A 144,179-nucleotide genomic window follows, 5' to 3' on the forward strand; every position below is an offset into this window, starting at 1 on the left:
GTATTCATAGTGCTTCACTTTTTCCACTTTGTTATGTTACAGCCTTATTTCAAAATGGATTACATTCATTATTTTTCTCAAAATTCTACAAATGGTACCTCATAATGACAATGTGGAGAAGTTTGTTTGAAATCTTTGATTTATTAAAAATAAAAAACGAAAAAAATCCCATGTACATAAGTATTCAAAGCCTTTGCTCAATACTTTGTTGAAGCACCTTTGCAACCAATTACAGCCTCAAGTCTTTTTGAGTATGATGCTGCAAGCTTGGCACACCTATTTTTGGGCAGTTTCTCCCATTCTTCTTTGCAGGACCTCTCAAGCTTCATCAGGTTGGATGGGGAGCGTCCGTGCACAGCCATTTTCAGATCTCTCCAGAGATATTCAATAGGGTTCAAGTCTGGGCTGTGGCTGGGCCACTCAAGGACACTCACAGAGTTGTCCTGTAGCCACTCCTTTGTTATCTTGGCTGTGTGCTTAGGGTCATTGTCCTGTTGGAAGATGAACCTGAGGTCCAGAGAGCTCTGGAGCAAGTTTTCCTCAATGATGTCTCTGTACATTGATCTTTCCCTCAATCCTAACTAATATCCCAGTTCCTGCCACTGAAAAACATCCACACAGCATGATGCTGCCACCACCATGCTTCACTGTAGGAATGGTATTGGTCAGGTGATGAGCGGTGCCTGGTTTCCTCCAGACATTACGCTTGCCATTCAGGCCAAAGAGTTCAATCTTTGTTTCATCAGACCAGAGAATTTTGTTTCTCATGGTCTGTGTGTCCTTCAGGTGCCTTTTGGCAAACTCCAGGTGGGCTGTCATGTGGCTTCTGTCTGGTTACTCTACCATACAGGCCTGATTGGTGGAGTGCTGCAGAGAAGATTGTTCTTCTGGAAGTTTCTCCTCTCTCCACAGAGAAACACTGGAGCTCTGTCAGAGTGACCATCGGGTTCTTGGTCACCTCCCTGACTAAGGCCCTTCTCCCCGATCACTCAGTTTGGCCAGGCGGCCCGCTCTAGGAAGAGTCCTGGTGGTTCCAAACTTCTTCCATTTACAGATGATGGAGGCCACTGTGCTCATTGGGACCTTCAATGCTGCAGAAATGTTTATGTATCCTTCCTCAGATCTGTGCCTCCATACAATCCTGTCTCTGAGGTCTGCAGACAATTCCTTACACTTCATGGCTTGGTTTGTGCTCTGACATGCACTGTTAACTCTGGGACCGTATATAGACAGGTCTTTGCCTTTCCAAATCATGCTCAATCAACTGAATTCACAATATGTGGACTCCAATCAAGTTGTAAAAGCATCTCAAGCATGATCAAGTGGAAACAGGATGCACCTGAGCTCAATTTTGAGTGTCATGGCAAAGGCTGTGAATTGTTACAGTACCTGCCCACAAGATTGGGGGCAGGTGGGGGTCCCCCCCAAAATCCATACCAGACCCTTATCCGAGCACGCAGCCCGGCCGGTCAGGAAAGGGGGTGGGGACGAGCGAGCGCCTTCAGCCCTCAGCGTGGAGGGCTTTGTTCTAAGGTAAGCTTCACATAATGTGCATTGCCTTGCAGGTTTAAATAAGAAAAAAAATGCCAGTTTACTAACGCTTTGAGGATTGAGTTAAGTTATTGAGGACTGCTTAACAAGATCAGATATTTTATCTATGAGGGCCTTGGTGTTGAACACAAACACATCATCAAGTGGTACGCAGGCTTCTGTGATGAAAGATGCTTATTCTCTGATGCACAGTAGACATGTGCACTGCCAAAAAATGTTTTAGTTTCATTAGTTTTTAGTTTTTTTTTAGTTTTTCGGGTCGATCATTATGATCGCAATTCGTAAATTCAAAAATTTGAAAATTCGTAAATACAAAAAATGTGAAAATCCGAAAGAAAATCTGAAAATTCTGAATAGTAATTAACTAACTAACTATTAAAAAATTATAGGTATTTGAATTTCCTTTAAAATTTGGCTGTTAGCAAACGTGACAAATTTTGAATTTATCCAAATTTCCGAATTATCCGAAAATAAGAATGCCGCATCTAAACAAATGGAAAGGAACTAATTAATAATAAATAAAAATAATAAAAAGTTTTTATTGTTATTATTGTTATTTATTATTAGTATTAATTTGTTACTTTCCATTCGTTTAGATACGGCATTCGTTATTTCAGATAATTCAGAACTTCGGGTAAATTTGGTACAGTCACAGCCAAATTTAAAAGGAAATTACAATACCTATAATTTAATAGCTAGATATTTCAGATTTTCGAATTTTTGGGTTTAAGGATTTTCGAATTCTGATTTTTCAAATTTACGAATATTCTAAAAAATTTGTTAAACGGGTTTTTCGTTAATTTGGAAGTCTCTGAATTAACGAATTTGTCGAAATTCGGTACAAAAATGAATTCGGAACGGAACGAATTGCACATATCTAATGCACAGTCCATGGCTGTAACCCCACATAACCTCCTCTTGTCAAGGTGATAAATGTTTATGCCCCAGAGGAGGTCACCAAATAAGCACATCTCAATAGTAAATGCAAGCAATGCTCAGCTATCAATGATGTAAACAATAAGCATAGCAGGGGCACACTGTTAAGCACCGTGATCAGGTATAAATTAATCACTTCAATACCAGGCACTTTTGTCCCTTCCTGCCCAGGCCAATTTTTAGCTTTCAGCGCTGTCGCACTTTGAATGACAATTGCATGGTCATGCTACACTGTACCCAAACTAATTTTTTATCATTTTGTTCCCACAAATAGAGCTTTCTTTTGGTGGTATTTGATGACTGCTGGCATTTTTATTTTTTGCGCAACAAATAAAAAAAGACCGAAAATTTTGAAAAAAAAAAAGTTTTTCTTCTGCTATAGGCCGGGTGGGAAGTGGTTAATGTATGTTAAAAAAAAAAAAAAAAAACACCTGTAAGCAATTGCATAATGTGCTAGTATGCATCTCGTACTAGTACATTATGAAATACTTACCTTGAAACAAAGCCTTCCAGTAGCACTCTGTCCCCGCTGACAGTGCTGACATCTTCCCCCAGTCTTTCTTGTGTGCTCAGGCTGTGTGATTGGCTGGAGCCACAATGATGTCACTCCCGCGCGCATGCGCTCTCGGTTCTGGCACGAGGCACTGAAGGTCCAGCAAGGTATGCCAGACCTTCAGAGCGTATGCGCCGGTGAGGTCACTGGCGGAATGCAGGGCGAATATCTCCTACACGGTGCATGTTTATGAGATATTAATTTTACCTACAGGTAAACCTTATACAGTGGAACTTTGGATTACGAGCATAATCCGTTCCAGGAGAATGCTTGTAATCCAAGGCACTTGCATATCAAAGCGAGTTTTCCCATAGAAGTCAATGGAAACAAAGATAATTTGTTCCGCATTGACTTCTATTGCATGCAATACCGCATGTAGCCAGAGGTGGGGGGGGGGGGGGGCGCTGGAGAGCCTCGGAAATACTCGGGGACAGCTTGGCTGAACTCGGAACGGAGTATTTCCGAGTGTTTCTGAGTATTTCCAAGTGGTACTTCTGAACGGATTCGAACCGTTCCGAGTGTCATTGGCGCCCCCGCAACTCTGGCCAAATGCGGTACTGCACACCACATTAGCTTGAATTCTACTCATTTTGTGAGACAACACTCGCAAACATCAGCATTTTCGAAAAAAAATTCCTCATCTTTCAAAACGCTCATTAAACGCGTTACTTGTTAACCAATGTTCCACAGTAATATGGAAAAAATCTATAGTGATTGCACAGGTGAAAGTGATAAATAATCAAAAAACAGCAGCTGACAATCACACAACAGTACTTTTCTGTAAAGACAATAAAAAATAAAGATTGCCACGCTAATATAAATGTGATATATAATAATAATATGGCAGTGATCAGTCCAATCAAAAAGTCAAAAAAAAATAATGTGTGAGATATCCTTTGCAGTCGTGTCCCAAGGGTGCTAAACAACTAAACACCCAAAGTGCACCTTTCACCATAATAAGAAAAGGCTGTGCCCTTACCGTATAGCTAGACTCCACATTATAGCAGCCTAGTAAGACATGGGTTCATACAACATGAATGATCTGTCCTCTGGATGTAGACAGGGTGATGTTGATATCAGCTCCACTGGTAACTCCCTTTATCTCTCGCTCATCACAGGTAAGGTGCAAAAAAGAGAAAAAGATCACCACATCGCCCACCACCCCCGATGATGTCAGTTATGACGAAACTAGTAGGGTGGAGTTTATGCTCAATCACACCACGCTAGTTTGTATGCGATCTGCAGATTTTTTTCCCAGGATCTTTTTATTCATGTCTTGTTGGACTTGTGGAATTTTATTTTCAATAAACCATCACGGTTTTATGCTATGTGGTGATCTTTTCCTCCTTTCTGCACCTTGCCTGTGAGCGAGAGATAAAGAGAGTGACCAGTGGAGCTGATATCAACATCACCCTGTCTACATCCAGAGGACGGATCATTTGTGTTGTATGAACCCATGCCTTACGAGGCTCCTATAATGTTGAGTCTAGCTGTCCGGTAAGAGCAAAGCCTTATAATAGGCTTACCTGTAGGTATAAATCACAAAGCGGCCTTTACTACTGCTTTAATATTTGGCCAAGTTCAGCAGATAGTTAGTATTTCGGATTTCTATGATTAAATTATTATTTTCAAGCATCAAAACCATTAATGTGATGTTCCTGTTTGCCTCCAGGATTTTAGCCTTGGGTCCTTTTGAGTTTGAGAGTTAATGCGCGAAGCCCTTGTACCTTGTGCTACAAAGCAAGGCTTCACTCAATCCAACACCGTCTTCAGAGGTATTGAAGACATAATGACAGCTTGGCAGCCTGACAGTGAGCATTTTTAGAAGAAGAGGTCAGCAATGGCAGCCAACGTATTTTCTCACTACCAGTGTCCTTTAAATGCTTCTGGATCTGTGTGGTATAGTTTATAAAGGGAAATTGAAAAGCTTCCTCTTTAAAAAGACATCTTGCCATTTTGCAAAGAAATCAGCATATACTGTAAAACACATGGCACAAAAGCAATACAATAAATAATCCATACTAAGTTATAAAAAAAAAAAACACATACGTGTGACATACTGACCTGGCCATTTTATAGATAGGCAACTCCTATCCTCATATTGATTAGTGGTTCCAAATTAATAACTACTGCAGTAGGGAACAGACACAAAAGATACACTCCGCATCTTTCCAAATAACTGTTCTGCTTTATTATGACACAATTGAAGGTTTTTATGCACATGATTACGTAGGTATCACAGTAATATTACAATTGTACGTTTATGGTAACAAGGGACGTAACATAGGCAGACTAATTCTAATCAGGACTCAAAAGAATGCAAACATGTACTGAAAACATTATTAGTGCCGTGTGCACAGTGAGGGCAGTGTGCAATACATACAAAATATTTATAGATAGGCACACGGCACTAATAATGTTTTCATTACATGTTTGCATTTTACATGTTTTCCTTGCATGCCCCCCTCAGATATACAGCGACTTGTAGTGCAAAGTGGATTTGCCTTTCGTAAATAACCCCCAGTGTATTTACCATACATGTGGGATCTTTCTATACCAGGGTTCCTCCAGAGGTTGGTAGGGGTTCCTTGAGCAATGAGTAATTGCACTTACCCTGTCTCGGTGGGGCAGCAGGTGATGGGGGCGGGTGGCGAGCGGTGTCCTCCATACCCCTCCATGTCTTCTCCCGTCCTCTCCTATGATTGGAGGCCTGATAGGTGCCCGCTGTTTCAGCCAATCAGGTGACGGGAAACAGACCCGAGCACCTGATTGGCGGAGAGGCGGTTCAGTGTTAGGAAAGTGAATATTCATTTGCTTTTCTAACACACCTGGGTGAACTGCGAGCGCCAAGTATGACGCTCGCTGTTTATTTTTTGACGCTTATTATAGCCTATGGCCGCCGCTGTAATTCAGGCGCCCGGCCCCCAAAAGGGCGCCAGGCGCCTGAATAGGGGGTGACAGCGGCGGCCATGGATAGATCTTTTGGTGATAGAGGGGGTGGCTGGAGATTGGGGGCGGTGCCCGTGTGCCCTTATGGACTCACCGCTACTGGTGTCTGTGTGTCATTTATTGTGCTGTTCGACTAACCCTATTACTAGGTGTGCCATTAGGGGCTGAGACGACTCTTGGGGTTGAAGGGCAGAGCAACGGGCTGAACAAACTTAAAGTGGATGTAAACTCTCTCCTATACCCAGTAAAGTGAAAGCCTCAGATGATACACAGGAATGAAACAAATCTCTCTACATTAGCTTTACATGTATATCTGCTGTCTTCATCTTTATATACTGTTTAGAAAATGCCTTTTGTGTTAGATTTTTCTCGTCCTGGTTCCCCTGTAGGAGGGGATTATTGTCATACACTGTGAGACAGCTGATTGGAGGAAAGGCACACACCCCCTCCCCACACATACAGAGGTTGGCTGTGAATACATTAGCAATGTGCTAATCTATTTATAGCAACCTCCCCCCCGACACAGACTTCTATCTCCCGTCTCGGAGAGCTTGTCAAAAGTTATCATGCTGATAACAGCAGAACGGAGCAGGACAAAGCTATGGGACACAGGGCTTTGAATAGAGATAACAAAACACTATAGATATATGTGCACAGCTCATTTTTATGAATCGGGTTTACATCCACTTTAAGCGACTCCTACTGGGGTAGCGCTACAGTAGTACTCCATTTCACTGCCTCTGCCAAATGACCTTCTCCACTCACATCTGGCATAGATTTTTTTAATGGCGGGTACATTACCTACATTTTGTGAGTAGAACCTGTGCTGCTACCCTACACCCCTTACACAGCTGGTTATTGGTTAAGTACATTTTGTCTGTACCTTACCTAAATGTAATTGACCACAGAACATGTGAAATTCAAAATTGTCATCAGGTTGGATGGTGTAACCATCACCTCACCAGTGCCCTTAGGACAGGTACTATAAACCAGGGTGATGACTGCCAGTAGTGATTGCACAGGCTCTTCCCTTTTTCTGGAGGACCTCTGCACCTTCTACCTTCACCTTCTACCTTCACCATCACGATACAGATCCCAGTGATCACTGGAGTTCACACTTGACTGATCTCAGGACATCTTCTCACAGTCCATCTCTGCCAGGGCTCCCATAGGCAACCACATCAAAAATCTGCACTCTTCTTCTCTTTGTTTAAATGGTTTTAAAAGTGAGGACAAAGAGACTCAGAACTTTTTTTTCAAGGGCTATAAATGAGGAAACAAAATTATACTGCAGTATATAGTCAATAGAAAACCTGGGTTATTGTTTTGTTATACAGGTTTTATTTTACAGATGGAAATGTTTTAGTATTTTTGTCACAATTTTTATTATGTGTAGCAAGGTTTTCAACCTCCTTCAGTCTAATGGGAACTTCTAGGGCCAGAGACAGCTGACATCCTTCTGTATATGGTGGGTTGTGAGGCATAGTGGGTACAAGATGGATAAAGTTATTGGGCGCCAGACACTTCTTGAATGCAAAAGAGGTTTTTATTTCTCTTACAGTCTTTTTATTGGGGAAAGAGGGTTAGGGCCAGGGCACCCTTTAGTAGTTGCAAGATCAATTTAGCAGACTCCGAGACTTCAATAGGAGGACAAGGTGCCACATCTGCACGGGCAGGAATGCTGTCTTCTATGGCAACAGTCTTTAATAGTTCCAAACACAAAGCGTAACAATTCTTCAACCTTCACTACAACTTCTCCTTGTAGTTCTTCAGCCCATTGAGCTCCCAGTCTCTCACTAGACCCTTTGATTCACTAACATTGAATCCCTTGAGCTCCTCTAGACTTTGCGGTGGTATCTTCCTCAAGCTTCACCTCGCTGCCTCTCTTCTGGGGTCCCTAGCTTGGCACTCCAGATACTTCTCAAGCTTCACCCCTGTTGGCCTGCTCGGTCCCTGACTTGACACACAAAGCTGCTCTGCAAGCTTCAACTTTGCTGGTTGGGTCCCTGGCTTGATCACCGCCTGAAGTTTCCCAATTCTCCACCGTGCTCGTTCAGTGAGAATTTTACTCTGGTGCTTGCTTCAGTTACTCACTGTGGTCCGTGGTAATAAGGCAGATGGTCCCTTTGTAGCGACAGCTTCCCCTCTACCTCTGACAGGTTCTCCGGCTGTCAGAACCGTCACTTCTGGTTGGATTGTCAGCAGCAATCCAAACCCTACGCTCTTCTCCTGCTTCTGGATAGGCCTCAGAGAGCCTAGCAGCCAGATGCCCCCAGGATAGGCCCAAACTCCAGCCTAGCAACCCGGGGCGACACAGCACACGTCCACCCAGACGGCTGACCAGATGGCACAGAACATCAATCACCTGACTCCAACCAAATATATAGGTGCTCCCAGCAGGCCATGGGATCCAAAAAAAACCCTGCCCATTGGCTGAGATACCCTACATATCCATAACCTGACCTTGGGTTGTCCTTTTTTATGTCTAGTACCACCAAGTGCCCGGCCACCCAGTGGTAGAAGAGAGAAGTACAACCAGGTCAAACTGAGGATGGAATCAATTGATCCCCTGACAATCAGCCAAGTTAACTACAACCGGCAGGTAAATTTAAGAGCAACCCTTCCTAAACATCAGGGTGCTACATCTGTATTGTGCATGTGATGTGTTGTTTTTGTTTGGTACAATGTGAGGAGTAGCACTGAAATTCTATTGTGAATTTATTTTACAATGACAACAAATCTCTCTTATCTTATCTTAAACCATTGGCACTGTATAGTCTCTATCAAACCATCAAACAAGTCCCTCCTGGTATCCGTTGTAGCTTTTCTATCCCCTCTTCACCAATGGTCATTGGAAGACTCCATCCACAAGCCTTCACCACCCTTCACAGTGAGATACAGTAGGGCTATCAGTTTTGCAAAAAATCCCTGTTATCTCTTTACATACATATGTAAGATAGGAGAGCACTCGCATATGGCATCGGCACAGCCTATGGCATTAGGGTGTGCATCCCTTAGCTCAAACACTTACAGTATGTGGGCTTGTGTATATATTGATGGTGTCAGTAGAGCAGTGGATGGTCTCAGTAGGGCAGAAATTGATGTCAGTAGGACAGTGGATGGCGTCAGTTGTTTTTATTTTTATTATTTCATTTTTTATTATTTTTTTATAATTTTTTTTTATTTAACTATTTTTCAACAATTTTTTTAGGAGCCCTGTTAGGGGGTTTTGGTGAAATATTAGAGGTCTAAGCAGGCCGAATCTGCGTCATATCAGGTGATAACGGTGTGCCCAGGAACACCTGGCACACCCTGCGTACACGCTATGCATAATACACACTGCTGGATTCAATATCCTGGGGTAATCCATGCAGAATAATATTCTTCAAAAATATTGTAAATGTATAAGAGTGTATGATCTGCATGTATGGAACTGTACGCTATCTTAACAATGAAACCAGTAAGAGCTAACATAAAACACAATATTCACACGTCTGATATATGCTTATTAAGAAAAAGAAAGATTTATGATACCTGCACATAGTGCTTAATATAATGTGAAAGGCAATGTTTGACCGCTTTCCGACCGCCTCACGACGATATACGTTGGCAGAAGGGCTCATACAGGCAAAATCACGTACCTGTACTTTCCCCTTTAAGAGGCGGCCAGCGGCAAGCTCCGTGAGTTGGGTCGCGGGTCGCGCAGACTTGATTGCCGCGGGGATACCCGCGATCGCCTCACGGGGAGGAAGAACGGGGAGATGCTGATATAAACAGCATCTCCCCATTCTGCCTAGTGACGGTGTCACTGATCTCTGCTCCCTGTCATTGGAGCAGAGATCAGTGACGTCACACACACAGCCCATCCCCCTGACAGTTAGAAATCACTCCCTAGTACTGATTTAATCCCTCCCCGCCCCCTAGTGGTTAACCCCTTCACTGCCAGTGTCATTTACACAGGAATCAGTGCATTTTTATAGCACTGATTGCTGTATAAATGACAATGGTCCCAAATATGTGTCAAAAATGTCTGATGTGTCCGCCATAATGTCGCAGTCACAATAAAAATCGCTGATCGCCGCCATTACTAGTAAAAAAAAAATTATTAATAAAAATGCCATAAAACTATCCCCTATTTTGTAAACGCTATAACGTTTGTGCAAACCAATCAATATGCGCTTACTGCGATTTTTTTTTACCAAAAATATGTAGAAGAATACGTATAGGCCTAAACTGAGGAAAAAAAATGTTTTTTAATTATTTTTTGGGCATATTTATTATAGCAAAAAGTAAAAAATAATGCGTTTTTTTCAAAATTGTCGCTATTTTTATTTATAGCGCAAAAAATAAAAACCGCAGAGGTGATCAAATACCACCAAAAGAAAGCTCTATTTGTGGGAAAAAAAGGACGTTAATTTTGTTTGGGAGGCAGGTCGCACGACCGCGCAATTGTCAGTTAAAGTGACGCAGTGCCGAATCGCAAAAAGTGCTCTGGTCAGGAAGGGGGTAAATTCTTCCGGGGCTGAAGTGGTTAAAAAAGGCTATTTTTTTTACATACTGTCACCAGTGCAGTACGGCGTCATTATATAATTGGTGTTCATTTTTTATTAAATTTCATTTTTTTTTCTTTTTTAAGGTTTTTTTTTTTAAACACACTGTGACCACAGCAATATACAGTAATTTTACCATAGTAACATTGTACTTGAAAGTGATCAGGATTTTTCTTTTTTTTCACTAGTTGTGATTGGCTACAGCTAATCATATTGTACAGATGGGCTGTGATTGACCCTGTCTGTACCATGTGATCACTGTGACCAAATTAAACACAATGAATGGCATGAATCACAGCCATTTAGTGTTTCCAATTGTCATGTGATCTGCTTTGATTGACAAACAAAGACTTGGAGGCAGGGGCGTAACTAGAAATAGCAGGGCCCCATAGCAAAATGTTGTATGGGGCCCCCCTGCAAACAGCCCCCCCCCCACAGCTGCCCTAGTGTCAATGCAGCGTGACCTGTGCCACATATAGCGTGACCTGTGCCCAATGCAGCATGACCTGTGCACAATGTAGCGTGACCTGTGCCCCATACAGCATGACCTGTGCCCAATGCAGCGTGACCTGTGCCCCATACAGTGTGACCTGTGCCCAATGCAGCGTGACCTGTGAACCATACAATGTGACCCGTGCCCCATACAGCGTGACCTGTGCCCCATACAGCGTGACCTGTGCCCCATACAGCGTGACCTGTGCCCCATGCAGCATGACCTGTACCTAATGCAGCATGACCTGTGCCCCATACAGCGTGACCTGTGCTCAATGCAGCATGTCCTGTGCCCAATGCAGCGTGACCTGTGCCCCATGCAGCATGACCTGTGCCCCAGACAGCATGACCTGTGCCCCATACAACGTGACCTGTGCCCAATGCAGCGTGACCTGTGCCCCATACAGCGTGACCTGTGCCCCATACAGCGTGACCTGTGCCCCATACAGCGTGACCTGTGCCCCATGCAGCGTGACCTGTGCCCAATGCAGCATGACCTGTGCCCAATACAGCATTGCCTGTGCCCAATACAGCCTGGTCTGCCTGTGCCCCATACAGCCTCACCTGTGCAGAGGAAGAGGCAAGCCACCCGGATCAGCAGAGAGCGGGATTGCCCGCTGTAATAGCTTTCATTTGAATTTCCCGTCTTCCCTGGGCTCATCATCACATAGCCCCACCTCTTGGCCTGACGCCTTTGATGACATCACACATCCCGCATTTGATTGGCGTTCTGTCTATCAAAGGCGCCGGGCCAAGAGGTGGAGCTATGTGACGTGAGCCCCGGGAACACTGGAAGTTCTAATGAAAGCTATTACATCGGGCAATTCAGCTCTCTGCTGATCCGGGTGGCTTGCCTCTTCCTCTGCACAGGTGAGGCTGTATGGGGCACAGGCAGACCAGGCTGTATTGGGCACAGGCAACGCTGTATTGGGCACAGGTCACGCTGCATTGGGCACAGGTCACAGCTTGCCTCTTCCTCTCCTCTCTCTTCCCCTGGCTGGGAGACTGTAACGGCGGTGCTCTCATCCTCACTGGGCCCCACTTGGCTGCGGGCCCCATAGCGCCCGCATGGGTCGCTATGGTGGTAGTTACGCCCCTGCTTGGAGGGCACACCGTAAAAAATGCATTAAAGATGGTGCAGCTATAGGACTATACAAACAGAACAAAAGATTACAGCGTACACATATAAAAATTACATTTAAATGTTCACCTGTGTTATAGGAGGAGTCCTTTAGTTCTCCCACATAGAGGGGTGGTTCTGTGGTTGATAAGCAGGATCTTTCATTCTATTAATAGTCTACGACCCACTGATAATGGGGTACTTTGACGCAGTAAGTGGGCTTAACCGGGTTTATTTTTCAAACTTGTTGTTTACAAGTTAAAATCATTTTTTTTTTTTTTGCTTGAAAATTACTCAGAACCCCCAAACATTATATATATTTTTTTCTAACACCCTAGAGAATAAAATGACGGTCATTGCAATACCACACGCTCCTGCCAAGATAGCTGCCGGTCCACCATGCTGCAATCATCCCTAGCTTCCACGCCGGATCTTTTTGGTGAAGAGCCAGATTCCTCATTGCCACCATCTCCCGGGACCTCTGCTCCCCTGGCGCTGCCGGCCCATCCATCTCCCAGTGATGACGGCCTGGAGGATGGCCCGGAACCGGAGCCTACCCTGCTGGATGTCCTCAAAATAATCAAAGTAAATCATTCAGACATTATGGGTAAAGTTGAGGAACTAAAGCTGGACATTACCATAATGCGCCAGGACATGCACAAAATGAGGGACCGGGTCTCTGATACTGAACTACACCTGGCAGGTAAATTTAGGAGCAACCCTGCCTAAACATCAGGGTGGTACAAGTGGATTCCCTTGGTGGGTGAAATAGATTCACTCAAGGCGCGATATCTAAGAACTAACTGCTGCATACTAGTGCCAAGTTGCGGCCATCAGGATCATCCCACCATGAGGTGAGCAAGCTGGGGCGCAGTAGTAGATGTAGCAGGTAGGGATCAAGCAGAAGCATAGTCGGTAAACAAGTCCAAGGTTGGTAACAAGTAGTTGCAGGTTGGGATCAAGCTGAAGCGTAGTCAAGGAACAAGCCAGAGGTTGTAACGAATGGTAATGAACAGCATTGATGGCAGCAGGAAGGTAAGGAGCAAGATATTGGCTGGAGAAAAGCAAAATAATCTGGCAAACAGAAAGTGCAAAGGCATGGCTTAAACAAGAAGTTCATGGGAGGAGCAAGGAGTTCAAAGTTCACCAGAAACAAGATAGAAAGTAAGTTTGTCCAAGGGTCTGGGCAAGGATATGCCCAGCATTTCAGGTGGTACTTCAAGAAGAGCTAGTGACAGACACAGCAGAGGTTCCGAGTTCATATCCTGGTCCTGACACTATTTTTGCCACCACACATATGCACTACATGAACAGCAGAGGATCACACCCCTTAAGTCAACTTTTTATTTTTAGTTGACTTGAGATGAGTTAAGTTTTAATAGTTTTTTTATTTCCTTACCAAACTGTTCTTCCAGATTAATATTTCTGTACATAAACAGAAGACACAACAGTGTAAGCCAACGGGCAACTAGAAATGCATGAAGGGCAGGGTGGAAGCTCTGTTTTATATTATCTAACGCAATGAACAAAAGTTGTTGGACTCTCAGCATATTGGTCTGGTGCTCTTTTTGAACTTTGTATACTTAACTTTCAAACTTGAGGTCTCCTGTTTAAAGGCGTACCCTGTTGTGTGGATCACTGGAGCCATTGTGCCCCATATAAATTAGTTTGATATTCTTTAGTCATGGTCCATTGATGAGTCAACTCCAGTGCCTTAGTTACATATATGGTGGAAGTCCAGGAACCTTTCCCAGAAATAAGAGCTAAAATATTTATTTATTTTTAAATAGTAATTTGCCTCTTAAAGGAAGTAAGTGTTGGAATGGCATACCTGCAGGCAACAGTCATCATCACATTCATATTCTAATAGAAAATACTATAACAACTATATGAGAAAATGAGAAGTTCCCCATGTACCTACAAGGGACATTGGGAAATGGGGATTTTATTGTGCCAAAATATAAGTCAAAGAAAGCCATCCATAAAAATACATACTTTATTTTCACATTAAAATCGATATACTATAAAAAAAACAAATGTCATTTGCTATGATCTGGTATAAGGGTATACATATGACTCAATTGTAAGAGAAGACAGGTGGATTTCACTTAAAAAGAGCTTCTTCAGGGACCACTCTTTAGCATATCATAGCTGACAAATAACACAATAGAAAAATCATTACAAAATATTTATACTCTACATGGCATCATTCGAATGGCAAATATTTACAAATCAAGAATATTAAAAACAAAACAGTCATCCCATGCAGCTGTCAAAAAGATTTAGTCAACTAAAATCCCCAGTACATGTTTTAGTCCACTAAATTGTAATGCATTATTTAAGTATTTCTGTAGAAATTCTAAACTCATTATATACTCCTCGGGTATACAGAGGAGGCCTGTAAATGCTGCACAGTGCTCTGGACAGTCTGAGGAGCAGAGGCCTTTAGATGCTGCACAGTGCTCTGGACGGTGGTCTAGGGAGGTCTGTAATGCACACAGTGCTCTGGAAGGAGGAGGCCTGTAAATGCAGCACAGTGCTCTGGAAAGTGGTCTGAGGAGCCCTGTAAAGCGCACAGTGCTCTGGACGGTGGTCTGAGGAGGCCTGTAATGCGCACAGTGCTCTAGGCGGTCTGGACTCTCAGGACTCGGAAGGCCTGTTATGCACAGTGCTCTGGACGGTCGTCTGAGGAGGCCTGTAATGATTCACAGTGCTCTGGATGGTCTGAGGAGGCCTATAATGCGGCACAGTGCTAAGCATACCACACCACTAAGCACGCTATGGTCGCTACCTTGCTTGCTGGGAGGAGAAACATTTGCATTTTATAGGTGGAGCTCTGAGGAAACTGGAGGTTTATATAAGTAAATCTCCCTCCCTAACATTTTCATTTGTTGGCAAAAATTGGAATTGACTTGCGTCATAGTTTTTGTCACTTGCCGGAAATTTGAGGTTATTTTCATTTAGCTTTCATCATTGGAAATATGCTGCTGGTGAAAATTATGGCGAAAATATTTTTGTCTACGAAATTAACACTGGTGATAATAAACACTAATCTTCCAAACAAGTGAAAAAACCTTGTTCATTAAATTTTTCCTGCACATGTCTGGCTATGCAAAGTGTCTACAGCTTCATCTTATCAATACACTAAGTAAACTTCCACTGTTGCTATGTGAATATTTTTTACCAAATCAACCTCAGTCAATCTGGAATCTTTCACTCTACATTGGAAATCGTTGCTGACAATCAGAAATATGTTGGTGGTTTGGTGCTGCCCCAGCACCCGACCACAATAGGACACTGCTAATACAGACTGTGTGTTGTCCATCAGTCCTCGAGAGGCCCCATCTTCTCCATGGAGGATCCTTGGCTTCTGCTCATTGTTGACTGATGTAAAACCTAGATCATGTATGATGGAGCAGGGGACTGGCCTCCATTGATGTTTCTGTCTGCTCACATTCCTTATTTCTAGACTCCCATGTCTCCTGATTTCCAGCATCTGTTTTATTGGTGTTGGCACTCAAGTCTGGTTTGTGGGACTCCACTGAATTTTCATTTTCACTCACTTTCAGTGAGTTAGCCTGATCCAGCAGTTTTTTTCCTGAATGAGGTGACATATGAAAAAACTCTGTATGAAGAAGGAATGAACCAAGTTGATGACCAGTAAACCCAAAATACGGTACAACTTATCTTCATAAGAGCTTTACTAATACCATACACATATCTGTGTGGACCTGGGCTTTAGAGTGAGGTAACAGACTTACACAGAGGTTACTTACTTCAGAGGGTAGTTCTAGAATTCAGGGAGAGGTCTTTAGAGGAAGGTCATAGAGTGTAGCTGAGGTTCACACACTTTACAAGGAGGCCTTATGGTTTAGAAAAAGATCAACAAGCTTAGAGGGAGGTCAAAGACTTATAGGAAGGTCATACACTTATAGTTTTATTTTGTTCATTCCTCCATGCAAGTTATACAGCACGGATGACTGAATCTACTGCTGCAGACATTGTATTGAATGAAGCTACTTTTTGCAACTAAGTTGCCGTTCCGACCATGGAATTTCACAGGCCAGAACTGCAACCAGTAGCTAGCTATACACTGTGCACATTGTAGCTTTGTATAAGGAAATCGGATTTTAGTTCCAGTGTGTGCTGTGTAGGGAGCAGAAGCTCTTAGTGCCTGTGTTCAGGCTGTGTACAATGCAGGGATGGGAGTAAGAGGTCTGCCTAGTGCACTGCCAGCAGTGACCCCTGTATTGTTCCCTCCTAACCCCCTTTACTGTGCCCTCCTGCTCCCTTTACTGTGTCCTCCTAACCCCCTGTACTGTGCCCCCCTAACCCCTTGTACTGTGCCCACCTACCCCCCTTTGTGTGCCCTCCTAACCCCCTGTACTATTCCCTCCTGCCCCCCCTGCCCTGTGCTGTTCTTTCCTGTTCACCCTGTGCTGTGTCCGCTTGCCCACCCTGTGCTGTGTCATTCCTGCCCCCCTGTACTGTGCTCTCCTGCCCACCCTGAACTTTGCCCTCCTGCCCACCTTATACTGTGCCCTACTGCCCACCTAGTTCTGTGCCCTCCTGCCCACCCCATACTATGCCCTCCTGCCCACCCCATACCGTGCCCACCTACCCACCTTGTACTGTGCCCTCCTGCCCGCCTGTACTGTGCCCTCTTGCTTCCCTGAGCAAGAGGCATTTATGACTGGGGGAGTTTATACAGGGAGGGATAGTGTAAAAAAAGGAGTGGGAGCAGTGTGTACAGGGAAAAAGCGGGTCAGTGTATAAATGGTGTCAGTGTATAAGGGGGGGGGGGGGGCAGTGTGTACAGGGGGTGAATTTAATTTGAGATCATTCCCTTAGATGTTTTTATTTGTTGTTTCTAATCAGACTAAAAGCCATGCCCAATAATCCCCCTATAGTACTTCTAAGGTACTCAGTTACCCCCAGGTCTTGCTGCTTGGCAAATCCCCATTGCTGCAAACATGTGTTCCAAAGTCTACAGTGTACCAGACAAGTAACACACAAAGGTCAGCCAAGACTGGACACAGAGTACAAACTGAAGACTTACTAACTAGAGCAATAGACAGACGGAAATGAAGAACAATTCAACAATCACCGAGATATGTGAGTGGTTAACTGTTAATTGCAGTGCAAGACAAATAATACACCAACAGGACAGTACAAGCAAAAAGACTGGAATGTAATGTGACAGTAGGAATGGCAGTGGGGCAGGACATCTCAACCAAGGCTTCATTAATAAATACAGGCAGCATTTGAAACTGTCTTTACTCATAGGAACTCTGCTTTGTTCTACTGAGAATTGGGTATAACACTGTATTGGGTATTCCTAAACAATGGTAGAAACTGGGTGATAGCAAAATGCTGGCTATAATATTGAGCACTTACAACAAATAAAGGGGCTTATGTCAAATTGGTAAGCAGTCCAAATGACCTCTTTGCCTCTTCCAGGAAACAGTAAAATAATTTTTAAAAAGAGGTTATCCTAGTTTAAATTTTTAATGTATTGAACAATAGGCGCCAAACAGGAATTAAGCAATCATGGCTTAGTGAAATTAGCATTTTCCAATTTAAAGTTACCATTTTACATAAATGGATAAACCATGTGATGACACTGGCCAGAAATGGTAAAACTGACCATTTCACATGTTGATAAATATGTCTCTGTGTGTTGGGGTTATACTACTGAAAATTTGGGTTTTTCTACTGAAATATAAACACTAGGGATCAGGACAATAGTAAGCAGATTTGGAGCTCATGTAGTTTTTGATTTTTTTGTGATTTTTTTTTTTGGTGTGCGGCTCGCCTTTAAAATCCATACCAGACCTTCATCTATGATAAGGATCTAATATGGACATTGAAGGGAATCCCCTAGCCACGTTGCTCACAAACAGTCTTAGGGCCAGTTCCTAACACAAGAGGTCCAGTGCATTTTTTTTCTGCATCAAAAACACATGGGCAGTAAATTATATGGGTTCCAATGGCATAGTTCAAACCAGTGCAGGAAAAAAAGTGAAACATGATGAATTTTTTTCATTTTTTCTGCACAGAACTATACTAGATTGGAGCAAAAAGAATAAAAAATGCACCAAAACACATCCAAACCCATAAAAAAAACATATTACAGCAAAAAAAACCACTAATGCACCAGAACACAGCAAAAACATGCATGCAGGAACACATCTGGACTAAATGTTTCCCTATAAACCATGTTAAAAAAATCTGCAGCTTGCTAAATAGTATTTTTTTAAATTCTTTTTTGTATTAGTACATGTTCCCTATGGCAGTGCTCAGATACGAACATCCTATCCTTTCTTTCCCAAAAACTTGCAAGTAACAAGATTAGTCTCCAATAGACCCTAATAGGATCCAGTTGCTATGTTCAGGATTCGCAGATGTTTTTCAATTGTTTGGCGAATGTCCAACAAAGCGAACTTTGCTTGGATTTGTTCATCACTAGCAGACACCACATCTAAGGACAATTTTTATTGTTGGGTTTAGCCATCTTTTAAAACTCACCAAAACCAAATAGAATACATCCTCTGTGCCAAACAATTGAACAGCTCAATTATAATTGTGGGACAGATCGTGATCTGTTAATGTGCAACTCCAGGATATAACCAAGATACATTGTATTTAATATACACTACAATGAAAGAGAATTATCAGAAGTACAAGCTGGATTTAGAAAAAGCAGAGGTTCTAGAAACCTTGTGAGGCATTTAATTAATTCTCAATTGATATTAAACCCTCAGTTTTTAGGCATCTTCAGCAGATGATTTAATCACTTACTGAAAATTCAGCTAATCCTTGATAAAATGTTCTAGTTTAAACTAGTCCTATGATCACTGGCACTGCAGCAGGCTTCCAGTTTTAGGGTGGCTCCTTTCTCTTGCAGCATCCTATGGAGCTGCCCTTGTATGCTAGAGTTGTGTCTCTACACTATCTGCATCAATAGAAACACACAGTCCCTCCTCTTTTCTCCAAGCTAACAGATTGACTGCAGACTGCGCTGTCCACTCAGTGGAGATTCAGGGAAGCAGCACTGAGAGCAACATTGAAAGTTGTAAACAAGTTCTGGGGTAAGAATTTTAACACCTAGTTTACTGGGGAAGGTTTAATTTATTTTGCCAAATGTGTTAAGCTAAAAAAATACTGATGGTTTAATACTACTTTAACCTGTTCCCGCCCAGCCTATAGTAAAATGAGGGCCGAACGGGACTTTCGCTGCTCTGGGTGGACATAGCTGTAGTTACTAGACAGGTCTGCAGGGCCGCTATCAGGGGGAGGGGACAGCCCATACCTTAGTAGGGAGCACCGGCTGTCCCGAGGGGCCCGGCCATCCTAAGGGGTCTGCGACCCAGGTGTGGAACAGCGATACCATGATCATTAAACCAAGTATTTGTACTTTTAGCAGTGTAGGCAGGTGCCAAGTCCTGCTGGAAAAATGAAATCAACATCTCCATAAAGCTGGTCAGCAGAGGGAAGCAAGAAGTGCTCTAGAATTTCCTGGCAGAGGGCTGCGCTGACGTTGGACTTAAAACACAGTGGACCAACACGAGCAGATGACATGGCTCCCCAAATCATCACAGAATGTGGAAACTTCACACTGGACCTCATGTAACTTGGATTCTGTGCCTCTCCACTCTTCCTCCAGATTCTGGGACCTTGATTTCCAAATGAAATGCAACATTTTCCACAGTCAGTGATGATTTGGGGAGCTGGTGTTGGTCCACTGTGTTTTATCAAGTCTAAAGTCAGCGCAGCCCTCTACCAGGAAATTCTAGAGCACTTCATGGTTCTCTCTGCTGACCAGCTTTATGGAGATGCTGATTTGCTTTTGCAGCAGGACTTGGCACCTGCCCACACTGCCAAAAGTACCAATACCTGGTTTAATGATCATGGTATCACTGTGCTTGATTGTCCAGCAAACTCGCCTGACCTAAACCCCATAGATAATATGTGTGGTATTGTCAAGAGGAAGATGAGAGATACCAGAGAGGCCTGCAACAATGCAGGCCACTATCAAACCAACCTGGGCTTCCATAACACCTCAGCAGTGCCACAGGATGATCGCACCCATGCCACGCTGCATTGATGCAGTAATTCATGCAAAAGGAGCCCCAACCAAGTATTGAGTGCATACTATACTATTTTCTGAGATAGAAACGGGCCCTGCTAAACTATTATTTCAAAAATTGTAATTACATGCCCCTGGTAAACAGGGCCAATAAAATTGGGCCTTGGGTGGTGGTGGTGCCACAACACTGTAACCCCTCACAGATACTCTTGTTGGGCGCAGGAACGGGCCCTGCTGTGAAATATTATATCAAAATTGTAATAACATGCCCCTGTTAAACGGGTGAAAAATTGGGCCTTGGGTGGTGGTGGTGGTGCCCTAAACCAAAAATATTGTTGGAAGCTAGCATCATCAAGATTGAGGAGGAATAGGATAGGCAGCATAGGCAGTCTTCAGGGGATCCCAGATCCATAGCAAATTCAATCAGTTACATCAGCATCAGGTGCTTGATAGCTGCTGATCCAGGACTGATTCATTTTTATAAATGTGAGCCTATCAATGGAGTCTGTGGACAGGCACACTCTTTGATCTGTTACAAACCCTCCAGCAGCACTGAATGTGCATTCAGAAAGCACGCTGGATGCAGGACAGGCCAGTAGCTCGATTTCATATTGAGCAAGTTCTGGCCAGTGGTCCATCCTCAAGACCCAGTAACTCAGTGGATGATCTGTTGGAAAGGTCTCCAAGTCTGCTCTTGCCCCTATATATTCCTGCACCATATAATGCAGATGCTGGCGATGGTTGCTTGAACCAATCAAACCTTGGCACTGAGGACTGAAAAATTGTTTACAGGCATCGGTCAGCTGGCCACCTTCTCCACCGCTCATCCTTTGACTGAACAAAGCCTCAGCAACACGTTGTCCAGCACCAGGAAATGGTAACCTCCCAGGGTCTGGAAATGCGTTACACGAACCTTTCTTCAAGGTCTCCGGAAGATGTTTCATCCTCTGCTCCCTCTGTGAAGGCAGGATGAGTTTTTCAACTTTACCCTTGTAACGTGGATCAAGAAGGGTTGCCAGCCAGTAATGATCCCTCTCCTTGATATCACTAATCCTAGGGTCCTTTCGTAGGCTTTGCAGAATCAGGTAGGCCATGCAGCGTAAGTTTGCAGAGGCATTCGATTCTGAGCCCTCACTAGGGTCACTAAAGATCACATTATCCCTAACTACCTCCTCCCAGCCACGTACAACTAACCATCCTTTGAATACTGCTGCTGAGTGTTATCCTCTACATTCATGCTGACACAATCCTTCTTCTCCTTCTCTTCTTCCTGTGTGTTTGGCGGGCCCACAGGAATGCTATCTGGATAAAGGTGGCCTTGAGAGAAAAGGAAGTCCTCCTCTTCCTCCCGCTGTTCTGACTCAAGTGCCCTGTCCATGATTCCACAAAGCGTGTGCTCCAGCAGGAAGACTAGAGGGACAGTTTCACTGTTGCATGTATTGTCGCTGATCATCATCCTTGTTGCCTCCTCAAATGGTGACAGGACAGCACATGCATCCTTGATCAGTAGCCACTGGCATGGCAAAAAGAAGCCAAGCTCCCCTGACCTTGTCCTGGTGCCATACTTGCACAGGTACTCATTGATGGCCCTCTGCTGTGTGTGCGGCCGCTGCAGCATTGGCAACGTTGAGTTCCATCTGGTGGGCATGTCACAAATGAGGCGGTTGGTGGGCAGGTTGCATTGCCTTTGAATGTCAGCAAGCCAAGCACTGGCATTGTATGACCGGCAGGAAATGACCACAGACTTTTCTGGCCTGCCTCAGGAGATCTTGTAAGCCTGAGTACCTGGTCAAGAACAACTGCACTACAAAATTCAGATTGTGTGCCAAACATGGAACATGGGTCAAGTGCCATACAACCATTCCTGGCTGAAGCTGGCGTAGCGTCAACCACCTCTGAGCCTGCCCCTGCAGAGCTGACAGAATCTCTGCCCCCAGTGTGGCTCCTGTCCCCTAGGTAGATCAACTCAAGCAGCGCATGGCATCCTTTAGCCTGACTGCTTGCGTAGCCCCTTGAACCAGCACTGCTGGTTCAGAGGACAAATCTGCAGAAGAGGCTATAGAGGAAGAAGACGAGGAGGGGGTGGAGGAGAAAGCTGTGGCAGAATCACCACTAGCATTTTGGAGGCGTGGTGGCGGAACAAGCTCCAACAACACTGAACCCTGTCCTGTATCCTTCTCAGCTGCCAGCAGAGTTACCCAGTGCGCCGTGAAGGAAAGGTAACGTCCCTGCCCATGCCTGCTGGACCACGAGTTAGTGGTAATATGAACCTTACTGCTGACCACCCTGTCCACTGAGGCCAAAACATTGCCTTCTATGTGCCGGTAGAGAGCCAGAATGGCTTTCCGTGAAAAGAAATGGTGTTTTGGAACCTGCCACTGTGGTACAGCACATTCCACAAATTCACGAAGGTGGGGAGAGTCTACCAGATGAAAAGGCAGCAGCTGCAGTGCTAGCAATTTGGCCAAGCTAGCATTTAGACGATGAGCATGTGGATGGCTGGGACCAAATTTTTTTTTACGGATCAGCAACTGGAGTAATGAAATTTGCCTGCTAAAATCAATTGGTGGTGTACTGCTAGCAGATTGGCTGCAAGTACTTGGGACACCTATTGCTATACCTTCATTCCTCTCAGTGCAGGTTTTTGAGAGGACTGGAGGTATAGTAGTATAGTAGGGTTGGAGATCCCAGATGAGGAGCAAGGAGAAGTGCTGTTGCTAACGGACTGCATGGCAGGTCGTCATATGTCTGGTCAAGCATGAGGTGCCCAAGTAGCTGCTGTTTTGGCCACTTCAGACATAGGTTGCAAACATCAACGGTACAATCTGCTGCACGCGTATCGAAAAAGGCCCACACCAAAGAACTTCTAAAAGTCAGCGGGAAGTCAGCGGGAAGTCAGCAGCGCCCTGCCTCTGCGGAGCTCTGCGGTGTGATGCAATAGGGTGGCTGCCCTTTAGCTGCCCCCTAGAGGACATCCTGGCATGTTGGAGTTGTGCCTCCTCCTCCTCACTTTCCTCCTCTCTTCTCTCAGGCACCCAAGTACAGTCAGTGACTTCATCATCCCCTCCCTCCTCGTCACTGGAGCAATACATTGTGGTCGAATAATTCTGAGGACTCCTCCGTGCATGATGGTGGGCCTACGGAAGGAGTGACTGTGGACAAGGAGCTGGTGGAATAGGCCACTTTGGCAGCTGCGTTGGAAGGCAAACTACTCTGAGCCTCGATGACAGAGGATGAGGAGGATGAGGACAGCTTCGTTATCCACTCCACCAACTCTTCTGCATGTTGTAGCTCAATAACACGGCCAGCAGCAGAAAAAAAGGACAAGTGTGCCCCACAGTAACCTGAAGAGGATGCACCATGTCCACGACCACCACTGTTGACTGTAGACACAAAGGCTGCTTGCCCTCTTTTAGTTGTCTGTGAGCGTCTGCCTCTCCTTGGTGGCCTTCCAGACTATTATATACTTTGTACACCGCCTGAAGTGTATTAAAAACTATACACCACCGAATGCACTGTATATATATGCTACACTGAATGCAGAGTATATATATATATATATATATATATATATATATATATATATATATATATATATATATATATATATATACTAGAGCTTACCAGTGAGCTGAGTCTACGCCAGATATGCAGTTTAAGGACTTTTTTTGGCCCATGTTTATTGAAGTAAAAGAAAAACAGTCCATCCAGGATTCTCTCGCAGGGGTTTCTTCCACAAAGCAATAATGAAATAAATGGAAAACACCGAGCCACCTGGCTCTCTGGTCAGCACTGCTGTTCAGGCATTGACCTCCGTCCTCTTGACCCTGTAACTGTGTCCCTGTCTGGTACACACACTGTACCTGTGGTGACACTCTCTGTTACAGCTTCCTGGCTTTTGTTATTGCCACATGGCTGCTTCAGGCCTGTAGCCTAGGCCTTAGGTCTGCTCCTTAGAACAAAATGGTTTCCTTGAGTTAAGCTCTCTCCTAGCTTACTCCTGATCAGTGCCTTGCTGCTCTATCACAAAGTACATCTACCTCCTGCAGACATGCATGCTCTGGCTGCACCCATGCAGTCTCTGACTCCTGCAGAGGAATGGGAGTCCACCTGACTTCCATGCACAGACTTCCTGTCTGTCGGGTGGGGCCCTGAGTCATAGCCAGGTCACAACTAAATAGCTCAGCACACAGCTGTGCAATCAGCGTGCCTTTATCTCCAAAATCTGGTGTAAACCAGCAATATTCCAGGTAGCACAGGGTCCCAATGCCACAATATATATATATATACACACATATATATATATATATATATATATATATATATATATATATATATATATATATATATATACACATATATATACACCACCTTAAGTGTATTAGAAACTGTACAACACTGAATGCACTGTATAAATAGGCTACACTGAATGCAGAGTATATATATATATATATATATATATATATATATATATATATATATATATATATATATATATATATATATATATATCAAATACACTGCCACTAACTGTGAATAACCTGCCTGCTTAATCTAACTCAATCAATCTCTCTGTCCATGCCAACAACAATACACACGGCTGCTCTGTAAGCAGCCTTATATAGTGTGGGGCGTGGACTTAGTCCCCCTAAACCATGATTGGCCAAAAGCACCCTGCCTTAGCCAAAGCATGCAGGTCAGGTGCATGCTTTGGCCAATCATCATACAGCAATGCACTAGGATCTCGCAGTGTATTATGGGGCGTTCCGCGGCGCTAAAATTTCCTGAGAACGCCCCATAATGTTCATTGTCCTGTGAATGGGCGAACACCCGATGTTTAAATCAAACTTGTGTCATTCCTAATTGTGATTTAAAAAGCCACAAATGTGGCAAATTAACCTTTAATTGCCATTTTAACCTGTGTGTGCCACCTTTTGTGTCTGTACCAAGGCCAAACATTCCAGGGTATGTACATTTTTTATCAGGGCCATTTGGGTGATTTTTGTTATCATTATGCTTTAAAAAGGATCCAAATAATAATAAATAACTTCATGTGATTGCTATCCTTAAATAAAAGAAAGTTTTATGGCATGATCAGTCATATTTTCAATATTAATGCTAAAATTTCACAATTTCTGCCAGGGTATGCAAACTTTTGAGCATGACTGTGTATATATATATATATATATATTAGGGTTGTCCCGATACCACTTTTTCAGGACCGAGTACAAGTACCGATACTTTTTTTCAAGTACTCGCCGATACCGATTACCGATACTTTTTTTTTAATGTCACTTGACAGTGTTTTTTTTTTGTTTTTTTTTAACAATGCTTTCTTTTTTTTTTTTTTTTTTTTTGGGGGGGGGGGTTGTTTGGGTGTGAACGGTGTCTGTGTGTTTTTTTTATTTACATTTTTATTATTTTTTACAATAATATTTATTTTTATTATTTATTGCAATATGTGTGTTTTTTTTTTTTAATCAGCCCTGTTGGGGGGCTTTGGTGAGATATCAGGGGTCTTAACAGACCCCTGATATCTCCCCCTTGAGACAGAGAAAGAGACCGAGGATAGAGATTCCCCAGTCCCTTTCTCTGCAGCCTCAGCTGCACTGAGAATGAATGGAGAGAAGACAGCGGCTCCTCTCCATTCATAAACTGAGACATCGTAATCACAGGAGGTTACAATGTTTCAGTTATGTGAATGGACAGAGTCAGCTGACTCTGTCCATTCACAAAGGAAGGACACGGAGAGAGAGACAGCGGAACGGAGAGGGACAGAGGAAGAGAGAGGGACAGCAGAACGGAGGGGGACAGAGCAAGAGAGAGGGACAGCGGAACGGTGGAATGGAGGGGGACAGCGGAACGGAGGGAGACAGCGGAGGGGGACAGCGGAACGGAGGGGGCATGGAGGATGCGGTGACAGTCAGCGGTGATCGCGCGTGGGGGAGTTACAAGCACCGATCACCGCTGTATGTCACTAAAGCAGCTGAAAGCCGCGGGGGGAGAAGCTTGTAACTCCCCCAAACACCGATCACTGCTGACTGTCAAGGTATCGGGTGAAGCATCGTGAGCATTTGCCCGAGTACAAGTATTTGGGCAAAACAACCCTAATATATATATATTACACTACCTGCACTGTATATATAGTCTAAACAACACTGACATATATATATATATATATATATATATATATATATACACTAAACTGCCTGCACGCCACTAACTAACCTGCCTCTAGCTAACGATCTCTCAATCATTATACTATATACACTTACTTACTTACACTTACTTACTTACACTTACACCCACCGTGTACAGTAAGCAGCCTTATATAGTGTGGGGCGTGGACTTGGCCCCCCTGAGCCATGATTGGCTAAAGGCACCCTGCCTTTGGCCAATCATGGCTCTCACAGCAGAGCGTGCTGTGATTGGCCAAAGCATGCAGGTCAGGTGCATGCTTTGGCCAATCATCCAACATAAATGCACTGCGATCTCACAGTGCATTATGGGGCTTTCCGTGGCACTCAAATTTGCCGGGAACGCTCCATAATGTTCGTTATTCGCCGAACGACTCAAACATTGGGCCCATCCCTACTTGTCACCAAGATGCAGCTTGTTACTTGTCACCAGAGATGCAGCGCTCACTTGTCACCAAGATGCTGCTTGCCACCAGATTCTGAGATCTCCATGCTTCTGTATCGCCAGAACCATAGCTAAAGGTTGGCATTGGTGATATTGTCTTTTTTTGCATTTTTGCAAAGAGCAGCTCTCGTGGAGGCAGAGGGGAACAAACAAGAGGCGGAGCCCCAGTGGCATGAAAGCGGCTGCCAATAGAAATGGGGCCTCCGCCAACCCCCCGCCTGTGGCCTGGCCCATAACCCGGGCTCCGCCTCTTATTTCTTCCCAGCCTCGGCCTCAAGAAGAGCTGCTCTTCACAAAAATGGGGGCGACCCCGGATCTCTAGCGGCGGCTCTGCGATTCATCATGGAACACCGGGAGAAAACCAATTTCCCGTGAATTTTCCCAGGACATGTTAAGACCAGGATTTAGGTCTTAACGTGAATACCGTGAATGTTCTGGGAAAATCAGGACTGTTGGCCAGAATGCACTACTTGGTACATAGTCACCCATTGGTACATGGTCACTCATTGCCAAAATCCCAAGTACTATCACGTGGGTGGTGAAGGATTGTACCTATTCCCACAAAAATACTGACTATCATAAAGTCTCTTAAAGTCTGTTTCCAGACTGTTAAGTAGTATGCATTGTTCTTTACTGGTGTTGGAACAATAATGCAACACAGAATACCAATAATGTGACAGTAAAAAACTTTTCTTCTCAAGGTACAACTTAGTACTACAGCAGACTCCTACCTACACAAAGACATGGATGCAGTGCGGTATAATGCAGGAAATTAGCTTCTCTACACCAGTAATAAACTGCCCACTCAGAATCTCATATTGTAGTCTACATGATACTCACCGGTGACTTGCAGAGCTCCTGTACTCGTCTCTATTGGTTGCTCCAGGCTGGGATGTTCCACCCTGCAGATATACTCCACACCCTGATCTCTCTCCAGAGAGGGGGAGAAGGTCAAACATGATTTGTACCCATACAGCTTATCACTCTGTCTCTCTAGTGGATTATTAGTAATTCTGTACATCCCATCTGAAGGTACAGGATACATTTCTCCGGATTGCTCGTCTTTTCTCAACCACATCACATTTACAGCATCCGGGAAGTATTTTGTTACTGTGCACTGTATGGTGGCTTCTTCACCGATCCTCAGGGGCGGGACTGACATCTCCACCTGTGGCCTCCAGGGAAAGTCTACACAAATCAAAAAGTAAAACCCAGTTATATAACATGTGCTGCACTGACTGGATTTACATAAAGAACATAGAGATGACGTTTAAGTACAAGTATGATTCAGAATCTCCATTTCAACTTAAAGCAGAACCTCACTTAATGAGTAATTTTACTTTCGTGGGGAAAAAAAAAGTGAAAAAATAAATAAAATAAATTAGAAACCCACACCCCCATAGCGACGCCACTGCAGAAACATAACTTACTGCTTGTGTGATTGGCTCACTGATTTTCCCAGAAGTCTGCACCAAGATACAAGTCAGATTTTTTTCATCTCCTGCAGCAAAAATTTAATTTTTGGTGAGATACTCCCAATAGGAAATCAGATCTAAAGGGATACAGACCCAGCAGCTTTCCTCATTAGAGCCTTGCAGGTGCAGCAGCTGACTGATAATTATGAAACCACTCTCATTAGGCTCACTTTCCCACATGGATACAGACACACACACATGGATTTCTTCAGAACAACAAAAGGTAGGAATCTACAACAACGTTTGTTAAAACCCTTGCAATGTACATCGATCACCCAGAGGGGAATGTTTTTTTCTAATGAGGCTCGATTTCAGCGGCGACATTCAGATGGTGGGGTCAGAATTTGGCATAAACAACATGAAAATATGGATCCATCCTGCCTTGTATCAACGGTTCAGGCTGGTGGTGGAGGTGTAATGGTGGGGGGGATATTTTATTGGCACACTTTGGGCCCCTTAGTACCAATTGAGCATCGTTTAAACCCCAAAGTCTACCTGATTATTGTTGCTGACCATGTCCATCCCTTTAAGACTACAGTGTATCTCATGGCTCCTTCCAGCAGGATAATGCACCATGTCACAAAACTCAAATCATCTCACCACTGGGTTCTTGAACATGACAATGAGGTCACTGTACTCCACAGTCACCAGATCTCAATCCAATAGAGCACATTTGGGAAGTGATGGAATGGGAGATTTACATCATGGATGTGCAGCCAATAATTCTGCAGCAACTGCGTGATGCTATCATGTCACTATAGACCAAAATCTCTGAGGAATGTTTCCAACACCTTGTTGAATCTATGCCACGAAGAATGAAGGCAGTTCTGAAGGCAAAATGGGGTCCAAACTGGTACTAGCAAGGTGTTCCTAATAAAGTGGCCAATAAGTGTTTGTTGTAGGTGGTGGTCGAATGGCTGGTGGAGGGGGGGGGTGGTAGCTGGCTGGCTGGGGGCTGCCCGCCAAGAGATTTGAGCACCATCCGCCACTGGTCTAAGGTCTTCTGACATTACCAAGATGAAGAGACCATTGCCCATTACCAGATGAAGAGACAATTGCCCTGCAATGTCCATGAAAACACCAAAGGACAGTCTACCGCCATAGCATATGGGAGCACTATCTCCTAGGAGAGTGGAGGATAGGCTACATAAAAAAGGCACTCCTACTGTTCCTCAACACAAGCATTTTACTCTTGCTTTGTGGGTCAGCCCTACTGCAAAGGAAGACTTTTAGTTTCTCTAAGTTCTGCTTTAAAGTGGTGTATGAACTTTATTGTTGGGAATGGTTAAGAATCTGGTGGCCTTGTGAGACTTTTCATAAATTAATCTCTTTTATCTGCCACCAAAAAGTCCACCTAGCCATTATTTCCCAGTTATGCCCTGTACACACGGTCGGATTTTCAGACGGAGAAAGTGCGACCCGATTGTGTTGTCGGAAATTCCGAATGTGTGTGGGCTCCATCTGACTTTTTTCTATCGGAATTTCCGACACACAAAGTTTGAGAGCAGGCTATAAAATTTTCCAACAACAAAATCCGATCCTTTAAATTTCCGATCGTGTGTACACAAATCTGACGCACAAAGTGCCACGCATGCTCAGAATAAATTAAGAGACGAAAGCTATTGGCTACTGCCCCGTTTATTGACCCGACGTACGTGTTTTACGTCACCGCGTTCAGAACAATCGGATTTTCCGTCAACTTTGTGTGACCGTGTGTATGCAAGACAAGTTTGAGCCAACATCCGTCTGAAAAAATCCGATGGATTTTGTTGTCGGAATGTCCGTTCAATGTCCGATCGTGTGTACGGGGCATTAGACTGCATTTACATCTGAGTGAGTGTTTCCAGGTGATTTTGGAAGGTTTTTTTTTGCGTTTTTGCACATTTTTTCAGCCGTATTCAGGCTTGAGTGTTTTGTAGACACCCTGCTCCATATAAATATTTGGACAAATTTTTCGTTATTCGGATATACCTGAATACCCGAATTACAGTTTAAATGAAATTTACGGAATGCTCAGAATAACGAAACAAAATGGCATCCGAATTTCCGAATTTCGAATTTTACATTGAATTCCAGTCGAATTCGAACTGTAAATATATTTTTGAAATCAAAGACTGTGTGTGTTATTAGGGTACTATTTTGAAATAATGCTGTTTTTGTTAAGCCAAAGGTGATTTAAAGACTGTAATGATTTAAAGAAATGTTTTCTTTTGTTTGTTCACTTTGCCACAATAATTAGAAAAAAAAAAAAAAATTAAAGTTTTAGATTAGACCAATTCAAAATTTATCGATTTGAACGTTTTGAATAAAAATAAAAAGTAAAAAAATCAGTAAATTCGTAGAAAATTCGAAAAAAACGTAAAACGAATCCTGAATACGAATCCCGAATACAGTCTGAACAAATCAAGCAAATTTAATGAAACTAAATAACTAGAATAACGAATCTACATGAAACAAAACACATTTTTTCGTCATGCACATGTCTGATGATTTGTTTTAGCCAATGGAAAGATGGAAAGATGGAAAGATGGTTACTTGGAGGAGAAAATGTTTGAAAAATTCTCATTTTCAGGTGCTCCTGTTGAAGTATATTGCCTGGTACACAATACTATTTTTTTATCATTTAACCCAGCGGGTTGAACAAAAAAACCCAAAAAAACTGACAGGTCAGGTCGTAGCCGCTGTACTAATAATCCCATTTTAGTATAGCGATCCCCCCTGCTGAGCTGATGGCCCCCCTTGCCAGAACACTCCAATCACCGCTCTCCACCATTGGCTGAGGGTGCTGATCGGGAGTTAGTCGACTGCTGGTTTTCCATCATGTTCGTCCGACAGAAAGTGGTTGGACCGGGTGCCATACACATGGGCCGAATGCCAGGCAATTTTTATTGAAATAGGCGATGTCTCCCAACATTCGGCCCGTGTGTACGGGGGCTTATGGGCCCAAAACTGCCACATCCAATGACAAAAGAATGTCATTTACTTTCTTGTTCTTCAAGCACCTGAGCACTCATATGTGGACAGATACAACTAGGGATTGAGACTTAGCATTCCATTCACAGTGACAGATGTATATTAAAAACATACACATGGGGGATAATTTACTAAAACTGGAGCACTCAGAATCTGGTGCAGCTGTGCATGGTAGCCAATCAGCTTCCAACTTCAGCTTGTTCAATTAAGGTGTGACAATATAACCTGGAAGCCGATTGGTTTCTATGCAGAGCTGCACTCTCTATTTCTAGTAAATCAACCCCATAATCTCTATAATGGTATATGTAGGTATACAGGTAGTGTACAGCGTTGGTATTTTGGCATTGGGAGGCTACTTATAGAGTAGCAAAAATTTACACAGCACTTTACATATTGTACATTTATCCGTCCCTGCCCTCAAGGAGTTTACAATCCAAGTGGTTATAAACCCCAGACATGAAATATGAACAAAGCATATCCTTCTATAGTGTTTTTTTGTCTCAGTCCAGAGCACTAAGTGTCATTTCTGTCTGCTGCCTTCTTCCTCTGCTATCAGCACGAATCACTTCTGACAAGTGTTCCTGAAAAAAAAAAAATGTGACAGGGGAGGGACCTCCAGCTAATTCACAGCCTCAGCTCTGTTCCTGTGTGTTGTGTGAAAGGGGAGGGTCTCCTCCCTCCAATCACCTCTCAGAGCTCTCCTTGCTGAGTTCTGCAGTGTGTCATTTCAGAGCTCTGCCCTGTTTTCTGAACTCTCAGATAAGCCTTATAAATTGAGCACTTGAATGAATGTAGAGAAGAGAAGAACACAGATAAACAGGTACAACTTATGTAGCAGAATTTGTTTCATCTCTATGTATCTATGTATGCCCGTCACCTCACTGGGTATATGGAAGGGTTTAAGACCCTATCTCACATACATACTAGGGTCAATGAAGACAGATGCCAATTAACCTCCCAGCTTGTCTTTGTAGTGTGGGGAAACGCATGCAAGCACAGGCGGAAGCATGCAAACTCCATGCAAATGGTGTCCTGACTGGGAATTGAATTGGGGTTCTAAGTGCTACAAGGCAAAAGTGCTAACCACTATGCCACTGTTTGTAATTTTCTATCCTCTATTACAGGCAGTATACTCAGTTACCCCTCTTTTTTTTTCTTGTTTTACTGTTTTTTTTTGATAGAGGGTTGTCCACAGATTAGTGGTGAGCCTTTATCTGAGGAATATATTAATTTTTTTATTATAAGCTTATTTCTCTTACCTTTATCTCTTATAGAGAATTCCTTGTATTCCTTCTCATCCATGGACTCGTGTCTCCAGGTCACTCTTACTCTGAAGTCCGGATGGTGTAAGAGATTCTCAGGGATGGTACATGCACTATTAACAGTGAATGTTCTATGTAAATTAGGTGTATAATTCTCCAGTGATGGGCAGCGTTGTTCCAGCTTCTCTCCTGACCAGTAACACCACTCAACCTGGATGTGTTTGGGGTAGAAGTTCTCCAACATACAAGAGAATATTACCACCCCACTGCCCACTGAGGCTTTTATTGGCTTCCTTGTCATTGGCTTACCTGGAAGAACATTAAAGACTTATAATAGTGAAACAAACATACTAAATTCATAATTCGCATTTGGCTGTCTATGTATAAAAAATATTTTGAAAGAATGAACTTTAAATGGGTCATTAGGACCAAGTTGGTCCAAACAAACTATTTTCTTCACTAATACAGCTCTATATGAACTGTATGAGGCATTAGTATACAGCACTGTGTTCTTGCAGTGGTTTGGGGATCGGTCACGCTTCCAAGACAAAGTCGGGCTCAGCCATTCACAGAAAGCTTTGTAGTTCTGCCACATTCCAGGTGAAAAAAAGCCAGGCTGGCTGCGAGGGCCACATGAAATGGCCTGGAGGGCCGGATTCAGCCCCTGGGCCTTGTATTTGACACATATACTCTAGATGTAGCTGGTCATAGGAGATGATCATTTTACAAACTATGTGGAGATCATTCATTTCATCATTCAAAGGTTTTTTTTTTTTTCATTTAAAAAAAACAAAAACAAACATGTAATACATACCTGCTGTGTGTAATGGTTTTGCACAGAGCAGCTCTGATCCTCTTCTTCTTGAGTCCCCCGCTGGCACACCTGGCTCCTCCCCTTGACCAGTGCCCGCAATAGCAAGCTGCATGCTCGCTCCATAAGACACTTATGCTGTGTACACACGAGCGTACTTTCAGGCATACGTGGTCCGGCGGACCGGAGTCCGCCGCACAATCCGACCGTGTGTAGGCTCCGGTGGACTTTTTTTTCCCAAAAGTCTGCTGTACCTAGATTTGAAGCATGCTTCAAATCTTAGTCCGCCGGACACAGTTCCTGACGGAAAGTCCATTCATCTGTATGCATCTGTATGCTGGTCCGACGGACCCGATACGACGTAAGGGCAGGGTACTGCATCTCTCGCTCGCTGCGATAGGAAAAACAAATTTTCCTATTGCGGTGAGCGTGGGGCATCCCAGACCCTTAGGTCTGGCATAGATTTTAAGGGGAACCCCCTACGCCAAAAAAACGGCGTGGGGTCCCCCCCAAAATCCATACCAGACCCCGATTTGAGCACGCAGCCCGGCCTGTCAGGAAAGGGGGTGGGGACGAGCGAGCGCCCCCCCTCCTGAACCGTACCAGGCCGCATGCCCTCAACATGGGGGGGTTGGTGCTTTGGGGCCCCCTCCCCCAAAGCACCTTGTCCCCATGTTGATGAGGACAAGGGCCTCTTCCTGACAACCCTGGCCATTGGTTGTTGGGGTCTGCGGGCGGGGGGCTTATCGGAATCCGGGAGCCCCCTATAATAAGAGAGCCCCCAGATCCTGGCCCCCCACCCTATGTGAATGAGTATGGGGTACATAGTACCCCTACCCATTAACCTAGGGAAAAAGTGTCAATAGTAAAACACACTACACAGGTTTTTGAAGTAATTTATTAGACAGCTCCGGGGGGGGGTCTTCTTCCAGCTTCGGGGGTCTTCTTCCGGCTTCGGGTGTCCCTCCGGTTCCTCTTCTCCCGGCGTCTGGTTGGTTCTTCTCCGCTCCCTCTGGCCTCTTCTCCCGGTGTTCCAGTTCTTCTGCCGGCTCCTCCGCTGTCTTCTAGCCGCTCTTTTGCCAGCTGAGGTCCGGACGTCTGGCCTGTGGCTTCTGGGCTTCTTCTCTTCTTCCCATGTTGACACGACGATCTCTCCGGCTGGAATGGTCTCTGAGAGCTCTGATGTGACTTATATAGGCGGAGACCCAGCCCCCTTATGCCGTCACCGTCCCTGGGCATGCTGGGACTGTGACGGCATAAGGGGGCATGGTCAGCATCACCCGGTGACCACGCCCCCTTATGCAGTCACAGTCCCAGCATGCCCAGGGACTGTGACCGCATAAGGGGGCGGGGTCTGCGCTTATATAAGTCACATCGGAGCTCTCAGAGACTATTCCAGCCAGAGAGATCGTCGTGTCAACATGGGAAGAAGAGAAGAAGCCCAGAAGCCACAGGCCAGAAGTCCGGACCTCCGCTGGCAAAAGAGCGGCTAGAAGACAGCAGAGGAGCCGGCAGAAGAACTGGAACACCGGGAGAAGAGGCCAGAGGGAGCGGAGAAGAACCAACCGGACGCCGGGAGAAGAGGAACCAGAGGGACCCCCGAAGCCGGAAGAAGACCCCCGAAGCCAGAAGAAGACCCCCCCGGAGCGTCTAATAAATTACTTCAAAAACCTGTGTAGTGTGTTTTATTATTGACACTTTTTCCCTAGGTAAATGGGTAGGGGTACCATGTACCCCATACTCATTCACATAGGGTGGGGGGCCGGGATCTGGGGGCCCTCAGACCCCAACAACCCTGGCCGACAAGGTGCTTTGTGGTGGGGGGGCCCTGCGGGGTGCCCCCTCCCCCAAAGCACCAACCCCCCATGTTGAGGGCATGCGACCTGGTAAGGTTCAGGAGGGGGGCGCTCGCTCGTCCCCACCCCCTTTCCTGACTGGCCGGGCTGCGTGCACGGATCGGGGTCTGGTATGGATTTTGGGGGGGGCCCCACGCCGATTTTTTGGCGTAGGGGGTTCCCCCTTAAAATCCATGCCAGACCTAAGGGCCTGGTATGCCCCATGATGGGGCTCGCAAGGTGCCAATCTCGCCGATAAAAGCGGCGAGATTGACTTCCTTTTCTAGTCCCGTCGTACCCAAGTCACGTTCAAAATGAACGGACTTGGCCGTGTGCGGGCAAGTCCGTTCATTCTGAAAGTCCGCCGTAACTCCGGCGAAAGTCCGTCAGAAAGACGGGCGGACCTAGTCTTCCGGAAAGTCCGGTCGTGTGTAGGCAAGTCCGTCCGTTCAAAAAGTCCGGCGGTAGTCCGCCGGAAAGTCCGGCGGGAAGAATGTCGGACCAAGTCTGCCGGAAAGTCCGCTCGTGTGTACGTGGCATTAGCCTCACTCTCTCCTCATTGGCTCACTGGCTGTGATTGACAACAGTACAGGCCAATGACTCCCGCTGCTTTGTCTCAGCCAATGAAGAGAGAGAGACCCAGAACAGTCGAGACTCCCATGCACATCGCTGGATCGAGAGGGGCTAAGGTGAGTATTAGGGGGGCTGTGGGGGGGAACAGCACACAGAAGGTTTTTTTTACCTTGACGCCTTTACAAACACTTTAGGACCTCAGTGTTGGGAATTTTTTTATACATAGACCCCATAAATATTCTTTTAGTGTGTATATATTTGATTGCCATAAATCATAGATCACTCACCTTGCACCTGTAGAGGTCCTGATCCTCTCTCTATGGATCTCTCCAGGCTGGGATGGGACACTCTACACATGATCTCCGATTCTCTATCTGCTACAATTGGTGTGAAGAGCAGTCTGGCTGTACAGGAATAGGTGAGATCGGACTGTCTCTGGGACTGGATGTCTGGGATCTGGTACTTCGTATCTTCTGATAGAGGAATATATTCCTGGGCTTCTTTCTCCTTTCTGTACCAGATCACAGACACATTATCAGGGAAGTATCCAGTGATGTTGTATTGTAGAGTGTTCCATCGCTCTATTAGTACATGGGGTATGAGGACCTCCTCAATCACCGGGCACCAGGACAGACCTTTTATAGAACAATATAAGGATTATTAACATCATAGGCCTAAAATATTCTCCAGCAGTCTACTGTATGTACCCTACACATCCAGCTTTTATACACCTATCATCCAGTTTTGAAAACCATACACTCAACAATTCAGCAAAACATAAACGTTGTATTCTTTTGATTAACATTAGCTGTACGGCTGTGTTCCTCCATGTCACTGTCATTATTCAGCATTATTTCAGCTTGTTAGTATAATTAGAAATTGTTTAATTAGTGAACACAATGCTACCAGTACAAGAGGTATTACATGCTCAGTTGTCAAGAATATGGAGGGAGACTGACAGACAGACAATAACTGCTATACAGGGTTTAATTAAAGCAGTACTAAACCTGCAAAGTTTTATAGCTTTACACATTGAGCACAATAAAATAAATATTCCCCAGTAAACTTTTTGAGAGTCTTATCCCGACATTTTCAATTTACAACTTTTAGTGCTGCTGACTCCTGCCCCCTCAGTGCTGCTTCCCTGAACTTCCAGTGTTCACAGGAAAGAGTCAGCAGTGTAAAGGGCAATCTCCTCTCAGTCTGTTAGCTTGGAGAAGATAGGAGGAGGGAGTGTCTTGCCATCCTAGGCTATTGGGTTATTATTATTATTATACAGGATTTATATAGCGCCAACAGTTTATGCAGCGCTTTACAATATAATAGGGAGACAATACAGTTATAATACAATAAAATATAAGAGGATTAAGAGGGCCCTGCTCAGAAGAGCTTACAATCTAACAGGGTGGGGCAGGTGGTACAAAAGGTTGTAACTGTGGGGAATGAGCTGATGGAAGCGGTAGAAGATTAGCTGGAGATGTGATAGGCTTTCCTGAAGAGATGAGTTTTCAGGGAATGCCTGAAGGTAGCAAGAGTGGGGGATAGTCGGACAGGTGGAGGTAGCGAGTTCCAGAGGATGGGAGAGGCTCTGGAGAAATCCTGGAGACGAGCATGGGAGGAGGAGTTGAGAGAGCTTCAGAGTAGGAGGTTTTGAGAAGAGCGGAGAGGACGATTTGGGTGATATTTGGAGACAAGATTGGTGATGCAGCTCGGGGCAGAGTTGTGAATGGCTTTGTATGTTGAAGGAAAAAACACAGTTGTTGTGGTTGGTATTTTGAATTTAATTTGCTGGGCAATCTGGAGCCAGTGTAGGGATTGGAGGAGAGGGTTGGCAGACACTGAGCGGTTAGGTGGATAAGTCTGGCAGCAGCATTCATGATAGACTGAAGAGGGGATAGCCTATGGAGAGGTAAGCCAATGAGAAGGGAGTTGCAATAGTCAAGGCGAGAGATAACAAGGGAGTGAATGAGGAGCTTGGTGGTTTCATTTGTTAAAAAGGGGCGAATTTTAGAGATGTTATGGAGGTAAATTCTACAAACTTTTGACAACGACTGGACTTGGGGCTGAAATGACAAGTTAGAGTCTAGGATTACACCTAGTATCCTGGCGTGAGGGGAGGGACTGATAGTTGCATTGTTGATTTTGATGAAAAAGTCATGGAAGGGGGCACGGGCAGGGTGGAATAATATCAGCTCAGTTTTAGAGAGATTTAGTTTAAGGAAGTGGTGCGACATCCATGCTGATATGTTAGTTAGTAAGTTAGTAATGTGAGAGGAGACTGAAGGAGTGAGGTGAGGAGTAGACAGATAGATTTGGGTGTCATCGGCATATAAGTGGTATTGGAATCCGTGGGTGGTTATCAAGTGACCAACGGAGGAGGTGTAGATAGAGAAAAAGAGGGGTCCAAAAACAGAGCCTTGGGGGACCCCCACAGAAAGGGGCAATGAAGAGAAGGAGTCAGAGTTGTAGGTGATACTGAAGGAGCACTGTGATAGATAGGCAGAGAACCAGGGTTGTTTCTAGGGATGGGCTGTCTGTTCGAGTCGAGCATGAGTTCCACTTGAACATTGGCTGTTCGCCTGTTCGCCGAATAGCGAACAATTTGGGGTGTTCGCGGCAAATTTGAAAGCCGTGGAACACCCTTTAAAAGTCTATGGGAGAAATCAAAAGTGCTGATTTTAAAGGCTAATATGCAAGTTATTGTCATATTATATATTATAAACGGCCGTTTTTTCGGGAGCAGTGATTTTAATAATGCTTAAAGTGAAACAATAAAAGTGAAATATTCCTTTAAATTTCGTACCTGGGGGGTGTCTATAGTATTCCTGTAAAGTATTGCATGTTTTCCCGTGTTTATAACAGTCCGAGAGCAAAATTACATTTCTAAAGGAAAAAAAAGTCAAAAGTGCTAGCGTTAGTGCCGGCTATTAATGAATTGTTGGTCCCGAAAATACACATAAAAGTCATTGAAAGTCATTGAAAAATAATTTAAAAAAATGCGTGGAGGTCCCCAAAAATTCCATTACCAGGCTCTTCAGGTCTGGTATGGATATTAAGGGGAACTCCACACCAATTTTTTTTTTTTAATTGCGTGGGGTTCCCCCCAAAAATCCACACCAGAGCCTTATCCGAGCACGCAACCTGGCAGGCTGCAGGAAAAGAGAGGGGTGAAAGAGTGGCCATCCCCTCCTGAACCGTACCAGGCCACATGCCCTCAACATTGGGAGGGTGCTTTGGGGTAGCCAATGCACCTTGTCCCCATGTTGATGGGGAGAAGGGCCTCATCCCCACAACCCTTGCCCGGGGATTGTGGGGGTCTGCGGGCGGGGGGCTTATCGGAATCTGGGAGCCCCCTTTAACAAAGAGGACTCCCAAATCCCAGCCCCCCATGTGAAATGATAATGGGGTACATTGTCCTCCTACCATTTCACCCAAAAAAGTGACAAAAAAGGTAAAAAAACACACACACAGCTTGGCACAAGTCCTTTATTAAAAAAAAAAATTTCCAGCGATGTAAATCCTTCTATGATCCATGAATGATACAACCTCCTCCATAGGAGGCGCCCCGCAGAATGATGCACGACTTGGATGACAGTTCCTAAATAACCGAGGGCTGTGACATGGATGGGTGACCCCGCCCCCCTCTGACACAAGGGAAAATGCCGGGGTTACCCAGTGACATGTACAGGTGAGCCCGCCCCCTCTGACACGTCACGAGAAACCCCCATTGCGTCAGAGGGGGCAGGGTCACCCGTACATGTCACTGGGTAACCCCGGCATTTCCCCTTGCGTCAGAGGGGGGCGATGTCACCCGTACATGTCACTGGGTAACCCCGGCATTTCCCCTTGCATCACGTCACGGGTGGCCCCGCCCTCGGTTATTTAAGAACTGTCATCCGAGTCGCACGTTATTCTGCCAGGCGCCTCCTATAGAGGAGGCTGTATCGTTCGTGAATCGTAGAAGGATTACATCACTTGAACTTTTTTTTTTTCATTAAAGAACTTGTGCCAAGCTGTGTGTGTTTTTGTTACCTTTTTTGCTACTTTTTTGGGTGAAATGGTAGGAGTACAATGTACCCCATTACCATTTCACACGGTGGGGGCTGGGATCTGGGAGTCCCCTTTGTTAAAGGGGGCTTCCGGATTCCGATAAGCCCCCCATCTGCAGACCCACCCAACCACCTGGCAAGGGTTGTGGGGATGAGGCCCTTCTCCCCATCAACATGGGGACAAGGTGCTTTGGGGGGCTACCCCAAAGCACCCTCCCAATGTTGAGGGCATGTGGCCTGGTATGGTTCAGGAGGGGGGGCGCTCTCTCATCCCCCCTCTTTTCCTGCGGCCTGCCAGGTTGCATGCTTGGATAAGGGTCTGGTGTGGATTTTTGGGGGAACCCCACGCCATTTTCTTTTAAATTTTGGCGCAGAATTCCCCTTAAAATCCATACCAGACCTGAAGAGCCCAGTAATGGAATTTTGTGGGACCCCCACGCATTTTTTTTCTTTTTTTAATGACTTTCAATGTCTTTTATGTGTATTGTCGGGACCGACAATTCATTAATAGCTGACACTAGCGCTAATACTTTTAAACGACTTTTTTCCTTTAGAAATATCATTTTGCTCTCGGACTGTTATAAACACGGGAAACATGCGCTACTTTACAGGCATACTATAGACACCCCCAGATACGAAATTTAAAGGAATATTACACTTTTATTGTTTCACTTTAAGCATTATTAAAATCACTGCTCCTGAAAAAACTGCCGTTTTTAAAACTTTTTTTTTGCATTGATCCATGTCCCCTGGGGCAGGACCCAGGTCCCCAAACACTTTTTATGACAATAACTTGCACATTAGCCTTTAAAATTAGCACTTTTGATTTTTCACGTTCGAGTCCCATAGACTTTAACTGTGTTTGCGCGTTCAAACTAATTTTTTGCCTGTTCGCATGTTCTGGATGCGAACCAAACCGGGGGGGGGGGGGATGTTCGGGCCCAACCCTAGTTGTTTCTATTGATGCACACAGCATAGGAAAACATAACTCTAGCCCCTACGTACAAGGGTGGCTCCATAGGATGCTGCAAGAGAAGGGAGCCCACTGAAACAGGGAACCTGGAGAAGTGATCATGGAACCAACTTAAAATGCAACATAGGCAAGGATTAAAAGGTAAAAAAGCTGCATACTCAGTAAGAGATTAAATCATCTGCTGAAAATGCTTAAAAAATTAGGTTTTAATATCACTTTAACACCTTTACACCCCAGTAACTCATATGTGCAGTGGCAAAAAGCTGGGCCTCAATGCCCACATGCTGCACTTACACATCGCTGGGCGGGCAATATTTATGTGCTGGAAGTGTGCTCCCTGTGTGCTCCCAGCACAATAGACCAAGCTGCCGAAAACGACTCTAAGGCCCCATTCACACCTCAGCATTTTGAAGTTGGAAGCTCCAAAATGCCAGAGGAGAAAAAATCTATTATTTTCTATGGAGATGGTTCACATCATGTCTCCTGAAGTCAAACGCCTGAAGCTCAAAAAAGTTCTGGAGCTTGTATTTGGTAGCTCAAAATGGGCAGATTTGTTCATTTTTGGCCCATTTTTATTCCCGTAGAATTGAATGGAAATGCCAATTCCAAAGTTTCTGCTCAAATGTAAAAAAAAAAGAAAAAACAGATGGTAATAATATATGAATAAATGAAAGTAAAATAAATACACAAATAACTAAAATCATCATAAATAAATAATAAGTAAATAAAATTAATTTATAATATGTAATAATAAATAAATTATAATTAACACCTAACCTTAAAAATAAAACATTAAATAAATTATAAAATTATAAAATAATAATTAAAGACTCAATCCCGAATAAAGAAAAAAGATTAATAATGATAATAATAATAATAATATTTATATAATAATATAATAATACGAATACTGCTAATATTTATTATTATTATTAATAATAATAATAATAATAATAATAATAATAATAATAATAATAATAATGTATTAATTTGTTTTGTGTTAGGATTAGGGTGTTTATTTATTACTTTTTTATTATTATTATTATTATTATTATTGTTATTTTAAGAGTTTATTATTTATTACTACATAGTATTAATTTATTTATGATTTTTTTTTATTTATTTGTGTATTTATTTTACATGAATTTAATCATTTATTATTATCATTATTATTATTAGTAGTAGTAGTATAAACACCCTAATCCTAACAAAATATATAAATAATAGGACGATAAATAAAATATTAGCCACTAACCCAAACCCTAACCTTAACTCTAACCCCTGACCGTACTCTAACCCTAACAAAAAAAAAAGTGAATAATAAAAATAAAAAAATAAATAAAAGCTGATAAAAAAGCTAAACAAGCTGAAAAACCTAGCAACAAATGATGCAACAGATGATAGTTTTCTCTAGTGGCTAATAAAAAAACACTAAAGCCCAAAAACGCTGTATAAAAATCCGCAAAAATGCACCAAAATCGTGCATAAAAACATGTGAAAAAATGTCCGAAAAAACCCGCAAAGATGCAAAACTCAGGTGTGAATGCAGCCTCAGTCCTTAGAAAACATCAGTAGACACCGGGATGGCTTCTGACCATGTGACCACTGTGACAGCCAATTATAGTGGTCACATGATTGCTGATAGTTACCACCCCCCCCCCCAGACATTAAGAACTTTTAAAGTCTTCATACGATGTATATTAGATGAAAATAAAAACCAAACTAGGATCCAGAAGTAGTTTTTTTGTGCTCTTACCTGGATCCCTCCAGGACAGGACTTGTGATTGCTCTTTCTCCAGAGATTTGTGTCTCCAGGTCACATGGAGGGTGAAGTTGGGATCTAATAATAGTTTTCCTGGGACAGTACAATCACTGCACACATTATATGTATGATTGTTATTCTCCTCAAACGTCTCTTTGGACTTCAGCTGATCTTCTCCTGATCTCCAGCTGAGCTTCAAATGTTTGGGGTAAAAATTCTGGAGATTCAGAGAGCAGAGGACATCTCCACCATCACAAAGACTTATCTTTACAGGATCCAGGAGTTGTGGCTTTGCTAATAGTAGACATTAAAATCATTCAGTAGGCTTGATTTATTAACAATTAAAAAAAACTTTCTGTAAAATTCCAAAGGAAGACCTCTACCCATGCCACATCCAAATGATCATAGAGTAGAGAAAAGGGGTTGCAGGGACATACCCTGTAAATGCTGGACTTTAATGGCATGACATAAGACTGAAACCATGATAGTATAAAAAATATAGTTTTATTTGTAACAATTTAAAATTCCAAGCAGTTTATAAAAGAATGTACAACATAGTATATATCAAAATAGAGATTGTGCTGTGATATGATACAGTAACCTTCTAACACCTTCTATCATTCGTATATGAAATAAACTTGAGGTGTATAGGTAGCGCAATTCTTCAAGGGTCGACACGCTGGATTGCATAGCTCCTTCAAGACCCATAGGTTGAGTATCATATTAACGACACATGGCGAAAACTTTAGAAGCATCAAAACGTTTGTGGTGCGGACACAGGAGCTATAGCTCCTTTAGTGTACCCTAAGGCATGTGAATCAATCTGAGCCAGAGTATCCTTATTACTTGGTAGCAGGCATGTACTGGCCGTCGGGACTACCGGGAATTTCCCGGTGGGCCGATGGCTCAGTGGGCCGGCTTCAGTGACAGCGGACCGCCACCCCTCCGCTCCTCTGTCTCCCTCTCCCCGCAGCGCTCACCTCCTCTCCCTGCCTAGTTATGAAGAGGACTGAATAATGACATGCTCCTCGGGAGTCGGCATTGAGAAGCTCATCATACGATCCGGAAGGAGGGCATGTCCAGCCGGCATGGGAGAAACCTGTCAAAGTGGGCCGGTCTGGATGAAGTCCAGGGCCAAATTTTTGTCCCAGTCCAGCCCTGCTTGGTAGCTAGTTGAATATAGTGAAGTGACTGGCCATTGGTCCTTTATCAAAGGACACCCCATGGAGCACACTTTTTGAGGATTCCTCTTGAGTTCCACATTCCATATTGAGATCTATTTGAATTTATAGGATATATAGCTTCGAGGTGGGTGCAAAAACACTACTACTCACTATATTATCTAAGAAAAACCAGAACTATATACAACTAACTACCAAGTAATAAGGATACTCTGGCACAGATTGGCCCACATGCTTTAAGGTACACTAAAGGAGCTATAGCCCCTGTGTCCGCTCCACAGATGTTTTGATGCTTCTAATGTTTTCGCCATGTGCCATTAATATGATACTCAACCTATGGGTCTTGAAGAAGCTACGCAATCCAGCGAAACGCGTCAACCCTAGAAAGATTGCGCTGCCTGCACAATCTCTTATTTGATATTTACTATGTTGTACATTCTGTTATAAACTCCTTGGAATTTTAAATTGTTACAAATAAAACTATATTTTTTATACTATCATGGTTTCTGTCTCACGTCATGCCATTAAAGTCCAGCATTAGCAGGGTAAATCCCTGCAACCCCTTTTCTTTGTGTAAAATTCCTTTTGCTTGCATTTACTTAAAGTGGTCGTAAACCCACTTTTTGGACTTCTACCTATAGGTAAGCCTAGAATAAGGCTTACCTATAGGTAATGAAAATATCTCCTAAACGTGATCCGTTTAGGAGATATTTCACTTGTAGTCTGCCGAAAATTCCAACGGCGCATGCGCAGGGAAGAAACGAAACTAAGTGCTGTTTCTTCCCTAGCCTGTGCCGTTAATCGCGGCTCCCGTGCGCATGCGTGGGAGTGACATCACGTGGCTCCGGCGAATCACAGAGCCGGAGTCCGCAGCCCAGAAGGAAGAGGGGCCAGAAGATGGACGCTGCCTACACAGGGGACATCGGTGGATTCTTTTGCAGGTAAGTGGCATATAATGGGCTAGTATGCGATGCATACTAGCCCATTATGCTTTTCATTTGCAGGCTTTGCAGCGAGCAAAAGAGGAAGTAAAACCCATCAGGAATGATTGCTACCCAAAAATGTATGTATCAAGTGTTTTTGTTCATTGTTGGCATATCTACACCATGAAAACATCAATTTTTAACTTTCATGCATACTTCGCACACTGCATGAACTCAAACATGGCAAAATAGTGTACTTCCACAAGCAGCCTGTTTTTTATTTGACATTTCTTGTGTTAGTATATTACTCTCTATTCTGTTTATTTTTTTTTTTTTTTTGGTTCAATACACCAGATCTCATTACTTGCCTCACCATGCAATGAGGTTAGAAGTTATACAACGAGGTCAGTTCTTACCCATGCAGAGTCAGGAAGCTTTGAAGAAGATTTTTTTTTCCATTCATGTAATCCAGAATAACATAATTTGTATGTGCCAAGCTGCACTAAAACTACACTAAATTTTACTTCTAACCCTGTTTGGTGAGATAAACAGTCTGTGGATCTGAATTCAGCAAGTTGCCATATTCTCCATATAGATGGGACATTGTCTTTTGCATAAAGCAACATTTGAGACAGATCAATCAACAACTTTAATCCCTTCATAAGAAAACACACAGAAATTATCTCAAAAGTAAAATCTCACCATAAAGATGTTTGTGTTGAAAAGTCTTTTCCTTTACTTTTCCATCACAGAGAATCTTACAGGAGATGGATATGTTTTGGTGTGTAATGATGGAGGGTGTGAAGGTCAGAGAGGAGGTGACATCCTGAAGACCCTCTTTATCGGATACTTCAGTTCTTTCTCTGTGAGCCACATATCCAGAGAACTGATGAGAGTCTCTATTCACATCTGCTCCATCCTCCCCTATTTCAGAAATAGTTACACCTGCTGCTTTCACCATCCAAATTACCTGAGTGCCTTCCATACAGTATGAGGCTGAACAGTATAAAGTGACCTTCTCCCCACTGAACCATGTCTGGGGGCCCTGGATGTTGTTTAAAATGAATGTTGGAGCCTCTGGAAGAGTAAAAGATAACATATATAGGAATATGAAAAATAAACTTTTGGTATAATTTACAACTAAATACCAATATAAATGTTCAGTTATCCACCGTGGTTATCAAAGACAATATTGTATGCTATTGCACAGAGAATTTAATGCAGTGGCGGAACTACCAGGGTCGCAAGAGTCGCTCGTGCAACTGGGCCCTGGAGTTCCACCACTGTGGGGGGGGGGCCAAAAGCCTGGAATGTGCCTTCAGGGTTGCTGGCTGCAGTTATGAGCAGAGTGTGTCTATTACACTCTCCTTCACACCACCTGAGCCAGCACTGACAGATCCCCCCCCCCCCCCCTCACCGCATGGAGGGGAAAGGAGAGAGAGCTGGATTTGCTCCTCCTCCTCCCACCCCTCACCTTCTGTGTGTGTCCATGGCCCTGTCCATATTCCAATCTCCAGCAGAGCTGTGCTTCACAAAGGGGATAAATGGGTGAGAAATCCCAACAGCCTGCAACTATCTAGTGGAGGAAATGTGCAGTCAGCCCGAGCTTCCATCTATGACGAGTGAAGTGTCCCCCCTTCATTCGCCAGCCTCTGAGCACACTAATGTAAGGGAGAGCTCTGTGGACTGTAATGTAAAGGGGGACTCTGATGTAAGTGGGGGCTTTGGTGAGCAGAGACCCCCTAACATTAGGATTCCCAGAGCACCCCTTACATCAGAGTTCCCCTTTGAATTATGGTCCAAAGAGCTCCACTTTAGGGCCCTTTCACTCTGTCAAGTGGATCCGCCTGCTCAGTGGGGGATTTGTCTGCTGAACCCCGCTGAGCAGGAGGATGACAGGTTCATATGTGATCCGCTTATGCAGAGCGGAAATGGACACGGCGCGCTGCTTTACTATGGGGAGGTCAGATGTAAACGGACCACCTGTCCGTTTACATCTGACTGTCATCTGATTCGATCCGCCAGGCGGATGGGGAACAGATCCCCATTCATATGGTTTCAACAGATTGGATCGGATGCAGGCGGGTATAAACAGACACATGTCTGTTTACAACCGCCCCCCCATACAGAACAATGGGTGGTCAGATCGTGTGAAAGAGCCCTAACAGCGCAAGTGGAAATTCTGCAGACTCTGATGTAACAGGGGCTCTGGGAACCCTGATTAAAGAAGAATACTGGTAACGATGATGTAAGGGGGGGCTCTGGTTACCAGGGACCTCCTTATATCAGTTACCCTTTACACCTGAGTCTGCAGTGTTCCCCCTTACATCAGAGTTCTCACTGTTCCTTAAATCAAAGCCCCCAGAGTTCTCCCTTATATCAGAGTCTGCACAGTCCCCCTTACATTGTAAGGGAACTCTGTAAGTTTAGATATAAAGGGGAACTCTGTGGACTCAGATGTAAAGAGGGAACTCTGTGGACTCTGATGTAATGGGGGACTCTTGTGATTAAATATATACAGCTAGAATTTTTATTTAATCACAAAATATAAGTATAGTTTATACTACAAAAAAAAAATTCTGTGCGCCGCTAAAGTCTTCGGGTTTGGCTTAAAGAAAAGGTGGCAACCCTACCCAAGAAGGTAGGAAGGGGTCCCTGCAGGACCATAATAAAAGGGCACCGTGACAGGAGAAAAGGACCCCGGGATCTGTGGGAAGGGCCCCAGAACTAGAGGTCAGGGGGGCCCTTCATGGTTTTTTTGTACCAGGGCCCTGAAGGCTCTAGTTAAGCTGTCAGGAAGGGCACGCCAATAATCAAGATGGCGGCCACAGAAGTTCCCCTGTACTGCATGTCCCACTGAGAAGGTCTGCATGGGCACGCTTTCGCGTGCCTATGCACACGTGCACACGCATGCGCGCTAATGCGCAACAGAATGCCAGCGGGTGCACGTGCCCGCACCTTGTGATGGTTCTTGGCGCTAAACAGGCTATTTAAACTGACTCATTCCCCTGGATCAGTGCTGTCTGGTCTACTGCATTCCCTGTGATTCCTGATAACTGTTTGCCTGTACCTGTTCCAGTTGACCTACCCGGCTTGTCTCTGACTATTCCTGTTATCTGCCTGCACCCGACCTTGGCTTGTCTTGACTACGTTCCTGCCTGCTCCTTCTACTACTTTGCTGCCAGCCTGTTGTCGAACCTGCCTGCACCTAACTCTGCTCCTGTATCACGTCTGTTCTGGACTTGTTTACCTGTGCCTCCAGCCTGCATGCCTGCATCTGCCTGAGCTCCAGTCTCCAGCCTGACAGCTGTTCCTGGTTCTATCCCAGATCCACCATCAGTTCCAGTCCAGCTCGTCTGCTAGCAACTCTGCCAGGCACTTGTGCGAATCTGCACTCCCGTGCCTCCTGTTTACTCTACCAGGGGCCTCGAGTCAGAGGTGTAAGAGAGGCCTCCCTCTGCATATCAGACTCTACCACCAGGTACATGACATACACCTCTGATTTAATAGTTTACTTACATTTAAATGCATAAAAGTATAAAATTGTGGGTTCAGGAAGATAACCACTGCTGTTAGGATTCAGCACGTGACTGGCATATCTTCAAAACTGTGTGAGGTCTGTAAAACTCAGCAAAAAAGTAACCATGTTGTTTCACCCTGATGTTTAGGCAGGGTTGCTAGTAAATTTACCTGCCAAGTGTAGCTGCCTCGGCCAATTGATAGGAGATCAATTGATTCCACCCTAATTCTGGAATTGCTGCACTTCTCTCTTCTGTCACTAGATGACCGGGTATCTGGTGGCATTAAATAAGACAAGGGCATTGCAAGGACAGATTAGGAATACTGTATATGGGGTGTCTCAGCCAATGGGTAGGGATTTTCTTGGGTCCCTTAGCCTGCTGGGAGAGCCTATTTATTTGGGTGAGGTAGGTGAGCGGGGTTCTGTGCCACCTGGACGGCTGTCTGGGTGGAAATATGTTGTATTGCCCCAGGCTGCTAGGCCAGAGCCTGAGGCCTATCCCGGGGACATCTGGCTGCTAGGCTATCTGAGGGCCTTTATATAAACTTTATATCCCTTTAGCCAAGCATCACCAGCTATGCCCATAAGGGTTGCTTACTAAGTATGGTTCAAGGAACAAACAATATTGTCACACTGCAGCTCAAGCTACCATACTCATATGGCGATAATAACCAAAGAAGCAGTCTATTAAGTTTGTGGTAAATAGTAAGTCCATAAATAGATATTAACTTGCATTCTTAGTAACTTCCGGCTCCAAATGGAGCTAGAAGAGACTCTGGGGAAAAAAAATTGCAGTAATGTAGTAGTTTAACATTTAAGATACGCTCACAAGATTTAAATAAACACCAACGTTTTGTGTATAGAAGTCTGGCATGATGTAATTTTTACCTTTTGACGTGAACTCTTTTTGTCCATGACTAACATGGTTACAGGTGAGAGATAATGGTTTTTCGCATTAGTTACTGGGCACTGGCAGTTAGACAAAGGGATTTGATTTTACTAGGTGCTATCTGAGCTTTAGTGCTTTTGGCTCATCTGTAGGTGACTTTGGGTTGGTCTGTAAGGGTGGATTTAAGATGTGGATCCTCATTTGATATGGACCAATGTGGATACTGCTGCTATGTATTTGAATATTCCCATGGTTTCTGCCCCACAAGTCCGCCCATGCCAGCATATATATACTTACCTATTCAAAGTTCGCCCCCAGCAGGGCCCGAGGAAGTAGCACGCATGCTCCGAACACGCGCTACACCCGATCTAACCGGTAGTGACGTCACCCGTGCTTCTGAGTGTCTCCAAGTTCTACTGGACCACTGAAACACAAGCGGCACCTTACCCAGGGGCAGAGCGGAAGAACCCTATACCCAAAACACTGGTGTTTATTTGAATCTTGTGAGTGTATCCCTTGTTTTTAAATATTAAACTGCCACATTACTGCACTTAGATGGCACTGCTCTTCTTCCTCTTTTTTTACCAAGTCTGGCTCCATTTCTCTCACACCAATAAACCAACAGATGTCTTCTTCTTTGATTGGAATACATTGTTCTCCTATCAAGAAAAGAGGCAGTTGATTAAGTAATATCTTTCTGCTGGAGGGATCTACAACTAGGCCTGCCATGTGATTTCTCACATTGCATCCACCTTCTTTTGGTTGGAGATTTTGTTACTTTAGGGATTTATTTTCAGTGTCCTGGCCAACTAGAACTTTAAAAACTGCCAAATAGATAGAGATGCATCAACCAAAGTTGATTAATCAAAAAACAAAATAAAGTAGGCGCTATCCTCCTCAAAACCTCAAAAATACATGTTATTGAAATCTATTCCAAACCCCAAATGTGACTGTAAATAGTGACAATAAAATACACATGCAAACAAAAAACCTTATAAAAAACATAAAGCAAATCCTCTGCAACAGCCTAGCCTCATGAAAAGCATTTTTATTGATGTTTATTATAAAAAAAACTACATGTTTTAATGTTTTCAATTGTTTATGTTGTTCACAATTCTCACATATCACCTTATGTGTATAAGGTGATATGTTTGTTTACAAAACAAAAAGCTATCTACATCTACCCTGTTTCCCCGAAAATAAGACCTAGTGTGATTGTCGGTGATGGCTGCAATATAAGCCCTACCCCCCAAATAAGCCCTAGTTAAAGTCCTTGTAGGTCTTATTTTCAGGGTAGGGCTTATTTTCAGGGAAACAGGGTAGGGCTTATTTTGGGGGTAGGGCTTATATTGCAGCCATCACCGACAATCACGCTAGGTCTTATTTTCGGGGAAACAGGGTAGCACACTAGAGGGTGCTACACTTGTGTGGGGTCTGGACCCTTTGGGCTCAAAGCTGAAGGTTGCTCACTCTCCAAAGCAACTAAAGTATGAAAAGATATGTATGGAAACATGCAATCATGGAAAGGAGAACCTCCATTGTTTTGATACTTCTGCACATGATTGTATGTTTCTGATTAATTCTCTGTTTGGTAAATTTGGCCCAAAGTATTTTCAATGTTTATTGCTGGTTTGAGAATGGGAAAAAAGTTCCCATCATACACAATAAATGATAAAATAATATCAATTACCTGTATCTCTGTTCTGTACAATACTGGTTTGGATGGGTGTATCTAGGCTGGGATGTTCCACTCTGCAAATAAACTCTACTTGATGCTCCGACAGATCAGACTTCTTGTAAGATAAAACCGCTGTAGAAGAGAAAGTTTGGTTCTTCATCCTGCATGATGAAATTTCTGGAATTTTGTATTTATGAGAACTGGAAACTTCCACCAAGTCCTGATTGTCCATTTTCCTCTCAAACCATTTTACAGTCAGAGCATCGGGGAAGTAGTCTGACACTCGGCACTGTAAAAGAACCTCTTCACCTTGGAAGACGCTCTCTATTGGGAACTTCTGTAGTTTTGGATGCCATGGGAGGTCTGAAAAAGGGAAAGACACATGTGGAAACACATTAGAACTTACACAGGAAAACTAGAAAAAGAAAAGTGTCCATACACTTTTGCTTGCATATTCCATTTCATATAATAACCTTATTATTTATAGACATGTGCAGTTATTTTCATTCCGCATTAAAATTCTGACAAATTTTCGTTTTTTGAAAATTCGGATGTATCCGAATTTCCAAGTGACAATAGTACCGAATTTAAAGGAATCCGAAATAACGAAAATAAATTCGGACGAAATTCGAATTCAAATAGTTTTCGAATACTTTTCTAATTCGAATAGTTTTTGAATTTGAAACGTTTTCGAATTCTTCGAATAGTTTTCAAATTCAAAAAGTTTTCTAATTCGAATAGTTTTCCAATTTCCAAAGAGAATAAAATAGAATAGAAAATAAAGGAATAGAATAGAAAAATAATTTATAGACTATAACAGAAAATACAAGAATAGAATATAATAGAGTAAAATAGAACAGAATAGAAAATAAAATAACAGAATAGACTAGAATATAATAGAAACGAAAAGAATAGAATAACATAGAAAGAATATAACCATCTTCTGAAATTCGAATTTCAAATAAAATAAATTTTAATACATAAGAAAAGAATAGAATAGAAAAGAACTGAATAGAAAAAAATAATAGAATAAAATAGACTATAATAGAATGGAAAATAATATAATTTAAAAAAAAAACAATAGAATAGAATAGAATAAAATAAAATAGAATAGAATAGAATAGAAAGAATATAACCATTTCCCAAAATTCAAATAGAAGCAATTCAAATGTGAATAGAATATAAAAGAATAGAATAGAAATTAACAGAATAGTATAGAAAAAACAACAGAATAGAATAGAAAAATTATAACTATCTTCCGAAATTCTATACTATTGTGTTATTTTCTATTCTATTCTACTTTATTCTTTTCTATTCTATTCAAATTCAGATTGCATCTATTTTAATTTTGGAAAATGGTTATATTTTTTCTATTCTATTCTATTTTTTTAATTCTATTCTTTTCTATTATATTTAAATTTTCGAAGATAATTATAATCTGTCTATTTTATTCTATTGTTTTTATTCTATTCCTTTCTATTCTATTCTATTCCATTCTATGCTGTTCTTTTATCTTATATCCTTTTGTGTTCTGTTTTACTGTATTATATTCTATTCTTTTCTATCCTATTAATTTTTTTTCTATTCTATTCCTTTATTTTCGATTTTATTTTATTCTCTTTAGAAAATTGGAAAACTATTCGAATTCGAAAACTTTTCAAATTTGATTAGAAAACTTTTTGAATCGATGCAAATTTGAAAAATTAGCATCGATGCGAATTTGAAAAATTAGAATCAATTCGAAAACGAATAAAACTAAATGAATTCCAAAAACAAATTAAATGAATGAAACAATGAAACTAAATAAATGTATGTAAATAACAAATCAAAACGAAACAAATTTTTTTCGTTCTGCACATGTCTAATTATTTAATCCATTTATGTGCCGACTCAGTAGAATTTATCCATGTAAAACAATATATGGTTTGCTACCACAAGCAACAAGTCTATGTGCGGAATTTTGTTTTTAATTTGCTATGTTCCTGTAGTTCTGATTTACAAATTAGTTTGGTCCCAGTCTGTGCTACTCCTTAGCCGTCCCGTCTCCAGGTTAATACAGTTTCAGTTTTCAAAGCTAACATGAAGATTAGGATCCAGGCAGTCTTTTGACCTGTAAGAAACTTATGCCTCGTACACACGATCGGAAATTCCATCAGCAAAACTCAGATAAGAGCTTTCTGTCAGAAAATGTGACCATGTTTATGCTCCATCGGTCTTTTGCTGGCGGAATTCCAGCCAGCAAAAGATTGAGAGCATGCTTTCTATTTTTCGGTCGGGAAAAGTTCCTATCCGAAAATGCGATCCCTCTGTACAAATTCCAACGCACAAAATTCCTACGCATGCTCGGAAACAATTCAACGCATGCTCGGAACCATTGAGCTTAATTTTCTCATCTCGTCGTAGTGTTGTACGTCGCTGCGTTGTTGACGGTCATAAGTTCTAAGAACTTTTGGGTGACCTTGTGTTTGCAAGGCAAGCTTGAGTGGAATTCCGTCGGAAAAAACATCCAAGTTTTTTGCCGGTGGAAAATCCCCTCGTGTGTACGGGGCATTAGAAGAAAATTGTCTTTCCTGACAGACTCCATGGCAGCCTACGTATGGGTTAATCCCACCTCTCATACCTCATAGGACCCCACTCCCATAAATCTTTGCTTCTAGACAGAGACTGTGTTCCTTTTTTGTCCTCCTCCTAGGACCAAGGTGTATCTCTTACCTTATGAAGTTTTGTTGATCCAGTCCTGGTGGTTCGCACGTGTTTGATGATGGCGGTGTCTTTGGAGTCCAGCTTCCCCAGCTATTAGCAGGGCGGACATACGGGGTTCACTCTGATGCCTGAAGAGCTGATTATACCGGCCATTGGCTGGGGAGCGGCATCTCGGCCAATCATCCCAGCTATTAGCAGGAGGCCTCCCTTATTATTACCCCGGTCGTGCGGTGAGCGCTCCTCTTGCTCCCATTCCAGGATGGATCCCCTCAGGTGCCGTGGTAATGTATGCTTCTGATTATGAATTCTTTTGGCAGCCTGTTGTGTGTGTTTGTTTGTCCGAAATGCCTTTTTTCCTATGGCCATGGCGGCTGGGACGCATCTGCATTCCAGTCCGCCGCTTCCCCGCTCCGACTGCGCAGCTGCGAAGTCTCGATTGAGATCGAGGCTTGGTTCGCACCTGCGCAGTCTGCGCGCGATGACGGCAACTGCGCATGCGTGCGAGCGCCGTGGAGTGGCGTCGGTCACAGCGTAGGGACGCTGTGGCCGCGATGACGTCATCACAGGCGGCAGATTCAAATAGCTGTCACATACAGCTATGCTTTGGGATGCTCTTTCGCTCAGGCAGCGGCTTCCCTGTGTCCATCTCTTTGGCTTCTGAGGTAAGGAGCTTTGTTGTACCTTCCTGTGTCTAGGTCTCTTTCTCCAAATAGGGGAAAGAGAAAGTGAAAGTATACATAGGTAGTTATTGGTTTCTTATTGATTGTGTTTGCAGTCCTTTGTTTCTGTCGCCATGGATGTCTCACCGCCCCCTAGTGGCTAACCCTTACACCGCAGGTAGGATGAAGTATTTTTAAATTTTTCATTCTGCCTGTATTGTTTGGAGTACTATTTAGGAACAAGGTATTATTTTCTTCCCCTTCAGCCCTTCTAGGTCTGAACCACAGCTATCGGCACATAAAGAAAAAGACCAGTCTAGGTCTCATCATCACCAGTCTACGTCAGGTTCTAGACGTACTAGGTCATCTTCCAGACACCGCAAAGAAGGGTCAAGGTCTAAATCTAGCCATCATTCCCCCCCCCCCGCCATTCCAGCCGCCCTGAGAGGAAAGCTTGCTGGGGATGTAAAACTCAGGTCCCAGAGGGTAAATCTTTCTGTGAGTTGTGCTTTTCGAGAGCCACAAAGGAAAGAGGAGCTGATGACCAGCAAGTGGAGGCTCTGGTCAGGAAGGTGGTCCAAGAATCTCTTAACAAAGCAGATCTTGACCGAGCAGTAATTCCTCCTTCTGTTATAACTCCAGTTGCTGAAGATATGGAGTCCGAAGTTCCAGGCCCATCTCATCATAGTCTCTCTTTTAGCGGCTCCTCGGACAGCGAAGCAGAGATAATTGAACCTGGTGCAGGTTTTGACTTTTCCCTGGTTCCCCAACTAGTCAGAGCGGTTAAAGACGCATTGAGATGGGAGGAACCAGTAGAAGCACCCTCTAAACAGAGGAAATACTTTAAACACCTTAAGAAGGATCGCCCGAACTTCCCCTTCCTGGGTGAACTGGGTGAAATTATCTTGGATGATTGGGGTAAAGTTGATAGGAAAAACTCTTTAATTTCCAAGATTGCGAAGATGTATCCTTTCAAGAATGATGAAGTAAAACATCTTGAATCAGCCCCCCTTGTCGATGCAGCTCTCATGAGGCCGGTGAGACATGTTACGCTCCCTCTAGAGGATACCGTCTCTTTCAAGGATGGTCTGGAGAGGAAGATTGATACGGACTTAAAACGTATCTATATCACGGCAGGGATGGCTTGTAAACCGGCTCTGGCCCTCGCAGCTTTGTCAAAAGCCATGGAGTCTTGGACGGATGATGTGGGTGCAGCTCTAGGAAGTGTGTCTGAGGACTTATTTAAGAGCTCTCCAATACATGAGCTGAAACTGGCTTCGGTCTTCCTGGGAGAAGCATCCATCGACATTATTCGCCTCGTGGCACGTGTCATGCTTTCATCAGTTACAGCAAAACGTGCCCTCTGGTTACTCCCATGGGTTGCAGACCCTGCCTCTAAACAGGCCTGGTGCAGGATTCCTTTTGAAGGCTTCTCTCTCTTCGGAAATAAACTGGATTCTGCTATCTCCCGTGCTACTGGGGGCAAGTCAGGATTCTTACCCCAGGACCGTCGTATCCTTAACCAAAGAAGGACTCAACCTAGACAAGAACCAGAACGCGCTAGAGATGCTCGTCGCTACAGACCTGGTCGGGAGTTTAGGAAAAACTGGAGGAGAGGCCAGCCTTCAGGCCAAAAATCCTCAAAGTCAGCCCCGTCAAGTGGTCGGGACACTTCCAAGTCCTTTTGATACGATTCCTGTCCAGGTAGTGCAAGTAGGGGCTCGTTTACTCCGGTATCAGCACATCTGGGCAGCCTCGATTCAAGATTACTGGACCGTCAAAACGGTCTCCTCAGGTCACACTTGGGTTTTCACCAATCCACCCAGTCACCGGTTTGTGCCTACGGTCCTTCCGCTCTCAGAAGGAAAAAGACAAATTCTTCTATCTTATACAGAATCCCTGATTGCCCAAGGGGCCGCTATTCAAGTTCCATCAGAAGAAAAATTTCTTGGAATTTATTCCCCCCTTTTCATGGTCCTCAAAAAGAATGGCTCTTGGAGGCCAGTAATCGACCTGACACATCTAAATTCCTTCATCAAGAAGGAAAAATTCAAGATGGAAACCCTGCTGACAATCCGACAAACAGTTCAACCAGGAGATTGGCTGGTCTCCATAGACCTGAAAGACGCCTACTTTCATGTGCCGATCGCAAAAGATTTCCAGAGGTATCTCCGATTTGCAGTAGGCCAGAGGCATCTCCAATTCACTTGTCTCCCATTCGGGCTCACAACATCGCCTCGAGTGTTTTCGAAGCTCTTATTGGCGGTAGTTGCTCTAATCCGAGTAAAAGGCATTCGGTTACACCATTACTTGGACGACCTACTCCTACTGTCTCAGGACAGGGAACAGATTTTGTCACATCGGGATCAAGTCATATCTACTCTGACAGAGTTCGGTTGGCTATTGAACAAGGAGAAAAGTCACCTAGTTCCGACACAAGCTCTAGTATTCCTCGGGGCCCTATTCAACACAGTGGAGAGCACCATCTCTCTTCCTTTGGAGAAGATTCCGGTAATTCGAGAGAGAATTCGCCTAGCATTGTCAGCAACTCTCCTCAGAGCCTCTCAGTGTCTCAAAATAATCGGCACTATGGTAGCCACAGCCCCCATGGTGAAGTGGGCGCAATGGAAAATGCGGCCCTTTCAGAAGGGTTTTCTCCAGCAATGGGATCCAGGGTCTCGAGACCATCTGGTGCGGGTAACCACCTCCATGCGGGAGAGCCTCCCCTGGTGGCTGCTACGGAAAAACCTCCTCAATTGTCACTCCATAGCACCTGTCTCCTGGATTACAGTGACAACGGATGCGAGCAACAGAGGTTGGGGCGCTCTCTGTCTGACGGAGATAGCCCAAGGCAGGCGGGACTTCCCATCCCAAGGGATAGTCTCAAATGTCCTGGAGCTCCGAGCTGCCTTCCGTGCCCTTCAAGCTTTTCTCCATCTGATATCAGGAGCCTCAGTCCTCCTGAGACTGGACAACACGACCGCAGTGTCATACATCAAGAGACAGGGGGGCACCCGCAGTCTCTCCTTACTGAGGGAAGTAAGCCCGATCATGTCCTGGGCTCAGATGTACTTAACAAATCTATCCGCTGTTTATCTTCCAGGAATTCAAAATGTCCAAGCGGACTTCCTTTCAAGAGTCACCCTGGACAACAACGAGTGGTCCCTCCACACCGAAGTTTTCGATTGGCTCCTGTCTCTAGGGATGATGCCGGAAGTGGATCTGTTCGCATCCCCATGCAATTTCAAGCTGGGGAAATATTACACGAGGTGTCGTTGTCCCCAGGCCTTCGGAGTGGATGCCCTGACGGACCAGTGGAAATTCCACAGGGCCTATGCCTTTCCCCCAGTTCCAGTCATTCTTCGTTTCCTCTCGAGGCTCAGGTGGGAGAATGTCAAGGTACTGGCAGTGGTCCCGTTTTGGCCCAGCAGGCCATGGTTTCCTCTCCTGATGCAGCTCAGTTACCGAGAACCGGTCCCTCTCCCATCCAGACCAGATCTCCTGCTGCAGGGAGCGTCTCTTCACCCTTGCCCATCCCAGCTCCATCTGATTGCTTGGTGGTTGAGAGGAGAAGGTTGGAAGCTCTAGGTTGTCCTAGTACAGCTATTGCTACATTGTTGAATGCCAGAAGAGCGGGCACCAACAGAGTATATCAGAGGATTTGGGCGAAGTTTGCGGACTATGTGATTTCCACCAATGGATCCTGTAGTAATCCAAGGATTCAGGACATTTTAGGTTTTCTACAAACTGGCCTGGATCTGTCCCTATCGGTGAGTTCCTTGCGGGTCCAGGTTTCGGCAATCTCAGCCTTCACAGGCGTATCATGGGCCAGACACCCCCTTAATAGGCAGTTCTTCAAGGGAGCAATAAGGCTTAGGCCTCAGAAAAGACCAAGATTCTCTAAATGGGATCTCCCTCTCGTCTTGGATTTCTTCTCAGAAAAGGAGATACGGCATATGGATCAGTCATCAATTAGAGAGCTTTCTCTCAAAGTGGTCTTTCTAGTGGCCATAACATCGGCCAAGAGAGTTTCTGAAGTTGGATCCCTAGGATACAAAGAACCTTTTCTTACCTTCTTCCCAGACCGGGTAGTCTTGATCCCCATGTTAGGATCGAATCCTAAAGTAACAACCATCTTCCATGAAAATCAGGAGATTGTCCTCCCTACTTTCAGATCCACTGAGGACTCTAATGTTCACCCTCTAGATGTTGGGCAGGTTCTGAAACAATACCTAGAAGCCACAGCTTCTTTCCGCCAGTCTGATTATCTGTTTGTGCTTTTTCACGGCAAGAACAAGGGTTTACGGGCTTCCTCTAGAACCATCGCATCATGGATCGTTCAAGCTATCCAATGGGCATACAAGTCTAAGGGTTTAGCTCCTCCGGAGGCGGTAACCGCTCATTCTACCAGGAGCGTCTCTACATCATGGGCAGCATCCCGACATGTGTCTCCAGTTGTAATCTGTAAAGCGGCCTCATGGTCATCAATTAACACTTTTATGACACACTATTGTGTAGAACCGGCTTCTTTGTCTACGGTTAACTTTGGTTTGCACGTATTATCTGTTGATGGTGCCAATTAAACCTTTTTTTCTTTAACCAGCAATTGCCCACCCGGGTGTGTATGGCTAGTTATTTCCCATACGTAGGCTGCCATGGAGTCTGTCAGGAAAACGGAAAATTTATATCAAATACTTACCGTAATTTTCCTTTCCTGATGGACTCCATGGCAGCAGGAGTTCCCTCCCAGTTGCTGGAGTAGGCTAAGTTACGGAACACAGTCTCTGTCTAGAAGCAAAGATTTATGGGAGTGGGGTCCTATGAGGTATGAGAGGCGGGATTAACCCATACGTAGGTTGCCATGGAGTCCATCAGGAAAGGAAAATTACGGTAAGTATTTGATATAAATTTTCCGTTGTATTTATAAAGCTTTCATTAAACTAATAATTGACAGGTTATACTATCTGGATCCCATCAAGTCAGCAGGATACCACCATATTCTCCTTATGTCCCGTACACACGGTCGGATTTTCCGACGGAAAATGTGTGATAGGACCTTGTTGTCGGAAATTCCGACCGTGTGTAGGCTCCATCACACATTTTCCATCGGATTTTCCGACACACAAAGTTTGAGAGCAGGCTATAAAATTTTCCGACAACAAAATCCGTTGTCGGAAATTACGATCGAGATGAAAGCTATTGGCCACTGCCCCGTTTATAGTCCCGACGTACGTGTTTTACGTCACCGCGTTCAGAATGATCGGATTTTCCAACAACTTTGTGTGACCGTGTGTATGCAAGACAAGTTTGAGCCAACATCCGTCGGAAAAAATCCTAGGATTTTGTTGTCGGAATGTCCGAACAAAGTCTGACCGTGTGTATGGGGCATTACAGATTTGGTGTCAGAGGGTGTGTCGCCTTTGCAAAGCTATATTGAAAACACAGTTCCATGGCACAAGGGCTCATAAGCAAATGTGTCAAAATCTTTCAGAATTCTTGGTTCTAAAGAACTGACCTGCATTCTAGTCTGGCACCTCTAAACTCAGAAGTGGGTAAATTGCTGAATAGGAAAGGAATTCTTCAGTAGGCCTTACAACATGTTTAGTAATATTCCAAAATTGAAAAAAAAAATCTGTAGTTGTAAGTCCGTACCTCTTACAGACATCTCATGGGACTGTGATTCCTCCATGGATTGATGTTTCCATCTCACAATGACTTTGAATGAGGGATCTTTGAATAATTCTCTAGAAACTAAACATTTACTCTCCAGATCAAATGTATCTCCAGAATTGCTCTTCATGACCTCTGATGGGATTTTCTCTTCAGATTGTTCTCTTTTGAAGAACCATCCCACCTCCATCTCCTGAGGATAAAACCTCTGTAATCTCACTGATATTTGTACCTCTCCTTGGTCTGATAGTGTAAGCTGTACAGGCTCAACGAACGTGGGTTTAGCTGCAGAAATAAACAGTATGTTTGAGGTAAATAAAAAAATAAACGAGTTGAATGTAAAAAACCTGCCAGATTGCTGTACCAAAGCAAGTGATGTTGGTGCGGCTTTCTACCCCACTGTGTCTCCTTCGCTCGTCGCCGCTGGGGCCTAAATAGCAGCCCCAGAGGCGAGGAGCGTCACTCCCTTTGGTGGATGGAGGGAAAATCTCACCGCATCTCAAAGAGCGTGTTGCCACCTCTCTTTTATCTTCTCCTCTTCACATGATTTCTTGAGATTTTCCCTCCATCCACCAGAGGAAGTGACGCTCCTCGCCTCTGGGGCTGCTATTTAGGACTCAGCGGCGACGAGCGAAGGAGCGGATGTGACGCGGCCCGCGCATGCGCGGTACGGTCCTCACGTCCACTTCCGGTCTAGCCCGGATGGGGGGTATTTAAGGCCACTGGTTCCAGCTATTAGACGCTGCTGGAACCCAGGGACACATGTATGCTGTTATTGAATGCCAGGTAACCATCTGCTATCTTCAGACTTGGAAAAATCCTTCTCTTTTTACTTTTAAAACTATGCCTCTGTTTTGACTTATGCCGCGTACACAGGGTCGGAATTTTCGACAGAAAAAGTCAGATGGGAGCTTTTCATCGTATATTCCGACCGTGTGTGTGCCCCATCGGACTTTTTCCGTCAAAAATTCAGACGGACTTAGATAGAGAACATGTTCTATATTTTTCCAAAGGAACAAATTCCTATCGGAAAAACCGCTGGTCTGTATGCGAGATAAATACGAGATTAGCAGAAGGAGCCCAAAGGGTGGCGCAGTGGCTATTGAACTTCCTTTTTATAGTGCCTTCGTACGTGTTGTATGTCACCGCGTTCTTGATGGTCGGAATTTGGTGTGACCGTGTGTAGGCAAGACCGCTTGAATGGAATTCCGTCGGAAAAACCTTCAGAGTTTATTCCGACGGCAAAACCGGTCGTGTGTACCGGGCATAAGGCTGTTGCTGCCTTAGAGAACGTATTTAGTAGCCCGTGTTCTGTTGATGAAATACACAATTATTTTTGGCTCTGTTTTTACTTCATAAACCGCAAGTGCCTCACAAGTTACTTGCTTGTTTTCGAATTAGTCTCAGTTTTCTGTGTCCGCTTTTTGGACAGCTTTAGAATTTTATTTCTGTAAATTTGATATTTTTTCGCTTTTTTATACATTTGGCTCCTTGGTGTGGAGATCGGTTTAATGCTTATAATTAAACTAAACTTGATTCAATTTATTATTCAATTTATTATTCAGTTGGTCCTTGAATGCCCTCTATGGTCACCCCTAGTAAATGGTTCCTTGGACACATATGGATACCTTGACCCATAAGTGGTTTAGTTGATTCTTTCAAGAGACCAAGGTAAGGAGTGTTATCTAGACTGCAGACACGCACATGTATAGCTTATACTTGTCAAAACGTGTAAAATTATCTAAATTAAAATATTATATGTATATTTTGGCTGTAAACGTATTGCTAACTATAATCATTGTATGTATGTGTTTCTCTAATAGAAGGCTTGTACCGTTTACTTGGACAGCATCTCCTGAAGAAGCCTGATATATGGGTGAAACATGTTGGGAACTTTATCTGTTTATGCTGTATCCGTAAATACCTATTGATTGTACTTGCCAAACTGCTGTACTTTTTATCAATTTTTATTATTTTTTTTCTAAAATAATAAAAAAACTCTTATATAATATAGTTGTTACTACTATTTTTCAATCTAAACTGCACCCTGAAAATCCCATTCCTCTTTTCCTATATACACTTTTATACTACAGGCAAGCCTATAATTAGCCTTAGCTGTAGCTACACTGGATATCTCCCAAGCCTGCACGCTTTAGGAGATATCCCTGTATTTGCATGTGCTGACGTCATCGACACATGCACACTTAAGCAAACTGAAGCAACGGCACGTACGCATACCCGGAAGTAACCCCCAGGAGCGATGTCGGCCACCGGAGCGGTAAATGAGGACTGCTGCGGGGGCTTCGATCTCAGGTAAGTAATTCATAATGAGCTAGTATGCTATGCTATGCATATTAGCTCATTATGCCTTTGTCTTTCAGTTTTTTTTTCATTTTTTTTTTTTAGGGTTTACAACCACTTTAAACTAAAGGCAAAACATTTTTCATTTTGGATAAAGTAAAGGAGGGTTAAAACCCCTATCATTTTTTTTTGTTTTGCCTTCTGTGTCCCATGGGGGAGATTGCCCTTTTGCTTCCTGTCCCATAACCAAAAGAGAAAGTGACAGGAAATCCCTCCAAAGTGATGGAATCCTGAGGTGTCACCAGAACCAGTGTCCCCATTGGAAGATTTTCCCTCTGTTTTAGTGTTAATCCTGAATATGGGATTTTCTTTTACTTTCGCTTTCAATGATAATGGTATACTAGCTGTTGGGAGTGCAATAATTAATACCTTGTTGGGATGACGTGCCCATCTGAGGATACCTGTCAGGAAGGGCATGCCAGCAGACAAGATGGCTTCCTTGGGCAGATTCCTTTTCAAGGCTCTTCACGTGCATGTAAGAGATGTGCATATGCTCATGCCCACATACGTGAATTTTTGCGTGCAAGTGTGCACATTGGGGTGCAAAGATATGTGCGAGTGCGCATTGGCATCCGCACTTATTGGCGTGTGCAGGCACACACACATGCACTCCATGACAGATGTTGGCACCAGATGGGCTATTTAAAATGGGCCAGTACTCAGGAACAGTGCTGTCTTGTCTACAGCGTTCCCGTGCTAATCTGCAACCAGTTACTCTGCATCTGTCTCCAGTTATGGACCTGGCTTGCCTTGACTCCTGAACTCCACTTGCCTGACCCTGGCTTCTACATCTGTACCTGATCTGTCGGCCTGTGTATGACCCGGCTCATCTGACCCTGTCTATGTTCCAGTCATTACTGGATTGCCAAGCTGCAAGCATCTGCCTGTTATCCCTGAGTTAGAACTGTAACAATTTAATTTGACATAGGTGCAATATCATCTTAGATAGAAGTTAGGAAAGTAAGGCACATATCCATCCAGAGTGATGCTAACGACAGTCCCAGCTTTGTAGCGTTCCCCTGGCTCTCTCTGCCCATGAGGTAGCTTACCTTACCAGTGACATCATCGCGCCCAACACTGCGTTTCAGCCCTCATCACCGCACTCCAGCTCCGCTCCAAGCCTCGCTTTCGTTTCTTTTGCTGAGATCCTGTGGATCAGGACAACCATCCTCATAAGCAGAGAGAGCCAGGGGAACGCTACAAAGCTGGGACTGTTGTTAGCGTCACTCTGGATGGATATGTGCCTTACTTTCCTAACTTCTATGTAAGTTGATTTTGCACCTATGTCAAATTAAATTGCTACTGCAGAGATTTCCCATAGACTGGAAATACATCAAAAGACACTCTGAATGAGTTAGGAGCAATGAAGCAGCTCAGAATTTGAGTGTTACATAACTCCAAGCTATTTGTTTAAAATACACTGTGCCCCAACTCATACAGCATAACATAAGGTTACATTATTTACCATAAATGGACTTGATCCCTAAATTTTTCTCTACAGATTTCGTCTGATGAACAATCCTGCAAGACACAGAGGATCCCACATGTCTGGATATAGAAGGAATGAAGGTCAGCTTTGTGATCATATGTCCTTTCATCTTCTGACTGTCACACTCCTTTGTCACCTGGTACTCTCTGGACATTAGTGGTTGCTCCTGCTCCTTATCACTTGATCCCACGTCGGAGACCTCATGTTTTGTGCCATCTCTAAGCTTAATGACCCAAGTCACCTTGACAGCCCCAGTACAGTGAAAAGCTTCACATTTCAATACGGTCTTCTCACCAACAATCCATACAGGACTCTCAATATCTTTCACCATAATCTTCTGATACTCTGTATGAAACAAGATAACAGTGTAAAAGAAAAATATGTAATCCATCCCAGAGTGGGCAAAATTATTACAATGTTATATCATTTTCTATTTACATGGTAAAGCTGACTTGCAAAATATACATAAACCATGTACTGAGGCGCTAGTTTAAATCAATTACGTCTTTTTTTAAGTGTATACTTATACAATTACTAGTTACCAATGCAACCATATAAACATCAGGTAAATAGTACAGAGAATACCACATAGAGAAATCCCAGAATAGAAAACAGTAGCACAATATTTGTACAATACTTTTATTTTAAAGTCTTTATCCTCTTGCCGACCAACGCATGACGATGTACGGCGGCACAATGGCAGGGCTGCGCAAATGGGTGTACCTGTAGGTCCACTTAAATTGCAGGCTAGTGGGCGTGCGAGCGTACCATGTGCCGCGTGAGCGTGCCTGCGGGTCCCGCGGACTCGGTGTCCGCCGGTGGCCCGCGAACGTGGCACGGAGAGGCAGAACAGGGAGATGCCTATATAAACAAGGCATTTCCCTGTTCTGCCTGGCAACATGACAGGGATCTACTGCTCCCAGTGATCTCTGTCATGTTCTAGTGAACCCATCCCCCCTACAGTTAGAACACAGTGAGGTAACACAGTTAACCCCTTGATCACCCCCTAGTGTTTAACCCCTTCCCTGCCAGTGTCATTTACACAGTAATCAGTGCATTTTTATAACACTGATTGCTGTATAAATGTCAATGGTCCCAAAATAGTGTCAAAGGTGTTGCAGTCACAATAAAAATTGCAGATCACCACCATTACTAATAAAAAAAAATAATAATAAAAATGCCATAAATCTATTCCCTATTTTGCCCAAACCAATCAATATACGCTTATTGCGATTTTTTTTACCAAAAATATATAGAAGAATACATATCGGCTTAAACTGAGAAAGAAATTTGTTCTTTCTTATATATTTTTTGGGATATTTATTATAGCAAAAAGTAAAAAATATTGTTTTTTTTTTCAAAATTGTCGCTCTTTCTTTGTTTATAGCGCAAAAAATAAAAACCACAGAGATGATCAAATACCACCAAAAAAAAGCTCTATTTGTGGGGAAAAAAAGGACGTCAATTATGTTTGGGTGCAACTTCGCACAACCGTGCAATTGCCTGTTAAAGCGACGCAGTGCCGAATTGCAAAAAATGCTCTGTTTATTGTGACATGAGGATGAAGGACAAATGAGATGAGCCTTGTGTCCTGCTCAAACCTTTATTTCTAGTATGAATTCAACCTAAGGGGGTGATCAGAGCCCCCGGTAACTATACAGAGTCAAGTCCAATGTGGGGAGGGACAGAAGGAGCAATGAGAGCAAAGGGCTCTATGCATCATTGCAGGCACCTGCAGAGATGGGGGTGTGCAGCCAGGCTGGATCAGGGGAGAGGAAGCTAATTGTACCCCCTCATCGGGGGTGCTGGAAGCCAGTTCTGCCCCTGAACTCCCAAGGAGGAGGAGAGGAACCCCAGTGGATCAGCAAGCAGAGATCGCTGAGAGTGGTGTATGTCCTGAATGACAGCCTGAAGACAGCCATGGGGGGGGGGGGGGATCTGGAGCCCTGCACTGTCTGCATGGAGCCTGTGAGAACGAGGGGGCACAGCTGACCAGTGTGAACTTTGGACACCTTCTACGATGCAGGTAAGACAGCTGATCAGCATGGACATGAGAGGCAGACATGTGTCACCTTTTTAAAAACAAAAAAATGTAAATAGCACATTGTGGTAGATGCTGAGTTTTATTGTGTGAAAGTATGCATTTTAAAGCAGACCTAAACCCTCTGGAGCTGCCGGCCATACACACAGCAACACAGCATGCAAACTGAACAAAAGAAATCTAACAGATACTTCCATTAATGCAAAGCAGTCCTGTGCCCATATACCTCCATACCATCCTGTGCCCATACACCTCCATACCGTCCTGCACCCATACACCTCCATACCATCCTGTACCCATACACCTCCATATCGTCCTGTACCCATACACCTCCATACCGTCCTGTGCCCATACACCTTCATACCGTCCTGTGACCATACAACTCCATACCGTCCTGTGCCCATACACCTCCATACCTTCCTGTTCCTATACACCTCCATATCGTCCTGTACCCATACACCTCCATACTGTCCTGTACCCATACACCTCCATACCGTCCTGTGTCCATGCACCTAAATACCGTCCTGTACCCATACACCTCCATACTGTCCTGTGCCCATACACCTCCATACCGTCCTGTGCCCATACACCTCCATAACGTCCTGTGCCCATACAACTCCATACCGTCCTGTGCCCATACACCTCCATACCATCCTGTTCCTATACACCTCCATACCGTCCTGTACCCATAAACCTCCATACCGTCCTGTACCCATACACCTCCATACCGTCCTGTGCCCATACACCTAAATACCGTCCTGTACCCATACACCTCCATACTGTCCTGTGCCCATACACCTCCATACCGTCCTGTGCCCATACACCTCCATACCGTCCTGTGCCCATACACCTCCATACCGTCCTGTGCCCATACACCTCCATACCGTCCTGTTCCTATAAACCTCCATACCGTCCTGTGCCCATACACCTCCATACCGTCCTGTGCCCATACACCTCCATACCGTCCTGTTCCTATACACCTCCATACCGTCATGTGCCCATACACCTCCATACCGCCCTGTACCCATAAACCTCCATATTGTCCTGTTATATTAACCTGACCTTCATTTAAATGGAGAATTTTTTTTCCATTTTGTTATACATTAAACATGTTAGTAATCGCACTAGCTACATGTTTGTAACTTAAAAATTGATATTTGCACCAAAAATTACCATTTTATATACTTTTTGAAGTGTCAGTAAAAAATGTGGCTCCGATTTTTTGTAAATTTGGACGTCCTGTCAGTAAATTTCTCTTAGATGGGTTCTCCCAGGCAGCAGCTGCAGCTGGCAGGAGGTGCCAGAGAGAAACCCAGCTAGCAGGTGAAGGGAAGTGCTCAGGATGTTAAAAAATTGAAGTGCAATTGCCGGTGGGAGAGGCAGCCAGGGGAGCCGCAATTACATTAGATCCACAGAGATCCGCGTTGATGGAGGCGGGGGGCGCACTGATGGTCGGTTGGTACAGGGGGGGATCAGTGCCCTAATGAAAGCAGGGGACATTAAGCTGTACATTTCTGCTATAAGTTCATGGTCAGTGAAGTGACCATGAGCTTATAGCAGAGGAGGAATATAGGTCCGTACGGCACACGGGCCTGGCCAGCTAGGGGCAGTGCTGTAGGTCTGTACGCCGTACCTGGCAACGGAAGGGTTAAAGTGTCTTGCCTATATTGATATTATTTTAAAATGCAATGCAAACACATTGTCACTCACCTGATTTCCTTTTGTAATACAATAAAAAAACAACGACCAGTATCAAAATGATGACTCCAACAATGCAGCCCACCACCACACCAGTAATATCATGTATGTCTCCTAGAAATAATAAAAGAGTTATAGAAATGTATATTTAAATAATATAAAGTGGTTGACCTTTATACTGTCCTGGTTGGGGTAAATGGCTAATTACCGGTACATGAAAAAAGTTGTATTGCTTAATAAGTGTAACAATATGAGTAACAATTCAGTACGTAAACTTTTTTGTTATGCTTTTATTGAAATGTTTCTTAACATTAACATGCTGATTGACCTATCAAAGGAAAGTGACAAAGAAATTTGTAAAAATGAAAAAAAGAATGAATACTATCATTAACTTCATACAGTTATCTGAATACGATATTTTTCATGATAGTGATCCCTTACTCATTCAGTGACCTGAGATCTTTAAAGCCTAGATGCCCAGATCAAATTATCATCATCAGTATCAAAAGGCTTCAGTTGCAGTGCCTTGCAAAAGTATTCACCCCCCCCCCCCCCCCTTGGCATTTTTCATGTTTTGTTGCCTCACAACCTGGAATTAACATGGATTGTTTGAGAATTTGCATCATTTAATTTACAGAACATGCCCCAACTTTGAAGATGTTTTTTTTTTATTGTGAAGCAAACAAATAGGACAAAATAACAGAAAAAGTCCATCTTTCCCTCAACTCTGACCAGTTTCCCAGTCCCGACTGCTGAAAAACATCCCCACAGCATGATGCTGCCACCACCATGTTTCACGGTGGGGATGGTGTTCTTTGGGTGATGTGATCTGTTGGGTTTGCGCCAGACATAGCGTTTTCTTTGATGGCCAAAAAGTTCAATTTTAGTCTCATCAGACCAGAGCACCTTCCTCCATACATTTTGGGAGTCTCCCACGTGCTTTTTCGCAAACTTAAAACGTGCCATTTAGTTTTTTGTTGAAAGTAATGGCTTTCTTCTGGCCACTCTGCCATAAAGCCCAACTCTATGGAGCGTACGGCTTATTGTCGTCCTATGTACAGATACTCCAGTCTCTGCTGTGGAACTCTGAAGCTCCTCCAGGGTTACCTTAGGTCTCTGTCCTGCCTCTCTGATTAATGCCCTCCTTGCCCGGTCCGTGAGCTTTGGTGTGCGGCCGTCTCTTGGCAGGTTTGCTGTTGTGCCATATTCTTTCCATTTGGTTATGATAGATTTGATGGTGCTCCTAGGGATCATCAAAGATTTGGATTTTTTTCTTATAACCTAACCCTGACTTGTACTTCTCAACAACATTGTCACTTACTTGTTTGGAGAGTTCCTTGGTCTTCATGGCAGTGTTTGGTTAGTGGTGCCGCTTGCTTAGGTATTTCAGCCTCTGGGGCATTTCAAAAAGGTGTGTATATGTAATGACAGATCATGCGACACTTAGATTGCACACAGGTGGACATCATTTCACTAATTATGTGACTTCTGAAGGTAATTGGTTGCATCAGAGCTTTTTATGAGCTTCATAACAAAGGGGGTGAATACATACGCACATGCCAATTATCATTTTTTTATTCCTGAAAAATAGCTTTATGTATATATTTTTTCTAATTTTACTTCACCAACTCAGACTATCGTGTTCTGATCCATCACATATAATTCAGATTAAAAAAACATTGAACTAAAGGCTGTAATGTAACAAAATAGGTAAAAAGCCAAGGGGTGAATACTTTTGCAAGGCACTGTAAATAATTGTATAGTATATGGCTTTTGTTTGGTACAGTATTTTAATATATATTTTAATATATACCATGCTCAGGCTTATTATAATCATAAGCTGTGAAATGTATTTTTAATTGAATTGTATGTTTAATTAATAAACAGATTTTATTGCTGTAGTTGTATATGACAATTACAGTATTAAATATATCAATACATTTTCAGTATCTTAGATTTTAGAGGCCTAAGTGAAAAATTTGAAATGCTTCCACACCCTTCCACCTCCACAGCAAGCACTGTAGGTGGTCTACTAGTAAGGTAAAAATAAAAAAAATACAAGATGTATTATTATTATACAAAATTTATATAGCACCAACAGTTTGCGCAACGCTTAACAAAATGAAGAATGTAGAAGCAATATTAATGGTCAATACAGTATTTTATGTTATAACCTAATTTTTAGTACCCCTGCACACAATTACTCTGTAATACTAATAAGGATATCTTTTAACTGTGTTTTTTTCTGCAGAACTAACAAAGAGCTGTCTTCTCAATTGTTTTCCTTGAGCGGACATTCTGGGATTTTTTACAGCCTCAGGAAGACTCTGTTGGCATTCAAGGTTAATTTTAGTGCTGGCTGGGATAACTAGAGGCTCTTAGGGCGATACATCTACATTACAAAGACAGCTAAAGAAATTTGCCTTACTGTACAGCCTACAATTGTATCTGTGACTAGTGACAATGATTCTGAAGTTTCCCTCTGTATAACTGAGGCTTGCTGTTCTTGAATGGAAATCTCACAGGGATTAAGTGTCAATGTCAAGAGCAACCCCTGCAACCCATATTCATACAATGCTGGATTTTTGTTATTTTTACATTCACATAGATCTTTTAAGTGAAATTTGCCCCAGGGCCCCCCCAAGAGAGCCCCCTTCTATTTCAGGTCCCACAGCAGCCAGTGTCCCTGGCCCACCACTTTTATTCATCGGATTTCAGTTCCTTCAATCACAGAGGCTCAGCATCACATATGAGTGTTATCAGGGCAAAATTGGGAGAGGAGGGGCATGTGCCCTTGGGCACCGCATTGAGATCTTCCTGTCATACCTGGACAGGAGGGGGGCGGAGGCGGAATATATTAGAACTGATTGGCTGTATTGAATCCTCCTGCAGCAACTGAAAGCTGGCTTCTCCTCCTCTCCCTCTTGACAAAATTCAGCAGCTGCAGGAGGATTGGTTCTGGTAAATGCCACGCCTCCGTGTTCCCCTTCTTTCTGCTGCCCGGGCCAACCAAGCCCCTTCCCTCTTCTCCCTCTGCTGCAGAGGATCATTTTAGGATGAAGAGCGGCAGAAGGGGCCAATAAATATGTAATTTACTGGCCCCTTCCTCTTCTGAATGAACACAGTGAGTGATCGGTAATGATCGCTCCTGTGTCCATCCATAACCGAAGAATAGTAAACTATGTTTATTATGCTTCAGGTTTACGAATAATCAGTAGGCCACTCGGCACTTGAGCATGAGTGCTTCCGATTCATTCACTGTTCAGTCAAGCTGAGGTTGCAGAGAAAGGGACTGGAGAATCTCTGTTCTCAGTCCCATTTCTCTGTCTTTGTCTCTGTCTGTTCACCAAAGCCCCCCCCCCCCCAATGTAACTCCTAAAAAAAACTGTAAAAGAAATTGTAAAATATATTATTGTAAAAATAAATAAATAAAATTGTAAAAAAATCAATAAATACCCACCACTTCCCTACTGACACCCTCCACTGCTCTATTGACACCCTCCACTGCTCTATTGACACCATCCACTGCTCTACTGACACCCTCTACTGCTCTACTGACACCGTCCACTGCCCTACTGACACCGTCCACTGCCCTACTGACACCATCCACTGCCCTACTGACACCGTCCACTGCCCTACTGACACCGTCCACTGCCCTACTGACACCATCCACTGCCCCACTGACACCATCCACTGCCCCACTGACACCATCCACTGCTCTACTGTCACCCTCCACTGCTCTACTGTCACCATCCACTGCTCTACTGACACCATCCACTGCTCTACTGACACCATCCACTGCTCTGCTGAAACCATCCACTGCTCTACTGACACCGTCCACTGCTCTACTGACACCGTCCACTGCCCTACTGACACGTCCACTGCTCTACTGACACCCTCCACTGCTCTACTGACATACTGACACCATCCACTGCTCTACTGACACCCTCCACTGCTCGCAACCTCCACTGCCCTACTGACACAATCCACTGCTCTGCAGACACCCTCCACTGTTCTACTGACACCCTCCACTGCTCTACTGACACCATCCACTGCTCTACTGGCACCCTCCACTGCTCTACTGGCACCATCCACTGCTCTACTGACACCCTCCACTGCTCTACTGACATACTGACACCATCCACTGCTCTACTGACACCCTCCACTTCTCTACTGACACCATCCACTGCTCTACTGGCACCCTCCACTGCTCTACTGACATACTGACACCATCCACTGCTCTACTGACACCCTCCACTGCTCTACTGACAAAATCCACTGCTCGCACCCTCCACTGCCCTACTGACACCATCCACTGCTCTGCTGACACCCTCCACTGTTCTACTGACACCCTCCACTGCCCTACTGACACCCTCCACTGCCCTATTGACACCATCCACTGCTCTACTGGCACCCTCCAATGCTTTACTGACACCCTCCACTGTTCTACTGACACCCTCCACTGCTCTACTGACACCCTCCCCTGCCCTACTGACACTGTCCACTGCTCTACTGACACCCTCCACTGCTCTACTGACACCCTCCCCTGCCCTACTGACACCATCCACTGCCCTACTGACACCATCCACTGCTTTACTGACTGACACTGCCCACTTTTAAGGTAGGCTAAGTTCATATTTTTACAATGACATTTGTTTTATTAATCTAAGCATATCTTATGGGTACAAGAATGTTTCTGTTTTATTTAACCATACCCCCTTAAGCCCTTCTCTACTGTTAACACAATTTGGCAATACCCACTGTTCACTACTGCATGCTATGGTACAGGCACCACATTACATCTCTCCTTGGGGCACTCAAAGGTCTCCCAGGTCTTTTACAATCCTATAGCTTATACTATGGGGGAAAAAATTGTCTAGCACTGCTAAACTGTTCAGGTTTAGCTTAAAGAAAAGGTGGCAACACTAGCTGCTGCTCCAAAAGAAAGCAGCAGCGCTTTATGTGGCAATTTCTAGCCTCACCTCTGCAGCAGATTAGGAGGGGTGCTGCCACTTCAAAAGAAGAGATCCCAGGAGCGAGTCTTTAAGAATTCACTTCTTCTTTCCCCGCAGGGTCCCTCCTAATCCACACCGGAGGTGATGCTTCGTTCAGTCCTCACCTCCGCAGATCAGAAGGTGCAACACCACAAAAAAAATAAAAACAGACCAGCAAGGCGGGCCTTTAATAAGCCAAACATGACTGTAGAATGAGGCGATTTCAAGCCTCATCTCTGTGGTGGATTAGGAGGGGTGCCACTGGGAAGGAAGAAGAGAGCACAGGAGCAGGCCTTAATAAAACCCCAAATCTTGACTCACTTCTTCTTTCCCGAGGAAGCTCCTCCTAATCTGCTATGGAAGTGAGGCTTGAAATCACCTCATTCAAACTTCACCTACGCTGTGATTGTGTAGGCCTTCACACTACATGTGTAGTGAGGCACTAAAACTTTGAAATTACTAATATATATTATGAAAAAATTATTTATTTATTACACTGGAACTTTTCTCTCTGGGCAGAAAGCTGGGGGTGTGTGGATGGAGAACTTCTCTCTTGGTTGGGGGGGGGGGGGCTTTGCCAAACTCTTTTGTTCTGGGTGAAAAAATGTCTAGCATTGCCTCTGGGTGTTACCACCTGTTTTTAGGAAGCTATATACAGCACCCTGCTGGCCACTCCCACCAGCTATGCTCAGTCTGAATTACATTGAGAAGCACCAAGACCCGGTGATTATGTTACTGATTATAAAATAAGGTATGTAAAGAAAAAGTAAAGGCTTTAGCTATGTTTGCTAATCCCGGAGTTCAGCTTTAAGTTATGTTTAGTTCAAGGGGTGTCTGCATAAAACATTCACTCTCAGCTGATACAAGCACTTATGTTACCCTTATGCCGACCACATAACACATATATCCAGCAGCAAGAAGGAGGTTGTGTACCGAGAGCAGGCTCAGTGAACTATCCCAGCACACTGACTGAGCTGTTACTAGCAGCTCTTAGTCAAGGCTTCTGATCAGGAGCCAGCAGGATGGGTTCCTGGTAATGTAACCATTTTTAGAGCCAATCACATGATACAGAAGATTCCCCCCATCTTGGGCATTAACGCCCACTTAAAGGGCTGTCAGGGAGCAGAATTAAAGGGTTAATGTGACACGTATTTCCCAAAGTAATCTCCTATCTGTTGTCTAGCTTACAGTTTAAGTTTTGTTAATAAACATTCATTGGTTTCCAATAGACAGGTCAGGATCATTTGTGGGTCTTACCTCGATAAACCAGATGAAGGTCTTTTTGTACAGAAGGTGAGAGTGTTTCATGGAAGACTGAACAGGACAACATTTTTGGTGACACATCAGTTGGTATCTTCCATGTTCTGTTAACAGAGTAAGTACCATCCTCATTTGTGTGATACGCAGACAGTACTGAGTCCTCCATGATCGTGCGGTCCTTTAAAATTTCCACTGTGATATTTCTTGGGTAGAATCCCATCACTGAGCACAGTGCAAAGCTGGTCTTGTCCTCCTTCTCCACCTTCTCAATCATGACCAATGGAGTTGCTGAAGAAAACAGGAAACCTTGAGCAGTTATAGAAATAGAGTACCTTTAGGCTAGGCTCACATGTATGCGGGTGCGGTTGATGCAGTTTTCAGGCACGTTTTGCAGCGCATTTTTGAACATGTGTTTTTTATTTTTCTCTTCAACTGTGTATAGCTGGTTGTTAAGAAGTGAGCCAGGAAGCCGGCCGCTGCGTCCTTAACAATGGATGACTTCCCCGCTGAAAAACATTGTCGGAAATAAAAAAATCTTTAAAAAAAAATGTCGTGAAGGTCCCCCCAAATTCATATCAGGCCCTTTCAGGTCTGGTATGGGTTTTAAGGGGAACCCTACACCAATTTTTTTTTAAATGGTCCCTCTCCATCCCCCAATTTCATACCAGACCTTTATCTGAGCATGAAGCCTGGCAGACCAGAAAAGGGGGAGGGGCGAAAGAGAGCGTCCCTCTTTGACAAAGCACCTTGTTCCCATGTTGATGGGGACAAGGGCCTCTTCCCCACAACCCTGGGTGGTGGTTGAGGGGGTCTGCGGGCGGGGGGCTTATCGGAAACTGGAAGCTCCCTTTAACAAGGAGGCCCTGCAGATCCTGCCCACCCACTTTCATGTGAATGAGTATGTGAATAAGTACCCCTACTTATTCACCAAAAAAAGTGTCAAAAAGAAAAAAAATACACACATAGTTTTTGACAATTCCTTTAGTGTAAAAAAACAATGTCCCTGGTGTAGATCCATCAAAAATCGTGATGCCCACAGGACCCCCAAAAAAGCAAGAAAAAAAAAGCTCCAATCACGCCAAAGCTTTTTTTTTTCTTTTTCCGGGTGCGGCGGACATCTTGATTGATGATGGATCTACATCGGGGGACATTGTTTTTTTGTTTTAATAAAGGAATTGTCAAAAATTTTTTGTATGTTTTTATTTCTTTTTGACACTTTTTTGGTGAATGGGTAGGGGTACTATGTACCCCATACTCATTCACATAGGGGGGCTAGGATCTGGGGGCCCCCTTGTTAAAGACGGCTTCCATATTCTGATAAGCCCCCCCACCCGCAGAACCCCACAACCCTGGCCCTTGTCCCCATCAACATAAAATGATAATTCTCCCACTCTATAATACTCTGGTCCGGCCACACCTGGAGTATGCCGTCCAGTTCTGGGCACCAGTCCTCAGGAGGAATGTGCTAGAACTGGAAAGAGTCCAGAGAAGGGCACCAAAACTAATAAAGGGACTGGAGGATCTCAGCTGTGGGGAAAGATTACAAGCACTGAACTTATTCTCTCTGGAGAAGAGACACTTGAGAGGGGATATGATTTCAATGTACAAATACCGTAAAACTTTTCAGCGAAAGGGCATTTAAAAAGACTCACGGCCCTTTACTAAAATTTGAAGAAAAGCGGTTTAACCTTAAACTGCGTAGGGGGTTCTTTATGGTAAGAGCGGTAAGGATGTGGAATTCTCTTCCAGAAGCAGTGGTTTCAGCAGGGAGCATATATAATTTCCAAAAACTATTAGATAGGCACCTAAACGACGATAACATACAGGGATATACAATGTGATATTGACATAAAAGCACACACACACAGGTTGGACTTGATGGACTTGTGTCTTTTTTCAACATTTCCATGTAACATGGCCACAAAATGCTTTAGGGTGGGAGGGGGATAGAGCCTTAATGTTCCTTAACATCCAGATATACACTGTTTGTTAAAGACAAAAAACGCAAAATGCAAAACGCATCAAAACCGTAACACTTGCATTTTTGGTGCGGGTCCATTGAAGTCTATTACACTTTCACTGTGAGCTTACTTGTTACACAAAAAATATTTTTTTATGTTCATAGTTACATTTTTTTTAGCAATATTGATTTTCATTGTTTATGGCACTATCTTTGCATTTGTAAGGTTCAGTATCACAAAGCGCTGCATTTTTTTGTAAACCTCAAAAATGCCTCCCTGTCTTCTGGAGTAGGATCCTCTAGAGTCCATCCAGCCACTGACATAATTGCTGCTTGGCCGTGGAGCTGAGTGAGGCAGGGACACTGATTGCAATCCTCTGTTTCAGTAACCTAGAGCTATCTAACTGCTTTTAGAACATGACTGCCTAAAATATGGTCTATAGCCGCCATAGCAAGTTTAGCTCCAGCATAGGTGTGCACAGCCTATTGCACTATGGTGTACATGCCAAAGCTCAACAAACACAGAGCAACAGAGGCAGTAACTAGTGAGTGCAATGCACATGTAAACAAGTCCTTTTTTTTTTTTTTTTAAATGTGTTTTTTTTTTCATTTTTTAAATTTATTTATTTGTTACATTTTTTCACTACCCTTTTGGGGGCTTTGGTTAAATATCAGGACAGGATGGAGTCGCAGATGCTAGAACCGATCCCCCTACAGCACAGCCGGAGCGAGGGAGAGGAGGAGAAGCTGGCAGCACCGCAATGGGAGGAGCAAGAGGATCAAGGCAGTAAAGCCGGTCCTCCTGATTGGCAGGTACCTGGGCCTTCTGCTCTGTGTTTACATTAGTGATTAGGGAGAACCGCTGCTTATTTACTGCAGGGAAGGAGGAGCAAGGGCAGCTGAGCTGCTGAGTCACTGCTGGGAGGGGGGATCAAGGGAAACTGAGCTGCTGAGTCACTGCAAGTAGGGAGGAGCAAGGACAGCTGAGTTGCTAAGTACTGGGAACAGAGGAGCACCAGACTGAGTGCACTATAAATCATAAATTTAATAAAAACAAGTAGTAACTGACAGGTTATATAGATGAGATCAGCATGTAGTGAATATAGCCAGTCCTGGAGTCTCGTAAAACGTCCTATTATCCTTAGCAGCCTGGGGCACTGATGTGATCTTGCAGGGGACCAGAGTGGGCTGTAAACCAGGAAGCAAGAAACGGAAAGCAGCTGGTCACGGCTGTGATCAGCCTGAACCGCAAGGTGGCAAGATGGCACTGGGGCGGACGTGACGTCACAGGAACAGAAAGTGTGATTATTCATAATGTTAAGGAATGGTAATGCATTTCGAAGCTACAGCTTCTTCATCAGACCATGATTGGCTGTTGCTAAGTACCAGCTGGGAGGGTAAGCAGGGCTTAAAGGTGCACTGTTAAGTCACTTATGGGAGAAGGGGAGCAGGGAGCTAGGAGCTGCTGAGTCACTGCTTGGAGGGGAAGCAGGGGAGCCTGAGCTGCTAAGTCACTCATGATAGGGAGGATCAGAAAGTACTGGGCTGCTGAGTCACTGCTATGAGGGGGAGCAGATGGAGCTGCGTTGCTGAATCATTGCTTGAAGTTGAAGTCCATAACCTGGAGGACTTTATCATTTCTACTGTGACATTTGAAGATAAATTGCTCCACAGTATCTGCAGCTACAGAGGTCAAAGGGATCTTGTTTTAAACATTTGTTTGCTGCTTGTTTGGAATATGTAAACACTTGGAATGTTCATAGCAAGACCAGACATTCACATTAGGTTTTAGGTTACAATTATCTATTTTCATGGGAATTATACATTCATTTTTACATAAAATTTGCACTACAAGTTACACTATTAAAGTGGAGTTCCAGCCATTTAAATGTCAGCAGCTACAAAATCTATAGCTGCTGACTTTTAATAAACACACACTCACCTGTTCCACGATACAGTGGTGTACTCACCTCAGCCGTGTTCTCCCCGTGTCCTCCCTTGCATCTCTACTATGGGCAACCGGCTGTGACAGCTTGCGGCTTCACAGCCAGGTGCCCACTGTGCATGTGCGAGCAGCCCTGTGCTCTGTGAATGGTCCTGGAGTCTTCTAGGACCTGTCATGTGTCCCCGAAGACTTTGGGAAGGAGAACTTCCGCTTCCGAACGCCTAATGCCGCGTACACACGAGCGGACTTTCTATCCTACTTGGTCCGGCACACTTTCCGACGGACTTTGTCCGCCAGGTGCGCCGGACTTTAAAACGGACGGACTTGCCCACACACGCCGGGACTTTCCGGCGGGCTAAGTCCGCCCGTCTTTCCGACGGACTTTCGCCGGAGTTCCGGCGGACTTTCAGAATGAACGGACTTGCCCACACACGGACAAGTCCGTTCATTTTGAACGTGACTCAGGTGCGACGGGACTAGAAAAGGATGTCAATCTTGCCGCTTTTATCGGCGAGATTGACACCTTACTAGCCCCGTCGCGGGGCATACCAGGCCCTTAGGTCTGGTATGGATTATAAAGGGGAACCCCGCTACGCCGAAAAAACGGCGTGGGGTCCCCCTAAAATCCATACCAGACCCCGATCCGAGCACGCAGCCTGGCCGGTCAGGAAAGGGGGTGGGGACGAGCGAGCGCCCCCCCCCCTCCTGAACCGTACCAGGCCGCATGCCCTCAACATGGGGGTGGGTGCTTTGGGGGAGGGGGGCGCCCTGCGCCCCCCCCCCCAAAGCACCTTGTCCCCATGTTGATGAGGACAAGGGCCTCTTCCCGACAACCCTGGCCGTTGGTTGTCGGGGTCTGCGGGCGGGGGCTTATCGGAATCTGGGAGCCCCCTTTAATAAGGGGGCCCCCAGATCCCGGCCCCCCACCCTATGTAAATGAGTATGGGGTACATGGTACCCCTACCCATTTACCTAGGAAAAAAGTGTAAGTAATAAAACACACTACACAGGTTTTTAAAATATTTTATTAAACAGCTCCGGGGGGGGGATCTTCCTCCGGCTTCGGGGGTCTTCTTCCGGCTTCGGGGGTCCCTCCGCTTCATCTTCTCCCGGCGTCCGGTTGGTTCTTCTCCCGGTGTTCCAGTTCTTCGGCCGGCTCCTCTGCTGTCTTCAGGTAGCTCTCTTGCCAGCAGAGGTCCGGACTTCTGGGCTTCTGGGCTTCTGGGCTTCTTCTCTTCTCTTCTCCAGATGTTGACACGACGCTCTCTCCGGCTGGACTGCTCTCCGAGGGCTGCGTTGTGACTTATATAGGCGGAGACCCCGCCCCCTTTTGATGTCACAGTCCCTGGGCATGCTGGGACTGTGACGTTTTAGGGGGCGTGGTCAACATCACCCAGTGACCACGCCCCCTAAAACGTCACAGTCCCAGCATGCCCAGGGACTGTGACATCAAAAGGGGGCGGGGTCTCCACCTATATAAGTCACAACGCAGCCCTCGGAGAGCAGTCCAGCAGGAGAGAGCGTCGTGTCAACATCTGGGGAAGAGAAGCCCAGAAGCCCAGAAGCCCAGAAGCCCAGAAGTCCGGACCTCTGCTGGCAAGAGAGCTACTTGAAGACAGCAGAGGAGCCGGCCGAAGAACAGGAACACCGGGAGAAGAGAGCGGAGAAGAACCAACCGGACGCCGGGAGAAGATGAAGCGGAGGGACCCCCGAAGCCGGAAGAAGACCCCCGAAGCCGGAGGAAGACCCCCCCCCCGGAGCTGTTTAATAAAATATTTTAAAAACCTGTGTAGTGTGTTTTATTACACTTTTTTCCTAGGTAAATGGGTAGGGGTACCATGTACCCCATACTCATTTACATAGGGTGGGGGGCCGGGATCTGGGGGCCCCCTTATTAAAGGGGGCTCCCAGATTCCGATAAGCCCCCGCCCGCAGACCCCGACAACCAACGGCCAGGGTTGTCGGGAAGAGGCCCTTGTCCTCATCAACATGGGGACAAGGTGCTTTGGGGGGGGGGGGGCGCAGGGCGCCCCCCTCCCCCAAAGCACCCACCCCCATGTTGAGGGCATGCGGCCTGGTACGGTTCAGGAGGGGGGGGGGCGCTCGCTCGTCCCCACCCCCTTTCCTGACCAGCCAGGCTGCGTGCTCGGATCGGGGTCTGGTATGGATTTTAGGGGGGACCCCACGCCGTTTTTTTCGGCGTAGGGGCTTCCCTTTATAATCCATACCAGACCTAAGGGCCTGGTATGCCCCGCGCTCGCCGCAATAGGAAAATGTGTTTTACCTATTGCAGCGAGCGTGAGATGCAATACCCTGCCCTCGTGTTGTATCTGGTCCGTCGGACCAGCCTACACACGAGTGGGCTTTCCGTCGGACCAGCACACACACGAGCGGACTTTCCGCCCGAAACTGAGTCCGGCGGAAAGATTTAGAACTTTCTTCAAATCTAGGTCCGGCGGGCTTTTGGGAAAAAGTCCGCCGGAAAAGTCCGCCGGTGCCTACACACGGGCGGATTGTCCGGCACACTCTGGTCCGCCGGACCAAGTATGCCGGAAAGTCCGACCGTGTGTACGCGGCATAAGGCGACCGGAACGGAAGTGGGAGCAGGTACCTTCACAAACAGGAGACGGGGAGGAGACCTTAAAGTGGAACTTCCACTTTTGGGTGGAACTCTGCTTTAATGTCAAAAATTCTTCCGATAACATTTCCAACACTGAATTTCTTGCCCCAAACAACCAATGTTCCAAGGCTAAACACTCTCCTCATACCTGATCTCACTCCTAGGTTCCAAAACTCATAAAAAATAAACTTACAAAACACAACTTTATGCACAACTTTGCTAATAGTATTCTATTTAAAAAAATATGATATGAATTTAAGACTAGGCCAATGGACTTGTAGATCTTACAGTTAAAACACCAGGCAAGAGTCTGCTTTGCAATATCTGAAGGCAATGGACCATGATACCCTGTTAAGGTTTACTTGTGGATCCAATTTAATATTTAGAAATATAGTTTTGTAGATATTACTTGCCATAAACATTAAGGTCTACATCTACGAATTTCTTTTGTTTACTGTAGGTTACCATACACCGATATTTTCCAATGTCAGAGATGGTGACATTTGTAATTTCCATATCAACAATTCCTTTGGTGGTGTCCTGTATATTAATAACCATTCTTGGATTGGACAATGTCCCCTTCCTGTCAAACCTCAGAACCTCCTTGTCCTGGAAATGCCACGAAATGGTGAGGAACTGAATGTTTATTGAAGGGTCATCCACTTTGAAAGTGCACGGCAGTACATTGTTCTCTCCCAGCTGGGCTCTGTGTGGTGATGGAGCGAAGACCACCAAGGTGGCTTCATTGTGAAGAAAAGCTGAAAAAAAGAATTATATATACAAAAGATGACTTAGAATATAGTGGTTACCAGGTGAAGGTTTGCTATATTAGTAATATATCAATGTATTAATATATTAATTAATTGCATCTAATCAGTACACTAAAAAATCTACTTTTTTGTCTTGATTTCCAACTGAAAAACTGTAAAGAATACTTGTGCCCTGAGAATTATGGCTGTATGTTTGAAGAGAGATGTGTTGATGTCGCCACTGTGCTGCTTATTTTTCTCCTTGCTGGAGGGGAGGCTATACCTGAGGACCTGCAGTGTGACGATCTCCCTGCTTCTGCTTCATTATTCTGTTTCCCTCACTTGTCCTTCTGTTTCATCTGCTCACCAGTCATCGGATCACCAATTGTTGGGACAGCTCTGACATAAGGAGGCAAAGCCTTGCCTCTACCAAGATGGCTGCCTCCACACAGAGACAGTGCAGAACAAGACGTGGTAAGTTTTTGGAAAAAATATCAGCTATAGGGGGACTACAGGCAATACTGGTAACTAGTCCGTTGTCCTCTGCTTGCTTTTTGGGGCACAGTTTGCACAGTACAGGTCCTCTTTAAAGCACACTGGTCAACTGCTCCCCTTTGCTGTAGCCATGACAACCTTAAATACTTACCAGTTAGCTGGTGCAGATTGCCTTACATTCTGAACATCCGTTGGTTCTCTGACACTTCTGTTTGTTCTGACTCAACTACAAGGCAATAAATGTTATCTTCAGCTTCACATAGAGCTTACATGACCTGGTGATCTATTTATCCCTTGCATCAATTCAGACAGCTTAACTCAATGGATAACTCACTGTATGGAAAGACAGACGATGAATACTCTCGAATGTTCCGTTTAATGATGGGTATCCATAGGTAAAAAAACGTTGCAGTTGTAAGCCACATGTAAAGATGTTACAGCAATGAGGTATACTGTGCACAATGAATCAGAGAGAGGAAGGGGAGGAGAATATACAGAACTACGGTGAGAGAAAGAGTTCAGATAGACAGAAGGAACAAATCTTAAAGACACACAGCATAATAAATCACATAGTGTAACACAACACTCCCCGTCTGAAATCTTTAGATTTCATAACCATAAACAATTATATATATATTCAATAAGTCCAATACTATTAAATGTCCTGGAACCTGTAATGAAAAACATGCAACAAGCAAGTATAAACATAAGTCCAACAGGATAGAAGAACATGTAGTCTGACGTATGACGTCTTCAAAGAATTCCAAAGTAGAACCTGTTGATAGCAGCAATGTACTCCCCGCCGTGCCAACAGCATGGCTAGTCCTTGCATAAGTCACTCACCTGGCAAAAGGAGTACTAACTCAGTAATTGGTCGAGTGAAGGTTTGTGTGGATCCTCCCTAGGTTACCTTGACTTCTACCTTCCGGACCTTGTTATCGTCACTGGGCATAACCTTGGTAATAAGACCCATAGGCCACTCATTCCGACAAACTTCCTTGTCTTTTAGAAGGATGAGATCTCCAACCTTAAGATTAGGCTTAGATGTTTGCCATTTGTTACGACTTTGAAGGTGATGAAGATACTCCTTCCTCCAGCGATGCCAAAACACATTGGCGAGATGCTGCACCTGCTTCCATTGACGTCTGTAGATATCCTTGGGTTCAATCTCACTTGAAGATATTACAGCAGTCCCAATCTTTTGAGGAAGGAGCGAAGCTGGAGTAAGGATCACTGGAGCATCAAGATCTGAAGATACCGGCACTAAAGGTCTTGCGTTCACTATAGCACACACTTCAGCGAGAAAGGTAGACAAAGTATCATGGGTGAGTGGTAAAGACTTGTGAGTCTGCAACATGGAGTCAACAGGGGGTGAGTATGACTCCTCACACAAAAAGCTTGGAGGTGACAGCCATAAGTTGTCCAGAAGAACATCAGATGACACGGCTCTGGTCCCACAGTGAGCTGGATTGAGTTCAGTGGGAACGTAATGCCATTGACTTTGTAGGGAGAATCTCTTTATACGTTCAACCCTGTTGCTGACGTACACATGAAACTGTTTTGTTTGGTTGTATATGTAACCAAGTACTACCTTACTGTCTGTATAGAAGGTGAAAGAATCAATTCTAGTGTCCATTTCACTTCGTATGACTTTGGCAATTTCTACTGCTAGCACGGCTGCACAAAGTTAAAGTCTTGGTATGGTATGTGCAGGTTTGGGAGTGAGTTTTGCCTTGCCTAGGACAAAACTACAGTGTGATTCCCCATTCATTTCAGAGATCTTCAAATAGGCTACTGTAGCAATAGCTTCAACTGATGCATCTGAGAAAATATGAATTTCCCTCCGGTAAACAGTTGAAATAGAACCTGGAACATAGCAACGGGAAATCTGAAGTTTTCCTAGTGACTTCAAAGAATGTGTCCACCTTTCCCACTTGCGTTGATTCTCACTAGGTAAGGGAGTATCCCAGTCTATGTTCTCAGTAGATAACTGTCTTAGCAGAATCTTACCTTGAATGGTAACTGGAGCAAGGGAAACGAGTGGGTCATAGATGCTATTCACCACCGACAGGACTCCTCTCTTAGTGAAGGGTTTGTCACAAGTTGACACTTGGAAGGTGAATGTGTCTTGTTCGATGTTCCACAACAAACCCAGACTTCGCTGTACAGGAGGCACATCTGTACCCAAATCAAGGTTTTTTAGACTGGTGGCATAGTCCTCAGAGTGAAAGGCATTCATAAGTTCCTGGCTGTTGGATATAATCTTGTGCAGTCTAAGGTTTGCTGTAGCCAGCATCTCCTTTGTTCTGGTGAGGAGATAAATCGCTTCTTTAGTGGTTGGAAAAGACTTGAGTGCGTCATCAACGTAGAAGTTTCTTTCAACAAACTGACGAGCATCAGATCCATATTCTTCTTCTCCAGTCTGAGCTGTTCTCCTTAGCCCATAAGTTGCCACCGCAGGAGAAGGACTGTTACCAAAGACATGTACCTTCATTCGAAAGTCTATAACTTCCTTGTGGATGTCATTGTCTTTGTGCCATAGAAACCTGAGGTAGTTTCTGTTGTCTTCTCTGACAATAAAGCAGTGAAACATCTGTTGAATGTCTGCCATAACTGCTACAGGTTCTTGTCTGAAGCGAATCAAGACTCCTATTAGACTGTTGTTCAAGTTAGGCCCTGTAAGGAGCATGTTGTTGAGAGAAACACCTTTATGCTGAGCACTGGAATCAAAGACAACTCTGATTTGGTCTGGTTTACGTGGGTGATACACGCCAAAGGATGGAAGGTACCAGCATTCTTCTCCCTCCTTTAGTGGGGGTGCAGGCTCTGCATAATCTCTGTCAAATATATTTTGCATAAAGTCCACAAAGTGTCTTTGCATCTCTGGTTTCCTGCTTAAGTTGCGTTTTAAGGAGGAGAATCTACTGATGGCCTGTTGCAAGTTGTTGGGCAGTCTCTCTCTTGGGAGACGAAAAGATAGGGGTGCTGCCCAGTTATTGGCGTAGTCTTGAAAGAACTCATTGTCCATTACCTTGATGAATTCTTTGTCTTCCGTTGAAGGAGCCAGTATGTCATCTTCACTGGTTGTATTAAACACTGTAGAGCCGAAGTCGTCATCGTGGCAGGATAAAGGGCTTGTGTTACCTGAGATACCATGTTGCCATCCGTGGCTGGCTATCTTCTCTTTCACCCAGTAGTGATGTGCGCATGGCTCAAAGTAAGTGTTTCGGCCATTTGGCAGAACATTTGGTAGGTTTGTTGGTAGGTCTCTTCATTTTGCCTATACAGACGTTGCCTATGATGACCCACCCTAGATCCATGCGCTCAGCAAATGGGGCATCTGGGGGTCCACTGACTTGTCTGTGTACCTTGTGAATTCTTAGAATGTCTCTTCCTAACAGAAGAAGGATCTGAGCATCTTTGTCAAGCGGCGGTATCTCATTTGCTATTACCTTCAGGTGAGGGTGATGGAAAGCAGCAGCTGGAGTAGGAATTTCTTCCCTGTTAGCAGGTATCTGATTGCACTCGACAAGTGTAGGTAGGGGTAATTGCAAGTTACCTTTGAGAGAAGATACCATGAGTCCATGAGCCCTTCTTCCAGAAACCTCTGTAGTTCCACTACAGGTACTCAAGGTGTAAGGATGAGCTTCGCCTTTTATTTCAAATAGATTAAACAGTTCTGATTTTGCAAGCGATCTATTGCTCTGATCGTCTAGGATAGCATAGGCTTTTAGAGTCTTTTCTGGTTGGTCCTTGTGGTATATGTTCGCCAAGCATATTTTAGCACAGGACTTATCGCAGCGGTCTTCTCCAAAAAACTTCAGTGCAGGATGAAGAAATTATGGTAGAATTAGGCACTTGGTCTGTATTCTCCCCGCCATGCGTTAACCTGGGAGGAGCGTTAGCAGGTTGTGCAGAGCTGGGCTCAAGCGGATGGAGGGCTTGCACATGCTCTTCGGAGCCACACTCTATGCACTTGATGGATACATTACAGTCCCTTGCAAAATGTTCGGTAGAAGCACAGCACCTGAAACATACCCTAAATGTCTTTAAAAGCTCCTTACGCTCTTCAAGAGGCTTTTTCCTGAAGCCGATACATTTTTTGAGGGGGTGTGGCTTCTTGTGAATGGGACACTCTCTGTTAGGGTTTTCAATCTTCCTGCTCTGTCTGTCCGTGGCCACCACTGTGGTAGGAGTGGGAAGGATGTCAGTCTTTTTCACGGATACTGGGCCTCTACGGCTTCTATAGTTGCCCTGAAGACTGGTACTCTTAGGAAATGGTGAGAAGAGACTGTACTCACCGTAGGAAAAACTTGGATCATTCTTGGTCTCTGCAATTTTTCTGATGAAGTTGCAGAAGAAAGAGAATGGAGGGAAGGAAACCTTGTTCTCTTTTTTGTATGATGATCCTAGTGCAGACCATTTCTCTTGTACACCATACGGGAGCTTGGAGACGATTGGGTTTACCCCTCTTGCAGTGTCAAGGTAACTGAGTCCAGGTAGTTTTGGGTCTGCCTTGGCTAGATGAAGCTCAAGGAGAAGGTCACTCAATCTCTGGAACTCCTTGTTGTCCTTACCAGATATCTTTGGAAAGGTTTCCAGACGCATGAACAAGGCATTTTCTATAGCTTCTGGACTGCCATAACTTTGCTCTAGTCGCTCCCATGCAGCTATGAGGCCTGCTGTAGGATTGTCCATGAAAACTGATCCTAATGGCTTAACACGTGCAGCAGATAGTGGACCAAGCTATCTAATCAGCAGATCCAATTCTTGAGCCGCTGTAATGCCAAGATCGCTGATTGCAGTTCTGAAAGCACATTTCCAACTTCTGTAGTTCTCAGGTTGGTCATCAAAACTTGTAAGACTAGTCTTTGTGAGCTCTCTGCGAAGTATGTACCTCACAAACTCTGCTGTCTCAGTTGTCTCTGCCTTTATGTGAGATGTTGTTGGCTGAATAGTGCTGATTGCACTATCTTTGACATTATTGTTAAAGGACACAGGTAAATATGGTGCAGCAGATGCGTTCAGGTGAGTTGCTTGCTTGAAGTCAGTTGTTCCAATGGTACGTTGACTCAATGCTGTACCGATGACAGGAAATTGATGACTTGCTTGCAGCTTGCTCTGATGCTCTATGACATAAGAAGGAAGGTTTGGTAGGCAGGCTGGAAATGCATTGGAGTGATTTTGCATGCAGGAAGTTGCTGGAACCTCTTTAACTTGGAGCTGTGAAGGAGTTTCTAAGTTGCCAGGAGCATTGGAGACAATGGAGTGTATACTGCAGTGGCTTAGGACATAGTCTTTAGTGCGTTTGAGGGGATCTTCCATATCTGCTATGTTTAGGTTGATGCTGTCTTTCTCACTTGCACCTTCGTCTGCACTGATAGCTTGCTCTAAAACCCTTAGCCTTGCCATAGCTGCGTCATGTTTACACTGTTCATTTAAGATTTCTATAGTTGCTCTTTGACGTGCGGTCTGAAGCACTTAGCGCGGGCACTAATAAGTCGCTCACTTAGTGTAGAGTATCTTGAACTATGACTTCTAGAAGACCTTTTAGAATGTCTGGTGTAAACAGATCTGTGAGATGCAGTGTCCTGTAGCAGCTTTAACTTTGCTTCTGCCTTTAATTTGATTTGCTGGATAAAACCGTCTCTTTCCAGATTAAGAGCCTTGAAATTCTTTAATTCCTCGAGTGAAAGTTCTGTGTTCATATTTTGTAAGACATTAATGAACTTGTCACTGGTAAGCTGATAGAGCTCATAAGAGCTAGAGAGTTGTTTAATGGCGCCCTCTAGTGTCAGTAATTCACGTTCAACAGACACTGTATTTGATTCAAAGGCAATCTTGTCCCAAAATAGCTTCAAGCTATTAAACAATTCAGTTCTTAAGGCTTCATAATTCTCCATCACTTTCCAGGTGGGTTTGACTGAGCGTTTGGGTAAGTCAGTTGGCTCAGTGTCTTGTGTTGGAGTGGCTGTGTATTCATATTGAGAGCTGTGGTGACTCATGGCTGACACAGGCAGAGAATGTCTCAGTGATAAGCAGGCAGGATCTGTGTGCTGTAATATGACACCCTGCAGCCTGGTCTCAGGTTATGAAGATTCCATGTGCTGCTGTCTCAATCTTTCTTGTAATGAGGGCAGTAAATCTTGTCTGTAACAGTACTGTATGCAGAAATCTTGTAATTAGGCTGTGGAACTTCGTTTTTCTACTGTTCTGACTCAACTACAAGGCAATAAATGTTATCTTCAGCTTCACATAGAGCTTACATGACCTGGTGATCTATTTATCCCTTGCATCAATTCAGACAGCTTAACTCAATGGATAACTCACTATATGGAAAGACAGACGATGAATCCTCTTGAATGTTCCGTTTAATGATGGGTATCCATAGGTAGAAAAACGTTGCAGTTGTAAGCCACATGTAAAGATGTTACAGCAATGAGGTATACTGTGCACAATGAATCAGAGAGAGGAAGGGGAGGAGAATATACAGAACTACGGTGAGAGAAAGAGTTCAGATAGACAGAGGGAACAAATCTTAAAGACACACAGCATAATAAATCACATAGTGTAACACAACACTGTTTCTTCACCAAAGCTCTGAGTAAATTCCTAGTGAGGCAGGGATTCTGACTAGCTCCTCGAGAAGAACATTTTTTTCTTTGTGTAGCACCATCTAGAAGTGTGCTAGAGTAGTTAAGTTTGTTAGTGTAAGTTTGTGAGAGTAGGCAAAAAACTATAGTTAAGCTCAGGGCTAAGCCTGAGCTGTGTAATCTGGGTCAGGGTTACTTTAGGGAGGCTGGATGACTCAGCAAGCAGCTTCTCTGGAGCCTCCCTCTGTTTTCTGGAACCTTGGAGAAGGTTCCAGATATAGTGGGTGGAGGCTAGGATGGGCTGTTTTGCATATTTATGAGGTCCAGGGGGCAGTCTTACCTCATAAATAGGCATGACTCATGACAGCACGGGAGTCAGGTGGAAGATGGAGTGCTGAGGAGGCTGTTGATGGCCCTCTGGGGTACCCCCTAGTTTGGAGGGGGTGACCTTGGACCGGGGCTCGGGTGCTGGAAGGATCCTGCCACAACACACAGATGAAGCCCTTCCTGGAGGCATGGGAGCAAGTGAGGGGACAGCGAGAGCAGGTCTGCACTGGTGAGGGAATCACAAAGGGGGGGGATTGCCACATGTAGCCAGTTCTCTCTGAAGACCATGTTGTGCCAAGTCTTCATCCCTTTTCCCTGGGAGATCTCCTGAGAGTCAGCTGGGTGGGCTGGTGAGTGTCAGTCTGGAGGACTGTGTGGAGAAGTTAGCCTGGAGGGCTAGTGAAAGGTGAAGCTGCAGCCAGGTCACCTGGCAGGGCCGGAAGAGGTGATACTGGGATCAGTGACCACAGGGAGGAAGTGCTGGAAAAGTGCAAGCTGTGTCACTCCTCTGTTCTACAAATATAGGGGCTGTGAGCAACCTCCCCCCTTCCCAGATCAGCTCAGGGTGGCAGAGCAGACACAAATACCCCTTCAGCCTCTTCTATCACAACAGCTCAGGTGACTGGGCAGTGGATACCATGCCAGCCCACACCTCCCACCCCCTTATCACCAGCTCACCTCAGGCAGTGGAGGACACTGCCATTACAATCCACAACCCCCTCTGGCTGGCTGTCTCTCAGCCTCAGATACACCCTGGCAGCAGCTAGGAAGGTGGACTGGGTACATAGTTTGCAGCAGCAGCTACCGGTGGAAGGAGCAGGAAGTAAGACTGGACCAGACCACGGCGCCTTGGGGGTTCCGGCTGAAAAAAAAAACAGCCAGGGCTCTTGCCGCCGTGGGATGGTGTCACATATGGCGGGTGTCAACTGACCTGGCGCACCACCATAGCAATGCCACTGACACCCCCCCATGTTTTGGCTCCCGGGGCAGACCGCCTCCCTCTTGGTATGCCAAGGATCCGCCTCACATCCTGTCCTCTCTCCTTCACAGAGAAGCCCAATGCCGATATTCCAATGCGTCGGCGGCAACACCGGGGGGGGGGGGTCGGTGCCTGGTCAGTATTTGCTCCATAAGACACAGGGACATTTTCCCCCATTTTTTTGGGGGGGGGAAGTGCTTCTTTTGGTGCGAAAAATTTAACTTTAGGCCTATTTTAATGGGAAAGGCACCTTCAGACTTGTTTTGGTCCAAATAACAGCTTCTGGAACAGATTCACCACCTGAACTTTTGCTCAATCACTGTGACAGAGGGTCTCAATGACCATTTGTGAGGGCCAGGAGATGAGGAAGAATCAAGATTAACCTGCAGCTGGTACTTCTAAATAGACTGTCCTGAGTGCTGTGCAAGCCATTGATGGATATGTAAAGGGAAACCTGAGAGCATCTGCATTTCATTCATGGTGCCAAATTATTTGTAATAATAAATAAGTTATATAAATACAGTGCTCAGCCAAACTACAAATAAATCCCAGCAAAGTGAATGAAAAACGAAATAATATATATATAAATAAACAATTATACATACAGTGCTAATTATGTGCTCAATAATATGTACAAGAATACCCTTAATGTATGCATTAAACCACATGATTATATATGAAACCTCAAACCAATATAAAAAGTCCAAAAAATGTGTAAAAGTGCCTTATGCAAGAAAAAGTGCCTTAGTGTCTCATGTGCTTTACAACTGTTGTACTTTCCACTTTAAGCCTTCAACCTCCACCTTCACAGACCACTTACCAAATATATGGACCCACTGCTGTTTAGGGTCAAAACATGCTTAGGATCACGGGAGAGTTCCCCCACTCCTCCACCTCGCTTATTCAACAGTACCACCTCTATCCTCTTGCTCTCCAGGGTCTACACCGCTTATCTCTCCTAAGGGATTCCACCACTTTTGTTCTTCTTTATTCATCAGCCAGACCAGCCCGCCAATCACCATAACTCCCCTTCTTTTATTCTCGCATGGATGCCGGCATAAGGATAAAATACAACTTTCATAGTTCCTATCCTGGAACGCAGCTATAAGTGAAATCATCCCTCATACAGAGTCTTGCACCAGGCTGAACAATGGAGCCCAACAGTGGCGGCCCGTAAAGGGCGCACCGGCGCCACCCTCTAACCATGCGTCCGGCCCCCTTATCTACAATAGGGGGGAGTGTTTTTTTGAAGCACGTGATTAGAGCCAGAGGCCGTCCGGGGTTGGGGGTGGTAGTTGCCGCACCGCCGGCCGCCCGGGGGGGTGGTAGTGCCACACCTAGGCTGTCCAGGGGGGTGGTTGTGCCGCCCCGCCGGCTGCCCAGGGGGGTGGTAGTGTCACACCGCTGGCCGCTCGCGGCGTGGTAGTGCCACGCCGCCGGCTGCCCTGGGATGGCGGGGAGGTTGGTTGTTTGCCGCCCCCCCAAAAGAAAAACCCACCAGCCGCCACTGCTTCTGTAGACAGGTGTCTTTTATACAGATAACAAGCTGAGATTAGGAGCACTCCCTTTAGGGCCTGGTTCACACTGGTGCGACATACGCTGCGACTTTGGGAGCACATGTTGCATTACGTGTACAAATCAATGGTTCCCCATGAGAGCCAACTTAATTGGTCTGACACAAGTTGGTACAACTTTAGAAAAGGTTCCTGCACTACTTTGGTCCGACTTTGGTCCGTTTTCAGACCATTCAACATCATTGATGTTGGATCAATGACGGAACCTAGTCCTAACCATCCGACATGGTGATTACAGCAGCACTGGAATTGTTTTGCTTGGTCAAAGGACAAGTCGGACTATCTCAAAGTCGAAGCAAAATCGTATCCTGTTCATTCAAGTCGGATGGCAGTCGGACCGAAGTAGGACCGATGTCACAGGGCAAAGTAGCATAACAGTCATACAATAGTGGTGTCGTACCAGTGTGAACTCGACCTAAGAGAGTGCTCCTAATCTCAGCTCTTTACCTGGATAGAAGACACCTGGGAGCCAGAGATCTTGCTGATTGATAGGGGATCAAATACTTACAGTATTTTACTCATTAAAATGCAAATCAATTTATAACTTTTTTGAAATGCGTTTTTCTGGATATTTTTGTTATTCTGTCTCTCACTGTTAACCGCTTGCCGACCGCCGCATGTACATATATATCGGCAGAATGGCACGGCTGGGAAAATGGGCGTACCTGTACGTCCCTTTATATTTGCCGCCATGCCATCGCGTGCGCTCCCACCGCGAGCTCCGTGAGTAGGATCGCAAGTCCTGCGGACTCGATGTCCGCGGGGATACCTGCGATCATCTCATGGAGAGGAAGAATGGGGAAATGCTAATGTAAACAAGCATTTCCCTGTTCTGCCTAGTGACACTGTCACTGATCATAGCTCCCTGTGATCGGGAGCTATGATCAGTGATGTGTCACACACAGCCCCTCCCCTCCACAGTTAGAATCACTCCCTAGGACACACTTAACCCCTCCCTAGCCCCCTAGTGGTTAACCCCTTCACTGCCAGTGTCATTTTTACAGTAATCAGTGCAATTTTATAGCACTGATCGCTGAAAAAATGACAATGGTCCCAAAAATGTGTCAAAATTGTGCGATGTGTCCGCCATAATGTCGCAGTCATGATAAAAATCGCAGATTGCCGCCATTACTAATAAAAGAAATTATTAATAAAAATGCCATAAAACTAACCCCTATTTTGTAGACGCTATAACTTTTGCGCAAACCAATCAATAAACGCTTATTGTAATTTTTTTTACCAAAAATATGTAGAAGAATACGTATCAGCCTAAACTGAGGAAAAAAAATGTTTTTTATATATTTTTTGGGGATATTTATTATAGCAAAAAGTAAAAAATAATGCGTTTATTTTTCAAAATTTTCGCTCTATTTTTGTTTATAGCGCAAATCAATCAAATACCACCAAAAGAAACCTCTATTTGTGGGGTAAAAAAGGACGTCAATTCTGTTTGGGAGCCACGTCGCACGACCGCGCAATTGTCAGTTAAAGCGACGCAGTGCCGAATCGCAAAAAATGCTCTGATCTTTGGCCAGCTAAATGGTCCGGGGCTTAAGTGGTTAAAGTAAACCTAACATTAAAAGTATAGACTGATCATTTCTTTGTCAGTGGGCAAAAGTAAAAAATCAGCAGGGGATCAAATACTTTTTATACCTCACTGGTACTTTACATAGCAGGGAGGGGGTTATCGGGTAGAGCTATTTTGTTATGGTATGTGCTCTTTGCCCTGTTATTTTTTTTCATACAGTGTGCATACCAATGTGTGACCTTTGAATAGTTTTCTGCAAGATTGTTTTTTCTATCTCCTACTAGAGCTGCACGATTCTGGCTAAAATGAGAATCACTATTTTTTTGCTCAGAATAAAAATCATGATTCTCGCGGTGTAACATCACCTTTCACATTATCCAAAAAAATTGGGCTAACTTTACTGTTTAGTTTTTTTTTTAAATTAATTTAAGTGTATTACTTCATAAAAAATTGTGTTTAAAAGTCCACTGCGCAAATACAGTGTGACATCAAATATTGCAACAAGTGCCATTTTATTCTCCAGGGTCTCTGCTAAAAAAAAATATATATAATGTTTGGAGGTTCTAAGTAATTTTCTAGCAAAAAATACAGATTTTATCTTGTAAGCAACAAGTGTCAGAAAAAGTCTTTAGCTGGATGCACACTATACAATTTTCTGTAGATTTTTTCCTTCAGATTTACCAAACCATATAATATAAGATCAAACCTTAAGAGTTTCAATTTGTATGAAATCAGGCAGGCCCTTGCACTACATGGTTTTGGTAAATCTAAAGGAAATCTGACAACAAAAGTTGTATAATGTGTATGGGGTCTAGGAAGCAGACAAGCGGAAGTTCCACTTTTGGGTGGAACTTCGCTTTAAAGCTGAGTTCCACCCGTATAAAAGTCAGCAGCTACAAAAAGTGTAGCTGCTGACTTTTAATAATCGGACACTTACCTGTCCCACGGTCCAGCAATGCAGGTGAATGAAGCCTCGCTTCTCTCCCCCTCCTCTCTGCAGCTCCGGCATCACTACTGTGGGCACCCAGCTGTGGCTTGGGCACGTACTGTGCATGTGCAAGCCACGCTGCGTGCTGTGGTTGGCCGGCAATCTTCTGGAACCTGTGACGTGTCCCAGAAGATTGCAGGGAGGGAGGGGGGAGAGGTGAACTTCCTTCTGGCGTCGCGGAGCCCTGGGAGAAAGTGGGAGCTGGATGCCTCTAAAAAGAAGGTATCTGCCCCCCCCCCCCCCCCCAAAAAAAATGACATGCCAAATGTGGCATGTCAGGGGATCACGGTCACTTAAAACAGAAGTTCCATTTTTGGGTGGAACTCAGCTTTAAGTGGTTAACTGACCACATTTACAGAACGAAATTCATCCCTTTGATGTTTATAGGTATCTCTCAGCGCTGAGCAATGTTGATAAACATTTGTCAGCTTTTTTTTGTGCAGCTCTGAGCAGAGAACGGCTCTGCACTTGTTACATAGAATCGTAGAAATGCCGGATGAAGATTGTGAGGGGGGGGGTTGAATTGAGATTGCGATTTTCTAATGATTAATCGTGCAGCTCTATCTCCTGTGTACATCGGCTGGTCGGGTGCAGCCGCCGCCATTGCTGGTAAGGGAACCCGGCAGTGTAGCCTTTCAGCTTCAGGACCGGGTCCCTACTGCGTACTTCGCTGTGGCCTGGTCTCCCGGAAGTCAGGACAGGGTACCTGTAAAAAGCAGGTACCTGCTCACCCCCCCCCCCCCCGAAAAGGTACCAAATGTGGCACCAGAGTGGGGGAGAAATCAGATAATCAGAAGTTCCACTTTTGGGTGGAACTCCGCTTTAATTCCCTTCTTATTTCACTTGACTTTTTGAGTTTGATATGACATGTTGGTGTACCATTGGGGCAATCCGGGACACGTGGTCACTCTACTGGGCATGCTGGGGTATGTTGTCTGCCTCTAGGGATTGCTATAGGGCCATCTGTCTTTGGGACTACATGTCCCAAGATGCTCTGCTCCTGTAGTCTGTCTTCAGGATTGGCTGTCCCCCCCTGCCAATGAGAAAGCAGGGGAGGGAGCAGAGCGGGCTGGTGTCCCTGCGAGTGCCGCTCTCCTACTGCAAGCAGCACAAGGAAGATAAGGAGGGGGGGAGAAATCCCCCGCAGCTGTGACAGGCTCTGTGCTCCAAATGCCTGTTAGGCACACCTCAGCGTTTTGTAGCTTGTAGCTCGATGCTCCAAAACGCTGGAGGAGAAAAAATCTATTATTTTCCGTGGATATGCTTCACAACTTCACTTCAAGTCGCCTGAAGCCAAATGTCTGAAGCTGAAAAAAGTTCTGGAGCTTTTTTTTGTAGCTTAAATCGGACAGATTTGAGCATTTTTGGTGCGTTTTTATTCTCCTAGAAATGAATGTAAATGGGCCATTGGTGCGTTTTTGTGTGATTTTCTGCTCATAATATTTTTTTTTTTTAATTAAATAGTAATAATATATGAATAAATAAATGTAAAATAAATACACAAATAACTTAAAATCATCATAAATAAAATAAATTAATATGCAATAATACATGCATAAATAGTAATTAACTCCTAAGCTTAAAATATCTGAAATACATTATTTTTATTAATAATAATAAACACCCAAACCTGAACATAAATAAATGAATAATAATAATTTTTTTTTGTAAGGGTTAGGGGTTAATTATTTATTGGAAGTAGTAGTAGTAGTAGTAGTAGTAGCAGCAGCAGTAGTAGCAGTAGCAGCAGCAGCAGCAGTAGTATTTACACCATAACCTCAACATAAAATAAACAAATAAATAACTCTAACCACTAATCCTAACTCTAACCCCAACTCCTAATCCTAACCCTAACTTAACATTAACTCTAACCCCTTACCCCCCTTAAAAAAAAAAAAAAGAATAATAATAATAAAAAAATAAATAAAAGCCAATGGAAAAGCTAAAAAAGCTGAAATACCGAGCAACAAATGATGCAAAAATAGTTTTCTCTATTGGCTCATAAAAAAACTCCACAGCTCAAAATGCAGTATAAAAACACGCAAGTCGTGCATAAAAGCATGCCAAAATTGCACATAAAAACGCTCTAAAAACCACCATATAAACGCTCAAAGATGCTACGCTCAGGTGTAAATGCAGCCTTATCACCGCTGCCTTTTGTCTAGCGGTGGGGGGGGGGGGGGGGGTGGTACCCGGATCGGCACCCACTATATCTCTTATCACCCCCTTAAAGGGAACACAACCCAAATAACAGGGAAACATACCTGCAGTACAGGACCCATCCCTGATGTCCTGCACTATATATATATATATATATATATATATATATATATATATAGTAAATTCTGATTAGAGCAGACTTTTTCATTTATTTAACAGATTAATTTCCTGTTGCCTCTGTTTCCTGCAGTAACATGCAGCTTTCACATTGCAACCAAACATTTTGATTGATTATTAATTGACATTATTAACACATCCATATGCCATTTGTTTGAATAGAGGAGGCCCAACATCCAGCAAACTATACAGAAGACATGACAGGCTCAGTGAACTCTACCCATAAAAAACTCATTACATCAAGGTTCTATATTCTAATAAAGATTCTACTCACTTGTGTGCCATAGAAGAATCAGGAACACCACCTTCACAGCGGACATGTTCTAGGATCTGGGTGTAGAGATCAAGGATCATGTCTTATTTTCATTTTCACTTTTGCGGCTATTCCTATGGGAGGCAGGATAGGTGAGGAGTGAGAAGGACACCTGCTGATCTTTTACACCATTCAGAACAGACATCCACAATGAATAAAGATTTATGTATTATCTTCAATTCGTATATACAGGACCATGAGCCAACAAAGGGCTTTCCAACAAAAAAGCCACCCAATCACTTTTATGGGGCTCTCAACCACCATCACCAGTGGCACCAACAGTTGTTCCTGGGCTCTCTCATCCCTCCAGGGAAGGAGCTTCCCCAGAAAAACCAGGAGAAACTCAGGAAACATCCATTTCCCAATTTCTCCTGTGACTAATGACCCAAGAAGCGACGTGTATTGCTCCACTTCCGGGGTCACAGGAAGTGTAGCTGAGGATGCAACTATTCAAGCACAATCTGTGTTTGAAAAGCTGCATTGGAGGGCAGGTGAGACATTGGGGGTCATAATATATATATATATATATATATATATATATATATATATATATATATATATATATTTTTTTTTTTTAAATTAAATTTAACCACTTCCCTACTGCTCTATTTTCAAATGACGCCCGTAGGAACCCTTCGTCCCTCCGGGCGGGCGTCATATGATGTCCTGGGATTCCTGGCATTGTGGAGAGTGCGCTCCCGCCGCATCACTCGGGGCCCGATGCGCGTGCCCGGCGGCCGCGATGGCCGCCGGGCACCCGCGATTGCCCGTTAACCGAGCAGGACCGTGGATCTGTGTGTTTGTAAACACACAGATCCACATCCTGTCAGGTGAGGAGACTGATCCGTGTGTTCCCATTACAGAGGAACACCGATAGGTCTCCTCCCCTAGTGAGTCCCCTCCCCCTACAGTTAGAATCACCTTCCTAGGACACACAGTTAACCCCTTGATCACCCCCTAGTGTTAACCCCTTCCCTGCCAGTGACATTTATACAGTTATAAATGCATTTTATAGCACTGATCACTGTATAAATGTGAATGGTCCCAAAATAGTGTCAAAAGTGTCCGATATTTCCGCCACAATATCGCAGTCACGATAAAAATCGCAGATCGCCGCCATTACTAGTAAAAAAAAATAAATAATAAAAATGCCATAAATCTATCACCTATTTTGTAGACGCTATAACTTTTGCGCAATCCAATCAATATATGCTTATTGCGATTTTTTTTACCAAAAATATGTAGAAGAATACATATCGGCCTAAACTGAGGAAAAAATTTTTTTTTTTTTTTTAAATTGGGATATTTATTATAGCAAAAAGTATAACACAAATATTGTATTTTTTTTCAAAATTGTCGCTCTTTTTTTGTTTAATGCGCAAAAAATAAAAACAGCAGAGATGATCAAATACCACCAAAAGAAAGCTCTATTTGTGGGGGAAAAAAATTATCAAAGTTAATTTGGGTACAACGTCGCATGACTGCACAATTCTCATTCAAAGTGTGACAGCGCTGAAAGCTGAAAATTGGCCTGGGCAGGAAGGGGGTCAAAATGCCCGGTATGGAAGTGGTTAAAAGCACCCCTGCACACACCCCATATAAAAAACACAGTATAGGGCAAACAAATGTAAACATCAATTGTGTCATGCATGTGAGGTATTGTCGCAAAAAGAGAGCAATAATTCTAGGGCCATAATTCACAGTTAAAGTGGATATAAACCCCATTCATGAAATTTGAACTAAGCACATATATCTGCAGTGTTTACTTATCTCTTTCCAAAGCTCTAAGTGTCGTTTCTCTGTGGTGCTTTGTTCCTCTGTTATCAGCATGAGTCACTTCTGACAAGTTCTCCACCAAGATAACAGCAGCTGAAAATTTATGTTGGGGAGGGAGCTTAGAGGGAGATAAGCACTGAGCTTATCTAGATTTCTCCCATAGACTTTTAAAGGGTGTTCCGCGGCTTTTCGAATTTTCCGCGAACACCCCAAATTGTTCGCTATTCGGCGAACAGGCGAACAGCCAATGTTTGAGTCGATCTCATGTTCGACTCTAACAGATAGCCCATCCCTAGTCAGGAGTACTTAGCGCAGAGTACAGAGGCTAGGAGTAGGTAAAAAAAAGAGTGCAGCAGGGTTCAGTAGTGCACACCGGATTGGACTACCTATCGCACAGATGACAGGAGTCAGTATTGTATAACACAGAGTGCAGTAGTTTAGGCAGGGAGCTCCTCACAAATTTACTCGCCAGGAGTAGCTAGCTATCCTGGTTAATTGATGGATATCTATTGATTTCTCCCTAAGTTTGGCCTTGTTGCACTTTTCTCTTCTACCACTAGATGGCAGGGTACTTGGTGGTACTAGATATGTCAAGGTCAAGTTATGGGTATGTGGGGTGTCTCAGCCAATGGGCAAGGGCTTTCTTGAATCCCTTGGCCTGCTGGGAAAACCTATATATTTAGGTGGAGTCAGGTGATCTATGTTCTGTGCCACCTGGATGGCTGTCTGGATGGACGTGTGTCGAGTGCCCTGGGCTGCTAGGCCAGAGATTGGGCCTATCCCGGGGGGCATCTGGCTGCTAGGCTGTCTGAGGGCCTATCCAGAAGTAAGATAGCAGTGCAGGGTTGGGATTTCAGTCCAACCAGCAGTGACGTTTCTGCCGTCATGGTCAGAACCTGTCACGGTCATAGGTAGAAGGGAAGCTGTCGCTATAAAGGGACCAACCACCTTATTACCAGGGACCACAGTGAGCAACTGAAGCAAGTACTGGAGCAGTATTCTCACCGAACGGGCACGATGGAGAATCTGGAAACTTCAGGCGATGATCAAGTCAGGGGCACCAACCAGCAGGGGTGAAGCTTGAGAGGTATCTTGAGTGCAAAGCTAGGGACCCAGCAGAGAAGCGGGGGGTGACGCTTGAGCAAGATACCACCGTGAAGATTGAAGGAGCTCAAGGGATTCAGTGAATCATCTAGTCTAGTGAGAGATTGGGAGCTCAGTGGGCTGAAGAACTACAAGAAGTGATTGTAGTGAAAGGGAAAGAACTGTTACGCTTTGTGTTAGAAACTGTTAAAGATTGTTGCCATAGGAGATAGCATTCCTGCACATGCAGATGTGGTGTCTTGCTAGATGCCTTTCCCTGCATGGCTGTCCTCCTACTGAAGTCTCGGAGTCTGCCAATTAATCTTGCAACTACCTAAGGGTGTCCTGGCCCTAACCCTCTCTCCCCCCCAAAAAAGTCTGTTAAGAGAAATACGCTCACTTTTGCATTCAAGAATACTCAAGAAACTTTAATTACTTTGCACCCACCATGCCTCACAACCCACCATTTACAGAAGGATGTCAGCTGTCCCTGGCCCTGGAGGTTCTCATTAGACCAAAAGAGGCCTGAGACCTTTCTACATATACAATAATAATCAGAGTAACATCTGCAAAACATTGTGGTGGAAAGCTTCTTTGCCGCCTTGTGTAAAGGAATGATAAAAATGCTTTGTGGTGTAGCGCTGACAACTTTTGTTTCTAGTCATATGTATTGTTGTAAAGGTAATAGGTTGATATAGCGCCATCTAGTGGCTAATTATAAGGATGCAATCTGTTTATTTTTTATTATTTTGAGAAGTGACATGGAAGTGATTGATTGTTTATTTCTGGACATTAACTATGACCTACCCACAATGCTCAAGGACCAGAGGAAAACTGAACTGCATTGTGGGGAGGATATAAAAGGGCTGGGAGCGGCCATCTTAGGTCTCTTGTTCCTGGGAAGCGTGGCCTGCCAGCAGAATTCTGTAGGTGGGTGTGTCCTACAGGGTTGCGGCCTACCTTGTGAAGGAGCGGAGCAGCAGCAAGGATCCTGTTTTTGATCACAGTGTGCTGGAGCAGCAGAAGTAATCGTTCCGGAGACCTGTGGAGGAGGTAACCGAGGACTCCTGGTCGTTAGTAAACGGAACAGCGTGACAGCGTGGTTGTGGCTCCACACGGACTGAGAACTGCTGAAACGGAGACACCCATCTGTTAACACCCAGAAGTTTGTTTAACACTACACACATTTGGAACTGTTACAGAGTGTTGCTGGGACTGATAGTCCCACGGAACAATTGAGTTGGAAAACATTACATTTACACAGACTTCAATATCCAAGAACTGATACTAGATGTCTGTCTTCTTCAAATAAGAACACTTAATCAATTTGCTGGATTATAATTGCCTTTGTGTATCACTTTGCACTGCGCAACACTCCAGAAGAACTCTCTGTGGATTACGATTACTGATTTATAGCTAGCGAAGATTGAAGACGTCAGGACTATCTTTTTTATTGCACAGCCCTGCATCTAGTTATAAAGGATAGTGACTTTACGGTTTAAAGCAGGGGGAGCTCCCTGGTATATATATATATATATATATATATATATATATATATATATATATATATATATATTTATATATATATATATATATATATATATATTTAGGTATATTTGTGTATGTTACAAAGACTGTCATAACTATTTACTATACTGTCGCACTATGTTGGTGTAATAGTGTAGCCATTGTAATAACTTTTATATACATATATCATTTAAGTAAAAATAAGTTATTTTGGTTATTACAGAAGTTTGTGTGCAGTGTTGTTATTTCCCCTGTAGGTGGAGCTACAAGCACCCAGGTAGAGGTAAATATATATATATATATAAGTGTATATTGTGGGCTAAAGTTGGTATTAGTCTCATTACAACACTGCACTACAGCTGAGTCAAGGGGATTGAACGAGTTAAGAGGGGTGAAGAGATCAGATAACAGGCCCAATGATAAATCAGCAGCTCCACCGTGAGTTATTGCTACAGTGGTTTATCTTGCAATGATGGCTCTTAGCCAACAGCTGATGGTGATGATGCCTTCCTTCCAACCACTGGGATAAATGAATCACCTTTTTTTTTTTTTTTTAGCTTAATTGTCTGTGGGTGCGGCAATATATGTCGTTTTTCACACCTTTATAAGGAAGTAAGGTTATGTAAACTGGGAGAGGAGCTCATCCAAATAACATTATATTTATACATCAGGCAGGAGCTGGACAACACTAAAGACATACCTTCTTCGATCAGGTAGGAACCACCTCTGCCACACCTCAATCTCTGAGGCTATCGGGGAATGAATGCTTTCTGCTAGTGTAGAACCAATTGTAGGTCTGTCGAGGACTGGGTACTTGCTGTTAGTAGTAGGGCCAGATGTAGTGCTATCAGGGACTTGATACTTGATGTTCGTAGTAGAGCCAAGTGTAGTTCTGTCAGGGAATGGATGATTGATGTTAGTAGTAGGGCCAAGTGTAGTGTTATTAAGGACTGGATGCTTCTTGTTAGTAGTAGGGGTAAGTGTAGTACTATCAAGGACTGGGTGCTTACATTTAGTAGTAGTTCCAAGTGTTGTGATATCAAGGACTGGGTGCTTGCTTTTAATAGTAGTTCCAAGTGTTGTTCTATCAAGGACTGGATGCTTGCTGTGAGTAGTAGGTTAAGTGTAGTGCTGCTGAGGACTGATTACTTGCTGCTAGTAGTAGGGCCAAATGTAGTGCTATCAGGGACTGGATATTTTATGTTAGTAGTAGGGCCATGTGTAACATTATTAGGGACTGGGTGCTTGTTGTTAGTGGTAGGGCCAAGTGTAGTGCTTTTGAGGTCTGTCTGTTTGCTCTTAGTAGTAGGACCAATCGTTGTGCTATCAAGGACTGGGTGCTTATTTTTAGTAGTTGGGCCAAATGTAGTGCTCTCAGTGATTGGGGGCTTGCTGTTAGTAGTAGGGCCAAGTGTTGTACTATCGAAGGCTGGGTGCTTGCTGTTAGTAGCACTGCGTATCGTGTTATTAGGGACAGGGTGCTTGCTGTTAGTAGTGTGGCTGAGTGTAGTGTTATCAGGGACTGGGGGCCTGCTGTTATTAGTAGAGACAAGTGTTGTGCAATTGAGGGCTGGGTGCTTACTTTTAGTAGTTGGGCCATATGTAGTGCTATCAATGACTGGAGACTTGCTGTTAGTAGTAGCGCCCAGTGTTGTGCTATCGAAAACTGGGTGCTTGCTGTTAGTGGTAGGGCTGAGTGTAGTGTTATCAGGTACTGGGGGCCTGCTGTTAGTATTAGAGACAAGTGTTCTATTGAGGACTGGGTGATTACTTTTAGTAGTAGTAGGGCCAAGTGTTGTGTTATCAGGGTCTGGGTTCTTACTTTTAGTAGTAGGGCCAAGTGTAGTCCCCAGTGTAGAGGCACAGGGCTGAAAGTTAAAACAACTCTTTCTAAATTCTATATACGTGTGGGTCAAACTGACACTGGAGCCCCTTCAAGTGATACACTTTATACAGTTTGTAATTATATATGTTACCTGGTGGCAGCCATGTTCCCTTATTTCATACAAAGGGTCTTGTTTACATTGCTATAAAATAGGGGTGCTCTACTGTCCCTCCTAGCAATGTAGGTCTATAAGTTAGTGATTCTATAGGGATAGAATATTTATTGCTGTATTGCTGTCTAAATACAGTGCTTTGAAAAAGTATTCATGCCCCTTGAAATTTTCCACATTTTGTCATGTTACAACCAAAAATGTAAATGTATTTTATTGGGATTTTACATTTGTATTCGGCCCCCTTTACTCTGATACCCCTAACTAAAATCTAGTGGAACCAATTGCCTTCAGAAGTCACCTAATTAGTAAATAGAGTCCTCCTGTTTGTAATTGAATCTCATTATAAATACAGCTGTTCTGTGAAGCTCTCAGAGGTTTTTTAGAGAACCTTAGTGAACAAACAGCATCATGAAGGCCAGGGAACACATCAGACAGGTCAAAGATAAACTTGTGGAGATGTTTAAAGCAGGGTTAGGTTATAAAAAAAAATATCCCAAGCTTTGAACATCTCACAGAGCACTGTTCAATCCATCATCCGAAAATAGAAAGAGTATGGCACAACTGCAAACCTACCAAGACATGGCCGTCCACCTAAACTGACAGGCCAGGCAAGGAGAGCATTCATCAGAGAAGCAGCCAAGAGGCCCATGGTAACTCTGGAGGAGCTGCAGAGATCCACAGCTCAGGTGGGAGAATCTGTCCACAGGACAACTATTAGTCGTGCTCTCCACAAATCTGGCCTTTATGGAAGAGTGGCAAGAAGAAAGCCATTGTTGAAAGAAGAAAAGTGGCAAGAAGAAAGCCATAAGAAGTTCTGTTTGCAGTTTGTGAGAAGCCATGTGGGGGACACAGCATGCATGTGGAAGAAGGTGCTCTGGTCAGGTGAGACCAAAAAAAAAAACTTTGGCCTAAAAGCAAAATGCTATGTGTGGCAGAAAACTGAACATCACCCTGAACACACCATCCCCACCGGGAAACATGGTGATGACAGCATCATGTTGTGGGGATGCTTTTCTTCAGCAGGGACAGGGAATCTGGTCAGAGTTGATGGGAAGATGGATGGAGCCAAATACAGGGCAATCTTAGAAGAAAACCTGTTAGAGTCTGCAAAAGACTTGAGACTGGGGCAGAGATTCACCTTCCAGCAGGACAACAACCCTAAACATACAGCCAGAGCTACAATGGAATGGTTTAGATCAAAGCATATTCATGTACTGTATTAGAATGGCCCAGTCAAAGTCCAGACCTAAACCCAATTGAGAATCTGTGACAAGACTTGAAAATTGCTGTTCACAGACGCTCTCCATCCAATCTGACAGAGCTTGAGCTATTTAGCAAAGAACAGGCAAAAATGTCCCTCTCTAGATGTGTAAACCTGGTAGAGACATCCCCAAAAAGACTTGCAGCTGTAATTGCAGTGAAAGGTGGTTCTACAACGTATTGACTCAGGGGGGCGCTATACAAATGTACACCACACTTTTCACATATTTATTTGTAAAACAAATTGAAAACCATTTATCATTTTCCTTCCACTTCACGATTATGTGCCACTTTGTGTTGGTCTATCACATAAAATCCAAATAAAATAAATTTACAGTTTTGCTTGTAACATGACAAAATGTGGAAAATGTCAAGAGGTATGAATACTTTTTTAAGGCACTGTGCCCATGAGTGGAATTTTGCTAAATTTGTCGCCATCAGAAACACAGCATAAATCAAGATCATAAAGACATCATCGTTGATCTGCAAATAGGTGCATCTATACATGGCTAGACTAGATTGCTAGAAATATTCTCCATCCATGATGAACAAATATCTGTATTGCATGTTATTTTAGCTAATCATTCACAAACATCTGGCGTCTGTTAATGCTGGACTGCAGCCAATGTGCAATAATGTATTAGCTCTGTTTTTTTTTTTTGGCTGGGTGGAGAGAACACAGCAAACTTAGAAACCCGGTTCAAATTTCAGTTTCAATAGCTAAATACATTGTGTGCTATGTCTTACAGTTTGTTTTAATCAGAAGCAGCCACAGCATGAGGAGAAAGGCCTGTCCCCTGCCAACATGCTACAGAGAAGGACCCTTGTTCGCTATGTGGAAGCAGTGGTCTCTTTGTAGAGGTCCTTCTTGTCCCCTGTTGAGTCAGCAGGCAGCATGAGGTTTGCTAATAGTACAGCTATAGCTCTTACCCAGCAAGGGGCATGCTGGATCTCTGCAGAGAGACCACTGCTTCCAAAAAGAGAGAAGGGAACTCATTGTGCAGCTGCTGGCAGGGGACAAACTTTTCTAGTTAAGCAGTGGCTGCTTTATAAAAAAAAAAATTAAACACTTTTTGTTTTGACACACACATAGAATGTATTTAGCTGATGGAAACTGAAATACATAAAGATATATTGTTCTATTTTGGTGATATCAATGTCCCTGAAACAAAACGATAGCAAATGTACATTGTATAGAAAGGGTATATAGACTTGGGCCTCATCCAAATAGATATATATATAGAGTTTAAGAGATCGCCGGGATGATACACTGGAACCCTACAATGACGGACTATAACGGCCACAGAAAGGAGACAAGTCCACTTTCTGTGGCCATTATAGTCCGTCATTGTAGGGTTCCGGGGTATCCTCCCGTTGATCTCCTAATCGTTGTAGGAAATGTACATTAACTTATTTTTATTTGTTCATCAGATGAGATGAATTTGGCCTGGGGATTGCTACTTCTTGGCTGGCATCAATCAGGTATAGCACGTGTACTATTATTATAAATGATAATAATTATTATTATTATAATACAGGATACAGTACAGTTACAATACTATTCAATACAGGAGGAACAAGAGGGCTATAATTAGAGATGGGCACGACGGAAAAATCCACTTAATTTCAGATTCATTCATTAAGTTAATCATTTTGTTTTATCATATTCGATACGTGAGAATGATTTCGGAATTCATTTTGTATTTTCTGATTCGTTTCCTATATTCATTATTTTCAAAACAATTTGTAATTCACACTTTGAAATCGTTTCGAAATTCGAATTTCAGGAGATGGCTATATTTGTTCTGTTTTATTCTATTCTATTCTGTTTTATTATATGCTAGTCTTTTATTTTCTATTCTATTTTATTCTTTTCTATTCTATGCTATAAAGCAGCCTAAGTAGTAATCATCATCGTATTTCACATTTGTACCTTACTGTATATGTGTCCGTTTCTAATTCAAAGTCATTTTCAAAATTGAATTCTGAAAATTTGATTTGCTATAATATATTTTATAGTATACAATTTTCCCCTTGGAAAATAGGACTTTGTAGGCACAGATTGTGAAACAATGTATGTATTTTAGTAGTTTTATTTATCAAAAAAGTAGTATCATAGAAAGTAACAAATTATAAAAACATAGATGGTTGGGTTATTTGTACAGAACACAAGAGATGCACATAATACCCAAACATTGAAAATATAACAAAATATATGAACATATACTACAATCGTATTTCCTACGCGTTACGGAGTATAATAGACTCCTTCTTCAGATGGTTCTATATGTAGTTTGTAGTTTTAATGATGATATGTCCACAAATGAGTAGGGCCCAAAAAGGTAGTATGAGGAAAGGCCAAAAGTCCTCAGTGGGGAGATAGGGAAGAGAGGCAATGAAAAATAGAAGTTGCCCCCCCTAACTCTGGGGAGAGGCAGACACGGCAGTTCCTCGTGTGCAAACCGGCACTGGCACAGCAAGAGAAACTTGAGCAGTAATGTGTAAAATAACAGGAGGCAGACTGGATGAGGTGCTTCAATCAGTCCCTTGTTCCTTCCATATAGGAGAGGGAGGGTTGGAGCATGGAGTAAATGCGTTGAGAAATGCTGACCCCACACAGACAGGTGTGATCAGTGGCTAGAATGCCTAGGAATAGTACCTCAGCGACTCAACCATTTGAACTAAAATCCACAGCAAGGGCAACCTCCATGAGCACAGTCACCGGTATCCTGCCTCTCTGATCAATCCCCTATTATCCCTGAAGAAGGAGTCTATTATACTCCGTAACGCGAAGGAAATATGATTGTAGTATAGGTTCACATATTTTGTTATATGTTCAATGATTGGGTATTATGTGCATCTCTTGTGTTTTGTACAAATAACCCAACCATCTATGTTTTTAGAATTTGTTACTTTCTATGATACTACTTTTTTGAAATACATATATTGTTTCGCAATTTGTGCCTACAAAGTCCTATTTTCCAAGGGGAAAATTGTACACTATTTAAGTTAGGGATATTGGCCTTTATATGGCAGATATTACACCTCCTATTTTTTGATAGTTATAATATATTTTGGATTAGTTGAAACTTGCCACCATTGTGATTTGGACATTTGGATACGTCCGAATAAGGAAAATGACATCCAAATTTCAATTGGTAATGAAACAAATCACACATCTCTAACAATAATCGCATTCTTAGCATTTTTAACCACTTACCCTCTGGGCACTTAAACCCCCTTCCTAACCAAACCAATTTTCAGTTTCCGGTGCTCTCACATTTTGAATGACAATTACTCAGTCATGCAACACTGTACCTATATGAAATTTTTGTCCTTTTTTTCACACAAATAGAGCTTTCTTTTGGTGGTATTTAATCACCACTGGGATTTTTATTTTTTGCACTATAAAGAAAAGATACAGAAAATTCTCTAAAAAAATGCGTTTTTCTTCGTTTCTGTTAAAAATTTTTGCAGGAATTAGTAATTGGTAATTTTTGTTCATACATTTTTTGCCAAAATGTATACTGCTACATATCTTTGGTAAAAATAAGCCAAATCTGTGTATATTATTTGGTCTTTGTGAAAGTTATAGAGTCCACAAGCTATGGTGCCAATCTCTAAAAATTGAACACACCTGATGTACTGACGATCTCATTTCTTGAGGCCCTAACAAGCCAGGAAAGTACAAATATCCCCCAAATGACCCCTTTTGGAAAGTAGACATTCTAAGGTATTTAGTAAGATGCATGATGAGTTTTTTGAAGTTTTAATTTTTTCCCAGAATTCTTTACAAAATCAAGATTTTTTTTTTTCTTTTTTTTTTTCACAAAATTGTTATATTAGCAGATTATTTCTCACAGACAGCATATGCATAGCACAAATTACACCCAAAAAACACATTCTGCTACTCCTCCTGAGTATGGCAATACCAATTATGTGGGACTTTTACATAGCGTGACCACATACAGAGGCCCAACATGCAGGGAGCGCCATCAGGCCTTCTTGGAGCATAAATTACACATATAATTTCTTGACTACCTCTTACACTTTTGAAGGCCCTGGAGCACCAGGACAATGGAAACACCCCGAAAATACAATATTTCTAACACATAGCATGTACATACCAAAAATTACACCCCAAAATAGATTATCTTACTCCTCCTGAGTACAGCGATACCACATATGGGAGACTTTTACACAGCCTGGCCACATAGAGAGGCCCAACATGCAGGGAGCACCATCAGGTGTTCTAGGGGCATAAATGTCAAATCTAATTTGACTACCTATTACACTTTTGTGAGGCACTCTAGTGGCATGAATGAGAACTGATGTGGCATGGATGAGCATGAATGGGGATGGATGAGCCGTGGATGGGGATGGCTGAGTATGAATGGGATGACTGAGCATAAATGAGTATGGCTGGGTACGACTGAGTATGGCTGGGTACGACTGAGTATGGCTGGGTACGACTGAGTATGGCTGGGTACGACTGAGTATGGCTGGGTACAACTGAGTACGGCTGGGTACAGCTGGGCACGGCTGGGTACGGCTGGGTACAGCCAGGCACGGCTGGGTATGGCTGGGTACAACTGAGTATGGCCGGGTAAGGCTGGGTACGGCTGGGTACGACTGAGTGCGGCTTAGTATGGCTGGGTATGGCTGGGTACAACTGAGTACGGCTGGGTAAGGCTGGGTACGGCTGGGTATGACTGAGTCCGGCTGGGTATGGCTAAGTACGGCTGGGTATGGATGGGATGGCTGAGCATGCATGGATGGATGAGTATTGCTGAGTATGGATGGATGGCTGAGCATGGATGAGTATTGCTGGTTAGGGATGGATGGATGAGTATTGATGAGGATGGCTGAGTATGGATGGATGAGTATTGATGAGGATGGATGGATGGCTGAGTATTGGTGGCTGAGTATTGCTGATTATAGATGGGATGGCTGAGCATGGATGGATGGATGGCTGGATGAGGCAGGAATTGTCACATATCAGCGCTGTGGGCACTACAGATCCAGCCCACAGGGCTGCTGCATCTGATCTCTCCCCTTTCCGCTCACGCTGTACCGATCAGTACAGAGAGCAGAGAGAGGAAATGGATATGATGCCGGTTTGTTTACAAGTGATCGCTCCGTCTTCTGACGGAGCGATCATGTGATAAATGGCCGCTGTCAGTGCCCATTTACCGTGATCCGTGATGCAGACCCGGCGGTCACAGATATTCCCGGGTGCACGCCCCCGGCAGGCACGCGGGACCATGATTCTGGGAGGAAGTCAATGTACTCCCTCCCAGAATTATCGAGCCGTCATTCGGCTATAGCACGGTCAGCAAGCGGTTAATGATTGCCAATTAAAGAAACCTCAGGGGGCATATATAGGTCTAATGCCGGGGGAAATCCAGATATCTGTGGTTTGCATATTTTCTGCTGAAGTGCATTATTTTTTAGATCACACTGTTCCATCATATTTCTTAGTATTGTGAATAATTATCCATGGTAGAAACTGGTAAGAAAATTCACCTTATCAGCATCCACCTAAACATTGAGCCTAGGTTCACATTGGTCAGATTTTGCATGCGATTTGGCATGTCAAATCGTTTGCCAAATCGGCGGTTATTGCCGGCAATAGCACCGTCAAAATCGGTGCAGGGCCGCACCAATTCCCAAAAGTAGTAGTTCCTGCACTACTTTTGGCGACTTCGGGTGCAATTTCAATAGACATCTGTGCATGAACCCGCACAGATGTCTGTCAAATCACCCCCCCCCTCCAAAATTGGACTGCATTGCGGGGTTGAAATTGTGCAAGTTCAGCTGAACTCGCATGATATCTAACCCGCAGCAATGTGAACCTAGGCTTAAAGATGAACAACAGGAAAACTGCTAAGTACACAGATGTACAGAATACTTGTACAGGAACTGTTTAACCTGTCAAAAGATTTGTATTTCTTCTCATCCAGTCCTGAGATTTACACAGCTCTACCACACATCACAGCCCTATCTGGTAGGGGCAGAACACCCATTTTCTCTTTGGTGCAGTTCAATAATACATGCAGGTCTTGTCCCTCCCCAGCCTGTGACTGAACAGTGAAAGAACAGGCAGTATACTGATAAGCTCATCTTTCTGTCACTCTGCCCTCTCCTTCTATCTGCATGCTCCATGTTAGCACATGAGCACTTCAGCACAAATAATTGTCTCCCTGTGTATTGTCCAACCCCCTAATCTAAGCTGCACTGTACAGGGACTGCAAGTGGTTAATATCATATGTGTGCTTTTCCCACAAAGGATAGAACAAAATAACAGGTTCCTTTCAATCCAAGCAGAATATACTCAAATTCTCTTTGCACCCTCCCTCTGTTCATCTGCTAAAAGTGAAGAAATTTACCAGTCTTTGAGCTCATGTCATGTGACAGCACTGGACCAATTAGCACCAGAACTGTCACATGGCGGAATCCCCAGCCCTGTGTAAGCTCTGACTTGAGTGACTTTTGCCTTGGATTATTCTTCTGCCTGGTAGGTAAATGAAGCATCAGAACTGTGTAGGAAAGGTCAGATTGCTGGTCGGGGAGGGACAGATTAATGCAAATCTATTGGTTTGTTGTGTAACAGGATTCATGATTAGCTTAATAATCAGTAGGAGGGGGGCTTTAACATGAATGTTACTGAATAGACGCAGAGTAGAAACCGATAATGCCAACAGAGTCTGAGCAGCAAAGAGTTATGCATAAAACACAGCACACTATACAACAGGGAATGACGAGATTGCAATAATAGGGCTGCCAATGAGCAGTTTTCCTAAAGGCTCACTAGGTGGCAGCACAGTCTATTAGAAACTCAGTAGCGATAGATAAGCAGTCAGTTCAAGTGGCTACTTGCACTTCCCTTGGAACAGCAACTCTCACAGGTAGGTAGGAAGTTTCTGGTAGTCCAGGTGGGCACCTGAAGGGTTTCCCAAACCGGCTCCACAGGGTAGTGGCAGGAAAAGTCTCTGCTGTGGTATAGACAGGATAATGGCTGCATGAACAGGATAACACTACTTTGGACTTGGCAGTCCAGACACAGCTGGCATGGTGATCTATGTAGTGACTGGGGCTTGGAAGGAAGCTGCATGCTCTTTTGCTCAAACCAAGCGGACCACAAGCCAGTTTTAATGTAGGAGCACCATTCCCCTGGTGACGGCTCACATGCCCTGTCAATTTACACCTCCTGGCATGTCTAAGAGCCCAGAGGATTGTGGGAAACAGGGTTAAAGGTGCCTGAGCCTGCAAATGGTAAGTAAAGGAGTACGCCACTACAGGTTTAGCACAGGTTCAATACAAGTCCAATTCAATAAAAGAGGGTTAGGAGAGCCTTGATCCTGGGAGCTTACAACCTAATTATTCAAATCTCAAAACTCATCTGCTATGTCCCATAAATATTAGAAACGAATCAACCTGAAAAAAAGTTTTCATGTTTTATAAGAAGTTACATTATTGATTGTATCTTGCAGGGGCTGCGCTGGAGACCTTTGTGTCCAACAAGATGGCCAAGCTGGGCCATCTTGGACATTTCCGTACACCTTCCCTATGTGAAACACTCCCATATACTCTATGATTGTCTCCGCCATCTAGTGGCCATAATGTAATATTGTTCCTAATTACAGTGTTTAAGAAAAAATACAATATGACCACTTGATGGCGCAGATGATCATAGGAAATATTCATGCCAATGTTTTCACATTTGTACAGCAATATATTATAATTATATATTTATAGACACAAGAAATGCAGTTCTGTATTTACTAATATATTAAAGTGGTTGTAAACCCAGACTAAATGTCCACGTTATATTATTGTTGTATTCTGCAGAGGCTACACTGAAAATATTTGTGTCAAACAAGACGGCCAAGGTGAACTCCAATGTCACCCTTCCCTGTACCTTCTCTTGGGGCGATGCTCCCATAAACACCACACTGCTGCAAATAATATGGATAGTCAAAGATCAGTTTGTTTTGACATACTGCAACAAGCTGACTGTGAATGAGAACAGGGCTTCCATGAAGATTGACCAACTAAAGAATGGAATCGCTTCTCTAATGCTTTCCAAAGTGTTGACAACCGATGATGGAATCTACAAATGTGTGGTCATTTATGACAAAGTCCATAAAGACGGAATTGTATCACTCCATGTAGAAGGTGAGGATAAAACATGTGGAAGATCACTGTCTACTCTCAAAACCTCAATTTATTTTGTGTATCATATCTGCCGCAGGAGTCACTGCATAGGATGGGTCCTTTGTTCTTTGTCTTGATCTCCTAAATTACTCTATCCCCTCTAACATACTATTGCATTAAAGTGCATTTAAGAGTGACAATGCTAGACCTAGGCTTACTGGAGGGGGTGTAGAATGGCAGTCATTTATAGTGTTCTTCGGCTGGCTTATGTTGGGGCCCATAATCAGCATTGATGCATTTAACAACTGCCTTGGTGAACCAACAAACAGTGTAGGTGCTAAGTAGTAAGGGTTCTGCTTTTGCTAACTCAGTCTCTGATATCAGTGTGAAAATATTGGACAATGCGCTCTCTCACCAGTCCCTGTGGTAGGGCTGTAGACTCTGGCTGTAGAAGAGGGACCCCTTTGCCTCTGCGCAGATGACTCGGGTGATCGGAGGTGAAGGAGGGGAGAGTGAGAGAATGCCCCAGTCTCCCTGCAGCAAGGGCAAGATTGATTGGATCACCATGTTCCCTGCAGAGCCGAATAACTATCAGGCCTCAAGCTCTTGTCCCGTCGGTCTGGTCTCCCACAGTGATGTGTGCACACAGGCTGAGGCTAATGTTCTCACATGGACTCCCGCACTGCCAAGAGAAAGAAGATTCCAGTGCAGTCTGGTAAAAGCTACTCCACCTCTACCCCTCTTCTTCAGCGTCCTATGGGAACTGAAGTGTAAGGGTCCATGAGCCCCATTCAATGATTAATGTCCTGTATTTAAATTCCCATGATCTTCAATGTTCTCTATAGCAGTCTATAGGCTTTCCTGGCTATAGCTCTCCCCTGCTGACTGGAGGAGGTAGTGCAACACAACATCCAGCATAGCAGTAGAAAGTGAAAAAAAATACATAGCATACAAGACTAGCTGACAAATAGCTTGTATGAGATCTGGAACTCTTTATTGAACAAACTCACACAGAATATATACCCCACCAGGTCAGGTGCCTGATTAAATTATCATATGCAGATGAAAATGTATACAGAAATATAATTAACATAACTAAGCAACAACCAGCATAAACTATGCTACTCCCCCTCTAGCAACTACTAGCTGACAATGATATAATTAATATGCTAATTAACACAGCACTTAAAACAGCCTGGTTGACCAGACTGCCTGGCCACAAGGCTAAAACAAAGTACATTACACATTATCCTAAGTATAAACACAGGGCACCTTAAAAAACAGACAGTAGCAGGAGACCCAAGTAACAGACTGTCTGGCTCCTATGAACAATAGTCAATGGGCAGAGCTCATACAATGTCCCATCATCCTGATACAGTGGAATTAATTTATTATTATTATTATACAGCGCCAACAGTTTGCGCAGTGCTTTACAACATGAGGGCAGACAGTACACTTACAATACAAATCAATACAGGAGGGATCAGAGGGCCCTGCTTGTTAGAGCTTACAATCTAAAAGGGAGGGTCAAGTGGAAACAAAAGGTAATAACTGTGGGGGATGAGCTGATGAAGAAAATAAAAATACAGTTGTTAGGTATGGGTAGGGTAGAAGAGAGGGGTTTTCAGGGATCGTCTAAAAGCTAATAAAGTAGGAGATAAGCGGACAGATTGGGGTAGAGCATTCCATAGGATTGGAGAGGCTTTAGAAAAGTCCTGGAAGCGAGCATGGGAGGAGGTGACGAGGGAGCTAGAGAGCAGGAGGTCTTGGGAGGAACGAAGAGAACGAGTAAGTTGGTATTTAGAGACTAGGCTAGTGATGTAACTGGGGGCGAAATTGTGGATGGCTTTGTACGTAGTTGTTAGTATTTTGAATTTAATTCTTTGGCCGAGCGGAAGCCAGTGGAGGGATTGACAGAGATGAGTAGCAGACACAGAGCGATTGGTAAGGTGGATGAGTCTGGCAGCAGAATTCATGATGGATTGGAGAGGTGATAGACTATGTAGAGGTAAGCCAATGAGAAGGGAGCTGCAATAGTCGAGACGAGAGATGACCAGTGAGTGAATTAAGAGCTTTGTTGTGTCGTTGATTAGAAAGGGATGTATTTTGGAAATGTTGCGGAGGTTGAGGCTGCAGGATTTGGACAGTGATTGGACGTGTTGCTTAAAGGAGAGCTCAGAGTCCAGGACTACACCTAGAACCTTGGCATGTGGGGATGGGTTTATAGTTGTGCCATCGATTTTGACAGAGAGATCAGGGGAAGGGGTATATGGGGGAGGAAAGATTATAAGTTTGGTTTTGGATAGACTGAGTTTGAGGAAGTGGTGTGACATCCAGACTGATATATCTGATAGTAAATTAGTGATACATGAGGAGACAGAGGGAGTGAGCTGAGGGGTAGAGAAATAGATTTATCATAGATTTCTTGAGGGATATTGTTGATAAATATTACTGTCCCATTTGAAGTAATCCAAACCACATTCTCAGCATCCATTAAGTAGTTGTCCATCATTTTCTCAGTCACCCTATGCCCCTAATAGACACAGGTGACTTACACATAAGATGGGCTTGGGAAGCTGAACCAGGAGTTTCCTGACCTCTTTAAGGTAAGCTGGGTTTTACGGGCCCCCCACCCAAAGTGACTCCCATCACATATCTCCCCTTTCAACAGGAGACTAACACAGAAAAAGACCCCAGACGGGTTGACTTCAAAGTTAGTCCATAGTTCCAGACCCCTAATGCCTGTACCCACACAGTACCCCAAACTGTCCCAAACAGAGCATTACTCACCCATCCAACCTCTGCCTCTCTCCTAGAACAGACCCACCGCTGTAGAGAAGTGCAGACTGGGCCCTCTCCCTGGAGTCCTTTCAGCCGCTGCAGCGAAGACAGGATGGTGACTCACTCCGCCATGCTGTTGGGGGTCTGGGCTGACTGCCCAGCATCCCTGGGGTATACAGGTGGAGACTGTAGTCCCATCCACTACCACAGGAAATTAGTCTTTTGCTAGTTGAGGGAAGAGTGAACTCACATAGCCGGTCAACCTGATTTTCATTCTTGGCCGCAGGAAATGGTTGTCTTCAGTAGGTGTGGGGCAGAGGTCGTTGACTCTCTGTCCAGCTGCCAGTGCTTCAGCTAGGTGTAGAAGCTTCACTACATCAGCTTGTCGCTGGGGAGAGGGGCCGACTGCCATGGCTCTCTGGAACTTTGCCGTTGTTGCCGGTGCTGGGCAGAGGTTGGTAGCACTCTGCCCTGTTGCCAGCACTTCTGCTGGGGACTCCACATAAATCTCTCTGACTAACTGTTGGGGAGGAAGGTCGGCTTCCTCTACTCCCAAACTGTGGATCAGTCGATGGTGGGGAAGGATGACCATGTTATCTCCCAAACTGTGTATCTGATGTTGGGGAGATGAGTCGGCTGCTCCATCTCCCAGAATCCCAGACCCTGGCTATGGAGTGGGGACGACTTCCTTTGCTCCTGAGTCCCTGCTCTGCTGTTGGGGAGGAAGGACAACAACCTCCTCTCCCTTCTCCCCCTGGATCCTGATCTGCTGCTGAGGCATGACTTCCACCTTCTCACCCTGGGCCTCCGGAACTGCCGCGGGTGTTGGGCAAAGGTCCTGGACACTCTGTCTGGTTGTCAGCACATCAGCTGGAGAAGTTTCTTGTAACTCCACAGATGCTGCTGGCAGAAAATCCCATGTCCCTGTTAGTGTTGTGGTAGAAAGACCGACTACCTCTTCTCTCAGGAAGGCCAAAGCCGCTGTTGGTGCTGGGCAGAGCTCAGTAATGTTTGGCCCCAATGCCAGCTCTTCTGCTGGAGGCTCACAAGGTCATTCTTCCCCAGCAGAAAAGTGGATTAAGTCCCCAGTCTCTGAAACTGGTGTCTGGGGATAGAGTTTCACCATCTTCTGTCCGTGGAACCCAGAAGATGTTACTGGTGCTGGGCAGAGGCTAGCAGAGCTCTGCCCTGTTGTTAGTACTTCAGTTGGAATTTCAGTAAATGTTACATCCTTCAATGAAAAGTCAATTAAATCCATGCTTTCTGTGATCTGCGGCTGGGGAACCTCTCCCGAGCTCTTGAACTGCAAATGGAACGATGAGCTGGCTGCTCCATCTCCCGTACCCTTTTCCGGCTGCTGGACAGATGTAGAAACAGGTTCATCAAGGTCAGTCAAACTGGTGCATGTTTCCTGTGTTTAGAACAGTCTGACAGCAAAATGACATTTCTAAAGGAAAAAAGTAATTTAAAAGTGCTAGCGCTAGTGCTGGCTATAATGAATTGTCGGCCTGGCAATACACATAAAAGTTCATTGATAAAAACGGCATGGATGATACAGGGGAACCCCATGATACAGGGGAACCCAGAACCAAAATTTAAAAAAAAAAATGCGTGGGGGTCCCCCTAAATTCCATACCAGGCCCTTCAGGTCTGGTATGGATATTAAGGGGAACTCCATGCCAAAATTAAAAAAAATAGCATGGGGTCCCCCCAAAAATCCCTACCAGACCCTTATCTGAGTACGCAACCTGGCAGGCCGCAGGAAAAGGGGGGGAACGAGAGAGCGCCCCCCCTCCTGAACCATACCAGGCCACATGCCCTCTACATTGGGAGGGTGCTTTGGGGTAGCGGCCCCCCCAAAGCACCTTGTCCCCATGTTGATGGGGAGAAGGGCCTCATCCCCACAACCGTTGCCTGGTGGTTGTGGGGGTCTGCGGGTGGGGGGCTTATCGGAATCTGGAAGCCCCCTTTAACAAGGGCACCCCCAGATCCCGGCCCCCCCGTGTGAATTGATAGGGTTACCCCTACCATTTCACAAAAAAAAGTGTCAAAAATGTTAAAAAAGACAAGAGATGGTTTTTAACAATTCCTTTATTAATTTCTGCTTTCCCCGTTTCTTCTTCCATCTTCATTCTTCTGGTCTTCCTTCGGTGTTCTCCTTCTTCCTCCATCTTCTTCTTCCCCCGCTTCATCCTCCACTTCCTTCTCCGGACTTCTTGTCCGGCATCTCCCTCCGGCTTCTTCTCCGCTTCTTCCTCCGCACGATCCGCTTCAGTGGGAATGTTCCGCTGTGTGACGCTGACGCATGGGGATATCCCTATGGCTTTCCCCGTGTTGTCAGAGGGGGGAAAGGGGGAAAACGAAGGACCCCCACACCATTTTTTACAAAAATTTTGGTGTGGGGTTCCCCTTAATATCCATACCAGATGTGAAGGGCCTTCGATTTGATTCTGCGATGCGTCATGATGCATCACGATTACTGTGATCGGTTTTCATTCAAAAAATTTCAAGCAGTCAGAAGAACTCAATTTTTTTATTTTTTTTTATTTTTTTATTTTATCTGTTCTTAAAAAAAAAAAAAAAGACAACACTCCCTGCATGTAGCAAAGTGTAAATTATAGCAGACAACTTAAAGAGGAGCTCCAGACTGCCCCCAAAATACTACAAGAGAGGGTCAGAGACTGCAGACATGATACAGGAGAGGGTCAGAGAATGCAGACATGATACAGGAGAGGGTCAGAGACTGCAGATATGATACAGGAGAGGGTCAGAGACTGCAGACATGATACAGGAGAGGGTCAGAGACTGCAGACATGATACAGGAGATGGTCAGAGACTGCAGACATGATACAGGGGATGGTCAGAGACTGCAGACATGATACAGGAGATGGTCAGAGACTGTGGACACGATACAAGAGAGGATCAGAGACTGCGGACACGATACAAGAGAGGCTCAGAGACTGCGGATGTGATACAAAAGAGGATCAGAGACTGCGGATGTGATACAAAAGAGGATCAGAGACTGCGGACATGATACAAGAGAGGATCAGAGACTGCAGACATGATACAAGAGAGGGTCAGAGACTGCGAACAATGTCCCCATAATGTCCCCTGAAACTATAATGTATACCATTTCATTAATGATGGTTTATGTATGTCTTATTGTCTTAGTGATTGATTCACATCACAACTTCATTGATACCTCTTTTTTTGTATGATTTATGGTTTCGCTCATCACAGATCCCACACATGCAATGCTGCATGTGTGGGGTCAGTGATGAGCAAAACCATAAATCGTACAAAAAAAAAAAGTTATTAATGAAGTTATGATGTAAATCAGTCACTAAGACATACATAAACCATAATTAATGAAATGGCATTGTCACTTGTTAGGTCCACCATCAAGTTTATTTATTTTAAAGTAACTTACTTGTGCATACAGTAACTAACGATTGCTGCAGGAGCACACAGGAGCCAGAGAGGAGACAACCTGCCTCCAATGGGGGACACACAATGCCAGTGGATTGGCAGAACCTGGGGGTGCTCAGGAAAGTAGCACTGGATCTAAGTGTTAGGGGCGGGGGGACTGCGGTGTCCACCAGCCCCCAGCCGCACAGCACAGAACGCCAGGGGATGGAATAAGGGGGCCAACCATGTAGCCTTGATGCTATCCAGGGAGAGCGGCAGCACCGACACCGCTGCAGTTAGCCAGGGAGAGCGGAGGAAACCTCTTGTGGCTCGACCCCTGGGTTCCAGGAGCTACCGTCACCTGGCCAGCCGCGTCACACCTCACACAGGCTCCAGCGAACACTGTGTTTCCCGACGTGGCTGAGGATGACCGCAGCGGAAGGGGGCGTGGCTAATGCCCACGGCTCAGTGTGGAGAGGCAGGGCACAGCGCTTTCAGCTCCGTTCGGAGGGGCGCAGCATGCAGATAGATGAGGTCATCCCAAAATTTATTTTTAGCGGTCGCAGCATCGATGCCGAATCGCGATGCATCGATGCTGCAATTAAATTTAACACCCCTAATAGACACCCCCCAGGTACGAAATTTAAAGGAATGTTTCACTTTAAGCATTATTAAAATCACTGCTCCCGAAAAAACAGCCGTTTTTAAAACTTTTTTTTTGCATTGATACATGTCCCCTGGGGCAGGACCCAGGTCCCCAAACACTTTTTATGACAATACCATGCATATAAGCCTCTAAAATTAGCACTTTTGATTTCTCCCATAGACTTTTAAAGGGTGTTCCGCGGCTTTCGAATTTGCCGCGATCACCCCAAATTGTTCGCTATTTGGCGAAGGTGCGAACAGTCAATGTTCCAGTCGAACTCATGTTCGACCCGAACATAAAGCCCATCCCTAGTCCCAGGCAAAGGGAGCCTAGACCTGCTGCTGAGCAGAATCTAGCAGCCGTCTATAGGCGATCTCCAGCTCCCATTCCTGAACGGCTAGAAACTCCAAATCTTCCAGTGCCCAGTGCACTTCTGAGATGTTCAGTATCTCTTCTCTGTAATCCATGATTTCCTCCAACCACCACTCCAGATCGTTCCCAAAGTTAGGGTCCCCTGACAGCTTCCCGTACAACAGTCCCAGGCCGCCATAGCCAAAGCCTTCTGTTGGCCTGTCATCCACTATCCAAGGGCACACCTGGGCTACATTTTACCAGAGGGCTCTATAGCTCTCGTTCAACTGCATCTCTACCCAGACCATTCTGCTTAGCTCAGCTGTTCACTCCTTGTGCATTTTTTCTCCCAAAAACAGCACCCACAATCCATACTGCGACCAGTACCTTTCCTGGATGAAAAGGAGAATTTTTCCCTAGTGGCGCTGCTCGCAGGCTAGCACTTCCTTCCAGAGTTCCCAGCGGACAGAGTCATACCAGCCCAGCAGGACCTATGTTGGCACTGGTCCTCTGTGCTGTATCCGCAACCGCCTTCCGAATTCCTCTCCCATGGCAGCTGATATCTGTACCTCTATTCTTCTGCTATCCAGACCTTGGATCCCAGTGGAGGTTTGGATGTCCCAGACTGCAGAAACATCCAACTGCATCCACCAATGTGACGTAACCATCCCAGCACCCTGCTTCCTCCAGTCTGAACATAGATACCAGATATTATAGCATACAAGACTAGCCGACAAATAGCTTGTATGAGATCTGTAATGCCCCGTACACACGGTCGGATTTTCCGATGGAAAATGTCCGATCGGAGCGTGTTGTCGGAAATTCCAACCGTGTGTGGGCGCCATCGGACATTTTCCATCGGATTTTCCGACACACAAAGTTGGACAGCAGGAGATAAAATTTTCCGACAACAAAATCCGATCGCGTCAATTCCGACCGTGTGTGGCCTGTTCCGACGCACAAAGTGCCACGCATGCTCAGAAGAAATTCCGAGACGGGACAGCTCGTTCTGGTAAACTTAGCGTTCGCAATGGATACAGCACTTTCGTCACGCTGCAATGTTAAAAATTAGACATGTGCATTCGTTTTCGTCCGAATGCATTTTCGTCCGAAATTTAGGTATTTTCGTTATCGTTTTACCAAACGATAACGAAAGTGCAGAGTCCGAAAAACGAAAGATCCGACATAAACAAATGCTTTATTTTCGTTTTCGTTGCTACAACAGTTCGATATAGATAGGAGATTCGACATGATGATGACAATAACAATCTGTGTCCATCAAACCTGTGGTCGAATGTGCCTAACCTTAGCTCTATTAGTCCAAGATTATTCTACATAGAGAGAAAAGATTCGACGTAGAGAGAAAAGATTCGACGTAGGGGAGGAAAGATTCGACGTAGGGGAGGAAAGATTCGACGTAGGGGAGAAAGGATTCGACACAGGGGAGAAAAGATAAATAAAAATAATGATGATGATGAATGTTATTGGCTGATTGTAACCAAAGAGGTGGAGCAGTAAAATAGCTAGAACTAAGTACACACGTACTTTGGCTTATGCTGTCTGTTGAAAGTTCTAAGAAGATTCGACGGAGCAGGTAAACTATACGGCATTGTGTACAGTTTAGCTGCTCCGTCGAATCTTCTTTGAACATTCGACAGACACCATAAGCCTTCACTGACAGATTCGACCTTAATTTGGATTTTCAGACGAATGCAATTTTTAACGAAAAACGAAATAAATAAAAACGAATTTCGGGAGTAACTAAATAAATTTATTTTTCAGACGAAAACGAAATTCCGAAACGAAATATTTCAGTGTGCACATGTCTATTAAAAATGGTTTAATACAGCGCACTCTTCTTCTTTATAATGTGACAAGAATTAAGTAGTTTTGCTGCTCATATTCACACACACTTCTCACAAACTTTTATTTGTGTTTTTTTAGTGGGATTCCCTGAATATATTGTTATTAGTTGTCACATCTGACAGTTTTATATATTTTTTTTTTTTGTTTTTTTGGATTTTCAGCCTTTTTTTTTTTAATTTAATGTTTGGATTTTTTCCAAGGCTGATCTTTGTTCAATGTTATTTTTATTTTTACTCCTGAATATTTTTGTGTGTGTTTTGTGTGTCAAGTTACCCCAACACCATTGATATCTTGTATTATTTAATCTCCAGGAGATTGTTTGGTGTTGGTGTCCCTTGTTCATTTCACATTGTATATTTGAAATGTACCTGAATCCTCACAAACCAACTGTCATTTTTCAAGTAAAACACATAGGAGAGTATAATTCAAAACAAAAATCCTTTATTAAGGGATCAGAACCAAACAAAGAGGAAGGCAACACTGGATCAACATGAGAAATTAGCGAAGCCTGGGACCCCCACGGCAGACATCAATTCTTCAACATCAAAATTGGTGGCCTGAGGAGTCTATATGTAAGGGAGGGCAGTCTGGTCCAGAATTCGCAGAGATCCGGATAGCAGCAGATGACATGTATGTCCCCAGGCTGTGGTACCACAAGAGGCTGCATTTTTTGGCCGACCAGACTGAACTCAGGGCAATCACTGTCTGGTCTTCCTTCCACGCTTCCTTCCGGGCTGTGGCTGTGCAGTTGGAGATGTGGCAGGAGGAGGAGTAGGACCTGGAGGAGGAGGAGGAGGACCTGCAGGAGGAGGAGGACTGGGAGGACCTGGAGGAGAGTGAGGAGGAGGACCTGCAGGAGGAGGAGGAGGACCATCGCGAAGGTGTGTCTGAGGTGTAATTTGGCCCCTCATACCTTTCTCCAGAGCCTCCGATATGAGGGCCTCACACATTACTTTTTGGCCCTTCTCCATCCTCTGCATTTTATATGCAATGAAGGCAGCAATGTTCTCCTCCATGGTGTGGGGTGCTCCCAGGACCTCTGTAGCCCTCCAAAAGAATCCTATAGCAGCCTCCTCTAGGGCACTCCTCCTACTGCCACTTTCTGTTTTCAGGGGGGGGTGGAGGGACCTGCAGATCAGCCAGCCGGCTTGGCCCGGCCACCTCCTGGCTGAGACTTCCCTGTGTATGAAAAAGGGACATGGTTTTATGTTTTGCATCAGCAATCACAATCCTAAATTAGTACTCCCAACTAACATCTAGTTAACATCATTGATTGGACAAGCAGAAATATTTAGAGGAATGCTATACCTGGCTCAATCTGGGCTCCTCCACATGTGGCCTGGAAGGCCCAGGTTGGGCGTCAGAAGCCTCAGCCGGGGGGGAAGGAAGCGTGGAAGGAAGACTGGAGAGGGATGGCCTGGGTTCAGTCTGGCCTGCCAGAAAATGCAGCCTGTCGTAGTACAACATCCTGGGGACATAGATGTCATCTGCTGCTCCGGATCTCTGTGAATCCAGGACTTTCTTGCGCTCCCTCAGATATGTGCTCCTCAGGCCACCAATGAAGATTTTTAAATAAGTGATGTCTGCCGTGGGGATCACCTGCTTCACAATTTCACACAATTGCACCAGTGCTGCCTTCCTCTTTGCTTGGTTCTTGAAATGGGGGTGGTTAATCTCCCACAGACAGGGCAGCTCCCTTAGCATCTCTATGAATACTGACATGAAGTCATTATCTTTGAGTAGCATATCCATGTTCACTGCAAGACACAACACAAGACAAAGCCTAATGTCATACAAAACTCTCCTAATCTTGTTACAATATAAGCCTCAATCTAGAACCAGTATAGGCACAAGTTTGTCTCTTATCTTCGTTCTTACGATCGGCGCGTCCAATGCTCCTTCCTCCACTCACAGATCGTACGTAATACGCACGCGTGTTACGCTTTATACACACTGCGCATGCGTGTAACTCCGCCCGCCCCTGACGTTCTTTCTAGTCTATTCCCCGCCCCTTTTCGTTCGGCGCAGTGGGTGAAGAGCATGATGGCGGATTTAGAGCAGGTGTGTGTTAATTATAGCAACGAGGAGGAGGAGGAGGAAAGCCCGGATCCAGGCACGTCCTGATCCAGAAGGAGACGTTTTAAGGCCACAAATATGTCCTTTGGGGAGATGTTGGAGATGGTCGACATCATGAGGAAGTCCGACTATGATGGAAAATATGGGCCTTACCCCAACCCCAATATACGAAAGGCCAAGATCATGGCGAAAGTGATCAAAAGCTTTCACAGGAATTTCGGGGTACGAAGATCTAAAGATCAGCTCAGGAAGCGGTGGTCGGACCTGAAGTTGAGCGAGCCAGAGCAGTAAAGATCCGGAGAGTGCTGCAAAAAAGTAAGTAGTTGTGCTGTGTTCCTATTCTTTCTGTCTTTATTCCGTTCCTTCTGCTCCATATGCTTTTATTAATTGTAACGTTTAAAGGGGCAACTTTAATGTTCATGGGCCCATTATTCGTTCGTATCAAACATTTTTCTTTCGGCCTCTAGAACACCATTGTTTAGGCCATATGCATTTTCACACATTTTTTTTGGGCCTACTTGGATGCCAAATATTTGTTTGTGTAGATGGCTTTGTTACTAGAATGAAATGCCAACTAGATTGTGTGTAAGGAAAGGACACTGAGCAGCTGTTTTCACATCTGGACACTGGAGCACTAGTGTGGGACACAAGAACCCCATTTTTATTAGGGGGCCACACAGGTGCTCCAGTGTATACTATAGGGGGGGGGGCTACATCTGTGAAGCTTGTACTAAACAGGTAAAGTATTGCAGCTTGACAAAGGGCAATAAAAAAAATACATCTTGGAACTCGGCTAAAATTGACAATTGTACCCCACTTCCAAGCAATGTTTCCTATTTCTAGTTCTGCCATCAAATATCTGTGTGCTAATTATACCATTTTTGTTTTACATAGGGGAGAAAAGACTCGGAGGACACCCCTCATCCGAGGAGACCACAGACCCCCCACCTATGGAAGAAGGTGAAATACCCCCAAACGAAGCTGAGCAGGAGGAAGAAGAAGATGTGGTGGAGATTGGCACCACAACAGGTGAGTGTCTGCGACCACAGGCTCAGGTAAAAGAGATGGATGGTGGCAGATTTTTGAGACCTATTTTTTTTTTATTTATCTCTTTTTAGGTGATCGTGAGGTTGTGGATCCCCAATGCTTTACTCCAGAAAGTGCCCAGATCCTGATCGGGGAGATTATGGGGTGTAATGCCGAACTGCAAAACATCCAGCAAAAAATCCATGATGTTATTAAAAAAAAAATAACATCATTGATGTTTGGGGGCGAATTTAAACCCCACAAAATCACTTTTTGTATTGTGGTTCAATATTTTAACATTTTTTGCAATGTTTAGAAAAGCCAAATTTGGAGGATGCACACAGTGTGCCAACATGTGCTATCTGCCATCACGGGAGATCAATGGACGCGTTTTGGGGGTGCAACCCCTTCCTCAATTATAAAGTCGCGTTGAGGAAGGGCTTGCTCCCCCAAAACACGTCCCTTGATCCCCCCTGATGGCAGCTAGCACATGTTGACATTGGGAAATTGGTGTGCATCTTCCAAATTTGGCTTTTCCAGGAGTGATTTCCCCCCATCTGAACGCTATATCAAACCCAGTTCCTAAATACTGATGTCTGATATAGCCTTCAGGTTTTACCTAATGTGAACTTTGTAAGTTCAAGTTTTTTGGCTTTCTTGTTGGTTTTCACAGGCCTGTTTTATCTGAAATGGATATTTCGATTTTTGATAATGCTACTGCAAAAATTGTTATACAACAAACATGTTGGTTTGTTTTAAAAACCTTTGGTAAATGCACATGTGATTGTGCAGGTATAAAAAAGTGGCTTACTCAAGAATGTGTGGATTATTGTCTCAACACTACAATACTTTTGGGGTGATGTAATAGCTGTTTTATGCAAAAATGAGGGTTATTTCCTAAGGGCAAATCCACTTTGCACTACAAGTGCAGGTTCAGTGCAGTTGCAAGTGCACTTGTAGTGAAATGTGTTTTTGCATTTAGTAAATAACAGCCAACAGTGCTTTGTATAAGGTTACCCAATCACGACATTTTCTGCACTCAAAACATTTCTGAGGGTCAGCTAAAACAAACACAAGCAATAAATGTCCACCAAGAATTTCTTTTGTTTTTTTATTATAAAAAGGCTTCACATATTGTCTGGCATATTGATAGCCCCCCTACCCGCAAAGAACTCCAGGTATCGTAACCGGACATCACGGGCACTCAGGGAGGGCAAGCCAGGACGGCTGCTTTCAAGCGCCGTCAGTGTTGTTGGATGTAGGATTCCGGCCTCAGGCCCAACTGAGCCAGCATAGTTGGCAGAATGTTTTCTTAAAAAATTATGGAGAACACAGCACGCCAGTATTATATGGTTCAGTTTATACTCCGCCATATGGATGGGTGTCAGAAATAGTCGGAACCGGCTGGCCAGGATTCCAAATGTGTTCTCCACCACTCTTCGGGCTCTGGCCAGCCGGTAATTAAAAACCCTCTGTTCCGGGGTGAGGGTCCTCATCGGGAATGGCCGCATCAGGTGGTCCCCCAGCGCAAACGCTTCATCAGCAACGAACACAAATGGGAGACCTTCCACATTGTCCTGTGGAGCTGGCAAGTCCAAGCTGCCATTCTGGAGACGCCTGTAGAACTCCGTCTGGGCGATGACTCCACCATCAGACATCCGGCCATTCTTCCCCACGTCCACATACAGAAAGTCGTAATTAGCCGACACCACCGCCAACATCACTATACTATTAAACCCCTTGTAATTATAATAGTATGACCCCGAGTTGGGTGGTGGGACGATGTGGACGTGTTTCCCATCAATTGCCCCTCCACAGTTAGGAAAGTCCCAACGCTGGGCAAAGTGGGAGGCCACAGTCTGCCATTCCTGTGGCGTGGAAGGAAACTGTTGAGGAAAAAACAATAAACATTACTATTTTTTCACAGAAACATGGCAAGCATTCTGGGGCAACCTCCAGATAGCATTTATTAAGGGGAATTTAACAAGGCCAAAGTATAAGGTACACCTATCATATTCCCCCCCCCCCCCTCATGGGCCATTTCTAACATTATAGGGGGGGGGACTCTTGGACAGGTAACCCTCTTCACTTCATTGAGAGATGAATGCCTAAATACAGGGTATTACTTGGAACAGCCCCTCCTTTAGTTACACTATTGGCAGACCACTGGACAGGTAAGAAGTGTCATAATACAAAGATATAAATACACATTGTACACTTTTGAGGACATTTGGACATTCTGCTATTACCTATCAAGATAATAATAGGATACAAAAACTTTAAACAGTACCATTGGAAAGTATACAGGCAGGCCCTTGCACTACATGCTTTGGGGAATTCATCCATAAATCTGAGCACAAAAGAGATGGGTATAGTGTGTATGGGTTTGTCAAAGTCAGCAGATAGATGATTGAGGATAGATAGAGAATTGGTATCAGCTGACTTAGCAGTTGGGGGAGGGAGGGTTACTAAAAATTATTTGGGGACACCACAAAAAAAAGCCTCTGCCTCTCTGCCTGAATTTAAATCAAAAATAACATTTACAAACATTTTAGGGGGTGTTTGGGGTAAAGCACTACTATGGAGCTGATAAAATACATTGTTAAGTGACTACATGAGGTGAATATAGGGCAGGAGACACCATGCTGGGGAGGTTATTGAAGGGCAAATATGTATGAAGGACCGAAAATAATAATTACATAAAAATCCAGCATGCATGAGGACAAAGGGGACATTCACAGCATATTCCAATCATGGTAATTTGGGAATGAGCAAAGAAATACAATATATTAGCAAACATTCAATACAATAAAATGGGATATAAAAGGATAAAAATCTTACCTTCATATACTCCTTCTGCAGGACCTGGATGATGGCAGAACAGGTCTCTGGGATAATGATCCCCAGAGCCTGGGGGGAGATGCCTGTCGAGAACTTCAAGTCCTGCAGACTTCTCCCTGTGGCCAAATACCGCAAGGTAGCGACCAACCTCTGCTCCGCAGTGATGGCTTGCCTCATGCAGGTATCCTGCCTGCTAATATAGGGGGTCAGCGAAGCCAACAAACGGTGAAATACGGGGTCCGTCATCCTGAGAAAGTTCCTGAAATCATCAGGATTATTCTCACGGATCTCACGGAGCAAAGGCATATGAGAGAACTGGTCACGCTGAAGCAGCCAATTCTTGGTCCATGAACTCCTCCCCACCCTGTTCATGGACTGGACTTGTGTCAAGGTCAGGACCCCAACACCAAGCCCCCGCACAGCACGAACTCTACGAGGAGTACGCATACGAAACATGGCTAGAAAACGGTCGGCTGCTCAGAACGAAGTAACAGAACGCACTGAAGAACAGCAAGGCCTGTGAAGAGCGACCTGAAAACCAGTAAAGAACGAACAAGAATACAATGACTACCTAAAGTCATGCGGAACTTGCTTGCACGCACTGAAGAGCAGATACAAACCCACAAGCACAAACTGAACGGCAGAAAACGATCTGAAAGCCACAAGTCCGAAAAAGCGCGAATCGTCTCTCACCAAACTTTTACTAACACGAGATTAGCAAAAGGAGCCCAAAGGGTGCCGCGCTTGGTTCTGAACCGGCCTTTTCTAGTCTCGTCGTACGTGGTGTACGTGACCGCGTGGTTGCCAATCGGAAATTCCGACAACTTTGTGCGACCGTGTGTAGGCAATACAAGTTTGAGCCAACATCCGTCGGAAAAAATCCTAGGATTTTGTTGTCGGAATGTCCTAACAAAGTCCGACCGTGTGTACGCCCTATAACTCTTTATTGAACAAACTCACACAGAATATATACCCCACCAGGTCAGGTGCCTGATTACATTGTCGTATGCAGATGAAATTCTATACAGAATTTAAAATTAACATAACTAAGCAACAACCAGCATAAACTATGCTACTCCCCCTCTCGTAACCACTAGCTGACAATGATATAATTAACATGCTAATTAACTCAGCACTTAAACCAGCCTGGGTGACCAGACTCCCTTGCAACAAGGCTAAACAAAAGTACAATACACATTATCCTAAGTATAAACACAGGACATCTTAATAAACATACAATAGCAGGAGACCCCAGTAACAGACTGTCCGGCCCCTACCTACAATAGTCTATGAGGCAAAGCTCATACAATGTCCCATCATCCTGATACAGTGGAATCAATTTATCATAGATTTCTTGAGGGATATTGTTGATAAATATTACTGTCCCATTTGAATGTAAACCACATTCTCAATGTCCAGTAAGTAGCTGTCCATCATTGTCTCAGTCCAGGGCTTTTTTTCTCAAACAATAGGTACTGGAACTCAACCACGACCCCCCAAAACCCCTTGCCCACAAATCACATCAAATAGTGGGTTTGGTCATATTTCACAAACAGTAGAAGGGTATTAAAGGGGCATTACATATCAGGATTGCATTACATACAGAGTGCAGAGTTCATGGGGGTTACACACAGAGTGCAGAGCTGTCACTTGTAAACACAGAACTCAGACTTCTGTGTTTACAAGTGATTGTGGTGAGCAGGCACCAAAGGGTCTGAGCCAGAGGTGGTGGAACTGAGTTCCACCAAGTTCCCCCTGAAAAAAAGCCCTGTCCTAGTCACCCTGTGCCCCTAATAGACACAGGGTAACTTACACATAAGATGGACCTGGGAAGTTGAACCAGGAGGTCCTGACCTCTCAAGGTTAAGCTGGGTTCCATGGGCCCCCCGCTCAAAGTGACTACCGTCACAATGATCATGTGACCGTCAGGATTGGCTTTCACAGTGATCACTTGATCGGAAAGCGCAGGACACACTCTTTTGGCACAGCTGTGTCTGCTAATTGGTACACAAATATGTGGCCACTCGGCACCAAGGCCCACCCGCCGAGAGGCCGCATATTTGCTTAGTGTCGGCGACTATGGGGTTAAAGAGGACAATGTCTCCTTCTCCATGTGTCTGTAGTCCAGCACCTGGCTGCATGTGTCAGAGAAACGCTGTATTTCATTGTTTCTCTTTGTTAATCTACATATAAATATGTAGGTTTAATAATCCTTGATATGTCTCAGTTGAATTACATATGTGGGCATTGCTTTGTTTGCCAAAGGATTTGTAATTGCACAGTTGGGCCATTGACCCCACATTACTATTGCAGAAATATTATCCTTAGTTGACCTCATCTCCTGTCATTTACCCCACCTCAGTGGTGCACCATGATTAAGATCACACACCAGCCTGCACTAATAGCCAATCACATTCTGTTGCATGCATGTGTGCTGACATGGAACATGCTGATAGGAGGAGAGAGCGGAGTGTGCTGAGTTATCAGTGTGCTGCTGCTCCTTCATTGTCCAATCAGCAGATTTAGAGGCAGGGAGGGATCACCACTGCATTCAATAATCCTGGAAGAAAAAGTGATGTCGCCCTCCTGGCTGTGCTGTGGGGTGAATGGATCACACAAGTGGATGAACAGAATTATAAATCATTTTGTCACCTCGTTGCCAACTTTAAGCCTCAAGATACCAACCCACGGTTGGGGTGTGGCCCCATTTACCTGAATGGGTCATTTTAGATGGGACATGCTGTTTAATTTTTGCAGCAACCACTGCATTTTTACAGCCGTGGGCGTCTGCATTTCGGTGTTTAGGTTGGCAGTTTGGAGGGCAGGTAAAACCATAGCTCAACTGCCTGCTTTTACGGCCACCTGGTCACCCATGTGACAAAGCCCTTATTCTAAAAAAATAAATAAAATCTGAATGCTAAATAATAAGCTCCCTCTAGTTTTCCTGTATAAAGAGTTTTCCACATTTCTCTTCCAGGTATGACACACTGGATGCCCGCAGCTCTGTGTATAGTAATCCTGGTAACAGCGATCCTCCTAGGAGGGGGAATGTGGTTCTACCGCATCTGCAAGAATGAAAGGTCCGACGCCATTTGAAAAGAGAAGATAAACTTGGGTCCGAGTCCGAACGTAAATATGGGGCTTTATGGTATAAGACTATGCCTGGTCCTAGGTCCCTGAACAGTGACCTCCTACAGCCCTATCTAAAAGCCAGGAACACTGAAATGTGGTGGTTGTCATAGACCATCCTCTATCCCTGTGAAAAATGTTTGAGTGATCAATTCCCCATATTAATTGATCAACACCAACTTCCCTTTTATTTTTGCTTATTTTTACATATATTTCACATTTATTTATATTTTTTCAATGTTCATTTCATGGCATTCATTAACCACTTCAGCTTTGGAGGATTTGGCAGCTCAATGACTGGAGGACTTTTAACAATTTGGCACTGCTCTGCTATAACTGGCAATTGCGCGGTCATGCAATGTTGTACCCAAACGAAATTTGTGTCCTTTTTTTCCCACAAATAGAGCTTTCTTTTGATGGTATTTGATTGCCTCTGCGATTTGTATTTTTTGCGATACAAATGGAAAAAGACTGAAAATTTTGAAAAAAGTTATATTTTCTACTTTATGTTATAAAAAAAAAATAATAAACTCAATCTTAGTCATACATTTAGGCCAAAATGTATTCAGCCACATGTCTTTAGTAAGAAAAATGTCAATAAGCGTATATTTATTGGTTTGCGCAAAAGTTATAGCGTTTACAAACTAGGGTACATTTTCTGGAATTTACGCAGCTTTTAGTTTATGACTGACTCATTTCTTGAGGTGCTAAAATGGCAGGGCAGTACTAACCCACCCTACCTCCAAATGACCCCATTTTTGAAAGTAGACACCCCAAGGAAATTGAGAGAGGCATGTTAAGCCCATTTATTATTTTATTTTTTTGTCACAAGTGATTGAAAAATGACAAAAAGAGAAAAAAATTACACAAAGTTGTCACTAAATGATATATTGCTCACACATGGCATGGTTATATGTGGAATTACACCCCAAAATACATTCTGCTGCTTCTCCTGAGTATGGGGATACCTCATGTGTGAGACTTTTTGGGAGCCTAGTGTACAGGACCCCGAAAACCAATCACCGCCTTCAGGAATCCTAAGGATGTAAATTTTTGATTTCACTCCTCACTAACTATCATAGTTTTGAAGGCCATAAAATGCCAAGATAGCACAACCCCCCCCCCAATGACCCCATTTTGGAAAGTAGATACCCCAAGATATTTGATGAGAGGCATGTTGAGTCCATGGAAAATGTTATATTTTGCCACAAGTTGCGGGAAAATGATTTTTTTTTTTTTTTTGGACAAAGTTGTCACTAAATGATCTACTGCTCAAACATGCCATGGGCATATGTGAAATTACACCCAAAATTACATTCTGCTGCTTCTCCTGAGTATGGGGATACCTCATGTGTGAGACTTTTTGGGAGCCTAGCCGTGTACAGGACCCCGAAAACCAATCACCGTCTTCAGGATTTCTAAGGGCGTAAAATGGTGATTTCACTTCCTCACTACCTATCACAGTTTCGGAGTCCCTGAAATGTCAAGATAGCACAACCCCCCCCCCCCCCAAATGACCCCATTTTGGAAAGAAGATACGTCAAGCTATTTGCTGAGAGGCATGTTGAGTCCATGGAATATTTTATATTTTACCACAAGTTTCGGGAAAATTACAATTTTTTTTTTTTTACACAACATTGTCACTAAATTATATATTGTTCAAACATGGCATGGTTATATGTGAAATTACACCCCAAAATACATTCTGCTGCTTCTCCTGGGTACGGGGATACCACATGTGTGGAACTTTTTGGCAGTCTAACCGTGTACAGGTCCTCGAAAACCAATCATCGCCTTCAGGCTTTCTAAGGGCTTACATTTTTGATTTCACTCCTCACTAGCTATCACAGTTTTGGAGGCCATGAAATGCCCAGGTAACAACCCCCCCCCCATTTTGGAAAGTAGACACCCCAAGTTATCTGCTGAGAGGCATGTTGAGTATTTTGCAGATCTCACTTTTTGTCACAAAGTTTTAAAAATTGAAAAAAGAAAAAAAAAATTTTTTTCTTTTCTTTCTTCATTTTAAAAAATAAATGGAATCTGCAAAAGACTCACTATTCCTCTTAGCAAATACCTTGGAGTGTCTACTTTCCAAAAGGGGGTCATTTGGGGGGGGTTTGTGCTATCTGGACATTTCAGGGCCTCCGTAACTGTGATAGGTAGTGAGGAGTAAAATCACAATTTTATGCCTTTAGAAATCCTGAAGGCTGTGATTGGTTTTCGGGGTCCTGTACGCGGCTAGGCTCCCAAAAAGTCTCACACGTGTGGTATCCCTGTACTCAGGAGAAGCAGCAGAATGCATTTTGGGGTGTAATTTAACATATAACCATGCCATGTTTGAACAATAAATCATTTAGTGGCAACTTTGTGTAAAAAGAAGAAAAAAAATTGTAATCTTCCCGAAACTTGTGGCAAAATATCAAATATTCCATGGACACAACATGCCTCTCAGCAAAAAGCTTGAAGTGTATTCTTTCCAAAATGAGGTCATTTGGGGGGTTTTGTGCTATCTTGACATTTCATGGCCTCCGAAACTGTGATAGGTAGTGAGGAAGTGAAATCACAATTTTACGCCTTTAGAAAGCCTGAAGGCGGTGCTTGGATTTTGGAGTCCTGTACGTGGCTAGGCTCACAAAATGTCTCACACATGAGGTATCCCTGTACACAGGAGAAGCAGCAGAATGTATTTTGGGTCGTAATTCCACATATAACAATGCCATGTTGCCCCCGTTATTAAAGAACCGTCAGACGAGGAGACGTCGTCACACAGCGGGAGCCTCCCTCCATGCCAGCATGGATGCGGAGCGGCCCGGAGAAGAAAATGAAGAAGAGAAGAAGAGAAGAAGGAAGAAGAGAAGAAGATGAAGAAGAAGATGAAGAGAAGAGCGGGAGCTTCCCCCCATGCCATGGGTGGGGAGCGGCCCGAGGAGAAGAAGATAGAAGACGCCGCGGAGGAGATGCTGGACGAGAACGCCGGAGGAAGAACCAGAAGAACCAGAAGAAGAAGATGAAGGAAGATACAGTAGAAGAAAGAAGAAGCATTTAAATAAAGGAATTGTCAAAAACTGTCTCTTGTCATTTTTAACATTTTTGACAGTTTTTTTAGTGAAATGTTAGGGGTAATTACCCCCTTACCATTTCACACAGGGGGGGCCGGGATCTGGGGGTCCCCTTGTTAAAGGGGGCTTCCAGATTCCGATAAGCCCCCCGCCCGCAGACCCCCACAACCACCGGCCAGGGTTGTGGGGATGAGGCCCTTGTCCTCATCAACATGGGGACGAGGTGTTTTTGGGGGGCTACCCCAAAGCACCCTCCCAATGTTGAGGGCATGTGGCCTGATATGGTTCAGGAGGGGGGGCCGCACTCTCGCCCCCCCTCTTTTCCTGCGGCCTGACAGGTTGCGTGCTCGGATAAGGGTCTGGTATGGAAATTAGGGGGACTCCCACGTCATTTTTTTTTTTTTTATTTTGGTTCGGGGTTCCCCTGTGGGGAATTCCCATGCCGTTTTTATCTATGAGCTTCTATGTGTATTGTCGGCAATGCAATAGCCGCAAGTAGTTTTAAATGGGTTTTTTCCTTCAAAATGTCATTTTGCTGTCAGACTGTTCTAAACACGGGAAACATGCGCTCCTTTACAGGCATACTATAGACACCCCCCAGCTATGAAATTTAAAGGGATATTACACTTTTATTGTTTGACTTTAAGCATTATTAAAATCACTGCTTTTGAAAAAACGACCGTTTTTAAAACTTTTTTTGCATTGATCCATGTCCCCTGGGGCAGGACCCGGGTCCCCAAACACTTTTTATGACAATAACTTGCATATAAGCCTTTAAAATTAGCACTTTTGATTTCTCCCATAGACTTTTAAAGGGTGTTCCGCGGCATTCGAATTTGCCGCGAACACCCCAAATTGTTCGCTGTCCGGCGAACTTGCGAACAGCCAATGTTCGAGTTGAACATGAGTTCGACTCGAACTCGAAGCTCATCCCTAGTCACCACGTGTTACTGCAGTGCTGGATGTACGACTAGGATGTACTAGGCCGCTGGTGCTTGCCAGTTCACCAGAAGGAATAGCGGCGTTAGTACTGGCTCTCTGCTCCATACGAGGGAACTGCGGTTCTTGCACCTCAACAACAGCAGAAAAAGATTGGGGTCTGGTACGCCTGACCTTGGCCGGGACCACAACTCCGTTGTCAGAGCTATCTGTCAGGGTGCCGCTACTGCTCGTATTCTGAGACTGAATCTGACAGATGAGTGACTTCCTCTTCACTATCTGTCATGCTCAGAAACGTGTAGGCCTCTTCACTAGTGTACCTTCGATTTGACATTTTGGTCTCTAAATTTATTGGTACAATAGTGAGAATCACAGGTAAAAAAGCTCCCGACTGTTAGCGACTGACTTTAACGCTACCAAAAAAACTGTTAGTGTTCGCAGGGATCAGGCCTGACTCTGTGAACGCTGCAGTTATGTGTGTTGTGTTTTGTAAGTGACAGTGATTGATCAATACTGCACTTGGGTGGGCTGGGCTGGGCTGGGCGGAGGGGCTAAACGCAGGTGCTAGCAGGTATCTGGGCTGATCCTGCTAACACTGCGTTTTTGGGAACTCTAAACTGCTGTGGACGCTAGTAGAGATCTGATCAGATCAGATATTGATCCGTTCAGACACTAGACTACTGAGGGAGGCGTATGGTGCGTGTGTGGGTGTTAACTGTACTGGCACTAATCTGACGCTGCCTGGGGCGACGCAGACCTTATCTGACTCTAAAACCTAACTTTGATCACCTGCCGGGTGATCAGGGGGTTAAACCTTTATTGGGTAAAATACGGCGGGTGCCCTGACGCTATAAAAAAATAAACGAGCTAAACTGCATCACCCGTGACACTTATGCCGCGTACACACGACTGGACTTTACGGCATACTTGGTTCGGCGCACCGGAGTCCATCGGACAATTCGATCGTGTGTGGGCTCCAGCGGACTTTTTTTCCCCAAAAGTTTGACGGACCTAGAAATGAAACATGTTTCAAATCTTTTCGGTCGAAAAGTCCCCTCGTCTGTATGCTAGTCCGACAGACAAAAACCGACGCTAGGGCAGCTATTGGCTACTGGCTATGAACTTCCTTGTTTTAGTCCGGTCGTACGTCATCACGTACGAATCCGTCGGACTTTGATTGATCGTGTGTAGGCAGCTCCGTTCATTCAGAAAGTCAGTCGTAAAGTCTGTCAAAGTCCGCCGGACAAAGTCTGCCGTATGGCCTGCTCGTGTGTGATCACAGGTGACAGGGGGTAATCAAGGGGTTAAACCTTTATTGGGGGGGTTAGGGGGGTCCCTAGTCCTATCTGGGCCTAAGACTAATTACCCTAACACTGATTTTTGTCACTAAAGACACTAGTACAGTGATAAAAAAAAATCTGATTGCTGTACTGGGTGACACAGTGACAGGTGATGAAGGGGTTAACTGGGGGGGGGGGTGATCGGGGGGTGAATTATGTGCCTATGTGACCTGGTGTCAGTGTAGTGTTGTGCAACTCACTGTTCTAATGCTCTCCCCTCTCGGTCTGGAACGGAAAAGACCAACACGAGGAGAGATGACATCACTTCCCCTGTCAGTCTTTACAGTTACACAGACAGGGGAAGGATAACATTTGTCAGGAGCGATCACCAGGTCCAGGCCAGATATCATTGGATTGATCAGCTCCTGATTGAATCCGATCCTCAGGGATAACGGTAGGGGCGCGTGCGCCAGTTGACCACGTGCATCACGTACAGTAACGTGATCTCGCGCAGCCGGACCAACCTGCCGCAGTTAAACTGCGGCGGCTGGTCCGGAATCGGTTAATATGTCTTTTCTTTTTCCTTTTCTTTTTATTGTGTTTTTTCTTCATAATTTTGTTTAATTCAGAGCCATTCTCGGGCACAACCTCTGCATCTTGCCTTCCTGCCAGGCAATGGTCTCCCTAACGGATGTCCAGGGGCATACATCAGCACGGCCTGGTATCAGCCTGTGCTGAACCCCTGTGGAGACAGGAGTGCTATCTATGTCCGAAAATAGTGGTGACCTCTTTACCGAGGGCGGGCGTGGTCAGCCATAGCTGCGCCCACTGTTCCCATGGCGATTGGCGACAACAACACCTGTTGCCTTAGTGACCGGGAAGCACGCACACTGGCTGTAATTGACTGCAAAGGATTTGCAACCAAGTATTAAAAAGTGAAAGTTTGATGGATGATTGTTAATCTGCACCATTACTTTTGGTCCCTTAAAAAGTGGGAGGCACATATACAAACTGTTGTAATTCCTACACTGTTCACCTGATTTGGATGTAAATACCCTCAAATTAAAGCTGAAAGTCTGCAGTTAAAGCACATGTTGTTTGTTTCATTTCAAATCCATTGTGGTGGTGTATAGAGCCAAAAAGATTAGAATTGTGTTGATGTCCCAATATTTATGGACCTGACTGTACAAACTAGACTAGATCTATCTATCTAACTAGATATATCCCATTTTGACATAGATAATTTACTACTTTTTAATTAGATTGGTAAATGCAAGCACCAACTCTGAAAACGATAGTCCAAACATTTGCAGTGCTTACCATTTAGGAATGTGGCTCCTGAACATATGATTCAAACTACACATCTTATCTAAGCAAAAAAACTTTTTCCCTTTATTTCAAATTAAAAGATTTAAATATAAAGCAATAGATAATAATGATTGAAAACGTATATTAATTTATTATTATTTACAGGTAATTAGACTTTAGTCAAAGTCAATACACAAAGGCAGAGCAATATTATCCACTTTGGAGACCGTGGCAGGTTTTGAGGTGATTTTTCTGGGGGTCAGCATTCTGTGCCCGATGATTTGCTCTGACGTCACCTTTTTGTGCGTACAATCTGATTATTCCATAAGTGAATTCAAAGTTACTAGTTTGAGGTTTCTGTAAATATCCAGGTATTGCTATATGTCGTTTAATAAAATTTGAACAAATGCTTTGTTTTTTGAGCATGAATTTTCATGTATATTTCTTGTATTCTTATTTATTAGACAAGAGTATCCATGCACGTTCCTGAGGAAGCCGTAAGGCCGTAAGGCAAAACATGTAGAACAATTGTGGTATCTTTTGTATGGAAGAAATGTATATGTATTTTTATATTCTGTTTTCTTTCCTCTCTGTACATGTGTCTAAATAAAATATTCTTTTTTTATCATAGCTGTTGTTGAAGAGTATTTGAATAGCACCCAGAAAGTCCCATATATTTCCTGTTTTTAGGGGTGTTTTCTCCATCCTCTATCCCTTTTTGATTAGATGTACTACCCTACATGCCAGTATGTCCTGTTCTCTACAGTGTTACCTATTGTAGGTGAGGGGATATATTAATATTTAGAGCTGAACTCGAGGCAATAAAAAAAAACCTGTCATTTAATTATACAATATATTTTCAAAAGTATTGGGACACCTGCCTTTACACGCACATGAACTTTAATGGCATCCCAGTCTTAGTCCATAGGGTTCAATATTGAGTTGGCCCACTCTTTGCAGCTATAACAGCTTCAACTCTTCTGGGAAGGCTGTCCACAAGGTTTAGGAGTGTGTCTATGGGAATGTTTGACCATTCTTCCAGGAGCCCAAAACCTTGTGGACAGCCTTCCCAGAAGAGTTAAAACTGTTATAGGTGGGCCAATTCAAGAGCCAAAGATTGGGATGCAATTAAATTCCATGTGCGAATATAGGCAGATGTCCTGAAACTTTTGGTAATATAGTGTATTTGTCAATAGCCACAAAAGGATATAAATGCACTTTGCATGCACAAAGAGTGTCTCGGTACTACTTACAATGAGCCTAGAGGCGAGCAGGTGACATGGGACCCCCAGGGCGTGGAGTCTAAGGGCCAGCCGGTATTCTGCCAGGGACCCCCTCACAAGGGTTTGGGCTTAGCTGCGTGCTGACCCCAGGTCACGACCCCCGGGTTCACCCGGCTCGCTAGGGATGTATCAGAAGACACTGTTAGACAAGGATGGATGAATGAAGCAAAGGAGAGCTGGATAGCGAGCAAAGGTCAAGGCGGGCTGTAGACAACGTAATCAGAACAAGCCGAGTCGGTACACAAGAGATCAGTTCACGAGAGGTTAGGTTAAGGCAGGTTACACGAAGGGAGCTCAGAAACAAATGTTGCTCAAGCAACTGTAGCTGGTCTGAAAGGGATTTAAATAGAGAAGCACGTGAGGTGCTGGACAGGAAGTAGCAGGAAGGAATCATATATTAAGCAACAGGTGGGGCCGGCGACACCCATAGCTGCAGAGCGCAGCAGAGCTGAACACAAGCTAGTGGAACAACAGGTGCCAGCCGGCCTACAGCAGTAAAGGTGAGTCACAGATCAACTCCGCAGCTGATCTGTGACAGTACCCCCCCCCCCCTTACGAGGTCCCCCTACACGTCTGGGGGCAGACTTGGAGGGAAATTTCCGATGGAATCTGGTCACCAAATGTCGGGCTGAGATATCGTGGCAGGAACCCAAAACCTCTCCTCCAGACCATAGCCCTTCAAATCAATCAGATAGAGTAGCCTCCCTCGGGAGTACTTGGAGTGCAATATTACTTTAATCTCATACTGATCCGTGGTATCAGCCACAGGAGCTGGGTGAGAAGAAGGGCGAAAGAAGCAATTGAGGACCAGTGGCCTGAGCAGGGAGACATGGAAAGCATTGGGTATCCTGAGATGAGAGGGCAGACGGAGCTTGAAAGCAACTAGATTGATCTGATGGAGAATAGGAAATAGACCAATGAAGCAAGGGGCAAATTTCATTTAGGGCACCCGAAGTCGGATGTGCTTGGTAGAGAGCCAAACTCTATCGCCAGGCAGGAACTTAGGAGTCGGACGGCAATGACAATCTGCTGCCGTTTTATGCCTGGAAGCAGCTAGATGAAGATTCTCAGAGACTTCTTTCCAGATTGAGTTAAAGGACCTTTGGGTTTCAGCTGCTGCTGGTACAAGAGGAGAAATGGGAACAAGAAAGGGAACAGATGGATGCTGCCCGTAAACAGTGAAGAAGGGAGATTTTCCAGAACTCTCATTGGAGTGATGGTTTAAGGCAAACTCTGCCCAGGGCAAAAGGTCCACCCAGTCATCTTGGTGGGCTGAGATGAAGGCACGGACAAAACGTTCTACATTTTGATTGACACGTTCCAGATGAAAAATCCAATTTAATCCCAAAGGAGCTGGCCAAGGCTCTACAAAACTGAGCAGTAAAATTGAACTCCTCTGTCAGAGACGATATGAGAAGGCATCCCATGAAGACGAAAAATCTCCTTAATGAAAGTTGTGACAAGACTGGGAGCAGAAGGTAGGCCTGGGAGAAGAATCAAGTGACACATTTTGGAGAACTGATCCACCACTACCCAGATGACTGTAGAACCTGTGGAGGGGGCAGATCTGAGATAAAATCCATGGAAATACAACGCCAAGGTATATCGGGCACGGGTAAGGGCAAAAGCAACCCAGCAGGGGCGGACGTGGAAATTTTGGATAGTGCACAAACCGTACAAGCTTGAACATATTCCTTGACATCCATAGGAAGAGAAGGCCACCAGTAATGATGCTGAAGAAGGTCACAAGTACGAGGTATGCCAGGATGCCCAGAAAACTTGGAGTCATGTGCCCAAGCAAGGAGTTTGGGATGAAGTGCGGGAACTACAAAAGTTTTACCTGGAGGAGGCTGCGTAAACCGGAGCTGAGTAGTGGCTAGAATACGATGCAGAGGGATGATGGGACCAGGATTTAGGTGATTCTCAGAATCGTTGACATCAAACGACCTAGACAAGGCATCGGCTCAAAGGTTTTTGGCACCTGGACCAAAAGTAATGTTAAAGTTGAAGCGGGCGAAAAAGAGGGCCCAGCGAGCTTGAAGTGGGTTCAAGCGTTTCGTGGATTGTAAATACTGCAGATTTTTATGATCAGTATAGATGGTAATACAATGGGGAGAACCCTCTAGAAGATGTCACCATTCTTGAAGAACTAGTTTAATAGCGAGTAGCTCACGGTCCCCAATGGTATAGTTCTTATAGAAAACTTCTTGGAAAAGAATCCACAAAGCTGAGACTTGCCCTTCTGAGCTTGGAGTAGGACGGCACCGACTCCTACTGAAGAGGCATCTACCTCCAAGGAAAAGGGTTTTGTAATGTCCGGACGTAGGAGAATTGGGGTGGAGAGGAAGGCTGCCTTGATTTTGAGATAAGCATCAATGGCTTCAGGGGACCAGACCTGATCATTGACACCCTTGCGGGTGAGAGATGTATTAGGGACCACCAAGATGGAGTAGTTACGAATGAATTGGCGATAGTAATTGGTGAAGCCCAAAAAGCGTTGGGTGGCTTTTCTCTGAGGGCTGGGGCCACTCAGAGATGGCCCGAAGTTTGGCTGGGTCCATGAGGAGACCCTGTGATGAGATTATGTAACCCAGAAATGGAACTTGTGTTTGTTCAAATAGACATTTCTCCAATTTTGCATTTATACAATTGTCTCATAGACACTGTAGCACAACACTGGGATGGATCTGGCAGCATCAACATTTTTTTTTTAATTTCTTTTTGACATTCTCCTTTATGTTGCACAATGACAGACAACATAGCCCGTGGTCTCTCTCCTAGATGTTTTACAGTTCTAAACACGCCTCGTATTTGGGACTATGCAAAGTCGATATATCAAACAACCAAGAATGACGTGCCTTTGTATGTACTTTTTTTTTGTATCAGTTTATTAACACTTTATGTATGTACCATGCATATATTTCTCAATAAAGTTGGTTTTTCCAATTAAAAAAAAAACATTTACCGGTAAATCTTACCTCTGGGAAAAATGCCTAAGCTTCCATTAAAATTGTAACTGACAATTGTAACTGCGGCACTGGATTCGACTCAGCAATGGATTACGATTGGAGAAGAACATATAGGGTGCAATGGCTCAAGTGAACTAAATAAGCCGTGTACCTCAAGTTTGAAAGCTAAGTATACAAAGTTCAAAAAGAGAGACCAATAAGCTGAGAGTCCAAAAAATTCTACTATTGGTGTTTGTTCAGCAAGACAATATAAAAAAGAAATCAAATACAAAATCAATACATAAATGGTTGGTTGTATATTTTTACCACCATCTATGTATCAGTTCTGGATTTGTTTTGTAGCCCTGAAGGGAACTTTGGACCCCTGAAATACATTGGGTGTTTTTTTTGTTTTTGTACTCTCAGCCCATTGGTCTGGCACTCTTTGGATGTGTATACACAAACGTCTGCCATTACCTTGGCTTTCATTGTTCTGTTTTCTGTTTACGTACAGTGATTAACTTGGGAGATCTTAAGTAAGCACAAAATAAAGTCCTGTTAAATTAAGGTTTGTGATCATTTTTTAATAGCATTCCAGGGCAATACACCCCCTTAAAGTAGTAGTAAATTAAACTCTCATTTGTGATTTTTACCTACAGGTGAGCTTATAATAAGGCTTACCTGTAGGTAAAATTAGTATCTCCTAAACGTGCACCATTTAGGAGATATTAGGGTGAGCTGCAGCCGGTGACATCACCAGCGCATGTGCTCTGAATGAACGACATACCCGTGCCGTTCCTTCAGATCTGTGTGCCATGACTGAGTTTTCCACATACATGGGCAGCAGTGACATCATCGGGGCTTATCCATTCAGGCAGCCAGAGTCCCTGAACCCGGAAGGAAGGCTGGAGGAAGATGGAAGTGCCTGCATCAATGACAGAGCGCAACTGGAGGGCTTTGTTCAAAGTTAAGTTTCTCATATTGTGCTAGCATACACCACATGCTAGCACATTATGATATTGCCTTGCAGGAGATTTATTTTTTTTCACACGACTTTACTACCACTTTAATAAATGCACATATTAGCAGGAGTGAAGCTGGCCATACACTAGAAGAATTTGTAAAATTTCTTTTTCAGATTTCTCGTTCAGTTTTCTAATAGTTAGTGGGGTCAATTTGATGTTCATTTTCAACTGCTTTGATGAGAAAATTTGAAGGAGCGAAACTCATTTCTAACAGCGAATGTAGCCTTCATTCAGGAAGTTCCATTCATATAAAATTTGATGGGGACACTGATGTAAGGAGGACTCCGCCGATGGGGACACAGATGTAAGGAGGACTCCGCTGATGGGGACACAGATGTAAGGAGGATTCCACTGATCGGGACACAGATGTAAGGAGGGGCTCCACTGATCGGGACACAGATGTAAGGAGGGGCTCCGCTGATGGGGACACAGATGTAAGGAGGATTCCGCTGATGGGGACACAGATGTAAGGAGGGCTCCGTTGATGGGGACACAGATGTAAGGAGGGGCTCCGCTGATGGGGACACAGATGTAAGGAGGATTCCGCTGATGGGGACACAGATGTAAGGAGGGCTCCGTTGATGGGGACACAGATGTAAGGAGGACACCGCTGATGGGGACACAGATGTAAGGAGGACTCCGCTGATGGGGACACAGATGTAAGGAGGACTCCGCTGATGGGGACACAGATGTAAGGAGGACTCCGCTGATAAGGACACAGATGTAAAGAGGACTTCGCTGATGGGGACACAGATGTAAGGAGGACTCCGCTGATCGGGGCACAAATGTAAGGAGGGGCTTCGCTGATGGGGACACTGATGTAAGGAAGACTCCGCTGATGGAGACACTGATGTAAAGAGGGGCTCTGCTGATGGGGACACTGATGTATCGAGGGGCTCTGCTGATGGGGACACTGATGTAAGGAGGACTCCGCTGATGGAGACACTGATGTAAGGAGGGGCTCTGCTGATGGGGACACTGATGTAAGGAGGACTCCGCAGATGAGGACACTGATGTAAGGAGGACTCCGCTGATGGGGACACTCATAGGCATGCGCAGCCTATTGCATTAGGGTGTGCACCCCTAAGCTCAAACAAACATGCATATATATATATATATATATATATATATATATATATATATATATATATATACACACATATACACTGTATTACCAGAAGTATTGGGACGCCTGCTTTTACACGCACATGAACTTTAATGGCATCCCAGTCTCAGTCCGTAGGGTTCAATGTTGAGTTGGCCCACCCTTTGCAGCTATAACAGCTTCAACTCTTTTGGGAAGGCTGTCCACAAGGTTTAGGTGTGTGTCTATGGGAATGTTTGACCATTCTTCTAGAAGAGCATTTATGAGGCCAGGCACTGATGTTGGATGAGAAGGCCTGGCTCGCAGTCTCCATTTTAATGTGAAGGCCAGTCAAGTTCCTCCACCCCAAACTCGCTCATCCATGTCTTTATGGATCTTGCTTTGTGCACTGGTCCAAATCATTTGGTGGAGGGGGGATTATGGTGTGGGGTTGTTTTTCATGGGTTGGGCTTGGCCCCTTAGTTCCAGTGAAGGGAACTCTTAAGACATCAGCATACTAAGACATTTTGGATAATTTTATGCTCCCAACATTGTGGGAACAGTTTGGGGATGGCCCCTTCCTGTTCTAACATGACTGCGCACCAGTGTACAAAGCAAGGTCCATAAAGACATGGACTGAGCAAGGGTGGTGGAAAATTAACTTCAAGCGTAAAAATTCACATTATAATAGTAACTAAGACATATAAAATTAGGTATAACAATCTAAACAATAAAAATTCCAAAATGCTATAATGGTGTGAACCTCCCAACTAAAAATTTGTTGCACTTGAAGTTAATTTGTATTGCAATTATCTGTAGAGGGGTTTCCACCATCCCTGCTAAGTAAAAAAAAAAAGATTTCTTATTATTATTTTACGTGTGAAATCACATATCACTGCAATTATTGCACTTGTAGTTAATCTGTATGGCAAATATCTATAGGAGGGGTTTCCCCCATACCTGCTAAGTTTTATTTATTTTTTCAGTTTGATGTGTATTATATGTGACATTACATATCACTGGTATTGTGGTAATATTGACGTTTATTGAGATTTCCTTACATTAGAGGGTTCCAAAATTATTGTTAAGTTAATAATTAGTAAGTTAGCGCTGCACTTTTTTTTGTGGCGTGGGAACACATAACAGTGCTTACTGGCAGGCCTTTTACTGACACTTTTTAAATTTACCTCCAGTAGTTACTGTAAATAGTAGTGTGGTGATTGCGTATTATGCTAAAGATCGGCATGTGGCATTAATAAA

General features: G+C 44.1%; 1 protein-coding gene and 1 long non-coding RNA gene across 2 annotated transcripts; both read right to left on the reverse strand.

Annotated features, from left to right (window-relative positions):
- Window positions 1-14,091: 14,091 nt before the first annotated feature.
- On the reverse strand, window positions 14,092-73,935 carry LOC141147975 (uncharacterized). Its single transcript, XM_073635131.1, has 11 exons — window positions 73,659-73,935; window positions 67,420-67,521; window positions 63,645-64,013; window positions 59,801-60,103; window positions 50,799-51,149; window positions 45,402-45,776; window positions 42,590-42,889; window positions 36,099-36,446; window positions 32,590-32,901; window positions 27,723-28,070; window positions 14,092-15,749 (listed from the first exon to the last, which is right to left on the reverse strand). The coding sequence occupies exons 1-11, from the start codon at window positions 73,933-73,935 to the stop codon at window positions 15,553-15,555; spliced, it is 3,282 nt and encodes a 1,093-aa protein (XP_073491232.1). The 3' UTR covers window positions 14,092-15,552.
- Window positions 73,936-80,469: 6,534 nt separating this feature from the next.
- Window positions 80,470-100,053, reverse strand: LOC141148561 (uncharacterized). Its single transcript, XR_012245231.1, has 3 exons — window positions 99,889-100,053; window positions 96,031-96,143; window positions 80,470-80,944 (listed from the first exon to the last, which is right to left on the reverse strand). It is a non-coding gene; the product is annotated as an uncharacterized lncRNA (long non-coding RNA).
- Between the last annotated feature and the right edge of the window lie 44,126 nt (window positions 100,054-144,179).

Source organism: Aquarana catesbeiana, linkage group LG06 (genome assembly GCF_042186555.1).
Source record: "Aquarana catesbeiana isolate 2022-GZ linkage group LG06, ASM4218655v1, whole genome shotgun sequence".
In the NCBI taxonomy this organism is placed as follows: Eukaryota; Metazoa; Chordata; class Amphibia; order Anura; family Ranidae; genus Aquarana; species Aquarana catesbeiana.

Bases quoted from the DNA above. Each gene is read 5' to 3' on its own strand.
- LOC141147975 (XM_073635131.1), bottom strand. From the start codon at position 73,935: ATGATTGAGAAGGTGGAGAAGGAGGACAAGACCAGCTTTGCACTGTGC. The intron at 64,014-67,419 runs GTGAGTGACAAT...TGTTTCATACAG, and splicing joins GTATTACAAAAGGAAATCAG to AGTATCAGAAGATTATGGTG. The intron at 15,750-27,722 runs GTGAGTATCATG...CACCTCATTCAG, and splicing joins AGGAGCTCTGCAAGTCACCG to GAAAAAAACTGCTGGATCAG.